The following is a 119,535-nucleotide window of genomic DNA, read 5'->3' on the forward strand; positions in this document are numbered from 1 at the left end:
GTTTTTTTAATTTTTTTTTTTTTTTTGCTCTTTAATGCACATTTCATTTATAACTAATGAAAGACTATACAAAAAAAGTGGTATAAAGGCAACGTCCTTCAAAAAGCAATATATAATTTGTGTGGCTGCAATAAACAAAAGATATGCTGAAAATGGTAAAAATGCGTCCATCACTTAGGGAATAAAACCCTGTATCACAAAGTGGTTAAAGTATTCACATAGGGTTAAGGTTACTCACAAAGTAATATCCATTCTAGTGGAGGTGTCAGGGAAACTAAACCTCTGAGCATAATACCGACTAGAGATTTCCAAACCCAGCTTGAGTTGTGCTGCGACTGCCTAACGGGTAAATAAGAAGAGTTCCAGAATCGTAGTGAAACATAGTAATCCTACCGAGCACCCAATGGCTTGTTAAAGCAATGTGTGTGTGTACATTATTCTGCAGGGGGCCCCTTGTAACAGTGTTGCCCACCTGATATTGACTTTCGCCCGTATACCCACATGCCTTTTATTAACCGTGATGACTGTGGGTTTTTTTGAGTAGTCAGCAAAAATGGGGCTCTCTTTCTCCCTTCCCCCTTTGCACTAAATCGTAGAACTCATTTTCAATAAGGTCTCTGATAGAAATTAGACTTAAAACCTATTTGCTATGAACACACGATGAGATTTGTAGTCAAAACACTTCTCTCTCTGCATGTTCTAAAGTTACAATCCCACAGCCCTGAAATCCCAGACAAAGCCCACCCCACACGGCAGCTGTCTCTGGGTGACCACCAAATAACCCGAGCGCAGAACGTCTAAAGACCGCAAGAGTTTCCGACTCTTAAACCTCGTAGATCCACCTCATTCTGCGGTGTTATTGTTCCCATCCGCTCCATTTGGGTTCAAGACAACTTTATGAAAGAAACAATTGGGATTTCCATTCGAAACCATACGGTTGTTTGCGGCGTAGGGATGTCAGGCATGCAGCTCTATAAATAAAGTACATAGAGATTTTGGAAGGCGCTCAGGTTCCTGCTTTATTTTTTATTGAAAAACTTTACTATAGGGATGGAAAATCCATTAACCCTCTTGGACAGGCCTGGCTGTGATACCGAACATTTTCAGCACAACCAACACTGTTCTCTGTGGCTTCAGTGTAGTCTCAGCTCTTTAATGCCTTGAAAAATGTGGTCACCCTATGGATTGGGACAAAGGGGTAGATGGAACATTGTTCCCAACTTCAGTAGGTTCCTTGTTGAACGTGAGCGGTATTAGTTACCAAGGTTCATCTAAAGAGTTCCCAGATCTAGACCGCGATTGAAATAAATGAAAAGCGATCTATGTCAGAAGCTTCACTATTGACCACGTTACATCTCCTGAGCCTGAATAAGGACTGGCCACCAGAATTCCACTTCAATCAGCCTGAGACATTTGTAGAAGACAGAGAAACCTATGACTTCATTTACATACCTGCAGAAATTAAAGTGTTTAATTATTGCTTATTTGTTCCAGTTAATAACAATTGTCACGTTATGAAACTTAATGTTTTCATAAAACAGAAGATTTAATTCTAAAATCAGCTTGTTATGTAATTATTATTCCGGCCCTTGGATCATCAACACTGGTAAGACAGAAAGCTTCCCAACTTGCACAACTGAGGCTTGCCTTACGCTGCGCTAAATCTAAGTTTGTTGATAGTCAAAACAGCAGTTTAGAAGGGAACAGTTTCCGGCGTGACAAAAAAAATGAATTCTTTAAGAGGAAGTTTACTGTGAAAACACAAAGCAATCTGTTTAACGATAAACCTCCCCCCCATCTAATGGAAAATTGGATGGGCGGGGGAGGGGGGCAAGTAAGCAAGTGGAAATTGCCCTTCCGCTTATAACCCATCTCTGCGATTAACCCTTTCAGTGGTTTAGCACAAAATAGAATAAAATACAGTGACCAGATGTCTTTTACCAGGTGCTGCTTATAAAATATTTATCTTATAGCAATAAATACCTCTATTCTAGAAGTGTTCTTCAGAAAGGGGAAATAATATAACGGAATACATTGGCAGCTTGTATGTATTTCAAAAGTTAGTTCCATAAATTAATTGTAAGTGTAAATTATATTTTTTAATAAAAAAAAACAATATTCTTTAACTGATATTTCCAATTTTTGCCAGGGACAGTTAATTGTCACATTACACAAAAGCAGCCACTGATAGGCTATTGTCATAGACTTTTGGATGAAAGAATAAAGTGAGAAATCTACTAATGTTTATTCGCTTAACATGCTAGAGAGTTTAAGTGAAAAAGCCACTTTAAGGAACTAAATACATACATATATATATATATATACAGGACTGGACTCCTAATGCCGGAAACTGGTTTTATTCTCACGTAGCTTACCACGGGCATATACACACTGTAGCCCCTTATCTGCTTCTGGAACATATGCCCAGTGTGCCAGGCCTATATATATATATATATATATATATATATATATATATATATATATATATATATATACATATACCCTTACTATATATACACATATACCCTCACTACTGTTGTAGTTTGTAGTTTTTTTAAACAAAAGCAAATTTTGTCCATTAAAATAACATTAAAAAGGATCAGAAATAGAGCGCAGACAGGGTTAATGTTGTAAGTGACTATTGTAACTGGAAAAGGCAGATTTTTAATGGAATATCTTCAGGTGTACAGAGGCCCTTTAACACTTCCATCACTCCTTTATCACTCCCATCACTCCTTTATCACTCGCATCGCTGCTGTGGTTCTCTGTCAAATTGTGTTTTTTAACCCAAGTTTAAGGCTAGTTGGTCATTAGAAACCCCTTTTGCAATTATGTTACAGCCCAAAATGTCCTTGTTTTCCTTGAAAACAGTTAAGTGACCTCAAACGGTAGTGTATATATATATATATATATATATATAAACTTGCAGGACTGAAAATCACATCATTTTAAATGATAGATTAGAAATAAATGCTTTCCTGAATTGTTCTTTCTATTCATATATTTGCACCTTTATAGCCTGAATATTTTCATTGTGTCCTGTACGTCCCGTCTGCCGGGGGGAAGGGTACAGGTAAAGTACAAGGCATTCTGCGATGTCACATATTTCAGTAAGGTGTGCGGAATGTGCTTTTCCATTAGTCTTGTTATTACATTAAGTGCGCACCGTACGTCCATCCGTACGCGGGATTAGTCGCTGACTATTATTGTTTGACAAACAATGTCTTATAACAGGACTGAGCATTCAAAATAATATGAAGAGAAGAGAATGACAGCTTGCAGGTCACCTCTGGGAGCAAAATAGTAAATCCAGGCTGCATTAAGGACTAGCAATTAAATGTGTTATTTCCAGCTTTAACTTTATAAACTGGTCCATGTGTAGGGGGGAAATATTTCACAAACAAATGGAGTGTAAGCTTTTTGGACTCACAAAGAGTTTAAGTTTGAACAAGTGCTTATTAAGAAACCCACCACTACGTGCAACGGCCCCTGTAATAATAAAGGCCTGACCAGCGAGGCAGACGGCAGGTCAGTCGGGGCTTCAGAAAACATTTGGCTCTGGTTTGTCATTAAACAGGAAAGTGAGCCAGATGTGAGTTTTGACACGCACTTGTGTGTTAGTCACTACGCGGCCCGTGTTCCTGGCGTGTCCTGCTCCAGGCGGCCTCACTGCATTGCCACGTTCTATACTGTGGTGTTTTGATAGCGCTTTCTGACTTCACACACGCAGTTATTAAAGCACCCCGTGGCAGAAGAAGCACGTGGCGATTGCACTGGGTATCGGAGTAAGAAGGGCTGCCCTCTCGTGGTCCTTATAGGAGGCAGAAAGGGATGTGTTAAGTTAAGGAGGTAGAACTAGAACCATATAGAGGCAAATCTAGCCCCAGTTGACTTGTAATGTATGGGGGGAGAGGGCAGGGGCAGGTCCAAATGAAACTCCCCTACTGGACATAAAACACTGCCCCAGAGGCCCAGTAATTGGCTCTGACTCCTTGAGCCAAACCCAGAGAGTTCTGGTATTATTAAAGGTTAAGATGAAGCTGAAGCCTTGCTGCAGCATTGGCAGAGCCCAGATTATGTGTGAGGGATCCTAAGTGGCTCCTCATAGGCGTGCCTTTAACTTTGGATCCGGCCCTGGATCTGTGCTTTTTCTACTGCTTCCTTTTCCATGGGACGTCGATGTTCTTGGTGCCTTGGGACTGAGATCCAGTCGCACTCATACTCACTCGATCCTCATACCACAATTAGCTGTATTTGTTGCCATCTGAACTATCAGCATAGGTTAGTTATTTTAGACAGAATCAGCCGGATCCCATGCTAAATGCCATTTTAGTCTACCATAAAATAATGGCCTGTTGCCAACAAGATGGGTTTGTTACCCACACAAAAGAAATAAAAAACATTGTCCAAATGATGTCTTAATAAAATTAGTAACTATCTCATTTACAGAATCTTTACACTCAGTTTAGCAACACGAAAGTCGATCCAGTAATTCCAGATTGTAATTGCTTCTTATAACACCGGGAACTATAATTGCTTTGAATTAAATGTTTCTTAACGACAGTCCCTGCGAAGAATTGCACACTAATAACATCGACCATTCCAAATGCTAACTGGGAACTGCCCACTGGAACTCAACAGGTTAAAACGGTATTTATTTTGGGGGATGCCTGATACGTTTATTACCAGCTGATTAGACGAAAAAGGACTTAACGCACTTTAATAAAGGTTGCAAGTGAACCCATTTCCACATTTACATTTCATGAAATGGGTTGGGATACGTGATCCTTCGAGTCAGGTATGGAGCAGAGTATGGCTTCCTGTAGCTGCAGATGTCAGAGCGGAGTTTGAAAGTAATTTGCTACAAACCATTGCAGGATTGAAACATGACACCAGGTTAATAATGTGGAATAAGCGCGGTATGGGTAGAGCCGCGAACCTCTCTTGTACGTTAAGCAACAGTGCCATCAAGTGGTGAACTGCTATACTGCATATTCCCAACACTGTACCTTTATGTGTGGCTCTCAACATTAATGAACCCTTGAAGAACACAACCAATAAATAATTATTATCTTTTATTTATATAGCACCAACAATTTGCGCAGCACTTCTTACAGTACATATATTCAAGGGGTATGACAAGACTTGAATTGACAGACCGATACATCAGGTGGAGAGGGCCCGGCTCACAAGCTTACAATCCAGAGGCGTATATAGGGTATGGCAGCCATGGCACGTGCCATGGGCGCCATCTCAAGGGGGGCGCTGGTGAGCGGCTTTTAAATGCCGCTCACCGGCATTTTTTTTATTTTTTTTTTGATGCGGAGGAGAGAGAGGGGCGTCTAGCAACCGCTCGGCGCCCCTCATTCTCCTCCACGAGCCCTCTACCCCCATCCCGGTGCCGGCATTTCATGCAGAGCGCCGCAATATGCCGGCATATTGCGGCGCTCTGCATGAAATGCCGGCACCAGCGAGCGGCTTTTAAACACTGATGCGGAGGAGATAGAGGGGCGCCGAGCGGTTGCTAGGCGCCCCTCTATCTCCTCCACATCAGTGTTTAAAAGCCGCTCGCTGGTGCCCGCTGCTTCACTGCTGGGCGCCGAAATATGACGTCATATTACGGCGCTCAGCAGTGGGCACCAGCGAGCGGTGCAGGAAGACGGCAACATCGTGCTCCCGTCGCTGGACTTCAAGGTGAGGGGGGGGTTTAAAAAGTGGTGAGGGGGGGTTTAAAAAGTGGTGAGGGGGGGTTTAAAAAGTGGTGAGGGAGGGAGGGGGTTAAAAAGTGGTGAGGGAGGGGGTTAAAAAGTGGTGAGGGAGGGGGTTAAAAAGTGGGGAGGAGGGAGGGAGGGGGTTAAAAAGTGGGGAGGGGGGAGGGAGGGAGGGGGTTAAAAAGTGGGGAGGGGGTTAAAAAGTGGGGAGGGGGGAGGGAGGGAGGGGGTTAAAAAGTGGGGAGGAGGGAGGGAGGGGGTTAAAAAGTGGTGAGGAAGGGAGGGGGTTAAAAAGTGGTGAGGAAGGGAGGGAGGGGGTTAAAAAGTGGTGAGGAAGGGAGGGAGGGGGTTAAAAAGTCGGAAGGAAGGGAGGGGGTGGGTTAAAAAGTGATGAGGGAGGGAGGGAGGGGGTTAAAAAGTGATGAGGGATGGAGGGTAGATATAAGTAAAGAGTGTGCATTAATGTGTGGATGCATTGAGTGAATGAGAGAGAGCATGAGTTAATGTGTGGATGAATTGTCTGAATGAGGGAGAGCATGAGTTAATGTGTGGATGAGTTCTCTGAATTAAAGTGTGAATTAGTGAGTGACTGTAAAAGTGTTTGTGTATCATAGATGTATAATTGTGGAAGGGCAAAGATGGCACTAGCAGGAGGTTTGAGCCTTGGGGACCGAGATGGCACAGGCAGGGTGTATATGGGACAAAGATGGCACTGGCCGGACTGTTTGGGGACAAAGTTGACTTGTGGTGGGCTATTTGGGGACAAAGATGGCAAATCTTATGTGTGTTATCTGGGCGCTGGCCAGGTTCTATGTCGGCAGTGTGGACGCCAGGGCTGGCTTTGCGGTGCAACCTGTGATCTATGCCTGTAATTTAGGGGGTTTTAAATATACCTTTAATGCCGTGTTTTTATGTGAATTCCAATTGATCTTTACCTGCAAAGCTGGGTTTTTGTGTTATGCTGTAGATCCATATCTGCTATGCTATGTTTCCATACATTATTTATGTGTACCTGCAAATACAGGGTTAATATGTCTTATTCAGTTGATCTATACCTGCGATGCTACGTTTCATATATTATTATTATATACCTGCAAATACAGGACTTGTATGTCTGATTCTGTTTATTTGATCTATACCTTCAGTGCTGAGATCACAAGTGAATTTCAATTGATCTGGGTTTGCGTGTTGATCTATACCCGCTATCGGCAGCAGGGACTAATATATATATATATATATATATATATATATATATATATATATATATATATAGGCAGCAGGGGCTAGTAAATGGGTTTTTATTTGGACAGGGGCGCAATTTCAGTGCTTGCCATAGGCGCTATTTTCAGTAGATACGCCTCTGTTACAATCATATACCAAAACGTAAGATTGTGGCTGTTGAAAAGGGTAAGGGGTTTGAGGAAATTTATGGGGGTGTTATGCAAAATTTGGGGCACACTCCCAGACCTCAGGTGGGTATATTCAGTACTGAAAGGGTTAACCGCTTGGTGCCAATGGGTGGTAATGGGAAATAGAGGGTAAACTTGTTTATGGGAGGAAAAACCTGACACTGATAAAGTGAAGAGGGCATGAACAACATTAACATACCCCTGTGGTTGTTAGCTATAGCCAGCATGCAAGTGGTTAACCTTAACAGTGCTTGCTGACTGTTGCCAGAGTGCAAGGGGTTAAATATACAATTAACTTTTCTTTGTGATTGCTGGCTGTTGCAATTATGGAAGGGGTTAGAACCTCCGTCTCTAGATAAAAAGGGGGAAGCTCCATCTACTTCTGGTCTGGATGCTATATGAGACTGCCTTGATGTAGCATAGTGGCCATCTTGGGTAGGCTCAGGCCTACTATGTGTGTTTCTAGCAAGACACACAGCTAGATTCGAGCCTTCCGGGCCTCCAGTCTCACGATAGCACTCGTGCCGCTGAGCAGTGCGACAGAAGATCCCTGGTCTGCTGAACCGACGGTAGTGGACCGGGTTCTAGGGTGAGTGTATGGGACGTGAGGGGTGGGGATGGAGCAGGGGAAAGGGGTGAGTAGAAAGGGACGGTAGGGCGAGTGTGAATTATGGAAGAAATAAGAGAAGCGGCAGGAGGGTCGACAACACAGCCTTGAGACCAGGATCCTGAATTACTTTTCTCTTGTCCTTTCCAGGCAGATTCTGGTTCCTGGTGGCTCTTGAAGATTGAAGGCCTCGGCTTCCATGGCTCCTTAAAAGCAGAGCCTTGAAAACAAAGCAAAAAGGCCGGTAATAACTGACTTGGCCCAAAGGGCCTAATTAAACAGCCATTACCTGTCTTTGCAGCTTCGCCCAGTCTTCTGGCCTTTGTTCTCTGTAGAGAAATGCATGCTGGGCCATCCTGGATGCCACTGGGTTTGGCCCTTCACAATGTATAGTTTAAGTGCTGACAGAGTTTAAACTCATCCTTACTTCACTGTGTAGTGCATAAACGTCAGTATTTTAAATGTCATTCCTACAGATTAGGGATGGGGTCATCTGGTTAAAATGGTTTTATATTAATAATTTAATGTGAAACAGCAACACAAATATTTCTCCTGTATCTTATTGGAAAGGACCACGTCTGTTTTAATGTGTTAGTACCTCCTGCAGAATACAGAACATGAAGAGGCAAAATTCTTGACCAAGCTGTCAATACAACTCCTTCCGGGCTTATCTGTTCATTAAATAGTGCCGTCAGAGCTGTAGTCCATAGCAGCGAAGGTGTTAGATGGTGCGGGTCTATCCCTAGCATGGTTACCAAGCAGGAGAGGACATCCCGTTCCAGAGAACTCAATAATTCCAGCTGCAGACACTGCCCAGTATGACTAAGGTCATTATTATGCACAATGGAATTAATGTTACAGGGGATTGATAGACCAAGTTCATCGTTCTACTTGATCTGTCCAGGATCTCAGAGGAAACTAGAAGAGAACCGGATAGAAGCGGGCAGGTCAGACACTGATGGTTTTGTAAACCAGTTCATCCAGACAAGGGAACAGCCGCTCCTTGTATGTTTCAGGATGGGTTGGCATGCAGCCTGGGTTTGACTGGTCAGGTCATATTAATTTAGAAGCCAAAACATAGAATTTACCAGCAGATATTCGGCCCATCTAGTGCAGGCGGCTCGTTGAAATGGTCCCTAATCCTAGATGATGTTTATGATATTTTATTACACAGCGTACACAAGTTGTTTAACATACCACTTGCGGGATTTTGTCTTTTGTCACCGGTATGGACAGGGCCATCTATAACTTACATGGACACAAACCCTAGACCTCCAGGTTCTCCAAGTGCCACCTTGTCCATCTCCACCAAATTCCATCTACCCAAGGATGAAATCCCTTCTTCACAGTAAAACAAATAGTCAATGGCTGTTTGACATATTGTTGCCCCACTGTGGCATGAGCATCTGCAAGAGGGGGCTAGCACTTAGGAGGGTGCTACGGGATCTACCCACGATTAGTGCCACTTCTTTCTTCTTGTGGTTTTTTAGTGGGTCCTCTGACATATGCGCAATTGATATGGCCCTCCTGCACTTTTTTGCCCCACGGGTGGGCATGTTAGCCTTATCAAGCTGTTACCTCTGGCCATGCTCCTCCACATTCTGCTTAGGGCCTGTCCCCTGGAAAGGGCCAATACACCCACCCCGAAAAAAAAAAATATCTAGATAGTTCTAATCTGGAGAATTCATAGGTCAACTCCACCACTTCCTCCCCCTTGAAGATGATTATGGTTACAGTTTTTCTGGTTCTGCAGCATTTTGTGAAGCTTCCTACACTGTTCAAGCTCTAATCTTTAGCTCCAAAATGACTCTGTGCTCCTTCGCTCCCCTGATTTCCCTCTTTTCTAGGAGCTCAGAATGATTGCTGGATAGGAGTGGATCAAATGAGTGCGAGTTTGTTCTGCAGCATCACAATAATAAACAGCAGAAATGTGTTATAGTGAGAGAATGTACATTATCTGATTGCAACAAGTAATTAAACAATTGACTCTTTAGTATATTCAGTTTTTTTCATTGGTTTAATGCTTAGAAAATGTATTACAAGTCTCGTGTTGCTGGATTAATTGGTGAGTTATTAAGAGAGATCAGAAGATGACAAACGCATACCGCCGCAGAGAGCTTCAGGCATATACTTCATTGATAAATAAGGATCTCATTTCAGTGGCACGTCTGCGGTGCGGGTAACAAAGCAGAGAAAATTAACACATTTAGAGAACAATTAATAGCCCCTTCATACAAACTAAAACAAACCGAGCCCCTGACGCTACGCAGGGATTGCTCTCCGTCGCTCTTCCCATGGAAGGTCTCCAAGAGTGGAAAAGGGTTCTTCAATAAATACATTTCATAAGAGAATGTGCCAACAAAACAGTGCTAAGAAATACTGTGACTAGATTATAACCATTAATATGAAGATCTGGGGCCTCGATATACATGAACGGCAATCTGGGGATTGCTGAAAAGCGACGATTGAGTTAGTGAAGTACGTTTTCTATCGATGAGCAGAATCTCCGGTAACAAGAATAGTTTTAGCCATGGGATACCTAAAAATCCAAAGAGGTCGAGTCCTTTATAAAACATAATGAGGATTATATATTAAGTGTAATTCTCGAGCAAAATGGAGCAATCAGCAGGAGCATAACATTGGTTACTATGGTGATTGCATTAGAACTTATTTATCCCATCGGTTCATTTAATTGCACATTAATTACTCAAAAAAAATAAAAAAAATAGCGAAGTATATTACTGTAGCTTTTTCTAACTTGTCAAGCTGTGCTCAGAAGTCCTGTATTTTATAAATGTTGTGCTAAATTGTATAGCAGTCAAACTACAAATATAGACCACAGTTAACCCACCGAACGCCAGAGGATGGTCAGCCTATAGCTTTTCAATGCCTCACAGAGCCTGATTCACTTAGGGCAGTTTAGTATCTCGGCAGCTGTGATCGGTAGGATAAATGTGCTAGAAAAAGTCCCTCTTAATAGTCTAATTTTATTAAAATGGTTACAGTTTAAACACTAAATAAAGCAAGCGTTGCTGCATTATTTATGACCCTAGTAATTGTGAGATAGGGATGGGGGGGGTACCCGGCTGAAAGCGTTCCTTATTAATAATGTAAGTTCTTTTTGCCTCAGGGCATCATTTCGTGTTACAGTCATGCTAGAGACAGGGGCTGTCAGTGAGATAAATATAAGGTGTCAGACCTGCCGGTGTGATGTGACACTGAGCTTCTGCAACAAATGTACTCATTTTGTTGCAAAGTGATTGGGGTGTCGGAGACTCTCACCCGTCTACGGCTGCCTCAATTACTCCTTGTCACGGTGTTACCTCCGGTAGGGGTATAACAATCTTACAACAGAACAATGGCCAGGGGTGAACAAAAGGGATCCCAGGAAAACACCCGACAAAAGCTGCTGAATGATCAAAAACAACAAGAAACAGGGACATATATGCCAATGTTTTCAAAACAGGTATTTTTAATAGATATTACTTAAGGTAGAAGGCATTGTCCAAAAACTCATGATCAAAACATTGGGGAAAAATGTCTAAAAAGAGGGGGGTAGCAAGATCACCCCCAGAACATTATGTGCAGCAGCACTGCAATTACAGGGAGAGGCGGAATTTGCACCGGACTGACCACTCGCTCTGCGGGAGCCTGTGGCAGGGGGTATCCGTGGCAGGGGTATCCATGGGCAGTGCCACTCATGGATACGTCACTTCTTAAAGGCCCGTTGGAAGCATTGAGGGAGCCACCAGGGGCAAGCAGGCAATGAAGAATAAAGGGCGGAAGGATAACAAATAAGAACCTCTGAAATGTAGGTGCGTGGAGAAATGAAGGCAGGTAATAGAAAGAAAGGATGGAGAAATAATATCTAAGATTCAGAAATAAGTGGAAGAGATTAATCGGATGTAAAAAAAGTAAAAGCTTCTTAATTTAGCTTTTATTCCAGACACGCCAGCCCTCCAGCATCTCCCTACTGCAACAGAATGTGGTATTTAGTAAATCTTGCCCTTTTATGCCTTGCGTTCTGGGAACCAATGCAATAGATGACCAGAGATAACATTACAAAGCAGAGGTCTTATTTCCCGACCCTAAATTTTATGGTAGACTTTATGTACATATTAGTGTAACCGTGTACTGATTCAAGCAGACAATATAGCGTATGTATTAGAAAAACATTTTGTATGTTAATGCAAAACTGTAATAACAGCACTAAGGTACCTTTATTATTGTGACCGTAAAGTGCATTTCCAGACTACACACATGGAGAATCTCTCCCCTAACCTTTCCTTAAATGGACCATTTGGTTTGAAGCGCTATAAATGATGATATCAGCAACAGGGTTCTACCGGATACAATGAGGACTGCTTCACATTTAAAAAGTGTGCCCCATGTTTAAACTTGTAACATTAAAGTGAAACGATTTTAATTGTTGCACCCTTTCTTCTCCGTAGGAGGTGGAAAATCCCACCCAAAGTTACCAGATACAGAGTAATCCGCTCTGATCATCATAGCACGGTACAAAGGCCGTTACTCTCCCACAGATGACCCACTTTGCCAGGTATCTGCTTACTGGAGTAGGATGTTCCTGAGTTGTGGATACAGATACTTTTCTATTTCGTAACCATAATAGCTCGAGAACGATTGGCTTCACTACTTCTTCACTATCATCGTCTACTTTAGGTCCGCCTGGTGAGGCTTTGGGTGGAAATGATTTGGCTTCAGAAAATCTTTTTAGCGTGCTGGGAATGGATTTCAAAACCAAGGAGAACAACTTGTCCTTGATGTTACTTCTCTAAGCTTTCTTGAAATAATTTCAAAAAGGATATTTCAACTGATATCCCCCTTCAAAAGCCCTAACAGGAGCTCTAGCAGGACCATAAGAATATAGCGAAATAACATATTCCTCAATAAGAATCAACCAATTGTGTTATTTCACTACTTTTTAATACCAGTTGGTGATCGGAGACTCATATATACGTATTAGACGCGTCACTTGCACACGACTCCTGAAGATTAGACTTCCTGCCAAAAAGTAAGATGTTGGTCTTTGTGGCAAGATGTGTGGAGTTTACCCGTACAGAACGTTTGAGGCTTCTAAGTGGATACATGGAGTGGATACGTGGTATCGCTCACCTATACCCCCCAAACCAATGCAACAGGGTGTTTTTTCAGGCATTTCTGGTAATCCGGGACCCCACAGAGATCTTACGCAAGGAGAAAGAAAATACGTGAACAGAACTCTCATAAGCAAAATCTGTTTATTGGGCACCTTGGGTAAGAGTAATTACCACAGCAAACCATTTTGCAGTCTTACAATGAGAGGATTCTCATCAACATTTTTAGTTCCACAGGAGCGGATCTCCAACCCACATTATATATATATTTTTTATTTTTTTTCCCATGTAATAGAAACAAGATTCTTGTTTTCAACTATTTTGTGTGAAAAGTAAAAAAAACAAACAAAAAAAACACAAACCCACACGTCGTTAACATTCAATACCACAAGATGTTTTTATATTTGCAGGTTTTTAGCTAGCCAAGTTCAATGTATATAATAATAAAAAAAAAATCAAGTACCTTCACAACATACATAGAAATTCTGCACACGCTGTCGGAGGTTCCTAGATTTTCTAACGCCACCTTTCTCCCTCCACAGCGCACAATACAGATTCACAGTAAACATACACAGGCTGCGTAAACAGGAATATTCATATATATATCTTTATCTTGCATGGCGGAGAAAAAAAGTCAGAGGTTGGTCCAGAGAATGTATTTCAAGTTTTCCAAAACCCTGGGCAAGTCCAAAATCTATGGGCACTTGGAACGCTCGACGCCTGAAAGGTCAGACTAACAGAAGGAATATTGTACAACATTTGTACAGAAGCTGGGGGGGCACTCGTAGGACTATATGCTAAATACATTATTCTAATCACAAAGTGCGGAATTCCTTGTGTCTAATTTGCGAAGGCAAAATGAGAAGCAGATTGAGGCATAAAAGCACTATGTAGTTTACTGTAAGCTTAAAGTTTTGAGTGGCAGAAGCAGAGTTATTGGCTGTCAGTTCCATAGAACTTTTAAATAAAGGAGCAAATGAAGAAAATACTTCGATTATGAACTATGGGATGAAGGGTTTACAAAGTGCCCAAATTAAAACAGAATGTGTGGTAAACATGTTATTGCCTTAAAGTACAGAATTTACACAAACTTTACTGGATCTGTGAACAGAGGCTTGTATTGGAAGGTAATGAAGCGGGGTATCCGATACGCCATACACAACGTATTCGTCAATGAACAAAAAAATAATGCAGTCGATAATTGGGCACGAATCCTGAGTTTGCAGATTAAACTTTTCAAATGCTTTAGGAAGACCCAACCCTGGAAAGATTCTCCTGTAAGACGCAGAGACGACCCCGCATATAAAGCCGAAGAAATCCCACCGATTTAACTACGCATTACGTAGGGCGAGCCCAAGCATTCTCGCAGGAGGAACTCACCGCAGTTGCCACTTTAAAAAAGCATATAGATTAATCTCATATGCAGATTTGGGGTATTGATGCTTGAGAACGATTTCTTCTACGTCAGGGTTATGTAAATCGATGGCAAGAAGCCTCAGAGCCTGAATGGCTTTTCAGGATGATGAACGATGTTAATTCCTGTTAAATAGAGAGAGGCTGCGAGGACCGGGCTTCTCTGCTGTAGGTCACGCTGCGGACATTTCTACCATGAGAGAAGATCCATGGGGTACCGACCGCTGCGCTCGTTATTTTTCAAACAAAAAAACCCAAAACAAAACATCGTTCTCATTGCTTTATAGAACTTATTGCAGACAGCTTTCCTGTAAACACGTTTTTTTTTTTTTTTGTTTTGCTACATTTTCACTGTTAAATGTCCACCATATACAAGGCAGACGTACCGTACAAAATAAACGGGTGAGCGGAACCGGCTGCCGTTGCACCTCCAAGCCAGGAGAGGCTACATCAGAGACATCGTTTTCACATCCTACTCAATGGTCCACAAGAATAAGAATCCTGAAGGTTTATGACGGGCAGAGAAACGTTGTGTCCTTAACAAGAAACGTATCAGGTTTATCTTTATATTTTCTGTCTCTAATCTCTTATAGCGCTACACCAAAGTATTCTATAATTGGAACACTATTAAGATTTAAACCTAATCTACAGCACACACATATGCTAACGACGTATTTTCGCTTGGGAAGTTCTCGCGTTGTCTATGCTAGCCGATGGCAGGTCAGGGATAGCCATAGAGGAGCTCCTTACACGTCGTAACCCACCGGCTATAAGCACGCGACTTCTCTTTGAGCAACACGCAGAGTTTCAGCCTCGCCTTAGCTGGTCGCAGCGTGGTCACTCCTGTAGCGGATCAAGAAAATCGCCTCCCATCTCATCACAGAATATCCAGCATAGATTATTAGAGAGAGAGATGGGTTTATGTATTATACGTACATAGTAATTACTATAATGTGTATGTGCTACGCAACCATGGCACACGTATACCTTGAAGAGTAAAAATGGTGTACGCCTTTTGCTAGATAATGTTTAGGACATATTCTTTTCCAAACACATTACATTTTAAAGCAGGTGTACAGGTACAAAGGCTTTCAAAGCCAGTACGCGGGTTGGTCACGCACCCTCGAAGCATAGCGCAGGGTTACGTACGATTCAATAAATAAGGTTCAATCACAAAAGACCCCGCTTGTCCAGTCTGATGTTGTATACATTGGCTTTTTCAAATGAAAACAAAAATTTTAGTGGGGGGGGGGAGGAAAAAAGGATTTTTCAAACACAATTTAAACAAATTGGAGTTTTTGAAATGTTTAGTCTGTGAAATCACACGCATAACCAATATGGGCAAGCAATGTATCAATCTTTGGTTGCTTGCCATAGTCCAATCTTTGTGAAGCACTGTACACACAAACACACAATTTGAAACAACCAAAACCTGCCATTTGAAAGGATAACCTGTTCCATTGGTTTAAAGGAACCCTTCGGGGTGGCTGTAACAGATTTGCCGATTGGTCGGCAACTGCAGAGATGTGGCTTAAACTCTTTGGGATGTCAGTGGAATGAATCCTGAATTTCGGCAGATTCCTCTGACACTCACACAGTTATGATATTCTAGGGATGGGAAAGTAAGGATGAAAACACAAACTGGAAAAGTGTATATATATATATATAAAAAGCTATACACAGATATATACATGCAGTCATAGATCAAACGCCAACACAGTATATCAGCAATAAGAACTATGCTATGTTTTCTTCAGTGTATCTGCATGTAACGACGCGATGTCCGGGGACTGCGTACGGCTTCCAGTCTCTCTGCTTTTCCCTTGTGTTTCCGTTTCATCTCGCCGCAGTTTCTGGCCGACCTCAGTAAACGAAGGAGACCTCGCAGTGCATCTCTCTATAGCGATAGTACGGTCTGATGGCTCGGTGTTTTTGTGAATGGAAGTCCGGTTCTGCTGCTGGGATACTGCAGACACCGTGCACTCGCTCAGAGACGCACATGTCCTGAAACCCCCAGCCGCAGAAACCGTTCTCAAACCTTCCTGTACCGATTCGGACCGGGAAATCTCGGGTTTCTTTTGTTTTGGGTTTTTTTCATTTTGCAGATCATCTAAATCCCTTGATCCCGGTTTGCTAAGCTTCACTGGTCCCAAGATACTTTTGGCCACGGTGGCGATAGGATGTGCAGATGGTGTTTCATCGCAGGGGGCGCTCCCGGTGGGACTGCAGCAGGATAGTTCTTTTAAGTCCGAATGGCCTTTGTTGTTCAAAGTGTATTGCGTTTCGGGGGGTCTCAGCTGTCTGTGATCCTTTACACCGGGCTCATATTGCACATTTGCATCTGATGCAGGAATTACAGGTGAGCGGATATTTGATTCGGGGCAATTCACTGCATTAGATCTCGGGGCAGCCATCATGCATGGAGAGGCAGCGAGAGAAAGTGCTGACAGTTTAGAGTCATTCTCAATAACAGCCGTCTCTGCACAATTAGGCACCCCAAAATTCTGAATTTTATCTGTCTGGTTACCTACAGCTGGTAGAAATATGTTGGCATCTAAACAAAGGTCATCTCCTTTTAGCATCAGTAACGTTTTTGGATTTCCATCATTACATCTGTTTTCCGGGGCAGTACCCAGATTCAGTTTGCCTTCTAACAGGGTGTTGGACTCTTCACTCCTCAAACTTACTTTGTGCTTTAGGGCTTTGCTTTGAAGCGCAGACTGCAGGCACATTTCTGGAAGGGTTTTAGATTTACAGGATGACAAAGGGCTAGCAATTGGTACCTTTTGACTAGTGTCCGAAACCTGCAACAGCGTATTCCATTCACTTTTTCCCTTGGCATCCAGGGCCAGGAACGAATCATCCTCTGTACTCCTCTTGCTATGTATTTGACATGAATCCTTTTCATCACTAAACCCAGAACCTGAATCCTGATCATTTCTAAAAGACGACCTGTCTAATCTTCTCCCATCTTGGCTGTCCTCTGACCCTTCATCCGTTTCATCCTCGGAAGAATCCACCTCTCGAATAGCTTCTTGCTTTTGCAGAGATTCCCTTCTCTCCACTCGGTCTTGGCGAATGGCCCCAAGTTTCCTCGAGGAGGGCTTCTGCAATGTTCCCTTTTCCGCAAGTCCCACTTTCCCGCCTGCATTCTCAATCAAAAACTCAGGCAGACACTGCAAGCTTAGGTCTCGCTGCATTATATCTTTCTTGAACTCTGAGTGAGAGATGTCCAGGCTGTGCTTGCGCGACGAAGCAAGCTTTTTCTCAGAAGAGAGCGACCCTGATAGCTTCTCGGCGGACTGAACCCGTTTTAGCAAAGGAGATCTAGGGGGCTCAGCGCTCTTTGGCCGTGAAATCTGTCTGACCATAGGTGGGGAAGAATGGAGTTTGCCAGTAAAAGATTGAAGAAGGCTACAATTTCCAAGCGTGTGCCCCGGTAGAGGTGATGGAGAACGCGGCGGAGACGTGGACTGGGATGTAGGCGATGGGGTATGTGCCAAAGGAGAAAGTGGTATATTCCCTGCGGACTTTCTTCGCGGAGACCTGTATTGCCTTTGAAGCTTGGGAGCCAAACCATGGAGAGAACTTGGTCGTATATGTCCAGAACTGGCAGGGGAATTGGGAACGCTGGAGCTTGGAGAACTGCTCTGAGAGGAATTTCCACCAACTGTAAGAAAACAAAATGTAATGTTAATATACAAGAGAACCAAATCATCCTCGGAGTGTCCTATCCTGTCATATATGCATACATCTTGTGTAGTCACTACACAAACCCCTGTTTATTATTGGCAAAAACAATAAGAAGGTGCTTAAAATATCAGCTTTTTCTTCACAAGAGCTCTGAAATAGCCAAGTATCAACACATTAATTAACTGTTACAACGCCTGCTTTTCTGCCATTTTACCGCATTGTCTGCCCTGCTTGCTCACCACTTTATTATGGAGATTCCTACCTGAATGTGTGGATTCTGGAGTGGATCTGTAACTCTGTGTAGGGGAGCGAGGGGACAGCCCGTGCGTTGGAGATCCCGGCATGCTCTCTCCAGAGGAAAGCGATCGGTTGAGAGAAGACAGGCTGCGGCTCGTGTGAAGTAACGACGCTTGCTTCGTAATCTTCCTGAACAAGGAAGGCTTTTTCTTACTGTACAACAAAGAAGATAAGTCACTGTCTCCAGAGAGGCCAGGCAGGCATTCCCGTAATTCAGCAACTGCTTCTAACGACACTAAAAGATTCTAACTTTCACGTTTAAATATCAAGAATTAAAATACATACAAAGCCTTCAAACGACAGCACCCAACACACAAAATGGTACAATAAAGAAATCACTACACGTCAAAAAATTAGGAATCTTCACTCAAGACTAAAAGCCCACAATGCGTAAGCATCACAGATGCATTTATTAAAAAGATTTGGTTTAAAAGGTTATTGACTATTTTAGCACTGGACAACCGAGTTTAACCACCTCCCTGGCCTTATTTCCCCGTCCTCCTAGGGCTGGGAGAACCAGTTACCCCCAAAGAGGAGCGGCATCCTAAAGGGGTGGAAGAAACATGCTACGTGGTGCAGCAAGCCAGGTCTGCTCTAAAGGAAGCCTCTATTTATCAAATGTCATGGCTTGGAGATCTGACAACTTACTACGTTGTCAAAGTCTATATATTTGATCATGTTTAATGCTAATAGCACTTGCCTTTCCTGGCCATCCTTGCTTCTACTTTTTTTGATCCTTCGAGCCATTTTAGACTTGTAGCTCTGTTTCCTTGCCGGTCCAACCTTGATGGAAGTGTTTTCAAACGGTGTGGTGGATATGGACACTTTGTTTCCGCTCTGGGGGAATAAATGCAATAAATAAAAACTAGAGTACGTTCCAGAGTTCCAATCTTCCATATAATGAAATCGGGAAGAATTTATAAATGATGTAAGTTTTCCAAGGTTTCATTTTATAGAAAGTTTTCGATATGGGCATTTACTGCACAGGAAGACCTGGAGTGTTTGTCTGCCTTCACAAAACAAGGCTCCAGTTAAATTATGGGCATTTCAGATGAATGAGGACAGAAAAGCAAGGTCTCTGGGAAGCAGTGAGTGTGCATGTTACATACGTGCGCCATGCTAACGGAAAACTATACCTTCAAAATGAGCTCCACAACTTCTGTATGGACCAGTCCGTGCACCGGCTCCCCGTTCACATGCGTGATCAGATCACCTTCCCGCAGGCCAGCTTCTTGAGCTGGGCCACCCTCTTCCACATGCTGTGAAACAAACACAACAGACAGTTAACGGGATACTTATACCAAAGTTTGGAAAATAAAGACAAAGGAATTCTGTTCTGCTTCTTGGGGATACGACGAGATCTTCTACTACAAATGCCTCCTACCACAACTGCATTTCCCAAGCAAGCTACTATACAGTCACTTGCAATGCAATTTTGTAAAAATTTAGTAAAAAAAAAAAAGCCACTTTTTGCTATATACATACCCACACCATGTGATGGACCGTGTAGACATCAGTCTCTCCCATGTAAACACGGATGGCTCGCAGAGTGAAGCCATACTTCTTCCCAGCACGGTGTATGACGACCGGGGGTTTGAGGTGGGATACAGCCGGGGAGAAATCCCTGCTTGGTGAGGAGTCTCTTGAGGATGGGTTGGAGGATAGGGAATGAGGCGACATTGGACTGGCTAAAGGAGAACAAGTGTGGTGGTCTGCAGTAGGGAAAAAGAAAAAGATGTATTAATATTAAAAGAAAAGAGATTGTAAGGACTGCCTGGCAAAGTCAGCACATAAAGCTGGCACTGTCCGGAATCGTTAGAAACCAGGTAGGTGAATTCAGATACCAGCTGAGATCAGTAGAGATAAATAAAAATACAAATCTCAAGATGTTATTAGCCGCATATATCGATCTAGGTACTAGACCTAAAAACATAGGTGTTGATGCTCAGGTTTACAAAAAAAACAAAGCAAAAACAATCCAATTTGCTATGAAGTACATAATTATAAGACTGTTGCCAAAGGCTGCTCACCAGAGGGAATCATTAGGGACAAAGCAGTGGCAGAGGCCGATTTGATGACTTTGTTAATGGGTCTGGAAGCGCGTTTCTCTCCAGCGTCCCCAGAGAGAAGCCTGTGCCGGGCTCTCCTCACTGCCAAATCGCTGATGGCTTTCGGAGTGGTGAAGTCCGCGCCTTCTGTGCTCACGTTATGTGTGCTCTGATCAGAGAAGTCCGCTGTACTACCAGCTGGTGATCAGAATCAGGAATAATTTTAGATAAAAACAAAAAACCACCCAATTTTTAAGTGTCTCATTTAAGAACTACATTGAAATAAATGTGTGGTTTTTATTTAATTTTTTGCTTTTATCAGGGAGAGTGGAGAGCAACTTCTAATATCACAATCACTGATCTCTGCGTCTTAGGAGGGATCAGTCCTATTTGCAGCACGCTAGCCAGCGCGTTGTCCAACGTTTAATTATACAGTATACACCCGCACACTGTTTGGGCAGCAGTTGTAAAAACCTTTAATGTGACGCTTCTTCCAAAGGAGCTGCCCCCGGCATTGAGGATCAAGTCTCTAGATTGTAAGCTTGCGAGCAGGGCTCTCTCCACCAAATGTATCGGTTTGTCTTAGTCTGTCAATTCTTGTCTTGTCATATCCCTTGAATTTATGTATTGTATTAAGCGCTGCGTAAACTGTTGGCGCTATATAAATAAAGGATAATAATAATAATAATAAGTGGGGCGACCCCATAGCAAGCAGCTTTGTGGCAGTTCTCATTGGTATATAGCTATAGTATATAGCGATATACTTATATAATAAAGTCTATTAAAAGTCTACCTTTCCGCATCTACTCTCTGACCCTGCTCTCCAAATTGACCTGATTTTTCCTCACCTTTAAGGCCAACTATGTCTTTCAGCTGTAGGAGCGAGCAGGATTTGATATAATAGAAGCAATGCCCGGGCTAAAGCTCTGCCGGGCATAGAGAGTTATTTTAAAAGCCGTTTCTTAATGTAAATTTTACGATCATATTACACTAAAATACAACGGACGGTTGCCTTATTTAAAATGTCTAACAGGAATTAAAATCAGCGTCATTGTGGTTAAAGCCGTGCTCGTTACCAGTGAGTGTCGTGGAGCTGCTTATGCTGCTGATGGTGGACGACGGTGTGGACAGAGCCGTCTCTTCCTCAGTCTTCACTTCTCGACCCACAGGCTGCGGCACAACCTGGAGGCTTGCAATCTCTTCTCGAGGAACGGATGCCGGGGTAGATACGGATTCCTCCAGAGAACCGGATAACTTCTTATGGGACTGCGAATCCTCCTCGGTGCTGATGGCAAAACGAGGCACATCTTTTCCTTGCGGACAGAGCCTCCGGGCTGTTAGCGGGGGGCTAGAATCACTCTCCGTGTGTGAGGACTCTGAAGCAGATAGACGTTTCCGCAGTCTAAGAAAGGGGGGAAAAAACCCAAAGTTTATAACGATGACACCATCAGGTAGCACCTTGATCCTCGCGGTCATCATACTGACGGGTTTATTTATGAGTTATCTGATCCTATATTTGTTACGTCTGCGGTAACACCAACATGCTGCACTTTAGGATCAAGTTTTGGGTTCAGCAATCAAATCTATACTAATCATCCTAAAACCCTTTCATTACTGAGGGCGTTTTGCGCCCTAAAAACCTCAGACTCTCTCAGCCTTTTTTTCATTTCGTATGAATAATACATAAAAAAAAAATGAAATATCTGACCCCCCCTCTCACATTTTCTAATATTTTACTATGAAAATAGTCCCCAAAGCTGTTTAGTTGACCAAAATATCACAAAATTATGTTAATTGGATTGTCTTGAATTTGGGGGAAAAAACCCACACAATATGCATAGTTTGTTTTTTGTTTTTCGACAAAATCGAACATCTCTGCTCCCTTTTCCAAACGTAAAATTTTAAGATTGGGAGTCCACTGCACCAAGAACTGTCGGGTATTTGTGTGCACCTGCGCGAACATCGCTACTTTCTTCATGATGTTCCACGCCGTCATGATGGCTTTTTGGGCCACTTTGCTTGCGTTACTTACATCTCTGGGGATCCAATTTCCCAGTTCCTGGTCTTTAGGCCACTTAAGATGTCCAGTCTGTCTTCCTTCTCTTCACTTAGGCTGCGTTTAGCGGGAGGTGGTGTTTTGTCATCATGGATGGACAGCTTTTCCATGCTGCGATATGCCTTGGGTCACAAAAGTAATAAAAGTTAAAAAGGAAGACCCATGGAAAAAATACTTTTATCATTGAGCATTAAATCCAGGGCTTTATACAGTAATGTAGGTCGGCACTTCATCAAAGACAACTTGCATTAGGTACTTATCATAAAACCCAGAAAATTAAAGATTCAAAGTATAGGACTGTTATTAAGTGGGAGGTTAAAACATGGAAGTGAATGGATATCCAACAGCATTATTTATAGTCTACACCAGAATGAAAAACCACAAAAAAATAAATTTGAAAGAATATTCATATTTTGTATCTTAAAGCGTTAACCACATTACAGCTTATGTTTGACTACAACAATCATTTATTGATTTTACCTTGCAGTATCTAGGTGAACAGGAAGAAAATTGCCTAATTTCAACTGGATCATCATCATTGGTATCATCATCATCTTCGGAATCTAGATGATGGTACCTCTCCGACCGGGCTGCATGAAGACAAGATTAATATGAATCAGGATTTCGACACAATGGCTTTTGATCCTACTTAATTAAGTTCTCCTTACTGTCAACTGTGCCCATTTTTTACATTTATTTTGATGAACTGTATCCAGATATAACGAGTGCTTTAGGTTAAGAGTCAGCGGCCGAGTTATCAGGCCATTATTAAGATAATTTGGAACTTGTTTCTTCACTTTTGCATAGGATAGTATGCTATGGACTGCCAGGATGTTCCTTTGGCATGGTGCTAATCAGAAACATCAAGAGAATGGTACTGTACATAACCCATACATACACAAAAGATTAGATTGTTTCCTTACTGTCAAAATAGCTTGTGTCATCCTCAGATTCCAGCTGCGGTATGAATTCAGCTTTCTGTCGAAGCAATCCAGTCCAGTCCAAACCTTTGAAGAATATATGTTGTTTCACCTCATATGCTCCTCCTTGAAAAAAATGCAAAAATCATCTTTTTTGTGCACCGGTACAAGTGAAAGGCTTAAAAACAAAAAAAGATAAAATAAAAAAAACCAACTTGTACCTGTCCCCATTCTTTCAAGGGGATTCCGACGCAAAAGCTGACATATGACATCCTGGGCATCAGAGGGCAGGGCGTCATCACCTTCTGGCCAAGCGATCTCGTCTGATAAAGAAATCCCACATCATATGAGCAAATATACACGTGCAATCACACAACAAAATACATTTTGAAGAACAAAATTGACATCGGTGATTCCGGTTAAACTACAACATAATCCCACTTCATTCATAACAATGCTGCTGGCAAATTTTCCATTATTATACATTTAAGAGTAGCCAATTTATGTTATTTATGTCTAAACACAGATCTTTTCCTAACCTTACCATCTTTCAACAGTTTTCAAATATTACATGTTTCTGTAGGATAGATCACCAGTGCCGTACTAAATGTACACACAAACACACCACAAAGGCAACAAGCCTAGTAAATAACATCAATAAGTGCTTCCCAGAGTCAACAAAGAAATTCTTACCACTGATGACTTGCCCAAATAACTCTTCTGGGGTATCGCCGAAGAACGGCACGCAGCCAACTAGAAATTCATAAAGAATGACGCCCATGGCCCACCAATCCACAGGTTTTCCATAGCCCTGTGTGAGTATGACCTCTGGCGCAATATATTCAGGTGTACCACACACCTGGAGAAGAAAATGTTTTAAGCATAGATCTTGATAGCGCACACATTATTTTAAACGGAAATCTTAAAAAGTCACTTGAGAGTAGAGTTACATGGAATCAACAAGACAAGTACAGTCATTGTGCAGCATAGTAATCCGTGGAGAATGTGCACGCAGGGATTTATCTCACCTGTTTGTCAAGGAATTCTCTTGCATCCTTTTCAATATGACCTTCGTAGAGGTTTGTCGTTAGACTCATCAGACCAATTTTAGAGAGACCAAAATCAGTCAATTTGATGTGACCCATTGACGTGATGAGGAGGCTGCGGGAGAAACGATGAAACATTATGCATTTTCACAGCTGAACAATTCACATATAATCAAACGACAATCTCACCACTCAACCAATAACTTCTAGCTTGCCACAGTTTTGTTTATGCGTAAAAAGGATAAAAATACGTATCAATGAGCGGTTTTCTCATCTTGTGCACAAAACATGTTGGGATTTACGTACTTGTCAGGCTTTAGATCGCGGTGCACTATGCCGTAATTGTGTAGATACTCTAAAGCCAGCACGGTTTCTGCAAAGTACAGTCTGGCCATTTCTACAGGGAGAGCCCCGATGTTCTTCAACAGAGTCGCACAATCACCACCTACAGAAAGAGCAGGAAAGTAATGTTGTAAACCATGTGCTGCATTCTTCCACCTGAAAACTTTCAATACTAATGTCAGCATATATAATCAATCTATGCATGATTTAAATATGCACTTACCACCCTGAGGACCTGAACTAACATTTACAGATAATAATGTGTTTAGGATCTTGGGCTTAAACACCCCAAAGACCATACCCCCCCCCCCCCCCCACCGTAGTGACCTCAGGACCTCCACATCTTTCCATTTGCAAATGTTGCTGGATACTAGAGAAGCGACAGCATATAGCATAATACAGGGGCGTCCAACCTGCGGCACTCCAGCTGCTGCAGGACTACATCTCCCATCCTCCTCAACCAACCCCTTAGCTGAAAGAGCATTATGGGAGATGTAGTCCTGCAGCAGCTTGAGGGCCGCAGGTTGGACGCCCCTGGCACAATACTAATTAGAACATTGATATGTTTTGCAGTCTAATGACGAATGGAGCTGCAAAAAAACATCACTAGTCCACTACTTATATTCAGTGTTTTATATCATTAAATATTATATTAAATTATATAATTATATATACAAAAATATATCTATAAAGCCACCACAAGACCGATAACAGAATATTTCTGAGATGACTGAAATATTTAATAATGATATTGCATGTAATTCTCTACGTAGATTTCGTTTGCTGATAAAGGGATATTTTAACTAAATAAAAGCAACTTCATGAAAAAAAAAACAACCAGATGAGATTATAACCACAGGAAGAGAACAGGTACCTTCAACGTATTCCATCACCATGCAGAGGTGTCGTTTGGTCTCAAAGGAACAAAACATGCTAACGACGAAAGGATTTTCTGCAAACGTGAGAATGTCTCTCTCTACAAAGGCTTGCTGGATCTGATTACGGAGCATTAAATTTTGCTTGTTGATTTTCTTCATGGCGAACCTCTGTTTGGTCCGCTTGTGGCGTACCAAATACACAGCTCTGAAAAGAGAACAGAGGGCATGGAAGAAAATATAACCAACGTGTACGTTGCTATTGGGTGATTAAGCATTTTAAAACTTCATAAAATGTATCTTTGGAGTTTACAGTTTAAAAATTAAGGAAAAAAAAGTTTTATATCAGATACAACCCAGTTTTTGATCTTTACCCGTACGCCCCGTTACTGATCAACTTGATGTTTTCAAACTCTTCTTCTGACGGGGTCTTCTTTTGTATGGTAGCACCGCTGCGACCCTGCAAAAAACAAACAGGATGAATCTAAAATCTTTGGCTTACATACCAATTATTCTAAAAATGTAATAACTCTGATTGGACCTAGTATTAAAGCAGGTGCATAATACTAGCCAGGCTACCTCAACCAATACTCAAATCAAGTTTGTTAAGTAACTTTATGCTATTAATGCTCACATATTTCTTTTAATCCTGTACACAAACACTGTTAGCTTTCGAATAACGCATTACAGTAACTAAAAATTGGTTCATTTCACTTTTAAATCGGATGTCGGTAGCTCGTTATCAAAACTTTTGACTGTTACCTCTAGCGGATCATCTGCCTCAGGAGTATGGGCATTGCTACTTTCATAGCTGTTCAGCTGGGTCATTTCTGCGGGGAATAAAAGGACAAATTAGGATAAAGAAGAAATCTGCTATATATATATATATATATATATATATATATATATATATATATATATGAGTCAATGAAAATCTTAATTAATAGAGTGAATTATAAGATGAAATACAGGGAAAGTGGGAAGCAACTTGTATACAAAGATTCCATCGAAAAGTAGATACCGGAAAACACAAAGTTTCTGCTTGAAACACTTGATGGGTAGAAAAATCCTCGGCACGCATCATAACATTTATTTACAATAAAAAGTGATACTTGCCTGCCAAGGGGTCTTTGGTGAGACCCAGCTGACTGATAATATATTGCGGGATGTCCGTTTTAATACCTTCCCCTTCCTTAGCATGACCTTCCGCTGCTTCTAACAGATGATAAAACTCTTCCGGGTCAAACTCCTGGAGAAAAAAAATAAATAAAACACCTTTACTGTCACAATTTCACAACCTCTAAGTGCGAAGACCCTCCTGACGACGCCGTGCCGACACGCGCGAGGAAAGACTCTACAATTACAGGACAAGGGTAATATCTATATAGCAGGAAGCCGATCCTTTGAAGGGTCAGTCGCGATAGCGACCTATGGAATACGGCGTAGAACTCGCGAGGATAGGAGGGATATTACTGATCAGGCACACGGCCGTCTCCCTTTGAATTAGTGAGTCTTGTATGATGCCGGCATCGTTGCTCCCGGCTTTCGTTCAGAAAGTCTTTATCGATGAGTCCGCTGGCTAAAGAGTTTGGCTTCTTTTCATAAACTTGTCAGGTTATTTTATAAAAGTGTAATCTTGTTTTTTCCTCATTTTACATTTTAATTGATATCATGGGGTAGGTCTGTTCTTTTCAAAGCTTTTACAATTGCGAAACATCTTGGCTTTTTTTTTTTTTTAAACAACTAGAAAGATGAAGGCGTCGGAATTGGAGCCCCCCGGGGCACGAGACGTCAGCTCAGCCCCGGACAGACGGAGTGGGGGATTTTAGGAGGCCGAGGCAGCGACGCTGTACAGATCCGACAATGATGAAAGCACCTGCACGGTACTATTCTGGAAACGCGTGTCTCCTATATAAGTCTCCTATAAACCCTTTGTTTGCTAGGGAGTTTTATATTGGTTAACATGTCGGCGCTGAAAGGATTAACCCCAATGCTAAAATTGTGACCATGTTAACTTTTCAGTTGATTTTCAGCGTGGTCTCCGTCACTCACGGAGGGTTTCTGCCAAACGGGGAGCGTATCGGTACCCCTCGGTGTATGTGACAGACAGCTGCTGGGGGGCACTCGCTGACATTCATGGATAACAGAGGGAAAGCGCTGGGTTTATTCTGGAATAAAAGCTCAGCGTCTGTGACCGGCCCGCGGATTATGTAAAGCAGACGAGCGTCAAGTCATTAGCGGAGACCGGGAAGAAGTCACTGGAGCTCTTGGTGAGGAACATCCGACAATAATAATAATAATAATATGTAAATGCGCTACATCGAGTTTAATGAACAGGAAAGAAAACTCCAAAAAAAAACAACGCTTCTGACATTTATTACGTAAAAAATAGGAATATGGGATACAAACACAGAGGCAGACAGATGGGTGGCGAGCATCCCCGGAGGCAATTACTTTCTTTTAGTGAAGGGATTACATTTATTTTTCTACGTTATAATCATGTTCCAGTTTACTCTTAAAACCAGAATTGAGTGCCATTTAAATCGACATGTTCCTCAGCTTCCTCGCACTAAAACGGCTAAAAGGTGACAAGTTTTCCCATAGCTTTTGTAGCTAGCGATCAAATGGCACACGCACCCGAAGCGTGTCAAAATGTTAAAGTCTTTAAAGTCCCAATGAAGAAGTTTCCATTCAGCCGCTGTTTTATACACATTTTCGGCAAAACGACAAAAAAAAAAACCTAACTTCTGAATTCAAAAATATCAAAAAAGCCTCAGGCAGCGGAGAAGCTGGAGAAAAGTCCCCCAGGGGGCCGCAATCCTTAGTCTGGCCACAAAGGGGAAATAAATCAAAGTGATGTACCTCTTGTGGAAAAAGGGAAAAAAAACCCCGGTAATATTTAAATACACTATAACCACATTATAAGATCGGATGCCAGGGCAACGTATCGGATTCAGGAAAAAAAATGTAATTTTCTCTTTCACATTCAGTAAAATTTGTTAATTTGTTAAACTAACCTTTTGCTGGTCCATTAGGCAGGTCAAGGGTTAACAAGCCTCACATGCTGCGTCTCTAATGAAATACGCAAAATCCAGCAACGCTCAATTGTCTTTTTTAAGACTTAAGCATATTGGTTAATGGCTTTTTATAAAATAAATGCTTTAATGACACGGGCGTTCTGCATCTTAACCAAAACCAAAAATCTCTCTAGACTATCAATAGAAAAAAGACAAAAGGAACCGATTACAAAGCAAGTCAACCAAGATTTTTTTTGAAAAGGTATTTAGATTGAGGGCAGAAAGAAAGGTACACTTTCATGTAAGGTTCCCAAATCTCCTAAATAAACTAGAAATGGCTACTAAAAAAATGGGGCTGCCAAACCAAGGTCGTAAAAAACATGCTGGCCATGAATCCGGGTATCAGTTCCCAATTCCCAAACCGCTGTCTATATCATGGAGGTCAAAGGCCATGTCCTGTAGGAAACCAGCAAAGTCAAAATGATGTATTAATAATAACGCCTTTTGTGTCTTCTGAAGGGCAAGCTTGTCTGTCAGGGAGGTCTCGGAGAGACATGCTGCTATATTAAGACATTTATTTGGTAGACCACAGGCAGGGAGCTGTCAAAGACTTACTGACGAGCTACCTGAATGCACCGAAAAAGGAAAAATAACATACGTTGAGAGATTTCTTAAAAAAAACCCCACAAACAAAAAACAAAAACACACAAACTAATTCCCCAATAAAGTCATATCAAAATAAAATGCAATAGGTAAAATGTAACTCTACGCTGTAAGCTTGTGAGCCGGGCTCTCTCTACCAACAGTATTGGTTTGTCTCACTTCTAGGTTTGTCAGATCCTTTGAATGTATGGACTGCGCTATATAAATAACTTATGTCATTACATTATTTTTTTAACATCTTAACTTATAGGGAATATGATTTATAAATAAATACAATTACTTTAAAAATACCCACAGTGCCATTACTCAGATTAAAATGCACATGTAACGGCCGGAACCCTCCTATAAATGAATCTATACAAAACGTAGGGCTCTTTCAACATCAGCGCTGCCTCCCCTTTACTTTGGAATTTTGTATTCTTCTTTGTACACAATTTGTGTGCGTTTTTGTGTACTTGCCAAAATGTATATATAATAAAGCCACAATATCATGACTATCTTACCAGACAATCCAGAAGACGAGCAGGTCTTGCAATAATAATTAGCAGCTTTTTGACCAGCTGGGTTACGAAAGCAACTTCGGAACTTTCTGACCTCTCGTGGGCCTGGAAAGAAAAAAAACAATATTCTGAAAAAAATGACATTTTATAATAGTGTGCATGAAATCTAGGCGTCAATATTTTGAGCAAAACATATTCAGAACACGATGCCACTTTTTTTTTTTTTTAAATGCCATTCAGTCCTAAGCCAGGGCCGGGATGAGAAGGAAGAAAGGAACCTCCATGCTTTGTTCGAAGACTCAAGGACAAGTTCTCGGTTTAAAGTTCTTTCTAAAAAACAGTAGACTTGGCCTACTGGCTTCAGTGGTTTGCCATGTGCTTGGTGGGTGAACCAACAGTCTAATCCAGGGGTGTCCAACCTGCGGCCCTCCAGCTGCTGCAGGGCTACATCTCCCATAATGCTCTTTCAGCTCAATGGCTGGCAGAGGGGTATGGGAGATGTAGTCCTACAGCAGCTGGAGGGCCGCAGGTTGGACACCCTTGGTCTAATCTAACAGAGAAATCCCCATCAACTTTTTACAGGTAAACCTCCATCCCAAGGCACCTAATACTAGAGGAACTCCTCAACGCCTTTAACAGGGAATTGTTTTGCCATACTGTATATAGAATATATTGGCTCGTGTTCATGGTATAAACGAGATCAGTGCTTTCGGCATACACTCTATTATCTAGGGGTTGAGATGCTATAAAATAACCATCTATGGGATGTTAGACGGATCCTTTTGTCTGCAGGAATCAGGCTGGACAGCACCGCGTTAGATGATACGCAGATAAGATACATGTGGATTTACCCTGAATGAAAAGGGCCGCGGCATTACGAGACACATTGTCTGCACTATACATACAGGTCAAGCCAATCAAGTGGACAACCCGCTATGTAGAGTAAGATGGCAACGTATAAAGGAGTCGTTCGGGCTGCATAAACTCTTATTGATTGAGCTGTCGGCTCTGACTTCTGAAAAGCCATTCTATCACAATTAAAAGAACATGCTGTTTTTATAACACAAGCCTCAGAGGAATCGAGACGGCTCCCTTATGTGCCAGAACAAAATCGATAGCATCCGATGAGCTGGTGTTACCAAATAATTCAGAGCTTGATTTGCCCTCAGTAATAATAAGATAGCTGGTACCCCTGGCGGTGTGACACACGTACACACGCTTACAGGTAACTTTACACATTCTTCATTAACAGTCCCGCCTGGAATAGCAATGAAGCCGCAGAGGGCACAGAGCTGATAGGGACACAATATAGATCATAAATCACAGAAGATCATAAAAGACCATCTCTCACGGGGCTTCAAGGAATAACCCTCAATAGCCCATTAAATTAAGATTTTACAGCATATCCCTGAAAAACGGCACTGGGTGAGCCGGAGAGTGACAAGGTAACCGGCAATCAACCCCAAGCGCCTGCGGGCATAATATTTATCAGCAGAGGGACAGAAGCTCATTTAACAAAGCTTATTAAAACCCGCACAGACAGACTCCTTCAGGGCCTGTAAAAGCAGGAAGGAAGGGTAACCGTGTTTAAACACAGGGGAGAACCGACACACGGAGGCAAGGATGGTTTTAATAAGCATCTACCGCCATTATTTAGCATTTGATCCCGCGTAAATACTCCAGTCCTTACCACTGGGATTAGTCAGGTGATAGCGCCCGGACCATAAAGAAACAAACATCTAATTACAGCAGTATATAGAACATTAAGTATGCACGGAACTGATATATATGCAAATCTCACAATTAACGGAAGACACAATTACACAAAAAGGACTCATAACTAGCGGACAACCAAATTCAAACTGATCCTTGGCATAACCCGATGCTCTGGCTCGCAAAGGGTTACAACGAATGGCCGAGAGCAAGTCTAACTCTGTACGAAAGAGCAGAAAACTACGAGACTCTACCAGACCTCGACCGCGGACAATTAACTTGGTAAAAAAAATGAGAAACACAATCTTGCGCTCAAAGGGTTAAATGTGCCATCTGCGTGTTCTAATGTTTTCAGGGCATATAATGGACAGAAAACACAAAGCCAGCCCTCAATAACACCGAAACATTTATAATCAGCATGAAGTAAGAAAATAAGAATAAAATCCCAACTTGTATGAGCCATTCGGCCAGGATCTGTGCACATTTCTGCGGGTCCGGCATCCTGAGGAACATTTCCCCGTCGATCCTTCTCGACCGGACCACGTCCTCAATGGCTTGTTTATGATCGCTTCTGATAAGAACGCGGCGTTATATACAGAACTGCTTCCACGCGCGTCGGCTTGATGCATCCCATCTAATTAGCCATTCCCAGTGACGGCATTCTTGTCTGAAGGTTAAGGGGGTCTTCCCTATTTTTTTCCCTTTCTAGTGGGTGGGGGCTGATGGGAGAGGGGAGGGAGAGAGAGAAGGCTGCATTGGGGAGGCAAAATGTCATTCCTTTAGAGAATGGAAGGAAGAGGTGAGAGCCAGGCATACACCAGCCCCTTTATCTGATAGCCCTATCAGTCACTAACTGCAGCCAGCGGGGCATGAAATTAAAATCGCCGTCCTCCTCCGGGGATCAGAACAGCCAATAACCGCGGCATAGCAGTCACAACACTGTAATTGAGCTAAAACACAGGAAAAACACACAGGCTTCGCGGCAGCAGACAGATCTATCGGCACTTATGCCCTCATTAAGAGCGGACTCTTCCCTGGATCCAAGAGAACACTTACTGATAGATTCTAGCACACGCGGAGGAAGCAGGAGTGTGTAACCGCGCATGTTGTTTAGCCTTGGTATTTCACACCTTGTTCTGCTGGGTCTGGTGAATTTACTAGCACTAATTATTTTAGTAGAAGCCATATACCAGAGATCTGCGTTACAAAAAGCACAGGTTTGGGTCTATTTTTTTTTTTTTTAATGGGTTCTAGAAGAGGAACGCACCAACTCTGCTCTAATTGAATACATCTTTAGTAAGGCGACACTGAAAACACCCTTTTTTTCCCCACAAAGCTCACCTGTCTATTCAATTAAAGCCAATCTATGGAACGTATTGATCTATGTAATATTTAACTAAAGCGAGCCGCTGTATACATATCTCTCATCTTTACCACGCACCCAGAAAGGGTTAAAATAACCAAGGAAAGTGAAGGTCACGTTTTTTGGAGAGCCTTATCGGGCAGATTTAATCCCTATGAAGTCACTATCAGCAATGGCTCTAAGGAGGAAAATGAAAGGCTTTGCTTTCCCTCTTCAATTATCTCACCTCCAAGATGAGTTTTAAATAGAATAGATAAAGACCTGAAGGAGGCCGTTGGAAGGATTTAGATGGCAAAGATGACATAATGAAAAAGAAAAACTAAAACAAGTAAAAGGTCTATTAGGTCAGTAGAAAAAATTTCCCTGTTGGGCAGATTCTATAGGACTTTTTCACTTGGATTGCGTCGCTCCACACGTTGAATTAAAAGCCAAAGGAAATCATAATGAACACCGGTGGTAGTATAGAATCATGTAATACATGAGATGCCAACGCTCTTCTAGCGTCTATAAAACCTGGGCGAAGGGACATCCCAGACTTACCGGTCACCGCTCCTGTACTCTGCTCATGGATTACGCGGCATAAATGGTAAGCAGTGTGGCTACAACCTAAACAATATACCTATACAATATAATATACCTATACAATATAATATACCTATACAATATAACTAAACAATAAAAGTAACGGGGCACTGAGTGTTTGAAATGATTATGACGAGTCTTTATGGAGTCTCCGTGTGAATACGTTATTGAACCTGCCTGCGCCTGGAAGCCTTAACATACAGAAAGTGAACCAAAAAGCACATGACGGTAACGTATATCCCTGCGGATCCTACAGGGCTGTACACTGTCATTTGGCGACCTATGGATGTCTTGAACCCACGGTGTAAAACAGTCCTATTACAAATGCCCTGTGGGTAACAAGCTAAAGCAGACACTTTGTCAGGATTGGTACCCTAATAAACTTATAAAACAGAATACTTTGTCTTTTGAATAGAAATGGTTAAATCTTCTGATTACATTTATAATCTGAGAAAGGCCGTTGGGTATTGGATTTTTTAGAGCGAATACGGAGCGGAACCAAAAGGATCGGCGGATTAGCACTTACATCTCGCAGAAGTTTTGTCAGCTTCTCTTGGAGCTCGTAAAAATATCGCGATGTGATGAGTCCATCCTGAGATTTACTAAGGCAGTCCCGAGCCAGCTCAACAACTTGGTGATGGACAAAATTAAGGACGCCATCTGCTAAGGGGTTCTCTGGTGCGTTATCGGTGATAAGCTCCGCCAGTCTTTCCTCCATTTGGGCAGTTGCCTACAGTAAAAAAACCACAGGATTCACAGAACGTCACTTATATTTATAATGCAGCAAAGAATTGGGGAGAACCCGGTCCAAAACTGCCAGTTACCAAAAATAACGATTCTATACGAATTTATTCAGTATTGAAATACGTTTTGCTCTTTAGTTTTTGGTTTAATTAAGTGTCTTTAGTGTAAGGTTAAAAAATACAGGCAGGGCTGCCAGGTGCCTTTTCTCGCCTGCCCCGCAGACACCCAATGTTAAAGATGCAGTTCCTTTAATGCTCCTTTTTATTAATCACGGCTGTGAAGTACAAAAGCTTACCTTTGGAAATCTCTCTTTATAGATGTGGTTTACCAAAACAATCTCTCCATCATAACTGATGGGAGAGCGGCCGGGGCTAGAATAAAACAAATAGGCAAGTCAAATAAATAGGTATGAAAAGACATTTTAATTGGAAATGTAAAAATAATTACGGTTTAACACGTACTGTTCAGCAAAATCATGAACGCTTTGCCACATGAGCAAAAAAAATAGCTGCTTGCATATTAAGTTAAAGATTTAATAATACTGGCGGATCACTGGAAAGACAAGATGTTGAAAGCAAAAATACAGTTTTAAAGAAAAAAAAAAATGGAGCCTCATCTTAGAACGTTTTACAGATGTTTCTGTAGAGGAATATGGAGCGCTAACAGCGAGCGGCTGGCCTCTTCATCACAAGTTCACTCGGTGATGAATCTGCTCGTCACTTTTACTTATCAAAACCACACAAAGAATACAGCAATACAAAGTATCCAGCACCAAGGCCGAGATATACCTGTATTACTTATATGCGTTGTGGTTTTGCAATAAATAGAAAGGAATACGTAATGTTTGGGGTATAAACCATATGGCTTATTTCACATCAGTTCCAATGCTGCCCCAAAATGATCTAATATATATATATATATATATATATATATATATATATATATATATATATATCAAAACAAAAAGTGCAAACAACAAAATGTTATTTTAATGAATTTCCCTGAACTTCACACAGTACTAACCGGCAAATTATGGTCTTAAGAAAGTTATTCTCCATTAATGGAAAAAATGTTATGAACGGCCCTTTGGACAGCGGTGAAGCCTACAGATGCTATGGAGGGGTTTCTTAAATAAGCGGTCCCCGTAATTTGTACACGTTTGGTACGGTTGAGTTTTATCTCCTTTAAACTACAAATCAGTTTAATGAATAAACCAAAGAGAGATAATGCCAGGCTTTTGATGATATTTATATTCATACATTATAAGAGACACATTTTTAAGGAGGAAATAGTTTTTTTTGAGTCTCGGGTATACATCGGAAACTTGTAATCTTGCAACAGAGGAGCCAATGAAGGCTGAAAGCCGCTATAAACAGTTCCAGATTTTATCGCTGGTGTATGAGGCAATAGGGTGATTTCAGCAGGTAAGACGCAGTAACAGGTGGCGCATGCTAAGCAGAAGGATCCACTGAGTCTGTCGATGCGGCCGTGTAATGCGGTGACGCAATCCCCGGCCCTCAGACCCCTCCGGGGACAATGAGGTAATGCAGATAAAGAAATAATTACACACTTAAAGCGTGCGAGAGGCAGCGGAGCGTGTCGGCAGACAGAGTGTTTCATCATTCGGGTTAACAAACTCCATTTATTTACCGTGCAGAGGTAGTCACTGGGCTCTACGGCTCCTCTACAAACCCTTTCAGTGCCGGGATAAAGAAGACTAAAGCAGCTTTGTCTATGACTGTGTGGGATATTTAACTAGACGGGGGCCCCAGCTTCTAAGCGCAGGTTAAGTGGGCTTTATGGAATTGTGGTACAGAATCGGGGTACTCGGGTACCAACTCCCCACTTTAAAGCCTTAATATGCAAACTATTAAGTTTTCCTTTTCTCACCTCAATTTGTTAACTTAACCCAGTCCCCAACAGCAGGCATAAGTTAATTTATCAACATGTCTCCAATTGCTTGTCAGACACGTGGCTGGGAGACAAATGGCATGTAACAATCAGCCTGCCAGCCGTCAGAAAGCACGACTATAGCCAATAACGGGGGGAAAAGCAGAAATGACCTAAACACGTTATAGACGATACGCGTGTAACCAGCTTTCCCGCAGGACAGGGACGGCGTGAAACCGGAACGCATGAGCGCTCGGCACATTTATGAACATAGAACGGGGACACCGGACAGAGACAAGTGGGGAAAAATGGACACGATATATATCCATGAGACCCCTGGACCCACGAAGCGATATCCCTGGGGGTTAATTACAGGCGACAGGTCCACAGTGAAAAATAGTGTATTAATATAAAAAAAATAATAATAATTAACCGTCCGGATGAGCCTTCGTTTCAAATGTGAGGAAAAGGGGCTCAAAATAATACCTGAATAAGTCACAATATCTCAGTATGGTAATGGCGCTTTGGAATTAAATGTGTTAAAAAGGAACATTTATTAAAGTGAATACAGTCGGCAATAAAAAAAAAATATTTGCCTCCCGGGCAGGACGGAAGGTAAATACAATCTCGACGACACATCAGGAGGGCTGATAAGCACAGTATGGTGGGAAGAAATTTGAAATCTGAAAGGATTGTGTGAATTTTATCAGTAACCTTCTGCCGAGCCGGGGAAAAAAAAGTGGGAATTTAAATCAGCTTCATTTTAAAACCGCCAGCCAAAGGAAGGCATCGCGGAAGAGAGAAAGCAAAAGGTTATGGGAAGAATCCCGAGGGATATGGAAATTTGCAGGAACAAACCGCCGCCGAAATAAAATGTCAAATTAAATATGTGATTGAGTGTGGCAGGGGATGCGGAGGAACGTATTGCATCATAAAACGGTATCCAGCTATGAGGTGAACATCCAGCGAGATAATTACACGGCTAATCGACTAACCAGAAACTCCGCGCTCGCTTTAAAGGCAGGCAGGCAGGATTAGGTCACCAGGAGCGGAGATATTATCGCCGGAAATGTTGCCCTAATTATCGCATTTGTCCCCTTATTAATTATTCGATTATTTCAGAGGCAGCCCATTTTATTGTATATTATTTGTGATGGAAAAGGAAGGACTTAATCTGTAATTTGTACTGGTGGGGAAATGGGGAGGTTTAGATTATGGTACCTGGACCTGTCCAATAGAGGACATGAATGTATTTTTAAATGATCACCTGCATGCTGTAGAAATCTCATTTATTTTTCATGCTCTACTGACCAACATCCATTTCTTTTTTAAAGGGATAATATAGGGAACATGTAGCTGCTCACCTGAGGCTTCTGGATCGAGGTCTCATGACTGGTGATTGGCGTCCGTCCTCGTCAGTGATGCTCTCGGTGCTGAAATGTTTGGTCAGGAAGTGCAGCTCGTCCGGCGTTGGTTGATAGGGAAGTTGGTGCAGCTTCTCCTGAGATGAGCATGATGACTGAGTACAGAAAATACAGAAAAGAAAAACACTAAAAACGCATGCATACGGGACTGCCCATGAATGGGGATGGAGGAGAGACCAAAGTTTAACAGGAGGGGGAGAACGTCTACTATCTTATGCCCTGGGCCATCTTTAATCGTAGTGGGGACCAGGGCAATCGACCCCCGTGGACTTCCCTAGGACCATCACACCTGCTCCAGAGCCCACTTCTACTTGATGCTGTGCTCTAGGGTGTGAAGTTGCCGAGCACAGACTCCCAAGGAGGAACCAATACTAAAATGCACAGTTCCAGAGGCTGTACAGAGATCTATTGTTTCTTACAGACCTCCACCTCCAAAAAGATTTGTTAAACTGCAGCTCATTTTAATCGACACACACTGGCTATTTTAATCAAACTCCACTACCTGAGCAAGTCATGCAACACCTTCCTGCTGAGTGAGGTTTTTAACTTCAAAGGGGCATCCAAAGCCACAACGTTAAAGGGACAGTTTAATGCATTAAATATAAATATATTTATATATACCCATTCACACACACACCGATCAGCCATAACATTACGGACCACCTGCCTAATATTGTGTAGGTCTCCCTTGACCTCCTGACCTGTAGACCTTTGAAGGGGTGATATCTGGCAGCAGGACCTTTAAGTCCTGTAAGTTGCGAGGCGGGGCCGTCCATGGGTGCCATGTGTTCTCCAGATAAGAGAAGCACGTGCACCCAGACATCCACACACACACCATAATCTTTTTTTAAGCACTTACCTGAGGCAGAAGCTGCAGCTTCCCTCTTCCATGATTCGACTATTCTTGCCACTGATTGGCCAGCCAGTCAGTGGCAGAAAAACTCTCTCAATAAAAGCAATGGGAATGGTTTCTGCACGCGGGGGTCTCAAAAGAGCCTTGCCTGTATATCACATGCAAGGGAATTTGTTCAAATGAACATCCCCCGAATAGAAAATAGATGGGGGGGTGGGGCAAATTTAAAGGGTATTAAGTGTAGTATTAAGGATCCAAATTAAGTAACTCTAAATGCTTTACAAGTCTGGGTTTTGGTTAGTAGAACCAGGCATCATCTTGGTGGGCTCTCCACTAGATAACCACATCTCATCAAAGACCCGCTAGTAAGAAGAAACTGTGCAATTGTCGGGATCTTAGCGACTCAGACAGGTCCTCTTAGGTTAATCAGTCTGGGTTGGCGACCACCAAACTAAATGAATAACCATAAATAAAAAAAACGCAAAATAAAAGTTCTGGGCAGACGCGGAGTACAGGGAACGAGCACCAAATGACGAGTACAGACTGGAGAAAACCACAGGTGCGGGAACAAGAAACAAACGGCAAACACTCACTGAAACCGTTGAACTGGGAGTGTTGGTTCCATATCCCGAAGAAGGCAAGGATGCCAAGGACCAGCGGCGTCCATCAGTCCTATAAACAAAACAAAAAAAAGGGAAAACCAACACGGTTACGTTCTGTCTGTCCCCATTACCGGTGAACGAGTCTACGGATGATAGCGGTTTCAGGGTGTAATTGAAAACTCAGCATGACGGCCACAGACAGAATGAATCTAGACGGATGTACACACGTTCAGACGCAATCTTCTCGAAAGCTGCAAAGCACACTTTTTGACACATTTCAACCCATGATAGGCAGCGGAGAATAAATGAAATTTGGTCACGAGGCTATGATTACAACAAATTACCCGACGTTTCCATTTCCACAAACCAATTCCAGATCAGAACGAGAAAATAGCATTAAAAAAAGCTCAGTCTAGGTCCAGCCTGGGCTCCATAATAAGCTACATATATTCCACCCCGTCATTTACGGCGGTGAAAACGCAACAGTTATTGGCCGGAACGTTAGCATCTTATTATAAATAGCAATGTTTTCCCCATTAAAGCGTCTAAGCGAGACATCTTGTCTTTTCACGTTACACCTCATAGGATGTCATTTATTGTTTGGTAAAGCAGTAGATGCCTAGAAAGCTCCCGGATGCCCCTGGAACGTTTCACTCGTCATGGGGAAGCCCCGCGGAATAAAGTATTTTCTCCCTGAGCATTAACCCCAGCGCTGTATACAGTAACGCAGGTCGGGATTGGAGAAAGCCTGGTTTTATCTCCATCGAGGTTTGGCCGGGCAATTAAGACTGGAGCCATTTTTGGAGTCAGAGAGTTTGTCTAATGCGTGACCGCTCTAGTGAGTATAAGATGGACATTACACGGACACAGAGAAACCCAATTGATCTACAACATGTAACGTTTACAAGCAGAACAGCGCCATTATTCTGGATGCTTCCGGTGAACGGACAATTTATTTGCAATGAATTAACAACTGAGACGGATATGGAAAGATTGCTTTCACGCATGCTGTAAAACCGGCATAAGAACGTCCAAGCGGCCATGCAAGAAGCCTTGGGGTTTGTGTATTAGGCGATCCGGGCTCTTTTCACCAAAGGAACGTTCCAGCTGCCTGGGCTTCCATCTGCTGAGATGGCAATAAGGCCATTTTACTACAGAATTCCCCAATGGTGGCCATACTCCGAACACACGTGTAGAACGGAGCGGCTAAGTCTCATGAGATGCAAACATGATACAGACACGCAATGGATGCTTCCTACATCACACACTTTCTTTGTGTTCATGTGCGCAATAAACTATTACACAATGTCATAATTAGAGCTGAGGCAAAAAACCTCAAATCAGAGGATTCTCATGCAAAACGAAGAGGGGGGGCGGAGCTCGTTACCTGTCGGCTCTGTGTCCATGGCTGGATTGAAGAGATTATAAACACGTATTTAGGATTTGAAACACATGGAATGCCATTAACAAAATACAAAATACAAAATATACATGACGGCCGATCTGCACACTGCTTAAAATCCCAAAAATTCCCCCGTTTAACCATTGAGGCGACCCATCTGTGTACTCCGAGTTCTTACGCCATAAACTGCTGATTTCTATTATTAACAATCACATCCCATTCATTCACAGACTTAAATTGTGAGTAAATAGGGATTTTGCGCGATGCAGACGCCAAATACATAATTACTGCCCCCTTGTGGTGTAATGAAGAAAGGCACTGTAATGCGAGCGTCTCTGATGGCGGGGATTTCACACGGTAAACGTCCGTCTTTAATAGAGACAAATGAGTCTGCATTATTGCATCGGGAGGGGGGGGGGAGTCAATAAAACATTTAAAATGAGAATAAACCTGACATTTCCATGAGCTGCAGGACACCGCAACGCATTTCAATAGAGAAATTGGATAAAGGCAGCTTTTTATGATTGACTGCCTGTGAGGAAGAATTATTTATCTCCCAATATTTATATAAGGGAAAGGTCAGATAGCGGAGGCATCCTCTAGAGCTTTAACGAGCCTCAGCATGGAAATACTTCATAGTATCTCCGCATCCATTAGTGAGCCCCGCACACCCCGACCCCACCGCGCGGGGCGGGCCCCGCACCCCCCCGACCCCACCGCGCAGGGAGGGCCCCGCACACCCCCCGACCCCACCGCGGGGGGCGGGCCCCGCACACCCCCCGATCCCACCGCGGGGGGCGGGCCCCGCACACCCCCCCGACCCCACCGCGGGGGGCGGGCCCCGCACACCCCCCGATCCCACCGCGCAGGGAGGGCCCCGCACACCCCCCGACCCCACCGCGGGGGGCGGGCCCCGCACACCCCCCGACCCCACCGCGCAGGGAGGGCCCCACACACACCCCGACCCCACCGCGCAGGGAGGGCCCCGCACACACCCCGACCCCACCGCGCAGGGAGGGCCCCGCACACCCCGACCGCACCGCGCAGGGAGGGCCCTGCACACACCCCGACCCCACCGCGCAGGGAGGGCCCCGCACACCCCGACCGCACCGCGCAGGGCGGGCCCCGCACACCCCGACCCCACCGAGCAGGGCGGGCCCCGCACACCCCGACCCCACCGCGCAGGGCGGGCCCCGCACACCCCGACCCCACCGCGCAGGGAGGTTAGTGACGTCTGCGCCGTGTGGATTATTAGTGGGTAGGCGAGGTCCGTACAGTGACGTGTAGGTAATAAGTGTGTCATTTCACAATAAAAGTTTCTATTACATTATCTGTTTATATATTATTGCCAAAACCTTCACGGTAACTGATCCTCCTGGGGAATATCATGAATGAGCCGACATTGCTTGACTATTAACCCGTTAACAGCCACAACGGATTCTTATTGTAGCAAATTGCCAATGGCCCTTTATGAATGTCATGATTTATAAGGAGGTATGATTATTCTGTTTACACCTTTATTCAAGCAGGGATTACAGCTAACATATACCACCAATTGGCCTTCTCAGATATCATTAAACAATTCGCTCCAAGCCGAGGGACCCCGACAGTCTGCCCATTCTTCCAGAGACTCGGGGGGCCAAACTAAGAGCCATGCAGGATATATTCTAAGCAAAACGTACATTCCCACCATCCAAAATGTTACATTTTTCTGCAATCAACACAAAGACCACACACGAACACACGCATGTGCCGCCTACCTCCGCGCAGGAACAAAGGAAAAGTGAGCAGCGGCATTGGGGGAGAAGTTGCGGGGGCTGTCCAGCGGGCTGTTACCTGTGCAAACACAAAGAAACATAGAATTTAGAGTCAGTAGCAAGAAAAGGCTGTGAAAGTAGGTGTCACTTGAAATAAAAGATGGACGCACCAAGTAACCCTGTTTCATTAGCAATTCTAATCGCACAATTTCAAATAGGACGTTATTGCTGGTAAGGTGAGATATATATATATATTTTTAGTGATTTTCAGAACACGTTGAATATAAGGGTGCATGCGTGGAACGGATACTCTGGGAGCGCAATGACTGGGATGACCTCCTGTAAGAGGGGACATCGCATCTGAACGTTCCTTGCATCCAAACACAGAAAGGACGCCGCGCAGGTGCACGCCGATCGTCCACAGGTGCACCCCGCTTCCAGCCGTCCGCAAAGCCGTATTGTCATTCAGATCGCACGCAAACCACGGGGAGGCCAGCTCTGTTTGGGCTAATCTTTACAGAAAGAAATTCTGATGTCTGGAAAGAAATTAGCATTCCGTGGCGTACATCGAGCCATTCATTAAACCGCAGCGCTGCCGATTACAGGCATTCCAAGATTAGGACGTCTGCTCTGCTAACCACGATCCTCAGATGGTTCCTACCGCGTGTGTTTAGTCCTGTGTTTTTTAAGCGGAACAAAGATTGTGTTTCTCGGAGTAAGACCGGACAGGAAAGCGAGCTGTGCTTACTCAAACCCGAGTGCCACTCACACGGCGGACTTACAAGTGAGATGATACTAAAGCACTAACAAAGTGAAGCATAAAAACTATAATTTATCAATTGTAATCCTGCAGAGCCGCTTCATCTACAGCGAACAAGACAGGAACAAGAGTAATAATAATAATAATAAAAATTATTATTAATAGCACATCACCCTTTAGTCTTTAAGGCGATTCATTGCAGCATTGGGGGAGCCAAATCAATCATCTGTGTCTTAACTCTGCTCAGCGTTCCTTAAACTGACAAGTAGATTAAACACAAAGCCAAATTTTGCATTGTTTGGAAAAGTTAAACTTATTGCCTTATCCTTTGGAAGCAGGCGTGTGAACGTCCCCGGCTGTAACGTCCCCGGCTGAATCTTCCCGCAGTTCCCCAAAACGTGTTACTGGGTATAACCGATGCGTGCAAGGAGCAGATTCAACAAAATTTTACAATCTATGAAATAAACATAATCATCTACTTTAAAGGACTATAGTAAAGAATGTATTAATGTTTAATGTATCACCCTTTTGTCCCAATCACAGAGCATTATCGTTAATAAAGGGTTAATATAACACTTCATGGCAGCGGATGGATGAGGAAGGCGGCCATGCCGGCCCCGCCAGTCTTGCGTTTCTGGAGATTGCGTCAGGAGGGGAGAAGCGACTCGGTCCTGAATTCCCGGGAGATGAAGGAGGACCTTTTTACTGTATTCTGAGAAACGGGGCCGTAATCCTCTTTGCAAACAAGGAATAAAGAAGTCTGATAGCCGCTCGAGGAAGCTCCCTGAACAGATCTCTGACTAATAACCAAAAAAAACTATTTACTGAGCAAAAGAACTGAATCCAAAAATACCCCAAATGAAATAAAACGCACTGGGTTTTGGGAAATGAAACATAGCTTTTAGGGTAACTTATACCATCGTAACCCCCAAGCAGATTGTAGGTGGGCTTCTTCTGATGAAGCCGAAGGTGTTCAGCGAAACGCGTTGTGGGACAGCAGTTTTATATTTTTTTTGTCATAATCTCCCCCCCGGGGTATGACAGATTTCATTATGTATGAGAGGTAGAATGCTAACTGCACTTGGGTGACCCCAACCATTCTTTTTATGTTGTGTAATTGAGAAAGAATAGCAAACTGTTGATACATTATCAGTCATTGTTGTGGGTCATGTATACTATATTGTTATTAGTATAAGTTACATTGTTGTAGGTCATGTATTATTATTATAAGTTACATTGTTGTAGGTCATTTATTATTAGTATAAGTTACATTGTTGTAGGTCATGTATTATTATTATAAGTTACATTGTTGCTGCATTCATTCCTAAGATTAGTGACAATTTCTCATTTTAAACGGCCGTTAATGAACGGTAAAGTGATTTTCAGCCCTCACTAGCAAATAATGCAGACTCCTATTAAGCTTGCAGCAGTTTTGGCTGTTTGACAGAGCCGGTGTCAGGAAAGCCCCCCCCGCTGAAACCAACGGGACCACCTCTCATTAGAGACCACTGAACTCTTACACGGCTGGCCAGCGGTGGGCATAGCGCCTGCGCACACCGGCAAGCAGGGTGTGTATCTGGCCAAGCGCATCTCATACAAGCCACAACGCTGTCCTGCATGGGCGCACGGAGCGCCGGGGTGTTATGGGAGCACAAAATGAAATGTGAAGCTACGCACCGTCCATACAATTAAAGCAATGCATGAAAGTATGGATCAAATAAAATGTGTTTCCAATATCCAGAGGATTAAACAGTGTGTGTGTGTGTGTGGGGGGGGGTTGTATAATCTGTAATCTCTTAAATATATATATTTTTTAAAGCAAATTATTAGTACCTGACCGGAGGATCTAAAAAAAATTCATATCCGAAGGAATGCGATAAAGTTAATCTTCCCATCAAAGTACTGCCAAGAAATCGCCAAAGCGGACAAATGACATTTAAACACTTAAGACTTTTTCTTCTCTCCTCCCTTGGACGTGAATCATGCGTGATCTCCATTAATAAGCTTGGCCCAAATACATCAGAAATAATCAGGGCTTTAAATGGAAAAGTAATTTAAAAAGAACTTTGTGCAAGAAAAAAAGGTGATTATATTCAATGACTATTAACGCATTTAATCAGAAAGTTACCGCGATGAGACCTTCAAAGAACGGCTTAATACCAATCCTAACCGTCTACGCATGGAGAGAGATACAAAAAGATGTCGCCGATAACCTGGGACTAACCTATCCTCTTGAGGGTATAAGTAGCTCATCTTTCTTAATTTGTCATCCACCGGCTTGCCCGGCATCACAAATAAATTAAAGATGCCGTCTGAAACACAATAGGTTCAGGTAGAATAGACAAAGGGCAACGTTGTGCTGCCTGATTATACTTAGCTGCTGCCTCTAATTAGATTTTAGGGCTGAGTGAATTCTAGCGCCCGTTCCATGGGTCCGCTCGGGAAATATAATCTAAAAATATACTCTCGGTATACAGATCTTTATAAAGTCAAAGTTTGTAGGAATTATTAGAACCACGAAAACAACAACTACTTCTAAGAAGCTCCTTGGCATGAAAGAGATGTGTTTGGCCGTAAGACATCTTCTCCCATGTGATAAACTCGCAGCCAATAAGCACTAAGCACGGCTCAGCGCAGCCAATCACTGGCAGAAAATGTCAGACTACAGAGGAGGCATCGTACTGCAGCTTCACCTTAAAAGTTTTTTTTTTTTCTTTAGTAAACGCACATTAACTTTTAATACAACCCAACAGGGGTGGTAAACGGCTTTATAACCCAGCACTGTCCATCCATAACACGGCGGCATTACAAAACACGGCCCTTTGCTGCGCAGGGGAATTGATCAACGCAGCAAACGTTGACTATCACACTCGACTCATCTATATAAAGGGATTTGTTTAACTTCTATCTTCCCAAAATACCTTCCATTTAATGCAGAGTTGGCCATCAGCCGGCACATTCATCGGCATTCGGCTTCCCGAACAGCCAATCTGTTAAAGTGGCTCTCATTATAAGCAAAATCCTAATCTGATAATCTCAAACATAATACATGCCAGATACACCTATTTGTTGTTTTATGGTCAAAAATGTCCTACTTTGTAAGTTTTATTCACTAAACTGGGAGTTAGCAGGAGAAAAACAGACTTCCGTGGTTAAAGTATGCATTATACAGGGCCAGCACAGCCACTCTGCCAGATTCCTCCTCCTTCATAATGGATAGCGAATTAAGGGTGTCAAAATACCTGTACACTCTCACACCCCAACTTTAGTGAATAACCCCCGTAAATATGGAGGGCTGAATACCTCTCAGGAGCTGGACCTACCTCTGCATGAGTTGGAATGATTTAAAAGAAACCAAAAGTCCATAAAGTATAAAAGTATAAGAAAGTGTTAATCAGAGGTGAGCCAAGATTTACCCGTCAGACATAGCAAGTCCTCGCACATCTATTCTAAAGGTGAGGCGGCGTTTTAACCGTAATACAAATTATGCAAAACTATACTAAAAAAGTAAAAAGTAGGCCAAAGACGTCACATCTGAGAACGGCTTGAGAGCTTTTGCTATTTAAACGGTTAAATACCCCAGCAGCAAGCGGACTTAGTAATAAGGGATGGAGATGAATCCTCCTTCCACGAGACAGGCGTCGGGTGATTAAAGAAACGTTTTCTACCTCCTGCAACTTGAAATCCAGCCGGGCAGAAGAAATTTGGGCTGCCGGATTATAGCCGCAGCCGTTCCCGGTCTATATGTGTCAAAATCGTCTATAAGATCCCGCTCCGGCAGGGCAATGGCTTCTGCTGATAGGATTGTAGAGGGAAAACTAGCTTAAGCATTAAGAGGATTTTCGTATTAAAACATGCGCAGGAATCCATAATATGACACTAAGCACAGGCAGCGCTCGCTACGGCGTCACTCACGCTGCTAAAGAAATCAGCGGCCAAACTGGAAAAGCTCATCATGTTACAGACCGTTTCTCTCTGAAAAATCACTATTTTAGAGCAATTTTTCAGGTGACGGAAATCACGGAGACCCCCGTTACAAACCAATTCGCGGCAAGTTTACCTCGAAGAGTTATTTACGCTTCTCGAACTTAGGAGGAAAGAACTCGATACCTGGGATCCGCCGCAGGAGCAAGAACGCGCCTGCGATACTTTCCAGACTTCCAAGACGACCCAAAACATGACAGCCGTTTAACAATATGTATCACGCCAGCGACCAGAACGCTGCGTGTGCGCTTTGTGACAGTAACCCCTTGATGACAATTGACGGTCCGGGCACATCATGCACTAACATACAGTTAGTGACAATTGACGTGCCAGGACCGTCATGGCTTTAAACGGCTGCAGAACGCCATCTACGTGTTTGGGAATACGTCTCTTAAAGAAGAAAAGGCTGTTACTTGGATAAAGGTTTGATCTCCAGACTAGGCTGTAGGAGAGCCTTAAGTTACCTCGCTGATTATTGGGGTACTTCTGAGGCTCCGGGATTTTCAGATAAACCGTAGAACGCCGGTTACCCCTTTATTCTCTAGCAATAGAAATACAACAGATCCGTTCTGCGCCTTCCTCCTATGATTTTAGATTATTTCTCTGTATCTAAAGAGGCGTCTGCACTTTTTTATTTACTGGCGGATATCACTTTATGAAGCATTACTGCTCGGACCCCACACGACTATTTCACGGACAACTCGATAACAATAAAAAGGCTATTTCCCACAAATAAAACCACAATATTAATTTAGAAGTCAAATAAAAACCTAGGCAAGCTCCAGCTTTATCCCATCGTCGTGCGTTTATCACATGAATTAACACCAGAAACCGCGTATGATTCTGGCGCAGGCGGTGAAGGTTAATGTCAAACCACATCAAAGGAGAAAAAAAAATCAACTCATTACTCGTGTAAGAGAGGAAAATAATAATAAGGAGACGTCTCTCCGGCGGGCTGTACGCGGGTCACCTACAGCCCGTCTCCCAGCCGCAGCGGAGGAGGAAATATCAATTTGTGCCCCAGCCGGATGGCTGCGAGATGAATATGAGAGCCATTAATCATGTCCTGTCAGGCGGCTGGGGAGGAATCGCGGCTTACCTGTGTGTCCATGGAGGGGCGAGTGAGGTCGAGGTAAAGTCGGAGATGTGCTGGAAGCCAGAACCAAACTCTTCCGATTGCTGGTGCGGCAGCTGCGGGGGGAAAGAGGAGGAAAAAAAAAAAAAGATCATTACCATTAGTGAAATGTGTTTTCTGCACGAGGGAGGAACTTCTAGCAGTAGGAGAAGCGCTAAAGAAAGAACCGCCAAGAGGGCGAAGGTTAGCCGGGACCATCAACTGCATTCTCAAAAATGGATTATCTCGATTTTATTTAATTGGTAAATTTAATATGTTTTTCAGAAAAAGAGAAGACATCACACATTACTGACAACAGCCTCCCAGGGGTTATTTTTTGGCGACATTTAAACTCATTTTCATCATTCGTTATTTGGAATAACTGAAGAAAAAAAAAAAAAATGTTCACAAATACTTCGTGATCAACAAGATCTGATATAAAACCAGAACGGAACTCAGTACCGAAAAGCACCCGTCACGTGCGTTACTGTAACTCATTTCTCTTTCTTACAGACACACAATGCCCCACACAGCCCCGGCAACTTTGTGGAACTTTAATGTGCATAATTTATTTTAAAAATACAAAAACACTGTAGAAGCTGCAGCTCCAGAGCGGCTGAGTTCTGCCCCCGCCCCCATCTCTACTGAAGCAGCCAATCATTGGCAGGAAAGAGCTTCCATTGACGGTTGCTCTTTAAACACGTTTGGCTACTGCTACAAGGAACATATTTAAGAATAACCATGGGGAGGAAACATCAAACTCCGGCCAAACATTTCTCGTAGGAGACTGGCCACGCGAGAAATATAACAAAGGAAAATTAAACAAAAGAATCAAATAAAAAGCAAACTGACTTAAAGGTAAACAAGAAAATAATGTGAAGGCTGGAAATAAAAAAAAGACACCTATTTTAGAGCCGAGATCGTTAAAGAAAATCTATTTGAGTTTTTCAGCCAGCAGGGGGGGGGATCTATAATACCCCCAGCGACCAGCACAGGTATATACCGTATATTATATCTATCTATATATATACACACACACACACATATCTATATATATACACATATATATATATACACACAAACACAGGTATATATCTCTATACCAGTATATATATATATTATATAAGCACACATTCACATACTTCTATCTTTCTCAGTAAAGAAACACATTGTATGATTATATCTGTAGATAAAAAGTTTTTTGTTTTTTTTTAATCCATGTGGCTTCCCCTTTAAAAAGGCATTTAAAGATGGTGCGACATGCGCTGAAACTGTAGTGTCTCCATTATAGGAGACAGATCTATTGTATCTGCGTTTAAATAGAGATGACCTCATCTCATTACTATGCCAGACTCCTCCAGAGCATGTATACGGGGAATGAGGTCATTCAATGACACGACGTACATTACCTTCAATGCACGGGATCTCACATAACGGCTGAGATTAATGTATTCTCATACCGTTTCTAGATACTCTGAACAAACCGATTGCAATCCACATAAACCATGAACCACACTTAAAAAACCAAAGTAATTTGCTGAAAACATACATTGAAAGACAAAACAAATGTGTGTGTGATGTGTGGCTAAATCACCAAAAACCTGCTCCTCTAAAGCACGCACACTGCAGGTATAGAGGTGACAGTATTTGCCCCCTTACCCCAGCTAAATGCCATGCAAGAGATGTGGCGGGGCAAACAAGCACCTGATATCCTTCCCTCCAGCACTGGCTTGGGTAACACTGCATGTGTGTAGAAAGTAGGCCCAATAAAGTCAACGGGAACACTTTCCTGCCACTGATTGGCTGCTTCAAGGAGCCAATCAGTGGAAAGAATTGTTGGACCATGGCGGAGGAGGCCAGTATGGCTGCTGCTTCTGTATCCGGTGAATGATTTCCCCCCCCCCTTGTTTTGGATGAATTCATATTAAAGCACTCAGAGTAACGTTCATTCTTCCATAGCGGGGTCATTTTAATGATAATGTAATTTTGGGAGACACATGCGCTGCCGAGACAAGAGATTAGTAATCAGAGCTCGGGATATCTGATCCGGAAATCAGATGCTCCCTGGGGGGCAGCATCGCTTATCCTGTTCCTGAGTTCCACGGCCCATTAGTCCAGCTTGAAACTCAATGCTCTCCGAATCCCTCAAAGAGCAGATTGAGTCAGATAAATATCTCTAAACCAGGGGGGTTTGACAGACGGAATTATGCCTCTGAATTAATAAATCAACATTTATTTACAAAATCACCAATAAACTCATGTGGGAGTAATAAAACGGGGCTTACAAATCTCCACAAATATATAAGTTTACAACTTCTCAGTACTCCCCATAAGATAAGAAAGGTTGCTTTAATAAGCTGTAGAAAGGTTTGAGCTGCCCTGCGTAATGTATAGGTCAGCGAGATGACGAGAAACGCGCTTTACAGGAGGGTTCCAAACTATCTCAGAGTAGGAGATCACTTGGGTTGGCCGTCAAACTTCCCTGCCTGATAAGAATTAAACATTATAGAAAGAATTCATACATCACGCATGGGTATCATACACGATGTATGAAGTCTGTATGTTGCCTCCAAGCTGTTTGAGGGCCGTACCGACGCCGTGTTTGATCAGATCCGTTCTTGAGACCATCAGCCAACGCTTGACCACTAATTCAATGTATGCAGTGAAGCAGCAAACATACGGCTCCGGCAGAAGTTTTATCTCCTTCGTTGAGTGGGGCATATCGTCTGGCATCCATGACGCACCGCAACACACGCTAGTCCCGCAGTCAAAAGGGACCAAGAGGTAACAAGAAAGTTACGGAAGAAGAGCGACGATCTTGTGGCATTAAGGGGCAACTAAAATGGTTTTGTGTGTTTTAGAGGCTCATGGTTTATAGCTATGCCAGTTTGTGAGTCGCCCTGCTTTGTGCAGAAAGCAAAGAACCCAACAGAAATCGTAGGAAAAGAGGAAAATGGTATATTGCGCATGACTCGACATATTGATGTGCGTATATTGTGATATTGGTAACGGAGAGCGCGTTCATGCGAACACACAGGGAGCCTGTGAATACCAGTGCCAAGGAACGCTCTAAGGAAGCAGGGGATAGCCGGGATTTGAGAAAATCCGGTGGGCTCAGGTAACGCACCTACTATGACCGTACATTCACCTATGGTACAATGTGTCATAGCCAGGGACCTGTATGTTCACGTAATCAAAGCACTGGGTCTTGTCACCCTTACATGTGATGAAACAGCTTTAGTACTGGGTTGAAATGAAAAAAATCAAGGAAAAAAATCAAGGAAAAAAAAAAAAAGATAAAAAAAACAAAACACTTTACTGACTTGGACGTTACACATTAAATAGTCCATCTCCGTGACACGAGGAACTTTTCTTCTATTAGTTATAGCGTGGCTCCAAACAGCAGGCGGTCAGAGCTGCGAGAGAGGCCTACATGATTATCACTAAATCACCGCGGTATACATTTCACTCTAATGTTACGCTTTCGGCCAGTTTTTTGCTCTATATGTTGAATTAATGTACGCAGTCCTGACAGACTATCGTCCGAGTCTACGTTTATAAGGCGTTTATCATCCTCTTGGCGGTGAGCGATTAGAAACCGGCCTTTATTTAACCCATATAATAGGCTGTGCGTCACGTGGTTACTGAAATTGGGCGTCTGAGTCGCTTTCAACGCCTAAAACGATTCCGATAATTTTGTGAAAGAGCGACGCTCATTAGGAGTAGACTCAATGAGGAGGAAACAAATATTTCAGACATTTCTGCTCACAATATCTGAAGTCTGGCATCGTTTGGCTCATAAAAGACCCAGCTGCATGCGACGGTAAAGAAGACACAAAAAGTTGTGCCTTTAATTACAGTAATTTGGAGATGGATGTGAATTTGAAAGGAGTGACGCAAAACAGGCGAGAGCAACAATTAGTTCCTCAGAAAAAAATATATAATATAAAGCACCAACAAGCATCTGCTTCGCGGCTATTATTTTACCAGAAAAGAACTTGAATTTCTAGGATAACGCTTTTTTGAATATTTTGTAATAATTGCAGAGCAAGTTTGTACTTAAATCTTTGTGTATAATAAAGCCAAACAAAATTACGCAACATTCCATTTACCCGTATATACACACAACATTCATACACATATATATATCACATAAATACATATATTTTATTCATATAGCGCCAACAGTTTATAGCTTCTAACAGTCCCTACAGCCAAATGGTCTAACAAAACTAGAACCGACATACTAAGACGAACCAATTCGGCTCACAAGAGATTATATACACACACATATATAATATATAATATATATACACACACACATATATAATATATAATATATATACACACACATATATAATATATATACACACACATATATAATATATAATATATATACACACACATATATAATATATAATATATATACACACACATATATAATATATAATATATATACACACACACATATAATATATAATATATATACACACACACATATAATATATAATATATATACACACACACATATAATATATAATATATATACACACACACATATAATATATAATATATATACACACACACATATAATATATAATATATATACACACACACACAATATATAATATATATACACACACACACATATAATATATAATATATATACACACACACACATATAATATATAATATATATACACACACACATATAATATAATATATAATATATATACACACACACACATATATAATATAATATATATACACACACACACACACACACATATAATATATATACACACACACATATATAATATATATACACACACACACATATATAATATATATACACACACACACATATATAATATATATACACACACACATATATAATATATATACACACACACATATATAATATATAATATATATACACACACACACACATATATAATATAAATATATACACACACATATATAATATATATACACACACATATATAATATATATACACACACACACATATATAATATATATACACACACACACATATAATATATATACACACACACATATAAAATATATATACACACACACATATAAAATATATATACACACACACATATAATATATACACACACACACACAATACCCAGACAACGAATATTGCAGCATAAATGCATCATGTCTTTGTCCATAAACAGCCAAAAATACTTGGCTAACGGATCTCACCGACACTGTTCTACTTATTGCAGGTCTCTTAGATCTGAAGCTCTGAAGACAAGGACCCTGAAATACTTTTGTATCAGTTGGCAGCTATATGAAATGTACCAAACGCACAAGTTCTGAGTTTTCATCCCATCTCATAGTGACTATGAATAATAAAACATTGTACATTTTCTTCTTAAATTGTATCCAACATATAGAGGCTATATTCACAAGCCAGACAGGTAGAGATCAATAAAACGGGAAGTTAGGAGCCAGACCTATAAACATACAACGCATGGCTACCTTTAATTTATCAAACACTGCTTTATCAGTATAAATATATGAATTTCAAATTTCAGTTTCTTCTGATGAACCAGGAGCTACGGGAACCGCAAACCCGTACAGCCGGGGCTCGGTCCGAGGGCTATAAGTGGGGTATAAAGGGCAGGCAGTACGCGGCTTACTTAGAAATACATGAATGGCATCTAAACACCATTAAGATTCTCATTTCCGAGGACATGGCTTCTGTGTCATTGGGAACTTGCAATACTATACCACACGCAGAAACGTAAGGGATACCGGGGGGATATATAAGGTCGGATTTCCCGTATAGGCCGTGTCTGGTATAGGATACGGATCAGTGTTCACTCAAAGCTCAGACTCCTTTGTACTACAGATAATCCTGATCTCTCTACTCGGCAACATCTCAAAAATACAAAACGACTAAGTGACCCGAGATTATTTTCCTGCTTTTGATGTATTTCATGGAAAACGGCTCGTGCTAAAAAGTTCACCTTGAGCAGGCTCTCCGAATCGATATATTAGCCCCTTACTTCGGAGAGTCGCCCAAACAAAAGGTTCATCGATCATCCCATCCACGCAAAAGCAATTTAGAACAATTCGGTTTACGAGAGGCCCTTCACAGTGTCGAAGTCCGTTTCTTGGCTCAGTAGGTTCCGGTAAAGTGTTATTTTTTCCCAACGTCTTAATTATTTTATATCTGTTTAGTAACTTTGGAGGTTTTCTGGAGTGGAAACTTACTAGAAGCAGCAGGTACTCCATAATATTACCGGTCATGAGACGGACTACACGGCACCGGTGACCCCGTAACAGGGCCAAAACCCCAGGCGGCCGGAATGTGATGGACCGCGTGTGACCGCCGACCCTGCTGCACTTTACATACATCGTTGTCGTCAGGAGTCTGCTCCTGTAAAGCATATCTAACATACATACATATAACATATATCTAACATATATACTGTATACCTGCCTGGAAAAAAATCATAGTGCTAGGTGTTCAAACCTAGATACTCCCCTGCTTTGAGTCCCGTGGAGTATACTCGCAGCCGTGGAATATCCTCGACAGGCACTCGTTTTCACTATACAGGCTGCTGGGATCCACTAAGATCCAATTAAAGCTCATTAGAAGCATTTGCAGCTGAACCACCGGCCCCTCCTAAACCCAGAGCTCCTAAAATATTAATGGAAGGGGATTGAAAGCCAATTTTCACGTGATGAACGTAACCGGGAATTAAAAGCGATCCTCATATCAGACACACAGATTGTCAATCCGCTCCTCACACAAACCAAGGGCTCGTTTGTTACGGATAAAACAACAATGTAGGGAAGGTTAATCTTTAGTTGGCAACAATTGGTTAATCCCTTAGATTGTAAAATCATGAGCGGGGTTCTCAAAGCCCACCATTCCGGCCAGGATGGGTGCCCACCGGCAGGGTTATATATATATATATATATATATATATATATATATATATATATATATATATATATTTATATAATAATGTGTATTTGTGGTGTCCTAACAAGTAAAAACACCCCGCTGGTTGCTATGCGGATAACATTTTTTCCATTTATTTTTATACATTCAACATTTCTTTAAAATTATAAAACTAGTTAAACTGAAAAAAAAAAACTCACAGAAGAAATACATAAACCCTAAGAAGACGGGGAAATCACAGACAACGTACCGTCTTTCATTGTATGACATCGATATATACTCAATAACATCTATATATTTTCTGAGTGTTAATTAAACACGGGGAGGCAATGGGTCTTAATTGCTTAAAAAAAATAATATATATATATATATATATATATATATTACATAGAACACACACTACTGTTCAAAAGTTTGGGGTCACTTAGACATTTCCTTGTTTTTGAAAGACGGGGTTAATGTTGTAAATGATTATTGTAGCTGGAAACTGCTGATTTTTTCTGAAATCTCTTCATAGGTGTACAGAGGTCCTTTATCACTCCCATCACTCCTGTGTTCCAATGGCATGTTGTGCTCGCTAATCCACGTTTAAGTTAAAAAGCGAATTGATCAGAAAACTATTTTGCGATTAAAATTACAACTAGAAATGTAAACACACACAGTGTACATATATATATATATATATATATATATATATATATATATATACACACCGTAAAGAATAACTGCCAGCAAATAAATCGAACCTTTATGACTCCGAGTACAAACGCATCACAGCGAGGGCCCCCCTGAACCTGCGCGCAACTTCAGAGCTTCGCTACAAGTGTCACAGAACAAATCGAGCGGCGGGTCACAGAGCACAAAGCCCGATGTATACGTACACACATATACACATATATATATACACAGATATAAACACACTATATATTATATATATACTTGGCATGCGGCTCTATGCGGCTGGCAGAGTAAGTCATGGGCTTAGAACAGCAAAAAGACTTGCAGAATTATTGTGCTGCAACAGGTACGCCACTAATTTACTTAACCCTCTGTCAGCTGGACAGGTACGTCACTAATTTACTTCACACCTGTCCAGCTGACACAGGGTTAATTTCAAAGGAGGACATGGAAAACTCAGCAGAGCTGCTTTTGTCCCGCAATGACCCACAAACACGCGTGAACACGTTTCACAACGATCATGAACGTAGGGGTAGTATATCTGGCGCCGTAGGCAATGCCGCAAAAAAAGCAGTTGGCGAAAGTGATCTAAACCGATATGAGTGTCTCCATCGCAGGGTTGCTGGGATGATAGGAGTTGATGTCCAACAAACTAGGGTGGTGGCTGCTGTTACTGTAATTAAAAGGAAGTAATGCAGCCGATTCTAAACTCATTAGGAGATAAGTAATCCCCTTATATACTAGCCATGTCAGACTGAACAGATATTAACCTTTTATGTGCCAGACAAGGACGCAATCAATTTGAAGAACCTCTCTGGCACAAAGTGTATTAGATGTTAGATGCTAGTCTCGGATTCCTAATAAAATAGTTAATAAGACAAAGCTATGCGCTCTATAGTGTATGTCTGGGAAATGTAATCAGGAAGAAAGTACATTATTTCAATTCAGACAAACATTTTTAGAAAGACTTAAGTGTGGGGTAAAAAGTCAAAGCTTTTGTTAAAGCAATTTTTTTATTAAATTTCATATAAAATGCCAAAATTGTATTTTTGCCAGAGATCACTTTTGTCCCAGTGAACGCTGTGTGTCCAGCACCCCCGGGGACAGATGAGAGACGGGTTTTGCCCGGGATCGTTAATCCAGGTGTTAAAATCCTGGCCGATATTTTACCAGGTGTGCGAGATTTCTCACTCCTACGGTTTGTTTGCCGGCCGGTAACTCAAACCCTCTCCCCCACGTGCAATATTTACACTCCCAAAACACCGCATCTCGCATGCATCTAAGAAGACACCGATGTGCTTGGAGAGGAGAGGCAATTAATGCCCCCGTTCACCACCCCTACACATGTATAAATCTACCACACAGCCCAAAGAATGGCTGATCGCTGGCACCTAAGTCCATGTCTGGGCATCCATTCCAATACACCCGGGGAAAGTCATCTACTTCAAGCTACACACCCTAGATAGGTGCGCCGGTAAATATAATCATAACTGGGGGCTAATAGGAACCGTCGTATAAAGCATGCGGGGGATCCTGTACATCATCTCTGACAACGCTTCTCTAATAGTCGAGGTAACTAAAACAGAGGGCAAAGAAATCGCAAAAGGAGGAGAAAATACAAGGAGACAGGTTTACCTCTTGGTGCGTCTCAGCATACTGGTCTCCTGCAGAGAGAAGTTGGACAGTACTGTCCAGAAAGAGTCAGACATTGTCCGGGGCGGCCCTCATGACTGGCACCATTCAACATGCATTAAAGGACCGGCCTCGGGACACGAGGAAACGGACGGTGATGCAGCCGGCGAGCGTCCCCGGAGCTCTTTCCATTAACACGAGGCAGGCAGATCGCTCCCTGCTGCTCCCAGCGCTTCTGCTCTCGATTGATTTCAGCCGCCCCTCCTTTCCGTACATCCCTCCCTCTCAGGAGGGCGATGAAGAATTAGAAGTGGATCCCTCCTTTGATTTCGAGTTCAGTTTGGGAGTCGCTCATCAGACAGATGCCCCGCGCTGCTGGTTTTGTAGAAGGGCCAATATTGGGGGGGGGGGGGGGGGGGGGGGTTGGGGGGGGGGGCACTCTTAAAATTCCTCCTAGCACCAAAAAGGCTTTGCTCTTAAGACACATCTATAACATCAGCACAGGCTCATATACCCTGTATACAGAGGGGTATATAAAGCGTACGTAGCGATAAAATCTACCTATACAAAACAGACGGATAATGAACACGCCAGCAACTCAAACAAATCACCCAGACAAGCAGGTTTTCCCATTTCACATGAAAACGGGAATCCATTGATCCACCAAAAGCTGAGCTGAATCAGACTTTATTACATATAGATACATAGACACACACACATGTATCTATATCTATCACACATATCTATATGGCCACACATAACCAAAATAGTTTAAATAGGTCTACAGCTTATACATATTAGTAACAATTTCCCCACAATATCTTTACAAGCAGCGTAGAGCCGAGTGAGCTTCCATATGTATCTAAACACGCACGCTCGCCAGCGCAGTCCGGTTACACAGACGCTTTGTCCGGGGTCCGGTTTCAGCCCTGCCGCTGGGTCACACAGGATTGTGTTACGTGTAAAGTCTTCTTAAAAGTTTGAGTGGTTTTCATGCGACTAAAAGAGGAGAATGACAGATCTGCAATTCTTTCTTCTCTTTAAAGAGGTGTAGTAGTGGAACAGCACCCTAAGCTTTTGCCATAGAAAGATTTTCCAGAGAAAGATTTTTCCAGACAGAAGATTGCGATTACAGGTACAGATTATATGCCGGTTTCTCAAATTATCCGGATTGCAGAATAAAGGGAAACCGTCAGAACTGTGAGAAAGCCGGAGCTGTACAGAGCACTGAAACTCATCTGGAATTTAGATTATTTTATTACCTTTATGGAATATTCCATTCCGAGGAGCCGGGGACAGGTCTGCTGTACAGCTCTTGTGAACATCTAATATCGCAAATATCTGGCGAGTAACTAGTTTCTAAAACAGGATTAATGATCAGTATGGACGGAAATATTCTGGTTCACGAGTACAGCACCAGATCCCAACTATTTGGAAGTGAAAGGTGAGGAGGGCAGCTTGTTTTATTGGTGCTGGTTACACATAAAGGGTAACTATAGTGTAAGGCTGTGTCAGCCTGTGTGGAGCAGTCAGCGGGTTATTGTTGGTTGCTATAGCGATTGTACCTTTTCACAACAGCACTTTACACTGTCACTACTACAGCTCAGTACAGCGGCCCCGTAATAACATATTGCATAGACTTAAAAAAATATATATATATCTATAGTTATAAAGGGAAAACTAATTGATGAGATCGGAAAAGCTTAAAGATTCCATTAAACATAAAGGAAAAAGGGGGAATGACTTCTCCTTTCAGCTCCCGCTTCATGTCGGGAACGGATGTTTACAGTCGTAAACACGTAAAGGAGAGCTTTACATCGCGCCTCGAGCAGCCGTTAACCTCTTACATCCTCTCTGGGTCTCTCGTTATCGTTTGCCTGGCACCTAAATTCTAAACTGGGCACAGGCCGGTTTAAGACAAGCTGGTGCATATCTTCAGGTGTCTCTGGGCACTCATTATTATGTACTTTTATATAGCGCCACCATATTCCGTAGCGCTGTACAATGGGTAGACAGGACATAAGTAGTATATAATTGCTGCAGGACTACATCTCCCATACTCCTCAGCCAGCCCCTTAGCTGAAAGAGCATTATGGGAGATGTAGTCCTGCAGCAGCTGGAGGGCCGCAGGTTGGACGCCCCTGATATAACAATTACAGAAACAACAACAGGTGAGGAGAGCCCCGGCTCAAAGAGCTTACAATCTTTACATTCATGAATCCAGCATAACCAAGGCTTTAATAGCGTCATACCAGGGGTCTCCGTTACACGCCTGACCCCGAGCCTCTAACATACCCCCCAGAACTAAAGTGTTCATCTCCAAAAGTTCAGAGATATTAAGAAAGCCCCCAGTCCGGATATTACACTGCGGTGAATAGAAAAGCGGATGTTCTATTCCATGAACGAAGGCGAATGCAGTTATTCAGGGGACGGAATTGTGAAGATAAAATCTAATTTTAATATGACGAGATCTATTTATATCTCTTGTGCGATCCGTATAATAATTCAGTTGTCTTTTTGCCCATTTTGCTCAGATCATAATAATGAATAACGACTCCGGCGTTAATATTTCATATTTAAATTAAAAAAAAAACATTCTACTACTGCTCTGAGCTCAGCGCTCCACAGCTAGATGCCAAGTAATAATGGGTTTTAGGCCCTGCGTTATAGGTCATTTCAAAAGAGTGAAACGGGAACGTAATGTATCACATTATCAAACCAGGGCATCGAAGCTCATCAAAAGGTAGATGCACAGAACAGCAGCCCAGCAGAAGAGGGAAAAGGTTAGTGTGTGATTATAATTCGAAACTAGCAAAGTTAGGGCCTGGACAGCTTAATTCGACCGTGACGTTCCCGGTGAAGTTCTGACAGCCTAAGCTTTAAGGGCAGTGCAAGAGCGCCGGTGGCAAAATGGCTAAAATCGATTTGCGTTTTGCTCTCACATTGGGATATAATGTGTGGATGTGTGGATGTGTGGATGTGTGGATGTGTGGATGTGTGGATGTGTGGATGTGTGGATGTGTGGATGTGTGGATGTGTGGATGTGTGGATGTGTGGATGTGTGGATGTGTGGAGTCTGTTCACCGCTCCGTAAATCACTCCTGGTCGAGCAAGTGAAATCCGTAATTGAGTCTGGATAATGGGCTCTTTTCCTGTGTTATTGTGAATTAACCGTGCAGAAGCCGACACGCGCATGAGATAAAGCCCGATTATAGCCGGAGTCACAGCTTAAGACGAAACATGTTATTACGGGCGAAGTGCGTGGCAGCCTATAACTTGCGGCATTAAATGCAAGCTGCGACTGTTGAATTCTATGCTTGGGGTGTAATAATTTGTTTAATCCAGCGTGCTTTTCACCGCACTGCCATGCAATTAACTTCATTACGGAGTAGTAATGCGGCAGCATCTGAGCGAAGCCTGAGCCCCCCGTTCCCCCCCTGAAAGCCACGGATCTGTGTCTGCCGATGAGAGCGGCGCAGGCACACAACGTATCCGCCGACAAAGCAAACGGATTCTTAAGCCTCGACTTTCAGAGCTGGGGGATAACATTGTGTGCACAGTATAAAAAGAAGAAAAAAGGGGGAATAAAATACCGTATTTGCTCAATTATAAGACTCTGAAAAATACCCCCTCGTCTTATAATCGGGGTCGTCTTATAATCAGACCTCAAATAGGTCTGACTATGAGACGACTAAGATCCAGATCCCCCGCAGCTGCAGGGGACCTGGATCCTCCTGTCTCTCCCCCCCGCCCCACTTACCGGTACTTCTGAGTCCCCGGTGTGTAGCCGGGGCAGTGTGTAGATGTCTACGCGATTCGCGTAAACAACTTCCACTGCAGCAGGAAGGAGGTGTGGCTAGAAGCGGGGGTTGTCTGCGTCCATCGCGCAGACCTTCCCCAGCTGTCAGAGATCAGAGTTCCCCGCACCGGTGAACTCTGACAGCCGGGGAAGGTCTGCGCGATGGACGCAGACAACCCCCGCTGTTAGCCACGCCTCCTTCCGGCTGCAGCGTAAGTGGGGATCTACACGCTGCCCCGGCTACATGACAGGGAAGTCAGAAGCACCGGTAAGTTGGGGGGGGGGGGGGGAGTTATAAATGGGGGGCATAAGGCATTTCTGGAGGCAGAGTGCTCTGTGAAATGCCTTTTAACCCCCTTAATGCCACTCTGCCTCCAGAAATGCCTTTTTAACCCTCTATACGCCACTCTGCCTCCTGAATGCCTTAAACCTCCCTATATGCCACTCTTCCCCATAATATGCCTTTTAACCCTCTAAATGACAGAGTGGCATATAGGTGAATAAGGCATTTCTGGAGGCAGAGTGGCACATAGGGGGTCAAAAGGCATATCATGGGGCACAGTGGCATTTAGAGGGTTAAAAGGCATATCATGGGGCACAGTGGCATATAGGGGGTTAAAAGGCATATCATGGGGCACAGTGGCATATAGGGAGTATAAGGCATTTCTGGGGCAGATGTGCATAACTGGGGGGCAGGTTGGAAAATAGAAGGAAATAAAACCAAAATATTTTTCTCAATCATAGCTTTTATAAAAAAAAAAATAGTTTAGATGAATTAACATTTACTGGTAAAACTTTTTTTCCTATAGGGTCGTCTTATATTCAGGCTTTCTCTTTTTTTCCTAAATTAATATTCAGATTTGGGGTGTCGTCTTATAATCAGGGTCGTCTTATAATCGAGCAAATACGGTACACTACCAAAGGCTGACGAGTTAAAAATATTAGCACTTTGGACCATAATGTAAATTTTTTAAGGAGAATTCTGCTCCTAAATTCATGTGCCATTTAGTTATAAAAGTGCTTAATTCGGTAAGATTGGTGGAATGGCATCTTTAATCATCATTTGGCTACTAACCTAAATCTTTCACAGAGAATATTTAATCTCGTACGATCGTGCCTCATTCAAAATTATGCAGGGAAGGCTCATTTGTCATATGACAAAAAAGCATACACTTATTGGCTGTTGCCATAGAAACAGAAAAGGCATTTTTTTAATGAGATTAACCTTTATTTAAAAAGGCATTGACTTTAATATTTTCTAATCATCGTGTTTCTGTAAGTTAAACTGTTTTGTGATGTGCTACTTGTTTTGGCAGCCAATCCTCGACAAACTATTTATTCCTAATTTTTCTCTGCCAATAACCAAAAAAAAACCATAAAAAATGTCCATATGTAGTATACAGAAACAATTTTCCAAAGAGGGTGTAATTTTATTATCAAGTTATTATAAGACAGGCCCATTCATTTAATGTATATGCTAATAAAGAAAGGCCACAAAGGCCATAACAGGACCCTCAACAGCTGGATACGGACTGTTCGCTGGAAATGGAGCCACGTAAAATATCAGCGTAACGCTATACAGGACATTCGCGGGAGGATTTCCAGTAACAGGTGATTGCGGATATAACGTATATTCCTTTCCTGCGCTTGGAATCCCCAATGTCTCTCTAATGCAATATGAATGAAATAGCGCGCCTCGAACGCTTCATTAAAAGCACTTGGCACACAGAAAGTGTCTTGATGCAAAGAATTATTCAGAAAAGAAAAAAAAGAAAAAAAACCTTTCTGAAAATATGATTGAAGAACAGGAATGGTACGATATTTTTTTAATAAACATTCAGCGTTTCGTTCCGCTTTAAAGCCGTTATTACACAAGAACATCGTTTGTTTTCCGAACCAGGAACAAAGCGTTACTTAACCCCCGGGAACCTTTTGAAAGGCAGCGTAGGAGTCGAGCGGCAGCAGCGTGCCTGACCTCGGGAGGCTCCGGGATCTCTAACTGTAAATGACTTGTCAGATAAACAGGAATGAATTCAACAACATGCAAACAAGAACGGCTGACGCAGCAATTCTACAGGTGATGGCAACTCAAACCTCTCGATACAACTGAATATCTCCAAAAGATCCACTTATCAGGAAAAATAATAAAATCACTTAAATTCACAACACACTATTCTACTATTACATCATCTCACTGAACCCGGGGCTTCCTCCAACTAAATCGCACCATTCTCCTTTAGATTTAAAAACTCAGCAAGAACAAAAAAAACAGACGGGGTTCTAAAATCTTATCTTTTTTTTTTTCTTCAACTGTAAATTGTAAGCTCTTTGACCCGGGCCCTCCTCGCCTGCTTCTGTAAGTCATGTTATACTACTTATGTCTACCCATTGTACAGCGCTACTGAACATGATGGCGCTATATTAATACTACAAATAATATTTTGATTTCTGGTATAAAGTGTCCTTTTTCCGTTTCTTCTACAAATCTCTTCCTTGTGCCTTTGGTTCCAGAAATGCTGGGAATCGTTCACTTATTTGTCCCGAGTTCACCTCCCCTCGTTTCACTCCTTCCGAAGCTGCCAAAATGTACCGGGTTCCACTGGGAAGAAATAATCGACTGAACCGGGTAAAAAGAGTTTATACCCATATAAAATCGGGTAAATCCAGTATTTTGTTCCTTTCTACTTGTGACCAAAATAAACGTTTCGCAAACGCTAAAAATGGGCAACTCAAAGAAGTTTGTGATATATTATAAATGACAGTCCACTACAAAGATCAGAAGCTGGTGAGGCCTCAGAGGTCCCTTTTCCAGATGTACACATATTAGCTTCTGTTACATCTGAAGTGTGTGTCGGGGGGTTTGATGAAATGCTACCCATCATCATCAGGCCATGCCTTACGAGGTCGGTCATTACAATTTTAACGCACCCCCCCCAAACAAAACACAGTATGTATGAATTAGCAATAATAAAGCAACATAAACCCTCAGAGGCAAACGTTCAGCAAACAAGCATCACCTCCAGGATTATTTTCACAGCGCCCTTCGCATCATGCGGTTACTTGTGGCATTTCCATCTTACCTCCACTGCAGTGGGCTACCCGGATTGCTCTGTGGCTGCGGGTAGGCGAAAAAGGCTAGCGGCGAGGTGTCGAGGGCGCAGTCGGCACTGAACGGGATTTTCAGGTGCTGCGGGTTGGATGACGGAGACAGAGCGCGGTGGAGGGCTTCGCTTCCTCGGCAGTGCGCATGCAGAGGAGAGAGGATTCTGACGGGGTACCGAAAACAATCAGCGTTAAGAAGCACCAGAAGATTCCACGTGCGAGTTTTGGGACTAGTTTTTGTGTCATTAATAATTCATTTAGGGTAATTAAATTTTATCTGTTAAACTGCTCTAAATGGGGTTAAAAGCGCAGAGAAGAAAACAATGCTAAAGGGCATCATTCCCTGCCATCATTTATATATAGTTTTGCATGAGTGATAAAGTGGGTCTGCAGCAGATTATTGTGTACGTTGAAGGCAGAGAAAGGCTTCCCCAAGGGGTTCTGCAGCAGCTGCCGCCCTTCCGCTCTATAAATGCTCTCGGAGCCGTGCTCAGATTCACTCGCACCTGTTAGGGCAAGCGGGTGCCAGGGAGCCGAGAAACAAAAAGACATCTAATAGCCCCGACATTCACTGCAGAATCCTCTGCCACGAAACGTTAAGTCACGGGGGTAATTTTATCCTCTTTTTAACCCCTTATTTTAAAAGCCGCTGAGAGGCTTTATTCGTGATCTCATAGTTAACCATCTCTTCACAAGAGCATTACCCCGACTAGTAAAAGCTACATAGTGTGTGTTTCATGGGGAAATTACACTGACTGAATAATGGGTTAATACCTTCAGGGGAAGCAAAGCATGGAAGGGAATTTATTTTGGGGTGATCAGCAATCATTTTAATTTTCTATGATGTCATACATTTATCATTCTTTTTAAGCACTAACTTTTATGGAGAAGGGGAATAGCAGAAGAAACATTGCTGCCACCTAACAAAATACCAACAATTTCCCCTCTGCGTATTTAACAGATTTACAAATCAGGTGGTAATTAAGGGCGTTAAAAATAAAGCAGCTAAATTATATATATATATATATATATATATATATATATATATATATATATATATATATATATATATATATATATATATATATATATATTATATGTTTGCACTACGCCCGGTGTCGCAGGACAGGTCTCTTTAATGGCGGTGCTTACTGGATCCGAAGGTTTGGCGCTCCGAATCTCTCTTGTCTTCTTTTCATCATAATGTCGTATTAAACGGGGATAAATGCTGCGGACGACGTTCGGCTAGATGTGGAGGAGCTGGTTACAGTCCAATGGAAGAAAGTTGATCAAAGCGTCCTGTGCGCACATCCCTCGGCAGGGGTCTTTAGTTCAAAATGATGGTATTACTGGTGTCCAAAGGAGGGCTCGGCGCGAGTGACACTCGGAGCACGGAGTCCACCTGAAAACTCTCAGCAGTCATATAAATAGCAATGTACGCCTGATATGGCTGACAGCAAATCAGTGACACCGAGCAGAATGTTTTCCTGGGCTTCGGATATCACAGCGGCAACAGACAACCACCGAGCGAGCCAAAAACCTGACCGGGTGGAGGAGGGGAGGCCAAGGAGCCGGCACAATAAAAAAAGGGGACAGAGAAAAGGAATGACTTTGCGGCTGGAAAGGTCCGGATGGGTTTGGAGATCGTGCGCGACGCCGGCTGTCACTCGGGAAGAAGTTTTGCAGCAGCTGTTCCACTCGCACAACCGGAACATTCCATTTCGGCGGATTAGTTTATGATTCATTTCATACGTTTAAAAATCAACTGGAGCAGAAGGCAAACAAGTTTAGAGCTGCAAAATTAAAAAAGCCCTTTCCACGCCAATCTCACGCTCGGCAAAGATAGATAAATGAAACTGGTTTATCGCACGATGATTAACCAGTCGCATAAAACAAAGCCGATACATCACATCATCACCTGATCGGAGAGGATTTAAGAGATTAGATTCTACCCCTCTCTGCTTTCAGAGCCTCCTCGTTTTACATCGCGATCCCGCAGACCTTTCCCCGTCTCCCGCCAGGTCCGCTCTCTGTCGGGAGATCGCGGTCATGCAGCTTCCAGGCCGCGCTCCGTTCCTTTGTCAGCCCCCGATGTGACGGCTCCTGTGGGTCCTCCGTTGGACATCATCTGTGTTTTAGTGCCTTTGACCAGCAGACTTTTTACATCATCTCACTTCACTTGCCCTCCATTCACTCCCTTCTCCTCTCCCCCCAAATCGTCATCCCTCCACCAAATTCTTCCTCTCCTTTCCACCATCTACGCACGCTTTGATTCCGTATCTCCGGGCCCACATTGCTAGCGAGGATGAAAGAAGGCGCTAAATTCCTGCCGGGCATCTCTGACTTACCGTTTTCTCAGCACTAGATCCCCGCAGACAACATTGTTAATAACAAAGTGTGTGCGAAGGGGTGAAATAAAGGTCTTGCTGACGCGTGCAAACATAAAATGTGCGCTTTAATTGAACCCTTTGTTATAAGATGTAAAAAAAAAAAACAAACCAAAAAAAACTTTCTATAAATCTGAAAAATGGAAAAGGCAGCGTGTTTTCTGCCGGCTCAGGAATTCTGAATACAATGAAAGTCGGATTGTTCAAAACGCCATATTGCAGGACCAGAACCCACTGTGGAGAATTCCCTTCCATCCATGATGAGTGATCATTAACCCTTTATAACAGTATTTGATTAATTTAATAGTGCCCCCTTTTATTCTGTATCATACACAACTTATTGCTGAAGGGTCTCACCAGTCATTTATATTTTTAAAACAGATGAGGGGAAAAAATGAATAAACCGAACTTCTTGTAAAATCTTTAATAAAAGCTGAGCCGCGTTGGCCGTTGGATCTTTGCGCAGGATCGTTCTCGGATGAAATGCATTCCTAATGCCCGGTTAACGCGTATAATGCTCAAGATGACGCACCGTTTTGCAGAAGAACAAAACGTTAACCTGAGATCCGGCAATAACAGAGAGGGCATTAAAGGCATAATCACAGATAAATATACACTAGGATGACAGTAATTAATACCTGTGTGCATGCGCCGGCAGGGAAGCGAAGGCTTTGTGTACTCTTAATCAAATGGGTTATTTTTACTTATTCTGTGCAACAGCTGCACAAAGGAGAAGGAATCGGGTGACGGAGAGATGACCTTTAACACCTCTCGGCTCAAAATGTCATAGCCGAGGACTTAAACCCGTAGCCTCTTTCATTACTCATTGAAAAGTAGCAATGCCAAGTGGCAATTCACTCCTCGGGACCCTCTGTGGGCAGGACTCCGGGTTGGTTGTTGAGACCAAGCGCCTGGAGAATTCCCTTTTCTCAAGGCTCTCTTAAAGGTATAATATTTACAGAGAGGTATTTTTCCTGTTTAGGAACTCTTTATAACGTTTTTATAGTTGTCCAGGGAAACGTTAGGAAGCCGACCCCTGCACTTTAACTACGGGACGTAAGCCAAAGTATTTATACTAATCGTATTACGGGCTTACACCTTAATCACGTCTTCATTAAACGTATCTGCCACGGCACACGGCCAGTCGCAAAAACTATTAGTTCTAATTAACCTGAACTAATTCACTTTATTTATATTTAACAGACTATTAAAAGGGCCAGTAGAGAGCAGCAACTATCGGCCCTCATAACAACACTAATGTTTGTACTCTATTGCAGGATTTACACAAATGTATGAAGCACAATTACTGAATGCTGCATTATTGTGTTAAAAATTCATCATTAATAAGATGGGGGGGGTATTGATAAATCCCAGGAACACAGTAAACGCCCTTTGGTCTATTTGGATGAGGCTCTGGGATCGGTTTATATCCAAGCAGAGTCAGCTGCTGCTCAGAACGTCAATCTGTTATCAGACAGCATATATACAGCGAGTTCTGCCAAACGGCCACCGCGCTCGCTCACGGAGCTCGACACCCAAACACGGGGTACGCTGCGGCTTATGGGGTCCGAGGTCTTGGTCGGAGGGAGGACTGGCGTCTTAGGAGTAACTCGGCACATACGGCTCGCGTCTTAAAGGGACATTCCCGCCATCATTTGCCATTTAATGCATAAAAAGCTTAGGGGTTTAAGCAGCGGAGGGAATTGTCAGACCACAGAGGTGGAGGGGCTATGAACGGCAGTACACCGTCCCTTTAACTCAAACAGCAAAATCCTCCAGGTCCGTGGGAAAAAGTCCCACGGACCTGGAGGCTGAAACGCTTAACGGGATAAGATGTTTAACACGGTATCTCGTGGAAGCTCTGTTATAATTGCTAAAAATGACTGTGCTGATAAAGCACATGCGTGTAAATGGTTAACCGCCAGGGAGATTGCAGAACCAGCCATTTTTTCACCCAGCAAAATGTTTTTTTTTTTCTTTTAAACATCTGTAAATGATAAGCGCGGTGTGACCAGGGTGCCAGCAGCCTGGTGACATTTTAATTATTGAGATCCCAATTGGAGGTTGAGGTCCATGAAACCGGCCAACCTACAATAACCAGAGGCTTCTGCTAATGGGTAACAGATTGGGAACCATCCCGCCAAGATCTAATCTCACAGCCAACAGCTAAGCCAGCATTTCTGTGCTGTATATGTGCATCGAACACGGCGCCTCCTGCAGTTCTCACCCAACTTTGGGTTTTAAAATATAGTAACCCGTTAAAGTAAATAATAAACAACCAACACTGTCTCCCCTGCATAAAAGGGCTCTCCGGCCAGCATTATAAGATCAGCCGCATCCCAACCCTGTCAATGCACTTAGAGAAGTAACAACGCTATCCCCGGGTCCGCTGCATCGGGCTGCGTACTCGAGTCATAGGAGATCAACAAAAGACCGGGCAGAAGTATTGACGAGGATCTGCTTAAAAGCAACATCAAAGTACGACAAGCATAATAAAAAAAATCAAAAAAAATCGAATGTCTTCCGCAATCAGGGATAACGCTGAAAGGCTTTAAGCACCTGTGCCAAAGTTTTAAATATTTATTAGCACAAAAGAGAAAACAACTCATGTAAAATACGTCCGTATGCACAGCAAATCTTTTCAGCTAGTTGAGTGCTTAAAATGTTTTAAAACAAAGTATTTCTAAACAATTGTTCCATGTTCATTGCACACAGGAATAACTGCTACACAAATAACTTAATATACTCGCAACACTGTTTTAATCAATAGCTAGAGACCAGTAAGACCTTGTATGCTTTCTTGTTATTTTATATAGCACCATATTCTGTAGCGCTGTACAATTAAATGAAGGGTGCAATAAATAGTATCACCATGTATATTTCTGAGCTTCGAGAATATGAAAAGAAATCAATCCACTTACAAGCTTCCTCTTCGCGGGAGACTCAGCTCTTTCTAGAAAAGAAAGAAAAAAATAGTGTTACATATAAACAGTACATATTCCTGCAGCTAGGATGGTATAAATGCAGCAGATATAAAACGGTGCCATCGTTAAAGTGGCTACAATTCAGGTAATACATACTATACATGTATGATAGCAGAATCGTTCACGCACACCGACCGGCTACCTACAAACACTACTGTAGCTTTTATCTTTTCCCACAGATTTTGGTCCCATGAGTGTGCCGGTCAATCAATGCTTGAGCTACACATATCAATTTTAACAAGAAGAACTAAATAGCGTGTGTGGGGTGTGTGGGGGGTGGGTGTGTGTGCGCGCGTGTGGGGTGTGTGTGCGCGCGTGTGTGGGGGGTGGGTGTGTGTGCGCGCGTGTGTGGGGTGTGTGTGTGTCTTCAATACATTGTCCTGCGGCGCATGTTACTATTTCACCACTAGATGGCCTCATTGCTCTGAAAGCTTCTGATCGGGATACATAAAGGGAAATCCAGAATTTTGAGCCCACGAGGTTACAGTAACACGGATAAACATTTAGAAGGGGATGTTGACCCATTGTAAATATAGAAGACAGGGCACTAAAACACATTAAAAAGGTATGACTGGCACAGCTGTGACCTGTAGAACAAAACAAGCTCTTGAAGAGAATCGAATAAATAATTCCAAAGTCAGATTTTGATACTACCAGGAGTTTCTCAGGTTCTGTATGAAACGCTCTTCACCTGACACATCAGCGCATCACTCGGGTAAGACGAGGTCAGGCTAAGGATCGTGGTTAAAACCGAGCACTGAGGAAGTCATAAAATAACACCTTTTAATTTACAATCTCCCAGCGCTAGCCCTCTTCCCAGAAGCTATACACCCACAAAAGCCATAACGTAACCGTCTGGTTTTCTTGGATAGAACCCCTTATAACTACGACTCGGTACTCGTTATAATCATCCGGGGGCCAATTAGGCAGCCGCGGTGAGGGAGAGCCCGTTGGTACCAAACCACACAGATGGGTCCCAATGCAAATGACATTAACAGATCTTCCTCGAGCACATAAACGTCTGATCAAATGACCTGAGCTTTTAGTTCAAGCTCCAGAGTTTAAGCTCCAGAGCCTAAAGTCAACAGAGATGTAATTAGCGGATCTGCTGAGCTCTCACTTGCGAGTTCAGACCGAGAGCATCTTCTGCGAGTTATCAAGGTGATTCCAGTGAGTGAACCTCCAGACGGCACAGAGGAAGGTCGATAGTATCAAGCTAAACTTCATACTGCCGAAGCGCCTACCCATATCTTAATTGATCCATATGGCACCACCATACGCCACAACACTGTACAAACAACACATTCTTTAAAATGTTCAGACTAAAGATCAGTGAATGTATCGGAAACATACAAGACAGACAAAGCTAGATCTCTTGCCTCAAAGTAATACTAATTAGCAATGCATATATTAAACCCTTATATTACATACAAAAAAACCCCCCAAAAACCAGCGGTCACAATAGCCTCCTTTAAGCACAGAAAGGGGCCAATAATAAAAACGCTTTCACCGCCTACAAAATAAAATAAACACGGATGAAAAAATAAAATAAAGCCTTACCAAAAGATTTACGAGAAGATAGTGGGGCTGCCGCAAGCAAACCCAAATATTAAGAAAAATTATAAAGAGCCCGCCATATAGGTATATATCACATTAAAGGGGAATTCTCCATGCTTTTAGATTAGACACCTGTAGTGAACACGGGAGGAACCGCATGTAAATTACCAGGAAAAACAGGAACAAAGGGCACCCACGGGAAGCTTTGGGTCCTCAGCGCAGGCATTATTGCCTTATAGCGCCACCGTATTCCGTAGAGCTGTACAATGGGTAGCCAGGGCATAAATAGTATATAACATAACAACTTGACTTACAGACACAGGTGAGAAGGGCCCGGCTCAAACCAGCGTAGAAACTAGCTTTCAGCGCCAAGCAACAAAACCCTACTTCGCACACATTGCCGGGCACCCTACCGACAATCTAACCACGACAATGTGATCACATTACCCACCGAGTTTACAATATGTGTAGCAAGACTAGATATTGTGGGCAACAGGTCAGTAATAATACTTTGCTGCAATGGGGGGGATCTTTCTTATATAATACATAAAAAAATTACCCCCAAACAAGAGCGTTACTTAGATTTTGCTTGTTTTTAAAGTCCTGAATAATCTCTCTCGTTATAACAGGAGAAATGCAGGGAAAGTTACCTAGATTGAGCAAAATGGGGGAGAACGGATTCCTCAAACCTACCAGAGCCTCCACGGCTGTCGTTTAGTATTATGGGCTTGAAAAAATAATTATTGCAACAAAGAGCCTATGCCAGCAAGCATACTAGGTTTCCCAATCTGATCCGACCTGCTATACCCACACCCTGACAAAGCACGTCAGAACAGGAACGCGTTCATGGAAGAAAACATTGAATAAAGCTTAAGAACGGAAAATCAAGACGGCCGATTTCAAGGGGAACACTTAAGGTGGGTTTCTCATGCTGATTGCATAAATCTGTGAGCATAATCACAATTTTTATGTACTTTATGCAAAGCGATAGATAGGGGAAACTGTTAACGGGGGGGCTGGCATCATTCTTCATGGGGGCAATACCCACCAAGAGGCCCAGAAATAACCAGCACGGAACACTTGGCATATAATCGATGTGAACTATCTAGACCTGTCCGACATACAATGCATAGCAAAAAAGGAGGGCAAAATCAAGGGGTAAATGCCCCTGAAATTACCCCTCTGCCCAGATCAACAGTGGATTACCAACCTAAAAGGATCGGCAAAAGCGGAGTGTAACACGCTGTATTAATAACCATGTTTGTGGCTACGGAACGTTTCGGTTGGTGGATGGGGTTTTATTTTATGTATATAGTCTAGCGATCCAAAGGTAGAATCTGAGAAACAAAGTGCAAATAAACACAATCCTATAAAATTGGAAACCAGAGGAGGGGGGATACGTATACGCACGCGCACAAAAAAGGACCCCGGTTCTCAAACGCGCTGCGAGCACAATTTGGGGTTTTTTGGATTTTTATTCTCTATTCAGATGCTGGGATAAACTAATGGAGGATTAGGCTTCTCACTACTTGTAATTTTGGGGACAAGTCAAGTAATCTAAAAAGTAATCCTTACCTAGCAGGATCCATCAGCCTGGTCATCGATACAGAGAAGGAACACGCGAGGTACGCAGCGCTCCATATCTGTGCCGGCTTATGTCTGGATGCACTTTAGCCGTCAATAAATGGATATTAGATCCTCAGATTAACGCCAACACGTGCCTGGAACACCTCGCAGAACCGAGGTCACAACATAATCCTATAAATAGAGGTCAACTCGCAATATCATCTCACCGGAGTATTCTATAAACCTGTTCTATGACTAATGAATACACTTTTATCCACACGTTCGATATCACAGACATGACCATGATTACACGTTAACATAACTCAGGTTAAAAACTGACCCAAGTCCAATAAGCTAAACCAGGGGCGTCCAACATGCGGCCCGCAGGCCAAATGCGGCCCGCGGGACCTTGAGGTGCGGCCCGCGTGAGATCGGCAGCCAGGATCACAAGAGCCCTGCTGCTTACTTGTGGGAGGGTCTATTGTCCTGCACAGAGGAAGCGGGAGGCCACACCCCCTGCTGAAGTCTGTGAGCGGCATTGAGAGCTGTAGTGCAGGTAAGGGGGTGGGTGTTTGAATGAGTAGGCCTGATTGAGGGAATGAATCTGTGAATGAGTGAGTGAGTGAGTGAGTGTGTGTGTGTGTGTGTAAGTGCTGGAATCTAGGCATGATGGGACTGTGATTGCTGTTAGAAATCACACTCCTATCATGCCAAGTCAGCCAGTACATGCTGAAACCTGGCTAGCTGCCCCCTTGTGTATTGATGCTGCCAGCAGTATGGGGTCTGCACATCACTTACAGCCACCCTGTACCAGCATGTCCTGGCTGACGTGGGATGATAGGAGTGTGATTGCTAACAGCAGTCACAGTCCCATCACGCCTAGGTTCTAGCATTTACTGGTTGCCTGGGTATAAAAAGAGTGTGTTTGCTGTTAGCAATCACACTCCTATCATGCAAGGTCAGCCAGTACATGCTGAAACCTGGCTAGCTGCCCCCCTTGTGTATTGATGCTGCCAGCAGTATGGGGTCTGCACCATGTACTGGCTGACTTGGGATGGTAGGAGTGTGATTGCTAACAGCAATCTGCTAACAGCAGTCACAGTCCCATCATGCCTAGGTTCTAGCATTTACTGGTTGCCTGGTATAAAAAGAGTGTGTTTGCTGTTAGCAATCACACTCCTATCATGCCAAGTCATATTGTTGATTTTTTTTTTGTCCAATTGTGGTGTTACTTTTAACAAGTGTGGTTAACGCACTAAAATTGGACAAAAAAAAATACAACAACAATTAATTTATATACGATTGTTGACAGCAATCACACTCCTATCATGCCCAGTCAACCAGGTTTTGTGTCGTTTACTTTATTTTAATCTGCAAATTTTATTAAAGGCTTTATTTTCTCACAGTGAAAAGTGAGTGCGGCCCTCGCATGTATACAATTCTGATTAAGTGGCCCACTGCAGAAAAAACTTGGACACCCCTGAGCTAAACCCTTCTACTTATCCTTTCTGCGTTTCAAGGTTATTTTGTGTTTGTTTTTTTTAATATAGTTTTGCCACTTAGGGAAGATTCTTTCTGGACTCCAAAAGGCGATCAGACCTCATTTTTTGCCCTCTGTGTTCCGCTTTTCTAAATATCCAGACCCTTTTTGAAGGCATCCATTGTATGTGATAGAACTACCTCTAGTGAATCCCATTCCACCTTTATTGACATTACTGTACAGAATCGCTTCCTTTGTTGTGTGTGAAATCTCCGCTCTCAGTCTCAGAGGACGCTTTCTTGTTCTTTGTACGTTTGTTAATGAACAGGTCACCGGAGAGCTCTTTATATCGCCCCCCGCACACTGTTATAATATCCCCTTTAAGACACTGTTTTTCTGGCTTCTATAAATGCAACCCTTTTCATAATTAAGATCTTTCAATCTCCTTAATACATTGTGTAGCCCTCCTTTGTACTTTTTCTAGTTCCATAATTCCTTATTAGAAGGACCGGTGCTCAGAATTGCGCCGCATATTCAAGGTGAGGTCTTAGCATTGACTAAAAGAGGTAAAGACGATTTCCTCCCGTGAATCTATACCACGTTTTATACACGTCAATGTCGTATTGGACTTTTGCAACTGCTGACTAGCATTGTGCACGGCTGCAAAGTCTGTTGTCTACAATTATTCCTAAATCCTTTCCCCCCATAATGCTTAACTACATTTTTTCTATATTTAACCTCATTTGCCACTTGCCTGCCCCCCCACTCTGTCTAAATCCTCCTGCAGAGAAGAAACATCAAGATTAACCTGTATTATCCCAAGTAATTGTGTCATCTTGTTACAAAAGTTACTAAAAGGAATAAAACAGAGCTCTAGGCAACCCCAGAGCAACGGGTGCATAAGAGTAGAATACTTTGTAAATTTCTTCATATGCATTTATTTAATCAACGCCCGTTCATTGTGTTGCTGCTTGAAGAACTCACATTGGTTTCATCGCACATGAGGGGGTCTTGTTAGGCCTCCCTTGCGACTTTTGCGGCTCTGCAGGAGCTCACCGGCGGCAAGTATATCCTGAGCATTGAGATGGGTTTGCCAGAACTCACCTCCTACACGGCATAGAACGGAGAGGTGGGGAAAGGGGCTGAATCCCCCCCCATGCGATTTCAAGAGTAACACCAAAAACATTTTAGAAACCGATCTGTAATCACACCGGATTTAGTTGACGGGCTTGTGGCGATGATTTCACCGCCTGTAGATGTGAATCCTACGGATAAACACAATAACGAATCACGGAAAAAACTATCCAATTACAAAACCCAGGAATTCTTAATTAAGAATTCAATCTAGGAAAAAAGCTCTTAGCTAATTACATTAAGGGAGGAGGCCTGCTTTCACAACATTAATAAATCTGTATTTAAAGCCTTCTGTGGCTTTCAGAACCCAAAGGTTTAAAAGCCCCCTTTAGTCTTTCCAGACTCAAAAAGCTTTCATAAAACTAATTTACTAAACGGAAATTAAATCAATGTGAGATGAAACAGTGTACACACATAACAGACGTATGCCAGCGATGGATTACGCATCATCAAATCCTCAAAAGCCGTAAACCGTCAAAAGTTTGGGGTCAATTAGCCGTTTTCATGGAAAAGCCTAACCATTTAACTTGGATTAGCGAACACAACGTGCCACGGAAACACAGGAGTGAAGGGAGTGATAAAAGGCATTTGCACGCCTATAAGGATATTCTATTAAAAGTCAGCTACAATGGTCATTTACAACATTAACACCGACTGCGCTGGATTTCTGAGAACATTTCTAAGTGACCCCAAACTTTTGAACAGTAATGTATACGATGAGCCAGGAGATGGTTCAGCCAATGGGAGCCCTGCGTTCAGTGCAGCGCTTGATAAAAGATGAAACTCAAAATGTATTATTCAGCTTTATCAGAAAGCGATAAAATCTCAATGTCTGATCTTCTCAAGCACTTTCATTATAAAAGTAAAAATAAAGCATAAAGTGCAGCAACCACATAGCAACACAAAACGGTCACACAAACACTATGTTTCTCTCTCTAACTTAATGTAATAAAGTGTAAACACATACCGGCCCCCGTTACGGCGAGGAGTCCACTGTCCACTCAACTACATTACAAAGAGGTTATTGTCGCAACACAGTCCGCTTTTATATTCTGTGTTAGAAGCTTGATGTCCTGTATCACAAAACACCGACAACGATCAGAGATCAGCAGGGGCCGAGTGGGAAAAGGAAGCTAAATATTTTGCCTATCCACACACCGCCATAACTATACATTTCATAGTATTTTAATATACGATGTGTTTAGAATACATTGTGACATATACTGACTTGGGGGAAATAAAGTAATACGACTTGGGGGAAATAAAGTTTCACGCATGCTTTCCCTGCCCCTTCCAACAAGATGGCTCAGGCCTCATCGCCGCCGTACTATGTATATTGTAGCCGTTACAAGAGGGGATCACAGTAGTCCACGTTCACAGAATGAGCAACGAGAGCTCCGTCATCCCTTCTGATAGAGCCCTGTAACCAACAGCTGTAAAGATCATGCTACATAACACGGAGTTCCTGAGGAATGGAACACAATGCGGTTAACGGGAACCCATTAAAAACCTTCGGCAACAAGTCACTATAAATAAAGAGACCCGGCAAGCAGTAAAACAGATCGAGTGTAAACATGCACGCAACACGATACACGTCTGTTACCGGAACAGCACACCGGCCGTTGTAAATCTACACTATGCGGGGAAAACCCCTATTAAAAAAATGAGACCGCCCCACTACCCCGGTCCATAGACCCACGCTGATGCTCGGCACTTTGCTTCCATCCGCTCGATATATACGGGAGCCATAATATAGCGGACTTTATTTCCCATTCCTGACCTACAACGCACCAGGATTGTCTTCCTTGCGAGAAGTAAAAGGTCACGGAGAGAACACGCAGCGGATATGTTTGCAGCCTTGGGGTATCGGAAACACACCCAGAAAGCTGGCAGAAACACGGGACCATCTGCAGAATCACGTGCCTTACGGCGCAAACTGTAAAGCCTTTATTAATTCCACCGGGTACTTAATACCAGATGGTGCGGCAACCGCGGAGGCAACAAAAGAAACGTACAACTAATATTACAAATAAAAAGAAATTTAGATCATTCAGGGAGAAGTTAAATAACGTAAATTGTAGACACTATAAACCCAATAATAAGGGTTAAATAATCAGAGCATTATCACACATAACATTATCAAACAGCACCAAACATATGCGGCTGAACTGGACTTTTAGATGAGGAAGGGAGTGTAAATAATATGAATTCTCAGACCAGCAGTGTTAACGGATCTCGCCAACATCAGCCGAGCGCAGGGATTTAAACACCGAACGCCTCGGCCTGGTCTCTTTCCAGAGCGCAGCACATTTTTATCACCACACTAAAGCAACATTTAACGTTCTAAGAGATTTAAAGCATATTGTTTTTTGCAAATAACAAACATAAGGTGATAATTTCATTATATCGCATTAACAGAGATCATGACGTCCGAGAGACAGCCCTGAAAAAGCACTCTAAAATATACTCTGGGATGCAAAACTAGTAAGGATGTATCAAGAGCGTTGTAAGAGCGCATGATTATAAAGAGGAAAGGGAAAAGAGATTACTCATTGGTGCATATAAAGCCCAAGAATACTTAAGTGATGAATACAGTCCTAGGCTATTTAGTTGGAGGCTATTTATATAGCAACAACCAAATCTCACACATAAACACACCAAACACACACACAAACACACCAACATTCGCTGCAATCACTCCTGTATAGGTCAAACATAAGAGCTCTTCTGCATTCTGGTTCAGTGAAGATCTGATCTAAAATGATTGCAAACTCCCTGATGATTCATTAGGTTTTTTAGGCAGCGAGACAAACGTACCAAGATTAATGAATACTTACTTATTTCAAGAGATCAGATAGAAATCGTAATGCCCATAAACAAAGGTTCTAAAACATCAGCACAAAAGCTGATCTATTACTATTGTCATTTCCAGAAAAGATCTTACCGTTCATTATTACTCGGGGCTCTCGGCTGGTACCCGACACGGGTGTCTGAGCATTTATCTTTGCGCTACGTCAGGGCAGATAACACTTTGAACGCAATAACCAAGAGCAATCCCATCGAAATAACTATGTCCCCTACCACAGACCTTTAACCCCTTCATGACAAAGCCCGTACATGCCCTTATTATACTGCATGTGGTAACCAATTGAATGGCTCAGTCTTAATCACCCATACATTCTGACTAATAAAAGTGTGTAGAGGAGTGGATTTCATTAGCATTTCCATAAGGAATCATCTCAGCGTGGCAGGGAAAGTCACCAAAAATCCCAACAACGTTCTCGACCACGAAGAACCTCTGCAAGTTCTCCCAGCTTACCGGTACTTCAAATTGGCTTCAACACAGGAATACAACATGGCATCCGATCGGGGGAAAAACTTATGGCGTCTAAGTTGCTGAAAGTTACCCGCAAGATGAGCAGATCATAGAAGTGATCGGTGCCATTTTATGAGTCTTACGGGGCCTGAGGTTGCAAGTGGAACCCAAATGATGTCTCTCATGGGATATTTTAACATCAATAAATGTAATACACCGCATCTTTCTAGTGATTCCTAAGAAACAAGTAACCAATACGATTGTGAAATATATTTTAACTTTTTTGCGACGGGAAGGTAAATCGATGATTTTACGCACGCCAGAGAACCAGGAGGTCTGCATCGGCTTCCTTGCTTACCTATGATACAGACTGCGATCAGGAAAACAGATCAGCACAGGCCTGTTCTCTACTCACAGCGTAAGATCACCATTAACCGTAATGCACACACAATTCTATAGATTTCATCCAAACAGATGGATACACTTGCTTTGGAGGAAGGGGGCGGCGAGCTCCACACTTCGTAAATTTGGCATCAAGGTCTTAATCAATTCATATGTCATTTTGCTTTTTCTTTAGTGTGACAGATTTTTCACAAGACGCCCTCGTATTTTGCAAGTTTCAGTCACGAAATACTTGTCATTTAAGGTCCAACGTATGGGCTCCCGACGCAAACACATTCTCCCTGAAGATATAATTTGAAAGATCGAGAACTGGCTTTACTTATTAAAACTTTTTTAAGCAGCTGATTTCTCTCTCCTTTCTACAGAGCCGTTTCCCACCATATCATATACACGGGATATCATATACGCAGGTCTTTGGGGTTTGTTTCTTCGTTTTAAAGTATTACTTAAAAATGAAGGATAAAAGCCACAACAGCCTACATTGCTAATAATAAAACAAAAAAGACTTGTTTTCAAATATACAGAATTCCTGGCCGGTTTGTGGCCCCGGAAAGACTGGAATCGTGGACCCCTGTTCTATATAAACAAATGAATTAATACCGGTTAATACACTAGGATATCGCTGTCTGGTCCGAGGCTGAGTCCGCTATACAGACGTCATTCAGTCTGATCCGTAGGAGCAAACCGATAGTTTCACTAAAAGGACGGAGCTCTTTGTTAAACGTACAAAACACTGAAATCAGAGCCAGAACGGTCATTTCCAGACACTAAGTTTCTGGACTAAATCTACAAAAGTTATGATGATGGATGCGTTTTCCCCGAGGAAGTGTGACAAACGCTGTGCTTATTCAGCTGCTGGAGTCATCACAGCCCATATGAGCTCTCGCATTGTAACAAACAACAAAAAAAAGGCACACAGGCAGAATTAGTCTTGTACAGTACAAGGTTGTGTTAAAATACTCAAAACATTTTCAAATGAATATACATTATATATATTTATACATATTCCGAGTAACCCTGCTCATACATTAACCTGGGTCCATCAATCACCCGAACTACAGAGATCAAAGAAGGAAGATCACACCACGCATTTTTTTTTTTTATAGTAGATTAATATATTTAAATCCATATATTAGTGGGAGGGAAACAAATTCAGTTTCAGTCCCCTGGATAATATCCATCTTATTATTAATACAACAGTGTTTATAATACCGAGTAAGCAGGTGGAGGATGCGCGTATTGCCGGACATCCCTGGGGTATATGGGTAGAAGAAATACTTTGTCCTTTTATTCAGAGTAAAATAGTAATGGTTTGTCTAATTCACCCGGGTTTACATGATACTTCCACTTTTGCTGAGCAACTCAAACCTGTTTAATCACCTTCAGTTTTTTTTTTTTTTAATCTATTTTCCGCTCATAACTTATGTGCGTATTCTCCAAAACTTTGTAATATGTCTCAGTCACTGATAAACAGATTTCATATCTCTGCTTTCATCCCACTGAGGTCTGAATGCGATGTCCCACCTCGATAAAACATTAACAGAGCGGGACATCTTACTAAACAAAGATATGAAAGTTGATCTATCACGTCTAATAATAATAGAAACTACATGTTTACACGCTTTTATCTGGTGCTATGGCAACAACGCATTTCAGCCTATCAAATGTTTCTGGCCAGTTTCAGCATTCAAAAAAAAAAAGTTATGTAAGTATTTAAACCGGCGGAGACGTAACAGCACCTTCGCAACACGCAAATGTCATACAGCATCTAAAAAGCCATAAAAAAAGTCTACAATGGCCAAATATATCAAGAATCAGCTTAGAGGGTTTACTAGACCAGCAATAACTCATTCACTCCCAGCTTGCCTTAGAAGACAAAATACAAGGTTTTCAGCCCACATACCTGCAGTCCTCTCCGTCGTAAAATACTGGAGTCATCCATCGGTACAACGACCTCTCTCCCTCGGGATGCACAAAAGGTTTCTTCTTTGCTTTCAATAAGCTTTCATGTTCTACCAGTTGAACTGGTCACACAAGCCCTATTGTCAGTAGTTATATGGTTCACATGGGTGAGAGACCACCATGGAGACGTGCATTTTAAAACAGGGGTTTAAGCCCCAGCAATTTTGCTTTAAAGTCCTTGAAAGCGTTGCTCCTTTCCAAAGACGATTAAGAGGAAAAAGATGAGTAAGTGTACGCTGCCGGGGTGAGACGAGAAGTCTGTTCCAGTTTGTATCTGTCGAGAAAGCCTAAGAAAAAGGGCAGAGCAACTCACTGATCTAAGGACATTGTTCACGTAACAAATCTGACTCGATGGGGTCTCTGGGACGGGTGTCATGTGATGTGTTCATTCATCACAGACCTGCCCACTACTCCGTATACTCAAGAGATAAAGAAAAAATATATATAAAGGCGGGAGGCTACAGAATATTCCCTGCCTTTCCAAAAAAAAAAAAAAAAAAAAAAAGGTAAAAAAATTCACTTTTGATTTGAGGGAAAAAAATATCGATTCAGTAAAGTGCAGAAGGAGGGGGGTTAACAAACACGAGCAGAGAAAGGGTTTAAGATTAAGGAAGAACACAATGGAACAGAAAATTATTTTGATTGATATCTTTGGAACCTGTCGATAAGATTTTGTTGTAAAGAAATGAGCAAAGCAGAATCATAGAAGCAGCTGAAGGCCGTTCACCTCTTTAGCATCTGGATCTGAACAAGTACATGATCAACAAGCTAAATTCCGAGATTAAAAAGAAAAAAAAAGACCACAAGTCCTAGATAATGGAGGATAAAAGACGACAAGCTCCATTCACATTTCCGACTGAGAATGAGGAGATTTGTACCGAACCTCCCCGATACCTCCTTCCATCTGCTGTTTAGACAACTAAAGCTGACATCACATCAGGCAGGGAAGCAGCGTGAGAGCTGCCGGGAACAGCAGCCAATCAGAGGCTGTGATAACAGCTAATTTGCATAGGGCCCAAACCATAAACAGCACAGAACTGGTGAGAACATCTAATTCTTCTGCGCTCCTAGCAAGAAAACGAAGTCAAGCTTTTACCTCTATTCTGAAAAGATGCCCAGCGCTGCAGGGATGAAGTCGTAATCACAGAAAAGATACACTGACGGGGAAAAGGCCTTTGGAAGTAAACACTAAACTCTGTTCCACAACTGAATCTGTACCCAATGTATATATTCACAGACACTAGGTCTTCCTCTGGTATGACAAGTGCCTCCACGTTGGGCAGCCTTTAATATTTAATAGTTGGCAGTATTTGTGATATAGGCAAAAGGTGGCTGAATCTACATAAAGAAAATAAGGATACATTTAATAAGTAACTATCAGGAGAATGACTAACAGACACGGCGGGAACCTCAGGGTTCAATCATTTGCAGAGGTGAAGAAGTTCAAATAAAAGTGGATGTAAAAAAAAAAAATCAACAAGTCAGTCAATGAAAACAACTCACTTTATCCTAAGACAAGGGAAAACAGCTGAGATCATAAATACACTTACAGCCCAAGGAACATGAATTGATCCAAGCGATTAATGAGATTACTATATGTTTGACGTGCTCAGCTTAAACGACGTGTTTCACAAAGAGTTTTACTCTTAATAACACTGTCTCGGAGGCGGTTTCTCAAACCCGGTCCTCGCGTCATCAGGATGTCCTTCCAGAAGCCAAGGAAGATCATTCTATTATTCCGAGTCTCTCAGGTACATGCGCTAATTAAAGAGACATCTGATTACATAGGAAAAAGCTTCACTTACAGACCAGGGTTGTCCTTTTGGCCCTTGAGTGGAGCCACCGTTACTCCCATGGAGGTAACCGTCAGAACGATCCACTTAATTACCAACAAGCTGCTCCAATTTTAACACACATGTCCAAACTTGTGAAGAATTACTCGGCTTCTCAGATCATATTGGGGTCACAGTATTGACGAGGATGCCGTTTCTACAAAACAATTTATAAAGTAAAGAATTCCACACAGAATTCATTATTATAGATAACCGAGTTATTGAGGCCATATAACGTAGTAGAAATAACCAACTATATATGTGTGGCCCTTAACAGAATTGCAAATTCTCTCAGTACGATGTTGGTAATACCAACAAAAGCCACAATTAAATTGAAGTTCTAATGGATCATATCAATCATTTCAAAGCTAAAGGAAAACACGGTGAAAAGGGGCTCATTCAGAGCCACATTCATAGACATCCCATTGATTTCCAGGGAAATACACAACTTGCCCCACATGTGCCCCGGTTATGCTTCCCCCCCCCCCCGATGGCTCACAATATAATTCTCCTTTAGCTCAGTTTCACTACAACCAACCATCCAACCTTCTTGACACCACTGAAGGGCTATTTAATTAGGTCATTAGAGGAGACGGCTCCTATTTGAGTGTTCAGGAGCCGACTTCCATCACTGCCAGGGCTGCCTCAGGCAACTTATGTTGCATTCGTGGCTTTAATTATAACAACGAAGAAACACAAACACCAGGAACATAACGTATCAGCGCGGCCAAATACGTAGCCACAGCTGTGCCGTAGACCCACCACAGGCAGCCGCAGGGAGGTCTCGTGCCGCACAGCTTATTTTGGTAAGGGCAGCTTTCCTATCCTTTCCCCTCTTACTCTACTATTTGAGACACATTAATAGTTAATTTATCCTAAAAAAAAAAAAAAGAGTCCTCTCAATATATTTATCAACAGCTCTTGAATTAAGAACAAAAAGGCATTTTTATGATGTGTACTAGAGAGTCATCATCTTAGCATTAAAGAAAGCAAAACAGAAAAGTAAGGTGCTTGGATATAAATACTTTAGAGTACAACATATGGGGGGGGGGGGGGGAACGACTAAAATTTAGTGGGAAAATGCCCAGTTCACCATGCTAGAACGCATACATAAGCAATCAACATGAACACTTAAACCCGGAAAGCTCCCCATTTCCCACTCCTCATATAGGACAAGCGGATATACAGACAAGCCCCGCTAAATACCCCCTGGCTATCATCATTTAAAATTAGACATAATTACCCTTAACAAAACCAGACTCGGTATAGAAAAGGCTCCAGAACAGATGCTCCTCTTCAATTTAGAATACTCTTGTTTTATGATGACCTAGAAATCAGAATCGCTGCAGAAGCCAATTAGGTAATGGACGAGCCGCCGCGTGCAGAATACTAATTTCTTTATGTCTTTGGCGTGGAAGGACAATCTGTACCGTAGCTTGTCAATGATTTCACTGTGCGCACAATGACACACGGCCTCCTTGTTTCTAATCTCGTAGGCTTGCCCTCTGCCCCACGTCTTTCTGCGTCCATCTATAAAAGCCGAGTACATTTCCAGTAATAAATATATATATAGCAATAAAGAGAATTTCACAGAGCCCTCAATTCAATTAATTTACCTTCTTGGGTCTCAGGAAAACAAAGGCAGACGAGACATCAGACAGATGCATAAAGGAGTTATACGATCAAACATATACCGTTTTATATAGAGCCATCATATGCCATAGCACTGCACAACAGGCTATAACAAACATTAACATATCAATATAGACTTACATAAACGAGAGGTAAGGAGGGCAGAGCGTTTAGATGAGCCAAGCAAACACGACAGGGGGGGGCATATACAACACTATCATTACATAATACAGATATACAACGCTATCATTACATAATACAGATATACAACGCTATCATTACATAATACAGATAGAAGCCAATCTGACAGCATTCATACTTCAAAAAGTATTTGAGGCCACGATCAAAAGACATATCCTGAAACGAGGGAAGTATGCAGAAGAACTCATATTCCTCATTAAGTGTTACAAGTGACGGCTTTGAAGAGTTAAGTTGGACAGAGGTTTTTAATCACACGTCTATTTATAATCGTCTTAACTCTTACCTGACTGCGTGATAAACCCAGATATAACACGGCGTGAGAACGATAGTGAGAAATGCATAGTGATGCAGAGTGTTGTAAAAAGTTGAAAACTACAACAATTTAAAAAGCAAAAAAGAACAACAACATTTCCGTGAAGTTATACACTGCATACATAAAATGTTAGAGTTTTAAACAGCACACTCCAGCCACCATGTGTATTTGAATTGATGACGGCTGTGAGGTCCCTTTAAATCATTGTGGTGCCCCTTTGCAAATGAATGAGGGGATTTTACAAAATGGCCCCATATACATTTGCCCCTTTCCCCATCCCCCGGCTTGCTGTCATGCAGGACATGCGTCCAGCCAAGCGGATCTCCTGCCACGTGACGCAGTAATCACCACTCAACTCCAGCCACGGTGCGCCTAATGAGATTGCTTTCCTGCCACTGATTAACTTCTTCTGAAGCTGCAGCTTCACCTAAAAGCCCCCCCCCCATTTTAATGGTTAATGAACGCATATTATATAACTTCCTAATTCATTGCATTTGAATTCACTCTTCGGGAGGCTGCCCGGGACACTGACGCATCTCTTTTGATGCACCATCTTAGGTGAGAGAACATCGCAAAAGGACCACCACACCTTGGTCTCCTACTGTTTTGAGGGATTCCAGTTCCAACTACAATGACGCTACTGGAAACCAGATCAGCTCCAGCAAATACCTAATAAAGATATTGTCCGCAGCGACACGACACACTTTACATTTTCCAGGTTCTCCTTCGTAATCGGTTACTTGAGATAACGGAAACATTTCTGAGATTGCCAAAGAAAGTCATAATGTGGGCCTTTTCCACTGAAACAAATACTTGAACGTACAATATATGCCCTTGCAAGCTAAATTCCATTCCCACATGGCTGACATTTCAGCTCTCTATTATCTACAAAATCTTGAGTGCAAACTATACACAATTGTACAAGCACATTCACAAATGCACATTAAAGTGGAAGACGGAAAGCATATACACCCTACATAAACTCACATAAACGAGAATAACAAGCACACAGTTTGCTCTTATCCCAGGACAGTGTGGCTGACAGCTTTAGATGTTTCCATATGATCTTTACTCCAACGGGTAATTTAGAAATAAATATATATAAAAGCTGGTTATTAACTCTATACAGATTCATTGTAATTGTATGTATTACGCTTGCGGCACCTGCATTAAAGAAATTGCTGCTACACCCGGAAAGGATTCTCGCACCCTGCTGTACAGATGATGAGGCTTCAGATTTTAGGAGCGAGCACGCTTGATATCTGCTGCCCCCTACTGGTTAAACTGTGGAACAGTTCATAGAAAAATGCCATTAAAAGAAGACAAGGTAACCCTTGGACATGTAATTAACAAAAACTTCGTCAATGACTGTGGAAATTAAAATTATTATAGGGTACTTTTTAAAAACATTCTATCAATAACCTCATCAGAATGTAAATACAAAAAAGAACGTCATTTTCCTGACATTTTTGCTATTGCTTTAGCTTCCACTAGTCCACCTGGCATCGGGATGAAATTATAGGAAGGATGTGCATTTTCCTTTTGAGAAAGAGTATGTTTATTTTGGTAACTGAAGTCTGTCCACAAAATATATTTAAAGGATGTGTTTTGCGAAGCCGCCACGCTTACTCTCCCTCCCTTGGTTTTCCTTCCTATGAAGATTTTAAATTAAGAAAAAAAAAAACACTTAAAAAAGGGTCGAGAGCAGTTAACCCATCTTCTCCACGCTTCCACTTGATGACCCCTCTTTACTGTCAACTGTAAGCAACACGGCAAAAAAACGCTGCTTGTGAGGTCGAGCAGGAGTTACAGTAATTCTAGCAAGCGACCATAACTACAGAGTATTGCTGCGAGCAGGAAAGCACTGGGAACTGCCAATTATCAGATATAAAATGACGAGGCATTGCTAAGGAACTTAACTCCTTCCTAGTGAACTGGATGGCGCGCCAGGAAGGAAAGCGTTCACTAGGACATAAACATTCAAATTTCTCTTTACCTAAAGTTTTCCCTTTTCTTGTGCAGAGAATGGGTAATGGGCATCCAGGGGCCAACACGGGCATCCAGGGGCCAACACGTCACACACTGTACCATAAGAGTTCAAAATCCAAGCAAGGACCAAACTTAGCCAATAATACCAGCAAGAGATGTGTCACTCCTACCATAGCCTTTATTATACGTTTGTTTTTTTGCTCACATTAGCAACGTTGTTCACAGGCGATGGTCTTCCTGAAATAGACAGCGCACAACACAAAAAGCATTCACCAAGCTCGATAAATGTCCAGTAGATGGCCCGAAATGTTGATGTCTCACGGAGTATTTATGGAGATCCGTGAGTGCGTGGTTTTTTTGCCGACTATGTATTTATGTATCTCAGCACCCTGGTTGATATATCCTGATTAAAACAAGTGAGGCTGAGTGCAGACACCAGTGGGCACACACACACACACACACACACACACACTAAATAAAAATGAAGCAGGATAAAGGCAGATAAAGACAAGCACAACAAACCAATGTCAGCTGCTATTATAAACATTTCAACTATTTGCATACCAAATGGCAAAGGCCTAAACAGACACATGGTGGCAGCAAACGTGCAATGGATTAGCTGCTTTATACAAGGTTTACAGGGACAAGTACGCTATGTACTTAAATGCATATAATATCGGAGTTTCCCATTTAAATGATCTTTTAATCCCCTTACAAATGCATGCAGGGATTCAGCCGAGTTCTGCTACGTGTTTGCACAATTTCCCGTTGATTTCATTGACTGGCATGGAGGGGTAACTGCCGCTCCTCCTAAAAGGTAATTGGTTTTAATTTTATTTTCTACAGCTAAAGCATGCATATGAAAGTGCATACAAAATACTTTAGTATCCATTCTTTGTTGGTAAGGCTGTGACGGTAAACTATCCTCTTAATATTTAAAAAATGATTTTATAATTCTTTATAATCTAAAGTAAATAGAAATATCGATGATTTTTATAACAGAGGAAGCCAAAAAAAAAAAAAAAGAGGAATAAAAAAGGTAATGTTTCAGGTGTGTAATTTTATTCTCATATGAAAGTTTAATCATATAAAAACACCCTGTTATATGACAAATATTCCTGACAAAAAATGTGCACGAGGCAGAATCTGACATTAAAAATTGGTTCTGGGAAATGTTTAGGAATAACTACTAGCAGTTTTAGGAATAATGGTTCTAAGGCTACATTTATTTAAAAAAAAAAAAAATTTCAAGATAAAACGGCATGAGAGAGGGGAACAGCCAAACGTCGTCCGTAAATGCTTCATAAGGCACTAAATGGCTGAACTGCGGACAAAAGTACAGGAAGGGTGAAATTAAAATGGGTAATTTATGATGGTTAAGGGTGTTTTGTGGGTGAGGAATCTCACATTCAGTAGTTTTCTCGTAAGGCAAATCCATTGGTGAAAAATGTAACTTCCAGTTTTGGGATGGAGAACAGCTTGACAATCCCCACATGGTTACTAAACAGCTGCACACATCTTGTACTCTCCAAGATCTCAGGATTGCTGACCTCTAATGAGCTGTTTATCGTGTCAAGAGTCCCTTCATGTCTTGGAGGATAGCATTAGCCTTTATAAACACATTAAGTGGAACTTAAAATCTGCAAGCGTTTTTAACCAGGCAACAGACAGAGCCAAGAGCCTCCAAGCAACTTGGAAGTATACCTTGCCCCCAAATATGTGGTTTGTAGTTGAAGCTTTCAGCACCAAGAATCTTACAACTAATGAATTTCACAGCGCTGCTTAACAGCTGAAAAGAGGGAAAATATATACAGAGAGCCAGACAGCCTGGAGAGCGCAACAAAAAAAAAAAACAGGAGGAAAAGAAGTAAACCAAAACCCACAAACACGGTTTGTATTGATATTGTATTGTGTATCTCTCTCAGACGCAGTTCAACCAGCCCATAAAACATGCCATAAGACTTCCCTCAATACTCGAATCGCAAGGATTTTAGGGCGTCAACAGAAACGCATATACAGTTATTTACCATTGTGCTAAAAAACAGATTTTACAACTTACGAAGCTTGCGGTGAGAGACGGCGCGGACTGGCCAAGACACTGGTTTCGCATTCGGACCAAGTTGGAAGACTCCGCAGGGGGCTGCCATGTTAGCTGACTGACCCCGCTGTGCACGCTGTTAGAAAGGGGGAGCAGCTGCTTACCTATAAGAAAGAAAAGAAAGGGTTAAATGCCATTTACCGAGAAGCTATCATCTCCATAGCCAACTAAAAATTATTATTTAAACGACCTACGGTCGTGATATATTTGTTTTCCCAATGGCAAATTCTTTAAAAGAAATTGAATCGAAAGGGGGGGGGGTAAAACTAGCATAACAAATAACCTTAACATTATTTTCCTTTTCATCACCCTTACAAAGTCCACTTGAACCATTCAACAAAAAAGGGGAGAGGAATAATAACTTCGCTTTGTTAAGCTATAAGTGTGGGATTCCATGGAGATTCGGACATTTCACCTGTAAGCGAGCTTGCTAAACTTCCCCTCAGAAGCTTGCAGTCATCCTGGCTCAGTTGCCGATGCAATTTAACGTTTCCTGTAGAGGAGAACAGGTCTGGATTGCTCAGCTTCCTAAAGATCAGCGGAGCCGGAGGAGGAACGGTGTCCTATGGAGAAAGAAAAAAAATATATAAATCTGCAAATCAAAACTAAAATTGACAGATGATCAGACCGTATGTCCCTTTCCTAATGTGTTACCTATTGCACCGCAATGAAAACGTCTGAACGGTTGCTGTACTTTTTATATGGCTGCAAAAAAATTGTTCCTCTCTATGCTTATTATTGGGTTCCGTAACAGAGGGACAAGTTCTAGTTCCTTTAACAATGGACAACTAGATTGGATTAAGGGTACCAAGTAAGATTTGGAGGACTCAGTGTTGAGTTCTTACTGTGACTTAGGAGCCAATGTTAATCACATAATTATGGATGACTGGATGGCGTACAATACACAGGAGACATTTGGTTATAAAGCCAAAGGCTAGATGACCACCCTTATGTGAATAGGCAAACTCGACCCGGTCAGCTTAACCACCAATCCAGTTCAGACTGTAATTAAACGATTAAGACAAGCTATTTTAAAACATTCTTAGGGCAAAGATCCATAATACAACAGGTTGGACAGCCCTGCGCCAGTGCTGATGCTGTATTGTAGGTCATGTTCGAGGCTAAGACAGTTCTATTAACTTGATTCATGGGAGTATTGAGCCATTCCAGTGCCAGAGATGCCATGGCTGTCTTGACTGCTCAAACCAAACCCTTAACCTTCAAATGAGCATTCACAAAAAGCGCCACATCTATCTTGTTCCATAACGGTCCACATAATATGGCTGGAACCACATACTATATCATGTACAACTGGTTGCCCAACTAAGGGTATCCAGAAGTTTGCAGTCCTCACATGCTCTGAACAAGTAAAGCTTTAAGGAAACCTATACTATAGGTGCCAACTATAATCTCATTATACTACTATAGGTGCCTATAGGAATAGCCTTCCACAAACCGGGCACAAATATTGTTTTAAACTTCATATGAAGGTCACTTTTACCTGGACAATCATTTAAAAAGAAATACTCGTTATAAAAGGGTATGCTGTAAACACAATTGCTGTCCAATATATTTCAGGTAGATAAGGTGTTGATAATAACTTGAAAACACGTCTTATCTCATTTCCCAGACTGTTATTTGAATGGCTCCGGAGCATACAACTGCAATAAATCCTAACGAACCTCACATTTGGAAAAAGTTGGACACGTAACGTATGACCGGAACCCTTTAGACATGCAATTCTTTTGTAGAATTTTAACATCGTTTTGAGCAGAACATAATAATAAAACTGTTGTTTAAGGGGAAAAAAAAGTTTCCCGACTGACCATCTTCTGTACTTACTACTTCTGATAGCAGTTCTAAAACTATGACCTTGAATCTGAGAGACTTCAATCAAATCACTTTTCAATTGTAGCTCTTACATGTATCGTTCAACAAAACAATGAAAATCATTTTGCATGGACTTTGGTTTAATAGAACGCAAGCTTGTACTAAGCTGTTCGGTACTTACAGGGTCACTCAGTCACATGTACATGATAGCTGAATGGACCCTTTAAATTTCCATGTGGTCCCTATGGCAAAACCAAAGGGAAGATTCTGCCCCCTTACGTGTGTTCAGGAGACGGACCAATGGTGGCTTGGTAAATGCCCCGGGTGAGAGGGTTCCCGGGCACATGAATGGAAAGCGCTCCCATCGATCGGAGCGAAATGTCAGACCAACTCCCACGGTGAAACATTCCAATAAACTCATATCATGCCATAATCACTCAATGACCAAATCAATAAAAATCTCATGTGACCACATCCACTAAACATTAACTAAATACAGCCTTTGTGGAAGCATCCAAGCCACAAACAGAGAAGTTATTAGATTTATATTCCGTTTCCATTACATTCTTCTAAAAGAATATTGGGCCAAAAACTTACACTAACTGTTTAGTCTCAATCCTCAGCAGTGTTTTATGAAGTTTGGGTTCCCGCAGCGTACGAGGGTGTAAGGCGAGGATTGAATGTACTACGGAGCATTTTCTCACAGGATACATTAGAAGTTTGCATGCGTGTGTCAGGAACATAAACCAAAGGAGGATAAAGCTTGAGTCAAGGCAGATCTGTTCTTCATCTACACATCGATGCACATGTATTACTTCAACAGAAAGCCAACCCTGGAACCGTTTATTGTCTTTCCGATGCACAGACCGAGCAAAGCAAGGAACTAATCTCTGAACTGCTGACTGTACGTTTTAACGAAACATTAAGTTATTTTACCGAGCATGGGTAACACCAAACGGGGGTTTGGAAAAAGAAACCAAAGAAAGTCATTTAGCGTTATTGGCACCTAAACTTGTCTGCTATTTTATAATGCACTCTACGGACAGGCCGCTTCCCGGTCTCAGAGTTGTTGGGTGCGCCACTTTTTGAATGAGGTAGAAGCGCCGACTATTTAATTAAAACATTTTTTTTTAAGAAATCATATATACACACACACACACACGCACGCACACACACACACACACACACACACACAAACGTGTGCGTTCAGGACTACAGCCATAGATAATTCTCTATAAAAGCATTAAACCAGGGTGGCCTAAAAACATAATCCCACTGCAAGAGAAATTAACACCAACATTTCATTAACATCTTACAATTAACATTAATGAAAGCAGCGATATTTATTACGATGGATTCTCAGCCATGGATTTCAGAAGAAGTGATCCTGTTCACAGAATTACCTCTCCTACTAAGAAAAAGTAATCAGGGATAATCCATCAGAGACAGTTCCACATTTCAAGCACTATTTAGATTTCCAGAAGGGCTTTACCGGCCGTCCATGTTTATCAATAGATGTTTATAAAACAGGAAGTGTTGATATGATGAAAAAAGGATGACCGGTGCCGTTAAATGCACAAAACGTTACCCTTCAGCAGCACATAGTAAGACTACACGCCTGCGACTAGTTAATCGCAAAATGATCGTTATAAATCAAGTGACTGAGTGTACAGATGAGGAAAAGTAATGTGTGGGGTCTTTAAAGGACCCCCCTCACATTTTACTCTAAAAGCCCCCCATCCTACACAGCTCTGCAGAAAGTATAAAGCATTCTGAAACCTGCAGCCAGAGGATAAAGTATTTATTATAGTGAACGAAAGCCTAATGCAGGGGGGTCCAACCTACGGCCCTCCAGCTGCTGCGGGACAACATTTGGCATAATGCTCTTTCGGCTAAGGGGCTGGATGAGGAGTATGAGATGTAGTCCTGCAGCAAGCTGGAGGGCCGCACGTTGGACGCCCCTGGCCTAATGGATACACAGTATTAGGTGGCCACGTGCGGTATAACCGGCAGCCGCTCCTAAACTGTATTAGCAAAGTTTCATTTAGGTGACTGAATGGCATCAGTGAGGCAGAAAGAAGAAGAAACTTTTTGTTTTATTTACCAGTATTGTTTTTTAACCCCTTAATGACAAATCCTGTACATGTACGGGCTCAAAATGCATTGTTTTCAATGGGTTTAGGGACCGCCCATTGTCCTTAAGGGGTAATTGTGTAATTTTTATTTATTTATTTTACACATTTTACCAAAAGAGTAAAATGGCAGAGAGATGAACTGAGAAGCTTCCTTTCTAGATAAGAAAAGAAACTGAGATAAAACATGCCGAAAAAGAAGAGAAGTAGGGCGAATTCCCTGCAATACACAGAAAGACGACACACATACACAAAGAAAACCACTAAAAGGCCGTTTGCCGCCAATCGCATTAAAATAACCTATTACAAAAAAAAAAAAAGTATGGTAATCCTTATTTTTTCAATACATTTTTTCATTTAGTCACGAGTGCCACAAGCGTCACGCCAAGGCCTCTGTTGTGGCATGTGGCCCAGTTGCTAACTGAACGATTAATTTTAAATAGAATTCAGATTCTGCTTTATTAAATTGCTACATTTATCCCCCAACATAATCATACATGTGTATGTTGCTAAAATAAACTTAAATCTGTATGTGTATAATGTACATGAATGCAGTGACCCATTCTGGGCGATCAGGACCCCCGTATCATGCTGCTGGATAGGCTGGTTACAGGGGAGATCTGTGCGTCATACGCAGCCGCTGTGTCTTAAAGGCACGGCGCAGCTTTAAGAGCAGTGCAGACTCAAAGCGCATTGCTGTGTCCATGCAAGCGAGTGTGACTGTATGCTTGTATATGTTACATTTTCTTTCTGGAAAACAAAAATAACTCTGCGCTGCACCAGGGGTGGCACCAACATGCAGCGTTGGCACTTTGAGGTCTGCAACTCTGTTTAATGGAGAAAATTGGGCATATATATATATATATATATATATATATATATATATATATATATATATATTTATTAGGGCTGAAACAACGAATCGATAAAATCGATAATAATCGATAACGGAAATCGACGTTGTCGACGATTTCCGTTATCGATTAATCGAGTGATCGATTCGTTGTTGGCTCCTTTTACTTACCTCCGCGAGCGTTCCCTGCTTCCGCTACACGCTCTGCACTGCGTGACGGATGTGACGCGTTCCGGAGGTAAGTATTCTTCATGTCTGTGCGAATCGCTCTGTGCGAGTGGCTCCATTCGCACAGAGCGGTTCGCGGGGGTGGGGGTGGGGTTTCAGGGGATGCAGGGCAGAGTGGGGGTGGGGGGGCAGGCCAGGGTAGGACACTGAGTGCAGGGCAGAGTGGGGGTGGGGATGCAGGGCAGAGTGGGGGTGTGGATGCAGGGCAGGGTGTGAGTGTGGGTGCAGGGCAGAGTGGGTGCAGGGTGTGAGTGTGGGTGCAGGGCAGAGTGGGTGCAGGGTGTGAGTGTGGGGGCAGGGTGTGAGTGTGGGGGCAGGGTGTGAGTGTGGGGGCAGGGCTGGGTGCAGGGCAGAGTTGGAGACTGGGTGCAGGGGCACAGTGCAAAGTGCTGGGTGCAAAGTGCCAGGGCTGGGTGCAAAGTGCCAGGGCTGGGTGCAAAGTTTTGGGTGCAAAGTGCCAGGGCTGGGTGCAAAGTGCCAGGGCTGGGTGCAAAGTGCCAGGGCTGGGTGCAAAGTGCCGGGTGCAAAGTGCCAGGGGTGGGGCTAAGTGCTGGGTGCAAAGTGCTGGGTGCAAAGTGCTGGGTGCAAAGTGCCAGGGCTGGGGCAAAGTTTCTTGAACAGTAATAGTCCACCTCTTTTCAGAATGTTTGGGGTTATTTTGTTTCATAAATATTGTGTTTGGGTTTTTGTACTTTGAAAATATTGTTTTTTTATTACATCATAACAAAATAAGAATGTTAATGTAAATTTTAAGTTGTTTTTTAACATCCAGTTCATTAAATTATTTTAAATAAACTAAAAATTTGCATAGTTTTTTTTTATCCGATTAATCGAAAAAATAATCGGCCAACTAATCGATTATTAAAATAATCGTTAGTTGCAGCCCTAATATATATATATATATATATATATATATATATATATATATATACATACACACACACATATAGATAGATATCTTAATTTGATCTTTTTTTACTCAGAGATATTATCGCCGTAAGATTTTTCTCTTTCTGGAAGTGTAAAGAGATTGAAGATTTCCATTTACCATTACAGGTAATGTAATTATCTATTAACACCTCAGGGGTCAACTCCTTTTCTTACATGTTCTTTTCTGCAGCACTAAAAAACATATCTTACATAAAAATAATAATATACAGTGTTTTATTAGTGCACTTAATCAGACAATTTAAATGCATTTCGGTATGTTCAAAGGATGCCTTACTATGAGGGTGTGATAAGAGCGGCATCTCTGTATTGAGGAATCCCAATGATCCCCGAACATACGCGACTGCTCCTCCGTACACAGGAACTCTATAAACCGGTACTTCGGAGCAAACCGTTCGCAGGATTATTGTACAATACATTATTTGGGTGTTGCTCCACAAAGTGAATTCAGCCTCCGAACTGTAACTTTCCACTCACATTCATCTAAAATATGACGAAATATAAAGCTAGCAACACTTAGAATTACTGTTTAAGAACTCAAAACATCAGCATTGCAACGTTAATGCAAAAAAAAAAAAAAAAAAGAAAGAAAAAGAAAAGACAATGTGTCTTTCTTCATCTGAACACAAAATATCGAAGTTAATACTGATTTATTAAACACACACCGTCCCGTCACATGGGAATATCATCAAATAGAAGCTTCAGGGAGAAGTGTTGGAACGCATTTATTATGGAGCTCAGCCAAGCTGGCACCACAACTGCGGGTGGCTTTTAAACAGCTCGGTATGAAGAATATGGTGAGATTCCCACTTGCCACACCAAGCACATATATATATATATATATATATATATATATATATATATTACCGGAACAAAACCGCCATACAAATCATTAACTCTTCGCTGCCAAGGACTTCTGGATGGTTAAAGTTGGCAGAAATCTACACGTCTCTGTGCAACTTGTAGAGTTTAATTCTTTCTGGAGAAATGTCAGTGTTGGCCTTTCCTAACAGTGAAGTGAAGGGAGTTGAAACTATAACTCTCACTTTAGTGAATAGACTGAGTGCTGCTAAGAATCATGCTATAGCTAAATAATATGGTTACACTTGTGTAACTTACCATTTTTTTTTGTTACTTAATTATCATTCTTTACTTTTAAATCTATCATCTTGTGCCGCATCATATGCTTTTTACACGCTTTCCACATACATGTATTGGCCACGCAGTGTGGTTCTTTTCTGCGAGTCACTGTGGCCAAGGCTTTGCCATTCATCCAGTCCATTCCCTGGCATTACAGAAGATATACGGAGCAAAAATATCAACAAATAAAAGGTGAGGAGCCGGAGAACGTTTCCCGCCATCGTGGAGAGGAAGCTCGCATCAACAACTTTTCTGCCGCCTTTCCCCCCCCCCCCCCCGACAATTTCCTATCAGGCGATGAGACAGCACTTCGTGTAAAACCAAGAGAGGAGCGCACACATCCATACCTCAATTCATTGGGAAACAATACAACACATGGAAAGAAGTCACAGAATGGCAGCTGTCATTGGCACAGCGTACATCTGCTTCCGGTCCATACATTGTATTAACATAATTAAATATCCTCGCTAAAGGCCAGAATAACCAATAAACCAAACAGGTGTCGGTGGAACAAACTACAACGTAATGTCATTTACAAACTGGAGAAGATCGCAGACAGAGGATTGGCGATTTCCACAGAGTATGAAACCCAGAATAATATTAGTTTTAAACAATGTGACTGTAAAGTCACAAACTGCTTGGTACGGTAGCCTAGAACACGTGAAAAGCACCCGAACACGTACCACGAGGAAGGTCAGTAAAAGGGCTGTGATATTAATTCAAGAATTCTTTTAAAGGCTGACAAAGCTCCATATTTCATTGAAGTAGAACGTCGTTTAGCTATCTAGTGGCACTTCAGTTACAGAGCCGGTTTATTTTGCAGGCTGCTTCCTTCATTGACGTAGAGCTACACAAACACGTTCCCAGAAGCAATAAGGCAGGGCGAGCTCGCTCCTGACTCGGCCTGGCTGAGACACCGCCAAGCCAGAGCCCAAAAGTGCTCTCTTCTGATGCCTTGAAACACGCGCTAGACGGCCTTTTTCAGCAAAGAAATAGATAATTGGTTATCCGGCAAAATTAGTTATAACTCTGAGACACAAATGAAAATCGATTCAACTTGGAATTTACCAACGTCTGCCGGATAAACAGCAAGGTTGAATTTGATGGACTTTGTGTCTCTCTACAGCCTTAATTACATTACCATGTTCTCTGCATATCTGGCGAGTTGGCGCAGCTCATGAACCGGCCGTTCTGGCCACCTACCATCGCGTGCACGTTCACCTTCTCCCACTAGATTGTGCCATTTCCACGCGAATGGGATAATGTGGCGGGTCATACAAAGATAGCGTGGCCACGCAGCTATACAGAGCTATTTACATAAAAACTCTCCGCAGGGCATAAAGAGGTTGGAGGAAATTAATGAAAACAGGCAGCACCTTGCATTCCTCTTAGAAGCAATTTAAAATGCTAGTTTCAAGAGTCTTGATGCGCTGTTTAATTATATATATTATAATGTATGGATTCTAAGCAAGAGCCACAATCGCTATTCAGCGCCCCCCAGTGGTTGGAGGGTTATCCAGAGAAATGCACCCAGGCTTGCAATATGCTGCAATATGCTGCTTTAATTAGCAAAGTACAGGGGCAAATACATGGGGCAAAATGTAAATATAGTGCAATCACCACGGCATGTCTTTGCTGATGGCTTTACTGTATGTATGTTATAAATAGGTACATCAATAAAGTGAATTACGATATATATATATATATATACACACAAATATATTTCTAACGCTGTTTTCCACATGATTGTAGAAACAATCAATTCATTAATGGTTTATTAACAGTAACGAATAGCAGAGGCCTCACGAGTCTAGATCTTGTCTGCAATTAAGATTGTAAGCTCAGCGGGTTAGTGGTCCCTGCTGAGGTTAGTGGTCTGTACTGAGGAGAGATAACCCTGGCCTCTGTATTACCCCATTTACCATCATTACCTGTTCCTTGCCGCCTGCCCGGTCCTCCGGTCCCGCTGTTCTCCTGCGGAATGACTGAGCTGCCCGCGCTTCATCCCAATTGCCCGCTGCGGGTTTCTCTTGGCTTCCCCGCAGTCTCTTCATGGTTTCCGGTAAGGTTTAGGCTGGCTTTCAGCCGGGATCCCGCACAGAGCCCGACACCATGTCGATACCCCGAATCTCTATGGAGCTTCAGGCGCCGGATACCCGCGTCAGCTCCTCACAGACTAACCGGGCTGCTCCAATACTAATTCCCGACCTGGGGCCGCAGCGATCACTACGCCAGCCGGAACTACATCCGATCTCTCCTGTCAAACCCGCCGCCGCAGCAGCAGAACAGCGCGACGTGTGGGGGCGTGTTCCAGAGGAGGTAAATACCAGGGGACTACGTGCACACTAGGGGCGGGGCTATAATGCAATTCAGTTTGAGCTTCACGATGATTGGCTTCCGTTGCCTGTCAGTCATCTTCACACTGCATTTTCCCCTAGTAAAATGTGTACTATATAGAATAATGGGGGAAGTTCATTGCTCTGCCATTTATAACACATCATAACCCTTCCGTGTATTATAACATGACGTCATAGCAGGGTTCATTTGTATTAAATTAAATTTAGTGACTCACTTAGGAAACTAAAGTGCATTTTGTTCAAGATAAGGCCACATTGCTACTGAGTACGGTCACACCTCTATGACTATATCTCCTTGGTGTGAACCCAGCCATCACCACTAAAACTAGAGGGTCAGAGGCTTATGTGTAATGTAAGGAAGGTTTACTTTACTAAGAAGGTGGTAGATATGTGGATTAATCTCCCAGCAGAAGTGGTAGAGGGTAATACAGTCAGGGGATTTAAACATGCGTGGGATAGTCATATAGTTCCCAAATGTAGACCGATTCAAGTTTGATTCTTTACATCAGGAAAAATGTGCAGACCAGATGGGATGAATGGGTCTTATTGGGTGGCACAGTCTATGTTTGCCACGCTGTGCCGCGGGTTGTACCATCTCAGTGATGAGAATTTTCTCTAATTTTTGCTGCTTGAAGTGAGTACCTGTGAGAGGGGGAAAGTTTTGGAGTCCAGGGTGTGTTTGGATCCCCCTGATTTGGTCCTTCTGGGCACCCATCACAGAGGAGTCCTAGTGAGGGCCACACTGCGCACGCGCGGTGTGCTGCTAGAAGCACTGTTTATGTTGTTTTTCTCCACGTTTTGGGTGTTTTTGGGACTGGTACGGATTTGACAGTTTTTTCACAGTAGATGCTGCAGTAGAGTCAGCACTTCACCCGGAGACTCCGGGGCAAACACAGGTCTGACTATACGCCCCTCCGCATGGGGCGCCTCTGCTTTGGCGTTAAATATTGTATATATTGTGCTGCTCAGAGTTGCCCTGACCTTTGTGCTGTTGGTTTAAATAATGTATGTATAATTCAATCACTAGGACAGTGTGTGATGTCATACCTCCCTTTTTTTCACAATCACCCCATCTGGGGTATTGGTGATTGACTGATTCATTGCTTCCCGGGATGAGACAGATCGTGGGAGTCCTGGATGTCCTCTGCTCACTGTAACATGCGCGGTAACAGCACCGTCATGCACACATAGCAGGAGCTCCTTGTAGTACTCAAAAGTATTAGTATTTGAAATGCGTGGATTACATGGAAACAACGATCTGTCACAAGAACTGTGCTGAAAAAACAGACATAACTGAAATTTTTTTCAGTAAATACAGTAATTTACACCAAAATTTCTAAACCTCTAAGGTCAGTTGCACGAGCGCTGGTTTAGCTCACCGATGGCTCCTGAGGATCCAACCACATACATTAAATCTGGGATGCCTCCTTGTGGTCATATATAGAACTGCCGCTAAACATGACGCAATTTTCCAAATAGATCACAGAGATACGCAGGTTCCCTGCCCAGAACACCGATCAGACCCCCAAAATCCCTTGCTGAACATATCCACCATTGTTTGAGCATAATGTGTCCAGTAAGAACCTATTCACTCCCATAAAAACGTTACTCTCTTTCCCTTTTTGAGTTAATTTTCCGCACTCTTTTTGTCTAGGACTCCTTGAATGAGATTGTGGCTCAACGGTATTCCCTCGGCACTCCCAGCCAAGCTACATCTAACTCCTATTGTTTTAGTTCTTAAAGAGGACTTGCTACAAAAATATAGCTGAGCGAGCCGGTTTGGGCTTTATTAGGTTTTCAGCACAAAAGCTGAAGAGTGCAAGCTGGAGCTTTACTGACTAAAACACCTCCTTGTGTTTTGGATAATGTATGCGTAGAGGGGCTTGGTGGGCAGGTCCAGCTTGGTTTGCTTAGAGCTCGTAAATGGTAATCTCATGAAATCTCCTCAAACCATCCTTACAAAGCCTTCCAGAACCAATCAACGACAATCAGCAGCTTAAAAGAGGAAATACCTTAAGGGGGAGGAGTAATCTGAGAACAGGAAGTTATGATGGCTGCTCCCATGATAAATATGGGGGTTTCTATATGTTACATATAGCATATCCCCAACATTATAGGTATCCGATCAGGACACTTGTGTTGGTGGTGTGTGGCAAGGGGCGGGACTGACCAGGAAGTGGGCAGGGCTGGGAGGCGTGGTCATCCCCCCCCTACGCAAACAGCTACCCAACCCACAAAGCTAGCGATGTGGGGGTGGGAGTGTTGGCATCGTAAAGGAGGTAAATGCTTCAACGACACAGATCTCCATTGCTTTTTTTTTCACCTTCCTGGACTGGTCAGGAGAGATCAGAGGAGCTTCCCAACCAGCCCATGCTCCGGCAGTGGGACAGCTACCCGAGACAGCAGGACACTGCCCGAAAACCAGGACTGTTATAACATTTAGGATTTAGTAAAAAAGCGAGAGATCCAATCAGGGCCGGCCCAAGGCAAAATGCCGCCTGGGTCGAATTTTAAAATGCCGACCCCCCCCTTATCTTCCCTTCCTCTCCCTCCGTCCCCCCCCCCCCTTGTACTTACCTTTCAGCAGTCCGGCGGCGAGTCTCCCTGTTTGAGGAAATCTTCCGGCACTCAGCATTACAAGCCGGCACCGAGACCGAACAGGAAGACTCGCCGCAGAGGAGAGAGAGAGGGGCGCCGAGCGGGTACTGACAGCTTGGTAAGCGAAAACCACTCGGCGCCCCTTTCTCTCAAAGTGCCGCCCCTTCAAAAGTGCCGCCTGGAGCGGTTGCCCCACTTGGCTCCATTGTCAGGCCGGCCCTGGATCCAATATTAGGATCTCTTCAAAGAGCAAAAGACCAGACAGGGAGGTAAAATAACGGCATTACAATTTGTTACATCTTGTTATCATGTTAAAAAAGGAAAATGGAGAACAAAAGAAGTTAGGGCTGCGGGAAGAAAATTCTGGTGAGGACGGTGTCATCTGTAACGGCGATTCTAACATTCTGGAAAAGTTAAGTATTATTTTCCAGTGCGAAATGAAAGAGATGTCACGGCTCTGCAATCCTACCGAGCGTAAACAGCAATCAAAGAATGACATTAGCGCCTGCCACGTCTTCCAGACACTGTACAGCAGCCCTCCGGCTTAACTGCGCTGGTGTCTTTGGGCTTTTAGCTTTGCAACAGATCCACGCCAAGTCCGAGTCCATTTATTTACAGTATATGTCATATTCTAGTGTCGGTTGAATTATGTATTCCACTCAAACAGGTCATTTACAGTCAATGGTATTTAGGGGAGCATACCACCACAAGTGCATACATCCCAACTGTCCCTGTTCATTAGCAACAGTCACTTTTTTAATCTCACCCTCTTTTCTAGGAGCTCCGAAAGCTTGCTAACTATCAATATGACACAGAATAATTTTTTTAATAAAAAGCTTACTAAAGCTGGAGTTATGTTGATGAGTTATGCTGTATCACTAATGGGACTGACACAGCGATCAGGAAAAGACCGTGATGTCCTTCAACCATAACTCCTACAAGCCTGTCCTTAAAAAGGAACCCGGTCATCAGCCCTATGTGACCCCGCTATCAACCACCACGCGATACATTAGATACCTGTGCCTGTATGTGATACATTATTTTTCTAGGTGCACACACTTTAAAGCTGCCTGATAGAAAAATATTTTCAGTGCCGTTTTGAGTGTACTCTCTATAGTACAGTTAGTACATTATTATTATTATTATCTTTTATTTATATAGCGCCAACAATTGACGCAGCGCTTCTTACAATACATATAATCAAAGGTAGTACATGTAAGATAACCGTGCAGTATGGAGACGGTTAATATTTACTGCTCTTACTTATCTCCCAAAGCACTTTAGTTAAGCTGCTGTTCCCTTAGACAAACCATGAAACCCTTCCACCCTCCAAGATGTTCTATGGCATCATGAATAGATGTGCCATAACAACGTCACGTCTTCCGTAGCGGTGTGCATGCGTGTGCAGGAACTAGCCCAACCAAGGCAGTCCGTGGGAACCATCACAGAGCCCTCCACGTGTGCTGTCCCGTGTAAACCCTAAACATCCTATAAGTCTAGAAGTCTCATGTTTATGCTATCTGCTGGGTAATCGAGGTGAAAAGAGGGACCCCCTGTTGAAAATAATAAAAGGGGTACCGCCTTGTTTCAAGAGCGATACCTTAGGTCAGGGGTTCTCAAACTGCGGCCCTCCAGCTGCTGCAGGACTACATCTCCCATAATGCTCCTTCAGCTAAGGGGCTGGCTGAGGAGTATGGGAGATGTAGTCCTGCAGCAGCTGGAGGGCCGCAGTTTGAGAACCCCTGCCTTAGGTCCTTAAAGGGACCTTTAAATAATTTTTAAATAATAATAATAAAAAGAAAATTACTGATTATTCTTCAAAAGCCTTAGAAACAACTATCAATAGGTTATGACGGGATAATAATAAAAAATCCTGCCCCTATCCACTCACTAAAAGACTATCTGGGTATTTGAAGTGTTGAGAGGTATGCTACATTAAATCACTGGTCCACAGCGGATTAGTTCTGATCCTTTTAATTTTAGGACTGTCCTGCTGATGACTAGGTGGTCCTGGCACTTCGAGGCCAGTGGCTGCCATCAGGAAGGGCACAGCCACATGTTTTATACACACGCGATGTACGGCCGGGCATATCTAGCTGGCGGCCGTACGCTGCGTCAACTGATCTGCCGCATTTGCGCGGTGAGCCAGATGGCCATTCTACTGGAGAGTGTGTTGGAAATACACAAACGCGCATCCCCAATACGGTCACACATCTGGCGGTGCGCCTTTTCTAACTGAAACACGACTTGTTTACAGGTAAGAATGGAGTCAACGGAAAAACACCGTTTTCTTCACTGATCCCTGAAAAAAAAAGTCATTAAGCCAATTTTTTGCACGTGTTGAGGATATTACTGTTTTCTCTATGCTCATTCAAGCAGGATTCCATTGAACTTCTAGTTTATCACAGATAGAAAACCTCTCGTTAACTATTTAAATACCACATTAATAAAAATGCACAAAAAAAAAAAAAATGTTTTCGAAAATCCTGCCTTCTCTCCCTATATGCTCAGGAGTTGTGCCAGACGTTCGTAAACAAGACTTTGGTCTCGTTACAACATAGCAGATTAATGAGCCAGCTGGCTGTCCCTCTGCTCATAAAAAAAAGACAAGATCTGTCCCTGTAACAAGGCAAACGATGCCCCGTCTTATAAAAAGCTGAACAATGCAGAATATATTCCCCCATCTATAAAGAAATGTTTAATGCAGAGTTGGGAGATCTATGTAGATGTGATTAACGGCGAGACATGCTATAAATCTAGGAAATCCGTACAATCATTTGTTATCTTTCCTAGAATGACTACCCTTGTTTGTTTGTTTTTAATACGATTTGACCCGTTTCATTCATCATTTTATTCTAGAGAGAAGCGTGTTATACTTTCAAACGTCAGCTCCATAGGTAAGGGACAGAGGTCAAGGTTGTTTTTTTAACATTGTGTAATTTTGCTAATCCTTTAAAAACTATGGAGCAGAAATTTACAAACATGCTCATTGCGTTGTTTTTAGTGGAAAAAAACGCCTGAGGTTACGCTACAATTTAAATCCAACTCTGAGAAACATCACTTATTTTTTAATGTTCTGTTTTTTAGTTATTTTGATTTTTTTTTTCTAGTGCTGACAAAAGCCAAAGCCTGAATATTTCATGCGCATTTTCCTTTTTTCCCAATAATCCTTTAGTGAGGAATGCATTGGAATCCTAGAGGCATCCTAAAACATACCTCCCATGTGTCCATTTTTTTGTGGGACAGTCACGATTTTCACTGTCCCATGTAGCTGCCCCGCTGTGTGGACCACAGGCCTGTGTGATTGATCTTCTCAAAGACCCAGGGGGTCTGTAAAATCAATGGGGGTCTGTACTGTAGTAGCTACCATGCGTGGTCACCTTGCAGTCACCTGAGCACCGCCAGGTGGCTCTTTGGGTAAGGTGGATGGGTGGTCACACTATGGTCTTGACCTATAAACCCCATCTTCCCCACACCAAGCTATGCCCCCCAACATGGGTGTCCCAATGGGGGAGGGGGAGTATGCTAACAGGAAGTTGTAACTCACTTCCTGGAGTCTACCTGCACCACTTTACCAACGTTTGGATGACTCTAACACTAGCGGTTGCCCAAATATAAAGTGACGATAGAAAATGAACATAATCTATCATTGATAAATCTGCATGGCTACCCGGACCCCCCCTTTGCGGATGTGGTCGAAGTGCCTGTGGTTTTAGTGGGGGGGCCAAGACTTCTTGGGTCAGCATTGGCTATTTGAAATTGCCATAATCTTCTATTAATGCTGCCGGTAATATTTCATTACTGGTCGAACGCAAAGCGTTTCATACTTCGGCTCATACTTTGATCCTAATTGCATTTATTTCCATTATTTAGATGGCAACAGAAAACGTACAGGGAAAGGGGCCCTGAACACAGCTTGCTGAAGGACCCCCGGATGTTTGGTTGTGTCACTGGCCTTACACGTTGTGGCACAGTGGGGCTACAGCCAGACAGATGGGGAGATTCTAATCTATATTTTCAACTCAAAGTTCTGATTGTCTGAAATAAAGCATGACACTAAGCAAACTATTGATAAACCCGCAGTGTTTACCGGGAGTCAAGGAGAACAAACAGACTCCCTTATTTAAGCACGTTATGGAGAGGGCACACTGAGCTCGGAGCGAAACGCGCCACAATCCCTCCCGGCAAAGGTAAGAGAGGCACGGTGTCTGCGACAAAGATTTATAATCCACTAGCTTCGCTGGGACTAGAAAGTATCTGCCTCACAATATATCTTGTGTCCCTGGGGTTGGGATAGACCTGCTCTCCAGCTGCCGTCTACAGTTAGCTGGCTAAGGATTGTAAGAGTCGTCTTATACATCATTTCAGAAGGGGAACATTGAATAGCGGATTTATCGCTGACGGATTCAAAACTGCTGAAAAAAATGTACCTTTATAAAGTATGTAGGAGGAAATACAAGATGTGTATATAGAAATTTAAAAGTTTGGACAGGAAACATTCATCTTTTAATCAATTCTGCCCTTTTTTTAAAAAAAAAAAAAATGTTTTTAACTTTCACTGTTTTTGCTGAGCAATTCATTTTAATTTGGGGACAAAAACAGTGAAAGATAGAAAAAAATGATGAACATGCGCAGATACGTCTCTGTCTCTCTCTCATTATCCCGCTGAAATGGTGTGCTTTTGTCTATATCTTTTCACATGTTTTAGAACTTGGTCTGAACCCTATACTAAAAAAAAAAATCATTGCGGAAACTCTCATTGCAGAACTTTTCCAAAAACCTAAAATGTAACAAAACACGTATTTTTTAATCTTTGCTGTGCCTTCAAACCATAAAAATTGTGTTTTTATCACGTAGTCCAGTAAAGATTTATGAATCATGCTGATTAGGATAGTTCTTGCTGGAGTCTTGGGAAATACAGTGATGAAACATAGTATCTGACAGCGGATACAAAGCATTCGGCCCATCTAGTCTGCCTGATTTTCTGATGTAAGGACTGAAACCTTTATCAGTCCTTGATCTCGATAAAAAGATAGCCATATGCTTATCCCAATGCATGTTTACATACCATTACTTCTACCACTCTCGCTGGTTGGCTGTTCCACTTATCTACCACTCCCCTTTGTTAATCATCTGCTCACTAAACTCCAGGTTTATTTAGTAAAATTGGTAAAACCAGGGTAAACATATAGATATTTGTACACTCAGCAGCCACCACTGGGTCAGTTCCCTAAAGGTATATTAGCAAAATCGGTTTACAGACCGTCCCTTTAACATTATAAAAACTTATTTTATTGTCAAATTTAACTATAATTACAACCAGTATTCTTATGAAATATTCTGCCAATTTCAATGGAGTTCAATCTTTTTTTTTTTTTTCAAATGAACTTAAGAATGAACCCAGCGGGGTCTAAACTGCAGATGGTTTTACTTTACTAATTATTATACTCAGAATAAAGTCAACAGAGATACATTTATGAGCAGATTGGAATTGGAAACATGTTTATTCATAAGAACCAAAAAATCAAGATGTTGTGCAAATAAATGCGTTATTCCAAGATCTGCCTATAGATTCACTTATTTAAGGCATAAAGGAGATGCTATTTTTCATGCAGTTATAGGAGCTCTAGGCGATATGAAGCTTGCGTCGGTAATCCTAGTTGCTGGCTACTTCTGCGCTGTGTCCTGCCAACAAAGCTGTCTGCAGCGGAAAGATCACAAAGCGTCCCCGAGCCCGGAGAACGGTCTTCACGAATGCCTCCTGTACTCTGAATGTATGTAAAGCCTTCTAATATCTCTCTGTATTGGGCTATAGAAAAGAGCTTAAGAACTCTCTTACAATTACACTCTAGAATACGCCGTTTAGAGTGTCCCTTGTTAGCGCTTCTTGAGATAAACAGCTGCCTTTCTTATTCCCGCTAGCTTCTTGTTGTTACCCAAACGTCACCGAGAAGCTGGCCCATTCCCCTGTTGTTGAGGTGGATAATTACTACTGGAACAGATGTGGGAACCTCAGCAAAAGGTAAGCGCTCTGTACGCGGTATCAAGAGATGCCGCAGCAATACCGATCTAATCCCCCCGTAACGGGATACACACAAAGACATTCTGTATGTGAAATGCCAGGCATTCGGAGCAAGTTATCCCAAATCACCCCTTAGAGTACCAAGTGGCATGGCAAGGATTAAACATTTTAAGACTTATGCCAACTTAGGCAATAGACATGCCTCTAACTACACCTTCTAAAATAAACGTGTCCCCTTTTGCCATTTGAAATGTCAGCAGATGAAAAGCTAACGTAACCAGTGATGGGATAGGGGATGGAAAAAGATTTAAAATGAAATATTTAATCTTGCCACAGCCTGGAGCTTCTCTTTTTTTACAATTTTCTAGGCCTGACTCGGGGCACTGTCCCCCATGCACCATCCTCACTGCTCAGCACCAGGATACAATGTCATATCCTGGCCTTCTCATAAAGACACCCTCCATAGTGTAAATGGGCCGGTTGGGGAGATCTCACCCATTGAGCTGTGGCATACGTGGCTGGGTTTCACCCTGAGTCTCAGAGTAAAGCACTGCTTCCCGGGACTCAGGGTAACTTGCTTCTTTCCTAGGGAAGGCAGCGTATTGCCACATCCAGTCCACATTAATCACTATCCATGTAATTCCTAATACCTGCCACCTTTCCCATTCTTCCAGCCCAGTTCCCATCCATTAAAGGCTCTCTGGGGCTTCCCCCACCCATACATATGGCTAGCCCTACCCCATGCAAATTCACTTACCGAGTGGAGAGAGCTCTGGATAGCCTTCCCTAAGAGCTTCCCAGACATACACATCACATATGCTGTCACTATCACAATATACATTGTATTTATTCTCAAGCAGGCCTCACAACTTTTTTAAGTGGCCATAGTGTGGTTTGAGCTGTGGCTAGATGGCAGGCTTACCACTTTGTGTCCTATGAACAGCTGTTTATGGAACTGTAAAAGATGTTTAGAAGAAGAATAATACATTTCATTTATACGGTTTCATCTATAAAAATCTTTTCTGTTATTTCTATACAGATTAGGGCTGTAGAATAAGTGCATTCCCAGCAAGTATTCTGAGGTCCTACAAAAGAGCGACAGTTGGATTTGGGTCCAAAAGCGGGGGATGACCCTCCTAAACAGGGAAACCTTGGTGGTATGGCTCAAGTGTTATCTCTTAGATTACGATACAATCAGCCTTGGTAGCATGCATAGAATTTTTCTTAAGGTGGAGTCACCCAAAGGGTTAACATTTTATTATTAAACGCCACCCTCCCATACTTCTTGTGGAGCCAAGGGACACAGATATTCGAGAGACTAACAGTAGCCGCAGAAGGTGGAGAGCTAACATAATGGGTCTGACTGATAGAGAGGGGTAATTATGCTGGCCATCTGCACCCGTTCTCTGCGTGAATACTCAATGTGATGTTTTAGAGCTGAAAGCGGAAGAGAAGGCGATTCATATTTATATGTAAAAATTCATTGTCACCGTTCCCAAATTGCCTTAACCTTAATCGTGGAGACAAAGAAAAAAGGAAAAAAAAAATAAAAACCTAAAGAGAAAATATGTTATCTTGCAAAGGAAGCAACCCTGTTTTGTTAAGGTTATAACATCAATACATATTATATATATATGTCAATTTTATTATTATTATAATTATTATTATTTGTAGCATCAGTACAGAAACAATCCTATGAAGGCAAATAACAAACATATGCAAATTATTATTATTTTTTTTAACATTAACAATATTGATTAAAAGTAACTTTTAGATTTTTTATACATTTTTTTTTCTTATTTTTTTCAATAATATATTTTAATAATTATATATTACATTTTGAATTACGAAGTAAGCATTCTCGTATTTATTGAAAGGATATACACTTTATGATCTATAGGGTACTTTAGTTTGGGATACATAAGACCAGCCACAGGAGAGTTAAACCCATGGTGCCGTGCTCTGTGAAAATTGGCAGGATAAGACGCCTATAACCCAGTAATGAAGTGTATCCAGGCGTGTAGGGTATAATCCTCCCATGGGGAACTCATGTGGTTTCTCCATATAGTTTAGGCCGACTGTGGGAAGCTATAAATATTGTGAAGCCAAAAGCACATGGGGATGATGAATATTTATAGCGTTGGACTCCCGCAGCAGTCATGCAAGCAATAATTCCATAATAAAATCCCCAATGAGATATAACTCATAATGCACAGAAAAGGAAGAGTCTGTATTGAATAGCTCAGAATTCCTGATCTCCTGCAGGAAGAAGAAGCAAGAGTTTCAGCTTAAACCTGTATTTAATCACTGGTGTTTGGTCTAACGCATAGACAATAATGAATAAATGTCATCTTGCTAGCATTAATGTTACAAAAAACCCAGAATCGAATCAGAAAGTGGCTCCGGCACTAGAAAAAGATAGAAAATAGAGGAAAAGGAGATTAAATCTTGCCTATACGTTATGCTATGATTTGTATTTGCAATAACATATTTGCTCTTTAATTTCCTGCCTCGGCTGCAGGGAATAAGCTGTTTTCCTACTTTCATCTCATATAACAGTTGTGCGCATGATTGTGCTTTACTCACAGGATAGAACAGCCTCCCAGGAAAGGTGGTAGAGGTTAAAACAGGCGGAATGGTTCTTACTTGCCATGAAATTCTACATTTCTAAGTTTAACGAGTGGCACTAAGAACAGCAAATAGAGAGAAATCCAGGAGTGCCCAGAATGCTCAAGGACCAGAGGAGTTCCCACTAGATAAACTAAAATATTTCCATTTTCTTAAGAATTGCTATGCGCTAAAAGTTGTTAATGCATGCTGTTTATATTTGTATGCTCTTTTGATTAAAGCATAATGTTTCTTTTAGGTGAGAGAACCATCATTCGTTGGTTGCTTCATGTGGACATCACTCCTACTGTTGAGACTGTCCTGACAAAATTGGGATAGTTGTCAAGACCCGCTACCCATGACTCAGTAACAGAGTTCCCTGCTTTGTCTTACAGCTGTGAAGATTATATGAAGAAATTAGAATGCTTTTACCAGTGTTCCCCAATATCATCTCACTGGGCTCATCCCAATGTATCCGGTGCATTCCAGCATGTTCCCATCTGCCAGTCCTTCTGTGACAGCTGGTGAGTGAATATATATGGATGTCCACTATTGGACACAAAGACATATAAGCAATCGGGTTTCAATGGGGGGCACTGGGGGGATGTGGGAGAGCTATCCTAGGTGCCCCTCATTGCTCCCGTGTTTTCATTGTTTCCACAATCCCATGTGTGCCAATACCACTACGCCCTTAATTTGCTTGTGTGATGTCCCTGGTAGATTATGGAGAGTTATCTTTCGCTTGGCATGGAGGGTTGTGTTTCATAGAGTGCCATTTCTGGGGTTCTTGCTTAAGAGGTCCAGAGATGTTATGGTCCATGGATATTATGGTCATTTTAACAGGTCACCATAGCCCAGTGATCCGGCTACCGGTGGGCTACAGGCCACATTTGAAACCAATTTGAGTCCAATATTTCTCTGCTCTTCCCGTCAGGTTTGAAGCCTGTCAGTCAGACCTGATCTGTGCACGGAACTGGATATCTGACTGGAATTTTGATGAAAATGGAAACCACTGTAAAAACGAATGCATCCCATTCAATAAGGTAGGAGCAGAACTCTCTCTCAGATTGTCATTTTTTTATTAATTATTTCATTAAAATATACTAACACATCTCTGAAAAACCTAGATAACAATGGTAGCAAAAGTGCATTACAGCATTTACAAAGGCTCGAGTTGAGTTAACAATGAAATCATGTTACTCAGAAACTGCCCCATTGACCACAGTTAATACTGAATTGACCCAAACCGCCTAATAACAATATATTGCTATGAAAAGTCCTAGAAACTTGTCTATTCAGAGAAGCTTGACTTGAGTATATACCAAAAGTTTATCAAAACTTAACATTAAAGTTAATATTGAATGACTGATCACAGGGAGGGCTGGCACCTTCGGGGCTGGGGAAGGGGGGGGCAGCTAATGCCCCCTGCGGCTGCTATTACAAATTGGATAGGGGTGATGTATCAGTGACTCACTAGCTTGATTTTGGAAATGTCTTCATTTGGCTTTATTTCTGCAGCATGTTGTGATTCCCCTATCAGGGTATGGAGTATGAGCCACATCTAAAAGGCCCGTTACTACTATAAATGGCTTAGTGGCCATCCAGTTATTGGAAGGTATTTTCCACAGTTACCCCAGGGCCGGGCAGCTGAGTGACGAGCTACACTGTTGAGTGACTCATTAGAAAATGTTTAGGATATTCATGCTTCCTTGAGGATGTCAGATGGCTTTGAGTTCTCACGCTGAGACATTCTCATATGTACACTAGAGGCCAAAACTATGAGTAACACCATTCGGAATATTCCAAGTGTTAGACTCACGTCCTCGTGCGGATGAAGATCATGTTTCTGCCTATCATACCCAGAAACATCTAGCGTTCAGAGTTCATCTCTCCCAGCGGAGTTTTAACTATACTTTCTCTACTGGGAATACTGTTTTTTTCCGCCTCACCCCTCCGGGGTGCTCTTCTACCTCTGCTGACTTTCACAGCAGTTAGTGGCGAAAAATGGCAAAATGACTTTTCTTTCCTTGCCTTCATAATTTCCCTTGCAGCTCTTGCCAGAGGCAAGGAGTGATGTAAGAGGGGGGATTAATCATGCAAATCAATTCACAAGTAGTTAGAATGTTGGCTTTCTATGGGATGTTGACAAGGAGTCCTTATGGTGTAAATGAGCTGGCCGGGGAGATCTCCATTGTAACTGGCCCATTGAGCAGTGGCAATGGCCTGATTGCCCAAGAGGTCGCCTCAGCTCTCTGCCGCCTGGTTTTGCCGCAGGTGGACTGTCGCCCCAGGCCGAGTTGGCCTGAGCTGCAATACATCGCTGTTTATGCTAACCTACTACAGGCACACGGTATATACAGTATGGTCTATTCTGAATCTTGCTTTTCGAGAATCATGTTTAATGCATCCCAACTCAACTTACAGTAAATAATCTATTATTATTAGGTTTTAATTTACTCCTTAATAAGGCTCCTGCATTTTGTTTATACCGAGCGTGGATCATCCGCCAGATAGTTCTCAGCACAGGCAGTTCCCGCTTGGCTCCCTCTCTCGTGCCGTAAACACATGGATATGTTTGTTCTGCGGCTCTTCTGCCAGCAGCTTGTTGACTGATCGCTGGCCAGCAAGAATAGATGGGTTTTTTTTAAACGGCAAAAAACTCAGCCTCTGGATCTTTAACTCTGGCAGACACAGGCCGTTTAACTACTACCCATCAGTGGAGAATAAGGATTACTTAGTAAGGGGTTTAGTCACTAAAAACCTTGTGTTTGCACATGAGCTGACTCAAAAAGGCAAGCAGTCTGGGCTTATGTTGATGCCACAATACAACACCTATAAACTATTTGCCTAAAGGATAAAAGTCTTTGGAGCTACAGAAACTGGTTAGTGATTGCCAGGGAATTGGTGTTTAATGTAGCCGAGGTTGCCGCGGGGGAGCGCTAAGAACTGGAAATCCAGACCATAGACCAGTTAGACTGGTAACATAGCGGCTACATATTGGTTACACAGTCCCAGCTTATTTATAGGGATAAATACATGTTTTCATCATAATACCTACAATAGTTACTGTTTATCCTATGGAAATTAAAGTGTTAGTTTTTTCTTAACAGAATATCAACGCGTATATGTATTTAATCCTTTGATTGCATGTGGGGTATGTGAAGTGTTGGAAACCTCCTATTCTAATGAAAGGCTTAATAAGCGCAGTAAGAAAAAAAAAACATTAGACAGGGAGTAAGGGAATTTACCAAATTAGTTTGGGCAGATTAGCCAAGTATTAGTGATGTAAAGATTAGGAAGGCGTTAGCGTTTGCCAGGCTTCACTGCTAATTCAGTCATTTGTTTTGTGCCTGTTGGCTGGTGGTGATTAGCTCTGTTAGCCGGTCTGCAGTTTGCCTAGGCAGAGTTTAAGCCATTATTTATAAGTTCAAACAAACCAATTTAGAAACATATTATTGTTTTATTACGCTACAGAGGCCGAGGATGCCAGAGAATGTTGTTGGGGGGGAATGTTGGATAACGTTGCGGAGGAGGCTGCCAGATAATGTTGTGGAAGGAGGGCTGCCAGGTAGTGTTGTGGAAGGAGGGCTGCCAGGTAGTGTTGTGTGCACAGGGACAGGCTTCCAGAGAGTGGTGTGACGTGAGGAGTGAGGTCTGTCGGATACTATTGAGTGCAGTGGGAGTTGTTCCATTTGGCAGCGGAACAGCCAAGATTTCCAGGCTCTGTCCTGCTGCCCTTCGAGCTGGCTCGCTCTCTTGCTTCGGTGATCATGGACCAGTTGTTTAGATCCTTCAGGTGGATTTAAGAGCACTTTTTTGTTTGTTTACTTGTCTAAGTATAAATTTATTGATAAGGACATGAATCAATTTGCAATTATACAAGCTGGTTGGATGTGTGTCGTGATTTTTTTGTTTCTTTCTTTGTGTTCTGTTGTTTTTCTCGCACTTATTTTTTGTTTTATCTCCACTAGATGTATGTGAACGGCACCGACCTATGCCAGAGTGCATGGGGGGCATCTTTTGTAGTCTCCTCTTCGCCGTGCCGCTGCCTGGACATGACTGCGACGGATAAAAATGTGATCAAGTACATTTTGGACCAAGACAAATCAGAGGAGAGCAGCGAAAAGGAGGCCTGCAAGCCCAGACTGCAGAAACCACAAGACAAGAAGGAGGACGACGATGCAGAGGATGACTGAGTGTGAGTAAGCACTAGTTCCAACAATCTCTCATTAAGCCTGTGGGGTGCACCTTTAAGAGACTATTCTATTCTTCCGTCTGCCGTCAAGTTCTATATTGAAAAGCTGGTATTAAAATATGACCAGGCTGAGCCACACAGCAGCTTCCTATGTCGTACCATCCGCTCCCTTCACATATACGTAACTTGCACGGCGTTTTCTGTGTTTAATTGACTCACTGACTCGGTTAAACACTCCATTACGCGCTGGCGGTTAAAGCTTTGCCTTAGGACATAAAGTCTCTGCATTCAGGAAAGACCAGATTGTAAGCCTTTATTTGATCTTTGCTCCAGTACCAAAATCACAGTATATATATATACATATATATATATATTCTCTCGCTGTGCGGGACCTGCCCCGCTTAGTCATTGACATGCAAACTTTGCATCACATTTTGCTGGGATTTAAACAAAGACACAATAGGGTGATGCGGACACCTACATAGAATGGTGCCCGGGGCGACGGATCTCATACATATCAGCAGATTCCACAGCATTTCACAACCTTATTTCATCACACAGGGGAGGAAGAAATGTATTGATTCCCCTTCTGGAACTCTGCTCATTAGATCAGTTTCTTAAAGGTGCTGTTCCACTAAACGGCAAAACATTAATTGCACTCTCTGGTATATCATACCCCACAAGTGTCCTGTTTCCCACGGGCAAGTCCAGAGTTTCAGACACTGTCCTGCTGCCCCCCAAGCTGCATCAGTGCTTTTGCAGGCAGTGGTGATTGTGGGGAGATCAGAGGATATCTGATGAGCGGCCTGCCGAGCTGGTCAGTCGACTAACGTCTGTGCTGTAAAAGAAAATCAAAATCATAGCTCCCACACTGCTAATTGGCAGCCTATTGCCAGACCTGCCTCTGGCTACACCCCAGCTCTTCTTCTAATCACGACGTCAACCCCTTTGGGCATGGCGGGGGTATGGTATGCTAAGCAAATAAATCTCAACAAATCTGTCATTTTAGGTTTTTCTCTGAATCAGTGTCTGCTTTTGTGTCACTTGATAATGAGATAAAATTCCCTGCAAAAAGGTGAATGACACAAAAAGTTACTTGATTGAGGAATCATTTCTGGAAAGGATTTAGGCGTTAAACAGAACTAGGAATGACGCTTCGAATGCTGGATTTAGTTCTAAAGGTGTTAAATTCAGTAGTGTAGGTAGAACAGCACCTTTAACTATCTTAGTAGCAAAAACTACTACTTTCATAAGAAAAGCTCAAGTTTTTTAACCATAAATACTTTGTGCATAAATGTGTTACATTTTAGCAATTTTCCGATAAAGGTGTCTCCCAGGAAAGCAGAATGGAAAAGCACGAGCAGCCCTTCCTTGTGCCTTTGGATAATTATGCAGGAAAATGGCAGTAGCGCTACGGAAACATCTATGGAAAAAATATGCTTCTGTTGGCTACCGTTACGCTCTCATTTGCATCAAGACTTGTGATGTTTAGGTCACGTGACTGCTCATGACATCACACTGTGCAATATTTTAGGAAAACTTGTATGCATCGTAATGCCAGGACTAATCGGACTAAAAGGTGAAAGTTTCTGCACTTGTCGCAGGAACAGGTGGAGATACTGCGAGGTTTTTGTAGTAAATGAAGAGAGACAAAGAGAGAATTACCAGGATAAAATGTATAATTTTGTAAACAATCTCTAGAAAAATATCTATTTAAACATATTATATATATATCTGCCAATAACATTTGGATGACTCCCTTCCCTCCCCAGGTGCGGCATGCAATGAAATGGATCCACGGTGGAGATGCAGTTGCCTACTTTGGTAAAGTCCTGTTGGGGGGAATAATATGAACAGTTTGCATGATATTGGTGAAAAATCCAGAAGCTTCTCTCACATCTCATTCAACAATATTAAACGTTTTACCCAATGCCACCACATGAAGCCATGGAACAGTCAGAAGATCCATCTGTTTCCGAGAGCATTGTGAACATCTGGCTCAGTAGGGATACAAACACAGTGGCTCACTATCTTTACTGCTTTACTGATAACAATATAATACAATGAGCTGTAGAAATAAACGTTCCCTTTTATTTGCGTTCATAGAATGTCCACAATCAATGTAGAGACATTTACCAGGAGGGTCTTTTTTTCTGATGTTCATCTCTGATATTAAATGATTTTTTAATCTCATTGTTAAAATGTGTGGATGTATTGTTTCGTACAGAAAGTGGAAAGTCGTGGAAAGTCAGCCTATATTATTACAGCTAACAATATTTTGTCTCTCGAGGGGACGCTTAAATCACTCACCACCATAAAAAAGAACAATGGCTATAGCTTTATTAGCTTAGGAGAAAATGGTTTCTTTAGTCGAACTTGATTGAGCCAACATAGAAAAAATAGAGCTTTGTTGATCTCAGAGATCTTTTCTTCAGACCACCATAAAATCAGCACCAAGTAGCTGACCCTGAAAAGCTTCTCTGTATAAATACATCAAACAAATAGCTGGTTAAAGATGTTTACCAGCCGTTGCATTTCAGTTACGTGTTAGATGTCTGGAGCTAAGCCTTAGGCAGCTGACCTCATCTATAATAAAAGTCTTACAGTAAATGTTAAGTCAGTCCTTTTGTCCTAATGATGAAGCAGACACAAGGTGGATTTGTAAGGGGGACACTTAAAGTTGATGCCACCATGGACTTTAAAAGTATTGTTTATTATTCTCATATAGTCTCTTATGTCCAATAAACTCTTTTACCCTAAAAATAATAAGTCAAAGTATGTAACAGACAAACCAATGCAGTAGGTTGTGAGGACCCTGCCTAAAGGGTTACTGTTAAGAAGGAATTTAGGGCACTTAGGGAACCCCTGGCAAAAAGAATGTGGGACGGGGGGGGGGTGATGATGACGGGAAGACTGTTATTTAGGCACTTGCTATGAGTGAAATATTGAAGACGAGTTTCTTGTAGGTTCCTAGGTTAGTCTTGAAGGAATATTTTTACATGGCGAGGCAGGTTATTACAAAGTACTGAGCAGGTCCAGTCTCGTCATAAAGGTGAACAGGGGTGCTGAGCTGGTAAGGGCACCCCGACCAGGTTCTCTCTTATATTTATAATCAAGTGCATGGCAGGGTTGAAGGTGACATAGTTTGTCAACAGCGTTACAGCTCCTGGGCCAGGGACTGATTTTCAGATGTTTTGGGTAAGTCGTGAAAGTGAAAGGAGTATAAAATTGGAAGCAAGACACCAACAATGACGGGAGAAGACAGTCCAATGCAGGATTTGAATATCAGCTTAAATTCTTTTGAGATGAGAGGATTAAGTGAAACGGGTTGGCTCTGCAGAGAGTGTTAGGACCACAAAAGGCTGTGACGATTGCCAGGAAAACTGGATTGGGATGGTCTGTAGTCTGGTTCAAATGAGAGAATGAAATGAAAATCCCTTTAGTCAGAACACAAGAACTGATGGCACAGAAATGTGTTTATAAAATGACATAACTGAGAATAATCAGACATTCGAATCCATTACACACAAAGAACTTGTCACGCAAGTATATGTTCCTACCATCTGTGTTCCTCACTCACATGCAATGTGTTGATACACTGAAAATCCATCTAATTATTAGTATCATGTATTGAGACGCACACTGCTGGTCCAAACAATGTCCTAAAAGATCTTGCAATGACTTCGCTGTTTGCAATAATATACTACAGACACCCTGATGAATCAGACATTTGCATGTAAAAGTCTTCTGGTTCTATCCTTGAGACCTTAGGATCCCACTGTTCTTATAAAAGGAAAATATATATTTTTTTTTCTTTTTTTAACGCAAACAATTTATTTCCTAAGATAAAATATTTTGGGGATTTCAGTGAAGTTTTATAAGTATTCCAGCTCCTCAAAACTTTTTAAAATGCTGAAACCTTTAAATAAATCAATAAGACGATAGAAGATAGCGATGAGCTAATGTAGGAAGCCATAACATTTATTGCCTAAAAATGAAAGCTCGGCAAAGAATGTGTCTTCTCCAAGGACGACTTGTCGGTTTAGGATAACAAATTGAGAACAAGCTTTCCATGACCACCAAAGACATCATTTTTAATGGCTACAAACACATGCAGATCAATGCAGCTGAATCAAATGCACTCATATGATTTTTAACTATTTAGAACATTTAATTTGAGCAGGTAGCAGCACATTGTTCCAGAGGACGGTCACAGGAGGTAGTGGTAGCCTATTGTCCAGTTCCATCTGCTGGTGCGATTAGATTACTGCAATATTGTTACATGTCGGCTAAACATGGGACTGGTACTGTTCTGCTACATAAGCAAGTAAGACACATCTTTATCAATGTCACATTTATCTTTGGTGCCTTTGGCCTAACACAGGTCAGCAGCACCTCCACAATGCGGCCATGAATGTTAATAGAACATAATGTCATATCCTGGTGTTCTGCCTTTTAAAGACGCACGGCACCATGCGCCAAGTAGAAGTAAGCTATGGAAGCTGTGCTGGCTCGGTCATCCGTAGTGTTAATGGGCCATTAGCTAATACAGACAAATGGGCAAATACATTACACAGCTGCTTCTCTAATGATGAAACATTTGCCCAACCCAGAATCATAGACACACACATATATATATATATATATATATATATATATATATATATATATATTCCAGAAATATAGTCAGAGGTAACATTGATATGGGATTTGCTCCTATTTAACATACCCTGGATGTAAAGTTACCCCTGCTATATGTGCTATAAGGTAGATCTCTGGCTCCCTCTGGTGGATAATGAAGCTCCACGCACAAATCTACTTATATTATAGGGACATGCTGGATAAATGGTTTAGAAAAGTATCTATATGCACCAGAGCAAAAAGTGTGAAGGAGATGGAGACCTCGATTACTGTCAGATATCAGAGTTAGAAAGTAACAATAACACATTAAATCAACTCAAAGATCTCGGGGTTCAGACTAAAAAAACCTATTCTTTCTCAATAGTTCATCACAAGCAATGAATTAAGCGTGACACATCATGATACTACAGACCCTGGCGGCTTATTCAAGTGTATGAGCGCTCTAAAAAGGCCTCAGTGTTATTCAGTAAACATTTATTTTAAAACGTATTTTATTTAGTACTTATTTTATTTTGAAATGTTTATTTTGTGACTATTTGTGAAATGTTTTGGTACAAACATTTATACACAGACCAGTCCCATCATCAACTTTAAATGTAAATGATTGCATTTGGTTTAGATATCATGATTGTAAAAAAGCGGTGAATTATGAACATGAATCAGATGCACAATAGTGAAAAGTGTGGCCTACTGCTCTTTGTTTTTCATGCACTTAGGAATTACATTTGAATCAAGGTTAAAATGCAGTAAATAACATGTCAGATTGCAGTCCTAACCATCAGTCTCGGTTCCAAAGCATTGATGACATCATAGCTTCAGTCACCATAGACGGCACATATCATAAGGAATGCAAAGCCAAGCGTTCATTTAGTACACAGGGCAGTTCTGAGCTGGTTGTGTATGCGACTTTTCTTGGTGTGGCTCCTGATTTGGGCTATCGGCCTCTTGGCCATAGGAGAACCGGCAAATAAAAGCGGTGAGCGTATAAAAGGTATTTCAGGGCAGCGTAGAATTGACGTATGGATGAAACCAAAGGGCTCCTGGCTAGTGGGGACATTATAAAGATCCGGA

General features: G+C 42.2%; 2 protein-coding genes across 2 annotated transcripts; one reads left to right on the top strand and one right to left on the bottom strand.

Moving 5' to 3' along the window:
- Window positions 1-15,996: 15,996 nt before the first annotated feature.
- On the bottom strand, window positions 15,997-98,098 carry LOC149288543 (microtubule-associated serine/threonine-protein kinase 2-like). The gene is made up of 31 exons (XM_089491698.1): window positions 97,976-98,098; window positions 89,329-89,476; window positions 88,875-89,017; window positions 69,369-69,400; window positions 64,039-64,224; window positions 47,885-47,976; window positions 42,045-42,120; window positions 40,270-40,290; window positions 38,874-38,952; window positions 37,368-37,522; window positions 34,409-34,484; window positions 33,896-34,099; window positions 29,715-29,816; window positions 26,648-26,780; window positions 26,294-26,361; window positions 25,906-25,991; window positions 25,531-25,739; window positions 24,621-24,759; window positions 24,297-24,429; window positions 23,962-24,127; window positions 23,490-23,591; window positions 23,272-23,394; window positions 22,829-22,938; window positions 22,325-22,470; window positions 21,369-21,694; window positions 20,275-20,490; window positions 19,730-19,956; window positions 19,381-19,503; window positions 18,945-19,081; window positions 18,210-18,397; window positions 15,997-17,924 (listed from the first exon to the last, which is right to left on the bottom strand). The coding sequence occupies exons 1-31, from the start codon at window positions 98,096-98,098 to the stop codon at window positions 15,997-15,999; spliced, it is 5,997 nt and encodes a 1,998-aa protein (XP_089347824.1).
- Window positions 98,099-106,634: 8,536 nt separating this feature from the next.
- LOC149288544 (riboflavin-binding protein-like) lies at window positions 106,635-113,824 on the top strand. The gene is made up of 5 exons (XM_089491699.1): window positions 106,635-106,773; window positions 106,922-107,021; window positions 110,024-110,152; window positions 110,563-110,671; window positions 113,600-113,824. Exons 1-5 carry the CDS (start codon window positions 106,635-106,637, stop codon window positions 113,822-113,824), a joined length of 702 nt encoding a protein of 233 aa, XP_089347825.1.
- Window positions 113,825-119,535: the final 5,711 nt, after the last annotated feature.

The sequence above is a fragment of the Sceloporus occidentalis genome, unplaced genomic scaffold (genome assembly GCF_023333645.1).
Source record: "Sceloporus occidentalis isolate IW3139 unplaced genomic scaffold, rSceOcc1.0.p SCAF_51, whole genome shotgun sequence".
Lineage (NCBI taxonomy): Eukaryota > Metazoa > Chordata > Lepidosauria > Squamata > Phrynosomatidae > Sceloporus > Sceloporus occidentalis.

Bases quoted from the DNA above. Each gene is read 5' to 3' on its own strand.
- LOC149288543 (XM_089491698.1), bottom strand. From the start codon at position 98,098: ATGAAGAGACTGCGGGGAAGCCAAGAGAAACCCGCAGCGGGCAATTGG. The intron at 22,471-22,828 runs GTAAAATCAATA...TTGTGACCCAAG, and splicing joins GTTCACCTAGATACTGCAAG to GCATATCGCAGCATGGAAAA. The intron at 20,491-21,368 runs GTAACGAGCACG...TCTGATCACCAG, and splicing joins CAGCTCCACGACACTCACTG to CTGGTAGTACAGCGGACTTC.
- LOC149288544 (XM_089491699.1), top strand. From the start codon at position 106,635: ATGAAGCTTGCGTCGGTAATCCTAGTTGCTGGCTACTTCTGCGCTGTG. The intron at 106,774-106,921 runs GTATGTAAAGCC...TATTCCCGCTAG, and splicing joins ATGCCTCCTGTACTCTGAAT to CTTCTTGTTGTTACCCAAAC. The intron at 107,022-110,023 runs GTAAGCGCTCTG...TTTGTCTTACAG, and splicing joins TGTGGGAACCTCAGCAAAAG to CTGTGAAGATTATATGAAGA.